The sequence below is a fragment of the Bombina bombina genome, chromosome 2 (genome assembly GCF_027579735.1).
Source record: "Bombina bombina isolate aBomBom1 chromosome 2, aBomBom1.pri, whole genome shotgun sequence".
Lineage (NCBI taxonomy): Eukaryota > Metazoa > Chordata > Amphibia > Anura > Bombinatoridae > Bombina > Bombina bombina.
The window spans coordinates 1,026,119,745-1,026,263,923 of NC_069500.1; positions in this window are offsets into that span (position 1 = coordinate 1,026,119,745).

A 144,179-nucleotide genomic window follows, 5' to 3' on the forward strand; every position below is an offset into this window, starting at 1 on the left:
ACTTGTGGGAAATACAGAACCTGGCCACCAAGAGGAGGCAGACACACCTCAGTCAAAGGCTTAAATACCTCCCCCACTTCCCTCATCCCCCCAGTCATTTTTTGCCTTTCGTCACATTAGCTTGACAGAGAAGTGTCAGAAGATTTCGGAGTAGTTCCTTAGGAAGGGTATCTGCCCTTCGATATGGGACTGGAGTTTTAAGTAGTTTTCTCTTGTAAGGTGTATCCAGTCCACGGATTCATCCTTTACTTGTGGGATAGTCTCCTTCCCTACAGGAAGTGGCACAGAGAGCACATAGCAGAGCTGTCCATATAGCTCCCCCTATAGCTCCACCCCCCAGTCATTCTCTTTGCCGGCTCTAAGCAATCGGAAGGGTAAAGTGAATGTGGTGTTAGAATTGTAGTTTTTATTTTTTACAAGCAAAAGTTTATTTTAAATGGTACCGGTGTGTACTATTTACTCTCTAGCAGAAAAGAGATGAAGATTTCTGCAGGGAGGAAGATGATTTTAGCATGTTGTAACTAAAATCCACTGCTGTTCCCACAAAGGACTGAGGAGTACAAGAAAACTTCAGTTGGGGGGAACGGTTTGCAGGTCAGGCTGCAATAAGGTATGTTCAGTCATTTATTTCTAGACAAGACTGTGATAATGCTAGAAAAGACTGATGAGATCCCCATGAGGGAAGGGTAAGCTGTATTCAGAGACTAAGTATGGAATTGCTAGCTTCCATAACAGGGCTAATTTATGCTGGTTGACACTACTTAGTGGCAAACGTTTTTTATTGCAAAATATCGTTTTTTGAGACACTTTGAAGGTTCCTTTGGGTTTCTTTCAGGGGTTGTTACCCACATGGCTATTATTAAAACACTTAGGAGTGTTTCTTTAGGCCTCAGAGCACCAAAGTAATGTGGGAGGGGCCTAATTTCGCGCCTCAGATGCGCAGTTTTAGTGACTAGAACTTCAGGCTGTTTCACATGGAGGGTCCTGCTACGGTTTGAGGACCCATAAGAAGCTTTTTCCCCACAAATCTGACTCCTAAGGGCAGGTAGGGCCACAGCAGAGCTGTGGCAAGGTGCTGAAGTTGTTTTAACCGGTCTGTTGGCTTAATATTGATCCGGTTTGGGCATTAAGGGGTTAATCGTTTTTATTGCTAGTGGTGCAATCTTACTAATGCTTTAGGTACATACTGTGAAAATTTCGAAAAGTTTGCTGCATTTTTCACTGTTTTGGAAAAATTGTGTGCCTTTTTATCTCTTAAAGGCACAGTAACGTTTTTTGCAAAGTGTGTTTTTGCTTGATTAAAGTGATTTCTAAGCCTGTTTGCCTTACTACTAGTCTGTTAAACATGTCTGACGCCAAGGAAAATCCTTGTTCAATGTGTTTAGAAGCCATGGTGGAACCCCCTCTCAGAATGTGTCCCACTTGTACTGATATGTCTATACACTTTAAAGAACATATTGTTGCACTTAAAAATGTGGCCCTAGATGATTCTCAGATAGAAGGTAATGAGGTTAGCCCGTTAACCTCTCCCCAAGTGTCACAACCAGTTACGCCCGCTCAAGCGACGCCTAGCACCTCTAGTGCGTCTAACTCTTTTACCTTACAAGGCTTGGCGGCAGTCATGGATAATACCCTCTCAGTGTTTTTATCTAAACTGCCCGTGTTACCTGTAAAGCGTGATAGCTCTGTTTTAAGAACAGATTCTGAGCATTCTGACGCTTTAGTAGCCGTATCCGATATACACTCACAACGCTCTGAAATGGGGGCGAGGGATGTGCTGTCTGAGGGAGAAATTTCCGATTCGAGAAAAGGTTGCTCCTCAGACAGATTCAGATACGTTTGCTTTTAAATTTAAACTAGAACACCTCCGCTTATTGCTCAGGGAGGTATTAGTTACTCTGGATAACTGCGACCCTTTGGTGGTTCCAGAGAAATTGTGTAAAATGGACAAGTACCTAGAAGTTCCTGTCTACACTGATGTGTTCCCGGTCCCTAAGAGGATTGCGGAAATCGTTACTAGGGAGTGGGATAAACCAGGTATTCCCTTCGTTCCCCCCCAGCCCCCCCCCCCCCTGTTTTTAAGAAAATGTTCCCCATATCTAACCTCATGTGGGACTCGTGGCAGACGGTCCCTAAGGTGGAGGGGGCTGTTTCTTCACTTGCTAAACGCACAACTATACCAATCGAAGACAGTTGTGCTTTTAAAGACCCTATGGATAAAAAAAATTAGAGGGTTTACTTAAGAAAATTTTTGTTCAACAAGGTTTTCTTCTCCAACCTATTGCGTGCATTGTTCCTTTAACCACTGCAGCTGCTTTCTGGTTCGAGGCGCTGGAAGATGCGCTCCAGATGGAGACCTCATATTGAGGACATTATGGACAGAATTAAGGCTCTTAAGCTGGCTAATTCTTTTATCACAGATGCCTCTTTCCAAATAGCTAAGTTAGCGGCAAAAAATTCAGGTTTCGCCATTTTAGCACGCAGGGCGTTATGGCTAAAGTCCTGGTCGGCCGATGTGTCGTCAAAATCCAAACTATTGAACATCCCTTTCAAAGGAAAGACCCTCTTCGGGCCTGAATTGAAAGAGATTATTTCAGAAATCACTGGGGGAAAAGGCCATGCTCTCCCCCAGGAAAAGTCCTTCAAGACGAAGAACAAACAAAATCATTTTCGTTCCTTTCGGAATTTCAGGAGCGGTCTTGCTTCATCCTCCCCTGCTGCAAAGCAAGAGGGTAACACTTCACAACCCAGGGCAGCCTGGAAGCCTTACCAGCGCTGAAAAAAGGGTAAACAGGCCAAGAAGCCTACTGCCGCCTCTAAGACAGCATGAAGGGGTAGCCCCCGATCCGGGACCGGATCTAGTAGGGGGCAGACTCTCTCTCTTCGCTCAGGCCTGGGCAAGAGACATACACGATCCCTGGGCCTTAGAGATTGTATCCCAGGGGTATCTTCTAGAATTCAAAGACTCCCCTCCAAGGGGAAGGTTCCATATTTCTCGTCTGTCTTCAGACATGACAAAGAAAGAGGCGTTCTTACGCTGTGTAGAAGACCTACATACAATAGGAGTGATCCACCCAGTTCCAATTGCGGAACAAGGGCTGGGGTTTTACTCAAACCTCTTTGTGGTTCCCAAAAAAGAAGGAACTTTCAGACCAATCCTGGATCTCAAAATTCTAAACAAGTTCCTCAGAGTCCCATCATTCAAGATGGAGACCATTCGGACAATCTTACCAATGATCCAGGAGGGTCAATATATGACTACCGTGGATCTAAAGGATGCGTACCTACATATTCCTATCCACAAAGATCATCACCAGTTTCTCAGGTTCGCCTTTCTGGAAAAGCATTATCAGTTTGTGGCTCTTCCTTTCGGGTTGGCCACCGCTCCCAGAATTTTCACAAAGGTGCTTGGGTCCCTCCTGGCGATTCTAAGACCGCGGGGCATAGCAGTGGCGCCTTATCTAGACGACATCTTAATTCAGGCGTCGACTTTCCAAAGAGCCAAGTCTTACACGGAAATTGTATTGGCCTTTCTGAGGTCTCACAGGTGGAAGGTGAACATCAAAAAGAGTTCTCTCTCCCCCCTCACAAGAGTTCCCTTCCTAGGAACCCTAATAGACTCGGTAGAAATGAAAATATTTCTGACGGAGGTCAGAAAGGTAAATCTCTTAACTGCTTTGCCGAACTCTTCATTCCATTCCTCGGCCATCTGTAGCTCAGTGCATGGAGTCAATCGGACTAATGGTAGCGGCAATGGACATAGTCCCTTTTGCACGGATACACCTCAGTCCACTGCAACTGTGCATGCTCAAACAGTGGAATGGGGATTATGCAGATTTGTCTCCTCAAATACAGTTGGACCAGGGGACCAGAGATTCTCTTCTCTGGTGGTTGTCTCAGGATCACCTGTCTCAGGGAATATGTTTCCGCAGACCAGAGTGGATCATCGTAACGACCGACGCCAGTCTGTTGGGCTGGGGTGCAGTCTGGAACTCCCTGAAAGCTCAGAGCTTATGGTCTCGGGAAGAAGCTCTTCTCCCGATAAACATTCTGGAACTGAGGGCAATATTCAACGCGCTTCAGGCATGGCCTCAGCTAGCTGCGGCCAAATTCATCAGATTTCAGTCGGACAACATCACGACTGTAGCTTATGTCAATCATCAAGGGGGAACAAGGAGTTCCCTAGCAATGATGGAAGTAACCAAAATAATCAGGTGGGCAGAGGATCACTCTTGCCATCTCTCAGCAATTCACATCCCAGGAGTCGACAACTGGGAGGCGGATTTCCTAAGTCGTCAGACTTTTCACCCGGGGGAGTGGGAACTCCACCCGGAGGTGTTTGCCCAGCTGACTCAGCTATGGGGCACTCCAGAATTGGATCTGATGGCGTCCCGTCAGAACACCAAACTTCCTCTTTACGGGTCCAGGTCCCGGGATCCCCAGGCGGTGTTGATAGATGCTCTAGCAGCGCCTTGGTCTTTCAATCTGGCCTATGTTTTTCTACCGTTTCCTCTCCTCCTGCGTCTGGTTGCCAGAATCAAGCAGGAGAGGGCTTCGGTGATTCTAATAGCGCCTTCTTGGCCACGCAGGACCTGGTATGCAGACCTAGTGGACATGTCCTCTGTGCCACCATGGACACTACCAGTGAGGCAGGACCTTCTAATACAAGGTCCTTTCAAACATCCAAATCTAATTTCTCTGCGTCTGACTGCTTAGAGATTGAACGCTTAATTCTATCAAAGCGTGGGTTCTCTGAGTCGGTCATTGATACCCTGATTCAGGCTAGAAAGCCTGTCACCAGGAAGATCTACCATAAGATTTGGCGAAAATATCTTTTTTGGTGCGAATCCAAGGGTTACTCATGAGTAAGGTTAGGATTCCCAGGATTTTGTCCTTTCTCCAAGATGGATTGGAGAAAGGATTATCAGCTAGTTCCTTAAAGCGACAGATATCTGCCTTGTCTATTCTTTTTCACAAACGTCTGGCAGAGGTACCAGACGTTCAAACGTTTAGTCAGGCTTTAGTCAGAATCAAGCCTGTTTATAGACCTGTGGTTCCGCCATGGAGTCTGAATTTAGTTCTTTCAGTTCTGCAAGGGGTTCCGTTTGAACCTTTACATTCCATAGATATTAAGCTTTTATCTTGGAAAGTTTTGTTTTTGATAGCTATCTCTTCTGCTCGAAGAGTTCCAGAGTTGTCTGCTTTACAGTGTAATTCACCTTACCTGGTGTTCCATGCGGATAAGGTTGTTTTACGTACCAAACCCGGTTTTCTTCCTAAGGTTGTGTCTAATAAGAATATTAACCAGGAAATTGTGGTTCCTTCTCTGTGTCCTAATCCTTCGTCGAAGAAGGAACGTCTGTTACATAATCTTGATGTGGTTCGTGCTTTAAAGTTCTATTTACAAGCCACTAAGGATTTCAGACAAACAACTTCTTTGTTTGTTATCTATTCTGGTAAGAGGAGAGGTCAGAAGGCGACCGCTACCTCTCTTTCCCTTTGGCTGAAAAGCATAATCCGTTTGGCCTATGAGACTGCTGGCCAGCAGCCTCCTGAAACAATTACTGCTCATTCTACCAGAGCAGTGGCTTCCACATGGGCTTTTAAAAATGAGGCTTCTGTTGAACAGATTTGTAAGGCAGTGACTTGGTCTTCGCTGCATACTTTTTCCAAATTTTACAAATTCGATACTTTTGCTTCTTCGGAGGCTATTTTTGGGAGAAAGGTTTTACAAGCAGTAGTGCCTTCCATTTAAGGTACCTGTCTTGTTCCCTCCCTTCATCCGTGTCCTAAAGCTTTGGTATTGGTATCCCACAAGTAAAGGATGAATCCGTGGACTGGATACAACTTACAAGAGAAAATAGAATTTATGCTTACCTGATAAATTACTTTCTCTTGTGGTGTATCCAGTCCACAGCCCGCCCTGGCTATTAAGTCAGGTAGATTTTTTTACTAAAACTACAGTCAACACTGCACCCTATGGTTTCTCTTTTTTCTTCCTAACCTTTGGTCGAATGACTGGGGGGTGGAGAGGGGGAGCTATATGGACAGCTCTGCTGTGTGCTCTCTTTGCCACTTCCTGTAGGGAAGGAGAATATCCCACAAGTAAAGGATGAATCCGTGGACTGGATACACCACAAGAGAAAGTAATTTATCAGGTAAGCATAAATTCTGTTTTGTCAGCCTCTCAGTGAGAGCATTGATAAATGTTAGTGTCTGGAGATGTAGGGAGAGTCTTTCTGCGAATCCATCCAGACTCATATTAACAGCTCCTTAAGCAATCAGAGTTGACGAGTTTCACTGCTAGTTTTGTTCACTCAAGTCAATGTCAGAAGCGCTGCTACAATCTGTCAAACTTGAAGGACCATGTCACTGTTCCACGGCATAGATTCCGGTAAGATTGTTTCATTATTTTACAAACGTTAACGATAGAAGACAGGGTCACAGTGGGACTCCTTATCTTTATGAACTGAAGGGTTAATATTTCCTGAGGGGGATTATTGAGCAGTGGGGGTTTTTAATCATATTTATTATGTGATTTTGACTGCTTATGTGTAAGAACGTTTGGGCTCTTAGGCTGATACGGAACGTACAGGTTATTTTCATTTTGAGAGCTGCGCAGTTTCTTTATATTAAGATGGCGCGCTTTTTCCTTAGCAGGGCCAGGTCCTGCATGAGCACCATGTGACTGGGAGTGGTCACGTTTTTCCCCCGCTTCCGATTCCTGACCGTGTGTCTGTGGAGAGGAGCATCTTCTTTATATGTCTGGGTCATAGGAGGTTGTGAGTGCCCCACCCATTGGGGGTATAAGGTGCCAGTTTTTTTTTTTTTGTTTTTTTTTTCCTTTTCTTTAATTTGATATAGACGTGTTATGGAGGATTCTGATATTTTAGAGGGGGACCCCTCTGATACAGAATTTGATACCTGTGTATATTGTGAGGAGGCCCGGGTAATCCAGCCCTCTCAATTATGTTCCGTATGCCGCAATAGGGTGTTCTCATCAACCAATGTTGAGATGTTAGAGACCACTGAGCCATCCGCCTCTGAGGATTCTTCATCCAGTGAGGTGTGTTCCCTAGATTCTGTTCCTTTATATGCCGTTTTCCCGGGTTCTGATCCTCCTTCGTCTGTAAGGGGTTTGTTTCCACCAGAGGTTACTACGCAGTTCTGCATGGCCATCTCTACGTGCTTAGCGATGTTACCTATTGCTGCTACGTATAATCCAGGCTCTCATGGCCAAGGACATTCATGTACAATAACGATTGTGTCCGATCAGTCCTCTGGGGATGCGGTTCCCTCTGAGGCTTCAGAGGGAGAACCTCCATGGTCGGAGTCTGCTGACTTGGGTCCTCCGGCTGCGGAGGGCTTAGCATTTCGATTGGCACGCCTGCGTTTACTCCTGAGAGAGGTTTTGGTGGTGATAGAGGTTCCCAGTCAGTTGATTCTTAGTCCTCTAAATCTGATAACTATCTTAACTAGACGAGGGGAGGATGGGATTCTTTTCCTTGTTGTCTTGTTTTACTTTTTGTTTTGTTTATTTTAGTTCAGAGCTCTCTGAAGGATTGTGTTGTATGACAGGGAGGACCTGTTTTTTGTTTGCACACTCCTTTTTCAGGGCGTTTGCCTGTTTTCTTTTACTTTGCTATTCCGTTACAGATAGTTTTTGTTTTTTTAGAGCTCTGGGTTGTTATTGAAACTCTTCTTAGAAAGACGTTTCGTCACATGGGATTTTTGGTACTATTGATTTTGATGGTCAAGATTATTGGAAACTTCCGATACAAGCTTATAGATTTCTGTTCAGGGTGATAGTTCCCTCAATGATTTCGAGAAAAATTTTAAGCCTCAGAGCTTAATTTCTTTAATTTGATTATTCTGTTGTTCTAGCTTCGCTGGATCTTAAGAGTTTCGTTTTCGCCTCAGATTGTTTTCGGCAGATACGTTGTATCCTATATAACATGAAGGACATGTTGTGAATACTAGTTGGGTTTGCTCCTTCTTTCTATACAAGAGGATTTTTTTTTTTTTTTCTAGATTTCCGGTCCAGGTACTGCAGGCCTATCTATCCTAGTTAACAGGCTGGACCTGTTTAGGTATTATCTGGGGTGGGTGCTTGATACTGGATCATAGGGATCTAGGGGTCCTAGAGGCCGGAACTAGGCTTCTTTATGGGCAATTGTCAGAGAAAGGGAAGTTTGTCAAGTGACCTTTGGAGTCATTGTCCCGGTATCTATCGCACTGTGGGAATATTTTCCTCCACTGTTGGTGCATGCCCTAATAGGGGGATGGCCTTCCCATCCTAATTGGGTTCTGTGATTTTAAGCAGAGCTTATTAGTTCTACTTTTCGTTGGAGAACTTAAGGTTCTCCCTTCCTTTGGTTAGGAAGAAGGATGTCTTTCCTGGTTCATCCTTTTTGAGCAAATCCGGTTCTTAGGAACCATATCTTACAGCAAACCTCATTCTGATCCTAGGTTTCCTTCTTGGGATCTGGGGGTTAAGGAGGCAGTATCCTGCTTACAGATTTTACAGTAGTTCCCGGGTCTCGGCTTTTATGGGTTTCTTACCTTTGCCTGCTAATAGACCTTTTGGGTTTTTCTCGTGTCCTTTCGATGCTCAGAGTTGGATCTAGACCGGAGTTGCTAGTGTAGACACCAGGGTGGATCTTAAATGCTGTTTTTGTCTTATAGACAGGAATTTTTCCTGAGATCTTGCGAAATTTACCCTTCGGGTTATACCCTCCAGTCTCCCTTCTGGCCTTTGTTGACGCGGGGGTGGAGAGTGATATACACAGCCGAGGCTGAGACTTCGGCATGGAGTTGGTGTATATGTCTTAAGAGACTTACAAGGAATACCGATTAGGGAAATCAATCCCAGTGTTTTGTTCAGATCTCCCTGTTATGAGAAGTTTTTCTCTAAAGCTCTTAGGGGGCGGTTTTGACTTTGACGCTTCCTTGTCCGTGGGGAGAGAGTGTCCTAGGGAAGTCCGTGGGTTGGGAGTTTTCTTCCAATTATCCCTTTGTTTCCTCAGCGAGCATTCTACTTGGAGGATTTGGTCTTCTGGGTTCATACCAGATGGGACCTCTTAGTTGGGAGATCTTCTTTTGGAGAAGGAGAGTTCCTCCTGCTAAACTGGGGGGTCTCATATTTGATGGTGTGCGGAGGCCCACTTCAGCTCATTGCCAGCAACCCTCTCTATGAGCGTACTCCTCAGGATCGGATGCCCCCTACCATCATTTCCTGCTCGAATGTTTGTATCTGATGGGGAAGACGATCAAGATTTCAAGGCGTCAGTGTTAGCCCCACCGCTTCTGTAGCAGAAGGTAGGTTTGAACCCAGGTGGGGCTCCGGCCTTTTCATCCAGAATATGCTAGACATCTAGCATTCTTTAGAGGTTTATTTTTAACCTTCTCTTTCTGCCATGTCACGCTTTGTTGTAAATGGTTCGATCCTAGCAGGAGAAGGCATCTGTGAGACGATTTGCTCCGTTTATGTATCTACGAGTTTTATCGCAGTTTAGCGGCACCTCCATGGACCTTATAACAGGGATTTGCTGAAGCAGGGTCCTTGTGTTAATCACAATCTGGATTCTCTGAGGCTGACTGCGTGGAATTGAACACTTAGTCTTAGCCATGAGAGGTTTTTCTGAAAGGATTGTTGATACTCTCGTTTTAACTAATAAGCCGGTGTATTGTTGCATCCATCATAAGGGGTGCAGGACCGATTTTTTTTCTGTTATGAAGAGTGGGGATTCCCCTGGCATAAGGCAAGGTTTTCCAGGATCCTTCCTTTCTCCGTTATGCTCTGGAGAAGGGCCTTTTCGGTTGGCTCCCTTAGGGGACAGATTTCGGCCCTATCTGTTTTTTTCTGCTTGAGAGGCTCACAGAGATTCCAGATGTCCAGTCTTTGGTTCAGGCTTTGACTAGATCAGGCCTGTGTTTAGATCTAGTGCTCCTCTTGAAGTTTACATCTTGTTCTAAGTTTTGCAGAAGGCTCCATTTGGGCTTATGCATAGTGTTGACATTAACATTTTCTGTCTTGGAAGGTTCTTTTTCTACTGACTATTGCTTTGGCATGCAGAGAATCTGAGAGCCTTGCATTGTGAGTTTCCTTACCTAATTTTTCATGCGGCTAAGGCTGTTCGTACTGGGTTAGGTTTTCTTCCTATGGTTGTTTCAGATCACAACATCAATCAGGAGATTGTGGTTCCTTCCTTGTGTCCTAATCCTTCTCTTCGAAGGAACGGTTATTTCGTAACTTGGAAGTTCTATCTTCATGCTACAAGGGTGTTAAGTCAGACTTTTTCCTTGTTTGTGTCTATTCTGGGAAGCGTAAGGGGCAGGAAGCCTCGTCCGCTTCTTTGTTTTTCTGGTTAAGGAGCATTTTTTGCTTAGCTTATGAGTCAGCGGGACGCAAGCCTCCTCAGAGGATGAAGGCTCATTCAACTGGAGCTGTGGTTTCCTCTTGGGTCTTTTGAGAAGGAGGCCTCTATGGAATAGATTGTAGGGCGACTGCCCGGTCTTCCTTACATACTTTTTCAAGATTTTACATATTTGACATTTTTTACTTCAGCAGAAGCAGCTTTTGGGAGAAAGGGTTTTGCAGGCTGTGGTGCCCTCAGAACAGAGTCTACCTCTCTTTTTACCCTCCTGTTTTTCATTCAGTGTCCTCTAGAGCTTGGGTATATGTTTTCCACAAGTAAGCAATGAAGCCGTGGACTTAAAAAGTTAAACATAAATTATGCTTTCCTTCTGTATGAGGAGAGTCCACGGCCCCCCGCCCTAATTCTCTGTTGGGCGGACTTAAATTTGGTTTATGTTTTCTGGCACCATTTATACCCTGATATTTCTCCTACTGTTCCTTGTTCCCTCAGCAGAATGACTGGGGGATCAGGGAAGTGGGGGAGGTATTTAAGCCTTTGGCTCGGGTGTCTTTGCCTCCTGCTGGTGTCCAGGTTCTGTATTTCCCACAAGTAAGGAATGAAGCTGTGGACTCTCCTCATACAGAAGGAAAGGAAATTATCTGGTAAGCATGGGGGGGTTTTCTTTCAGTTTTTTATTTCTGGCACAGCGCACAGGCTCCTTTCAGCTACTAGAGGGAGGGGATGCACAGTTTTTTATTTCTTCACTGCATAACAGGACTTTTCACACAGACATTTCTTCTACAAGATACGACGAGTCCACGGATTTCATCCTTGTGGGATATTATCCTCCTGCTAACAGGAAGTGGCAAAGAGCACCACAGCAGAGCTGTATATATAGCTCCTCCCTTCCCCTCCACCCCCAGTCATTCTCTTTGCCTGTGTTATACTAGGAAGAGGTAAAGTGAGGTGTTAGTTTTAGTTTCTTCAATCAAGAAGTTTTTTATTTTAAATGGTACCGGTGAGTACTATTTTCCTCAGGGGGATATGAAAGAAGATTTCTGTTTTGATGTTGATGATCTTAGCAGATGTAACTAAGATCCACGTTGGTTCCCACAGATCTTCTGAAGGTAATACAAGAGACATCTTCAGTGTGGAGAACGGTTTCATGCTACAAGCAGCTTTGAGGTATGTGCAGCCCTTTATTTCTGAGGAGACTTGATATATCAGAACTGGCTGGCATTTATTTCCCTGCAAGGGAAGGGGTAAGCAGTAGACCTGTAAAACAAAGGGGTGTTACTGGGAGACCTATGCTTAATTTATTCAGTTGACATATTGGACAAGCATTATAATGGGCTTCAGCATTATAAGAGACACTGGGAGAGGCAGAAATATGTTTTACGTTTTTTTTTTGCACAAAATAACCAGTTTGACAATATTGGTGTGTAATTTGGGGTTAAAGAGTTCCACTTACTTTTTACTTGAAACCGCTTCACCATGCGGTTGTTTCAGGCCTACTCGATCATCGGACATGATGGGCGTGGCTTATTTTCGCATGCTCAGATGCGCACTTTCCTCTGGCTGAGAAGCAGCAGGCATTAGCTCCGGTTGATCCTAGACAGGGCTTCTATTATCCGGATCGTTGGCGAGTCATTTTGAAGTACCCTGGGGGCAGGTAGGCACCACAGCTCTGCTGAGGTGCAGGGGGTATTTTTTGTCAAATTTAACATATTTGTGACTTAAGTTCCTTTTAGAGGTTAATTTCTCCCCTTACTCTTGGGGTGCAATAATTTTTGCAGCCATTAATTAGCTATAGTTAATTTTTAGAGCAAATTAACGTTTTGTAACAGTTTTGGAAAATTTGTGTTTTTTTATTTTTTAAAGGCGCAGTACACGTTTCTCAAAAATTTGTTTAAAGCAATAAATAAAGTGTTTAACGACTATTGTGGTTATTACTAGTCTGTTCAACATGTCTGACATTGAGGAATCTCATTGTTCTATGTGTTTAGAAGCCATTGTGGAACCCTCTCTTACATCGTGTACCTCTTGTACTGAAAGGGCCTTACACTGTAAAAAGCATATTTTAGGTCAAGAAAGTGTGCCTAAGGATGATTCTCAGTCTGTAGAGAATCAAGATATGCCATCCAATTCTCTCCAAGTGTCACAACATTTAACGCCCACACAAGCGACGCCAAGTACCTCTAGTGCGTCTAATTCTTTTACTCTGCAGGAGATGGCTGCAGTTATGTCAACTACTCTTACAGAGGTATTATCTAAATTACCAGTGTTACAGGGTAAACGCAGTAGGTCAGGTATTAATGTGAATACTAAATCCTCTGATACTTTATTGGCTGTTTCCGATGTACCCTCACAGTGCTCTGAGTTGGGGGTCAGGGAATTGCTGTCTGAGGGAGAACTTTCAGACTCACGGAATGTGTTACCTCAGACAGATTCGGATGTCATGTCCTTTAAATTTAAGCTGGAACACCTCCGCCTGTTACTCCGGGAGGTTTTAGCGACTCTGGATGATTGTGACCCTATTGTGATACCACCAGAGAAATTGTGTAAGATGGACAAATATCTAGAGGTACCTACTTACATGTTTTTCCGGTTCCTAAAAGAATTTCGGAAAATATAAAAAAGGAATGGGATAGACCAGGTATACCGTTCTCTCCCCCTCCTAATTTTAAGAAAATGTTTCCTATATCAGACCCCATTCGGGACTCTTGGCAAACGGTCCCTAAGGTGGAGGGAGCTATATCTACCCTCGCTAAGTGTACAACTATACCTATTGAGGACAGTTGTGCTTTCAAAGACCCTATGGATAAAAAATTAGAGGGTCTTCTAAAGAAATTATTTATTCATCAGGGTTTTCTTTTACAACCTACAGCTTGCATTGTTCCAGTTACTACTGCAGCAGCTTTTTGGTTTGATGCTCTAGAAGAGTCTCTGAAGGTTGAGACTCCATTAGATGACATTTTGGATAGAATTAAGGCTCTCAAGCTTGCTAATTCTTTTATTACTGATGCTGCTTTTCAAATTGCTAGATTAGCTGCGAAAAATGCAGGATTTGCCATTTTAGCGCGTAGAGCGTTATGGCTCAAGTCTTGGTCTGCTGATGTTTCATCAAAATCTAAGCTTTTAGCTATTCCTTTTAAAGGTAAGACCCTATTCGGGCCTGAATTGAAGGAAATAATTTCTGACATTACTGGAGGTAAAGGCCATGCCCTACCTCAGGATAAATCTGTTAAGATGAGGGGTAAACAAAATTATTTTTATTCCTTTTGAAAATTTAAAGGAGGATCCTCTGCTTTCTCTTCCTCCACAAAGCAGGAAGGGAATTTTGCTCAATCCAAGTCAGTCTGAAGACCCAACCAGGCTTGGAATAAAGGTAAACAATCCAAGAAGCCCGCTGCTTCTACAAAGACAGCATGAAGGGGCGGCCCCCGATCCAGGACCAGATCTAGTAGGGGCAGACTTTCTTTCTTTGCACAGGCTTGGGCCAGAGATGTTCAGGACCCTTGGGCACTGGAAATAGTGAGCCACAGGTATCAACTGGAATTCAAGGATTTTCTCCCAAGAGGGAGATTTCATCTTTCACGATTATCTGTAGACCAGATAAAAAGAGAGGCGTTCTTACACTGTGTAAAATACCTCTCTCTACCATGGGAGTAATCTGTCCCGTTCCAAAACTGGAACAGGGGCAGGGGTTTTATTCAAATCTGTTCGTGGTTCCCAAAAAAGAGGGAACTTTCAGACCCATTTTAGATCTCGTGTCTAAACAAATTTGTCAGAGTTCCATCATTCAAGATGGAGACTATACGAACAATCTTACCAATGATCCAGGAGGGTCAATATATGACTACCGTGGACTTGAAGGATGCATATCTTCATATTCCTATCCACAAGGATCATCATCAGTTTCTAAGGTTTGCTTTCCTGGACAGACATTATCAGTTCGTGTGTCTTCCCTTCGGGATGGCCACAGCACCGAGAATCTTCACAAAGGTTCTAGGGTCCCTTCTGGCAGTTCTCAGACCGCGAGGCATAGCAGTGGCGCCTTATCTGGACGACATTTTGATCCAGGCGTCAACTTATTATCTGACAAAATCTCACACGGACACAGTCCTGTCTTTCCTGAGAACTCACGGTTGGAAGGTGAACATAGAAAAGAGTTCACTAGTTCCACAGACAAGGGTTCTCTTCTTGGGAACTCTGATAGACTCGGTAGACATGAAAATATTTCTAATGGAGGTCAGAAAATCAGAGATTCTAAATACGTGTCGAGCACTTCAGTCCATTCCTCGGCCATCAGTGGCTCAGTGTATTTAGGTAATTGGATTAATGGTAGCGGCAATGGACATCATTCCGTTTGCTCGCTTTCATCTCAGACCACTGCAGCTGTGCATTATCGGACAGTGGAATGGGGATTATGCGAATTTATCTCCTCAGATAAATCTGGATCAAGAGACCAGAGGCTCTCTTCTTTGGTTGTCGCCGGATCATCTCTCCCAGGTAACTTGTTTCCCGCAGACACTCGTGGGTGATAGTGACAACGGACGCCAGCCTTCTGGGCTTGGGTGCAGTCTGGAATTCCCTGAAGGCTCAGGGTGTTTGGACTCAGGAGGAATCAATATTTTGGAACTGAGTGAAATATTCAATGCGCTTCTGGCGTGACCTCGGTTGGCTTCGGCCAAATTCATCAGATTCCAGTCTGACAATATCACGACTGTGGCGTATATCAAACATCAGGGGGGAACAAGGAGCTCCTTAGCGATGATAGAAGTATCAAAGATAATCAGATGGGCGGAGGCCCACTCTTGCTATCTATCGGCAATCTACATCCCAGGAGTAGAGAACTGGGAAGCGGATTTTCTAAGTCGTCAGACTTTTTATCCAGGTGAGTGGGAGCTCCACCCGGAGGTGTTTGCCTCTCTGATTCTCAGATGGGGCAGACCGGAATTGGATCTGATGGCATCTCAACAGAATGCCAAGCTTCCAAGATACGGATCCAAGTCGAGGGATCCTCAGGCCGAACTGATAGATGCCTTGGCAGTTCCTTGGTTGTTCAGCCTAGCTTATGTGTTTCCACCGTTTCCTCTCCTTCCACGCGTGATTGCTCGGATCAAACAGGAGAAAGCTTCAGTAATCCTGATAGCACCTGCGTGGCCACGCAGGACTTGGTATGCGGATCTAGTGGACATGTCGTCTCTGCCACCGTGGAAACTTCCTTTGAGACAGGACCTGTTCATTCAAGGTCCTTTCCAACATCCAAATCTATGTTCTCTGTAGCTGACTGCTTGGAGATTGAACGCTTGATTTTATCTAAGCGAGGATTCTCTGATTCGGTCATCGATACTTTGATACAGGCTCGAAAGCCTTTTACTAGAAAAATCTATCATAAGATATGGCGTAAATATCTTTATTGGTGTGAATCCAAAGGGTTACTCATGGAGTAAAGTTAGGATTCCCAGGATTCTGTCTTTTCTCCAAGAAGGATTGGAGGAAGGGTTATCAGCTAGTTCCTTAAAGGGACAAATTTCTGCTTTGTCGATTTTGCTTCACAAACGTTTGGCAGGTATGCCAGATGTTCAGTCTTTTTGTCAGGCTCTATCTAGAATTAAGCCTGTATTTAGACCAATTACTCCTCCGGGAGTTTGAATTTAGTTCTTCGAGTTCTTCAAGGGGTTCCGTTTGAACCCATGCATTCCATAGATATTAAATTATCTGTTAGTTGCTATTTCTTCTGCTTTCAGCGTTACAGTATGATTCGCCTTATCTTATCTTTCATTCTGATAAGGTGGTTTTACGTACCAAACCTGGATTTCTTCCTAAGGTTGTTTCAAATAAGAATATTAATCAGGAAATTGTTGTTCCTTCCTTGTGTCCTAATCCTTCTTCTAAGAAGGAGCATCTGTTACATAACATGGACGTGGTCCGTGCCTTGAAGTTTTACTTACAGGCAACTAAGGATTTCCGTCAATCATCTTCATTATTCATTGTTTATTCTGGAAAGCCTAGGGGTCAGAAAGCTATGGCTACTTCACTTTCTTTTTGGCTGAAGAGTATCATCCGCCTGGCATATGAGACTGCTGGACAGCAGCCTCCTGAAAGAATTACGGCTCATTCTACTAGGGCTGTGGCTTCCACATGGGCCTTTAAAAACTATACATCTGTTGAACAGATTTGTAAGGCTGCGACTTGGTCGTCCCTTCATACTTTTTCCAAATTTGATACTTTTGCTTCTTCTGAGGCTGTTTTGGGGAGAAAAGTTCTTCAAGCAGTGGTGCCTTCCGTTTAGGTCTCTGTCTTGTCCCTCCCTTTCATCCGTGTCCTGTTGCTTTGGTATTGTTTCCCACAAGTAAGGATGAAATCCGTGGACTCGTCGTATCTTGTAGAAGAAAAGGAAATTTATGCTTACCTGATAAATTGATTTCTTCTATGATACGACGAGTCCACGGCCCTCCCTGTCATTTTAAGACAGATTATATTTTATTTTTACAACTTCAGTCACCTCTGCACCTTTTAGCTTTTCCTTTCTCTTCCTAAACCTTCGGTCGAATGACGTGGTGGAGGGGAAGGGAGGAGCTATATATATATATATACAGCTCTGCTGTGGTGCTGTTTGCCACTTCCTGTTAGCAGGAGGATAATATCCCACAAGTAAGGATGAAATCCGTGGACTCGTCGTATCATAGAAGAAATCAATTTATCAGGTAAGTATAAATTTCCTTTTTTCCCGCCTTGGGAGACGCTGATGCTCCAGCTTACAATTAGAGCGATCCTGCTTCAGAGAGGGTATTAATAGCATCTATGAAGTTTGGCACTGCAGGAGTTAAAGTTTCTTACCACCATTTCTAAGCCACCTTCTTTCTGCACACTGAGGGAAGCCTTCTGAGCCAGCCGATCACCATTTTCTATATGTAAAGAGCCTGGAAAATATTATACTTCACATAGGGGTCCCTATAGTGCTTATCAGCTCTTATATTTAAATTTATTGTTGATTTTTCAAAAATGTATTGTTACTATGACTTTTTCATTACTGATTTTATTAATGCTATACTGTGTATTGCATTACTGATTTTATTGCTATACTGTGTTTGGCTATATTACCTATTATCATGGAGCATTGTGGTACTGTCCCCATTTCTTCTTCTTTAAAGGATAGATCATCTGATCAGTTGTTTAAAAGCATTTACTGTGATTTAGCCTCTGTTTATCCCCCAACTCAATTATGCAGCAATAGAAAATCTACTGCTTTTATTACCTCTAAAGAAGTTTGTCCTCCCTCTTAGTACAGTACTAGAGAGCGACTCCGATTTGGCTCAAGGACTTAAAAGATTTGTGTGCTCTACTGTTTCTGAGATGTTGGCTAGCCTAGCCTCCAAATAAGCATAAAAGAGCTTCTGATAAGCATATGTTTTTCTTAAGATCAGATCAGCCAAAAAGTTGTTTATTGGTTCAGAGTTCATCTCCTCAGATTGTTTTTCTGAAGTAGAGGTGTCCTCGGATGACATGGAATCTCTATCTGATCAAAATTCTGATTCCTCTCCCTTTTTGTTTAAAATGCAACATCTGAGAACTCTTTTAAGAGAGGTCTTAAGTACCTATGGGGTACAAGATCCTAAGCCTACTGAAGAAAAGTCAGTTAAACAAATGGATTTAATTTTGAATCTGGCATTGATTCCTGAGGCGATCGCAGACATTATAACTAAGGAATTGTCTAAACTGTGTATTCCATTCAGCCCATCAGAAGACAGTACATCTTTCATAGACCTGATGGACAGTAAATTAGAGTCTTATCATAGGAAGACTTTTATTAAATAGGGTTATGTGTTTAAACCAGCTGTTGACATTGCTTGCCTGGCAGCTGCATCTACACTTTGGTATGACCAGTTACCTAATCAGAGAACTGAGGATTCAGAATAATCAGATTTCCTTCTTAATATAAGGAGAGTCCATGGCATCATTCCTTACTGTTGGGAAATACTGAACCTGGCCACCAGGAGGAAGCAAAGACACCCCAGCCAAAGGCTTAAATACCTCTCCCACTTCCCCCAGTCATTCTTTGCCTTTCGTCACAGGGGGATGGCAGAGAAGTGTCAGAGGATTTCGGAGTAGTTCTTTAGGAAGGGTATCTGCCCTTCGATATAGGACTGGAGTTTTAAGTAGTCTTGACAGCCTCTCAGTGAGAGCATTGATGAAAGTTAGAGTCTGGAGATGCAGGGAGAGTCTTTCTGCGAACCCATCCAGACTGCCTGCTAACAGCTCCTAAGCAATCGGTGTTGACGAGTTTCACTGCCTGCTTGTTTTCTCACTCAAGTCCATGTCAGGAGCGATGCTACAAGACAGTCACATTTGAGAGGCTGTGTTTCTGTTCCACAGCATGGATTCTGGTAAGATAGTTTCAATTTTTACATATGTTGGAAACGCTAGACACAGTGTGGCTCCTTTTATCTTAATAGAATCATTGGTTAATATATCCTGAGAGGGATTATTGAACAGTGGGGATTAATCAAATGTGATGCTTTGATTTTATGTGTGAGATTTATTGGGCTCATAGACTGTTTATGTGGCTGGAACGCACAGGTTTTTACTTTCACTTTGAGTGCTGCGCAGCTTGTAGCTTGGCACGCTTTTTGTCATAGCAGGGGCGGTCCTGCCCTGTGCACCATGTGACCGGGAATGGTCTCGCTTTCATTTCCTTTTTCCTGACCAAGCTGGCTGTAAGAGAAGACGCTATTTCTCTGTATTGTCTGGGTCTAGGAGGTGGTGAGTGCCCCAGCCATTGGGAGTATAAAGGTGCCGTTTTTGACAAATAAAGATCGTTTATTTTCTGTGTCCTGCTGTCATTAGCTTAAGCTATGGAGGATTCTGATATATTAGAGGGTACTCCCTCTATTCCAAATAGTAATACCTGTTTATATTGTGATGACGTTTTTTTATGCCCGCCCTCTCAATTATGTTCCACATGCCTTGACAATGTTATTTGGTCAAAGAAGGTTAACCCTTTAAGTACCACTGAGCCGTCCACCTCTGAGGATTCACCGTCCCGTGAGGTGCATACCCTGTATTTATCTCCTTCTACACACACAGCTTCCCGTAGCACACCTGATCCTCCATCTGGAGGGGGCCTTTTACCTCCAGATTTTACTGCACAGTTAAAAACGGCGGTGTCTGAGGGCCTCAGTGCTTTACCCTCGCCTTGCTAAACGCAAGCAAAAGGTTAAACATAGCTCTCCTGCCCTGGGGTCATCATGTCATTTATCTGATTTAACTGCTCTGTCTCAGTTATCCGAGGATGAGTTGCACTCTGAAGCTTCAGAGGATGAACTTTCTGAGACAGAGTCTGCTGCCTCTAAGCCTCCTGCTGCGTAGGAACCAGCCTATAGATTTGATTGAACACTTAATTTTTCTTCTAAAGAAAGTCCTGTCTACGTTAGAGGTTCTAGAGGCCAAGATGCCTGATGAACCTTTGATTCCTAAATTAGACAAAGTTTACAGGGTAGGGCTTTTAATTTTTCCTGTGCCTGTAAAGATGGCGAACATTATTAAGAACGAATGGGACAGAATTGGATCTTCCTTTTCCCCTTTGTCTTTCTTTAAAAAATTGGAGTTATGGGGCTATCTGCACGCTTGCCAAACGCATTACTATCCTGCTTGAGGATAGCTCGTCGTTCAGAGAGTCGATGGATAAAAAGACTGAAACTCTTCTAAGAAAGATATTTCAACATACAGGATATTTGTTTAAACCGGCAGCGCTGTTGCCGCGGTTGCTGGAGCAGCTACCTACTGGTGCGACTCATCGGAATTAATCGAGGTGGAGGGTCCCCTCAACGTTATCCAAGAAAGAATTAAGGCCTTGAGAATTGCAAATTCTTTTGTCTGCGATGCAAACATGCAGATTATTTGCCTAAATGCTAAGGCTTCTGTCTTTTCGGTTCAGGCCCGTTGGGCGCTCTGGCTGAAGTCCTGGTCTGCGGATATGACTTCTAAGTCCAGACTTCTTTCCCTCCCCTTTAAGGGAAATATTTTATTTGGTCCAGGGCTGGACTCCATTATCTCTACGGTTACAGGGGGCAAGGGTGCCTTCCTACCGCAAGATAAAAAGAGCAAGTCTGAGGGGCAAGTGTCTAATTTTCGTTCCTTTCGTTCTGATAAATCCCAATGACAGCAGTCCTCTGCTAAGCCTGAGCAAACCAAGAACACTTATAAGCCGACTCAATCCTGGAATAAAGCAGTGCAAGAAACCCGCCGAGACTAAATCGGCATGTAGGGTCGCTCTTTTCAGACGCTTGGTTCAGGGACGTGCAGGATCCATGGGTCCTGGAAGTCATAGCTCAGGGATCCAAGATAGGTTTCAAGTCTCATCCACCCAAGGGCAGATTTCTCCTCTCAACCCTGTCTTCCAAACCAGAAAAGAGGGAAGCCTTTCTGGGGTGTGTGAGGGATCTGTCCTCCTTAGGAGTCATTGTCCCGGTGCCTATCGCAGAAAAAGGTTTGGGATACTATTCAAACCTTTTTGTGGTCCCAAAGAAGGAGGGAACTTTCCCGCCGTTACCACTCCTTCCTCGTGTAGTGGCCTGCATCAAGCAGGAGCGGGCATCAGTGATACTGATTGCTCCATCGTGGCCGTGAAGGATGTGGTTCGCGGATCTGGTGGGGATGTCATAATCTCCTCCGTGGAAATTAACTTGTCGCAGGGATCTGCTGGAACAAGGTCCTTTTGTTCATCAAAATCTAGATTCTCTGTGGCTGACTGCGTGGAGATTGAAGGCTTAGTCTTAGCCAAGAGAGGTTTTTCTGAGAGAGTTATTGATACTCTCATTCAAGCTCGTAAGCCGGTTACTCGTCGCATCTATCATAAGGTGTGGAGAGCCTACTTATTCTGGTGTGAAGAGCGTGTATTTTTCCGTCATAAAGTTAAGGTTGCCAGGATACTATCGTTTCTCCAGGATGAACTGGAGAAAGGCCTTTCTGCCAGTTCTCTGAGGGGACAGGTTTCTGCCCTGTCTGTTTTACTGCACAAGAGGCTCTCTGAGCTTCCAAATGTACAGTCCTTTGTTAAGGCTCTGACTAGGCTCCTCATTGGAGGCTAAATCTTGTTTTTAAGGTTTTGCAATGGGCTCCGTTTGAGCCTTTGCATGAGGTTGACCTTAAATTGTTGTCCTGGAAGGTTCTTTTTCTACTGGCTATTGCTTCTGCGCGCAGAGTATCTGAGATTGCTGCCTTGCAATGTGAGCCTCCTTATCTGGTGTTCCATTCTGATAAGGCTGTCCTACGCACTAAGTTAGTTTTTTTTCCTAAGGTCGTGTCAGACTGCAACATCAATCAAGAGATTGTGATTCTTTACTTGTGTCCCAATCCGCCTTCTTCAAAGGAACGTTTGCTTCATAATTTGGACGTGGTTTGCGCCTTGACGTTTTATCTTTATGCTACTAAGTACCTGCTATGTTTTGCTCGTCAGTTATCCTATGTGTGTGGCTTGGTTCCGTCACAGCTACGGTACTCTTAGGAGAATTGTTTGGTTGACCTTTAGGCGGGTTCAATTCCGCTTTCGCTAACGGAGAGATTTGGTTGTTGCCTGAACGGACGCTACACTGTAACTCTTCTTTGTTTGTTGTCTATTCCGGAAAGCGTAAGGGTCAGAACAGAAGGTCTCTTCGACTTCCTTATCTTTTTTGGTTAAGGAATGTTATCCGCTTTGCTTATGAGACAGCGGGACAAAAGCCTCCTCAGAGGATTAAGGTTAATTCTACTAGAGCAGTGGCTTCCTCTTGGGCCTTTAAGAACGAAGCCTCTATAAATCAGATTTGTAAGGTGACTACCTATTCCTCTTTACATACTTTTCTAAATTTTTTACAAGTTTAATGTTTTTGCTTCGACTGAAGCAGCTTTCGGGAGAAAGGTTTTGCAGGCTGTGGTGCCCTCAGTTTAGGGTCCGCCTCTTTTTGTCTTCGTCTCTCCCCCCCCCCCCCCCCCCCCCCCTTTATCATTCAGTGTCCTCTAGAGCTTGGGTATAGTTTTCCCAACAGTAATGAATGATGCCGTGGACTCTCCTTATTTTAAGAAGGAAAACATAAGTTATGCTTACCAGATAATTTCATTTCCCTCTGTATAAGGAGAGTCCACGGCCCCCGCCCATGTTCATCCGATGGGCGGCCCTCTAAATTATATTTTTCTTCTGACACCATTTATTCCCTGATATTTGTTCTATTGTTCCTTGTTACCTCGGCAGAATGACTGGGGGATGGGGGAAGTGGGAGAGGTAGGTAAACCTTTGGCTGGGGTGTCTTAGCCTCCTCCTGGTGGCCAGGTTCAGTATTTCCCATCAGTAAGGAATGATGCTGTGGACTCTCCTTATACAGAAGGAAATTAAATTATCTGGTAAGCATAATTTGTTTTTCATTGCTGTCTTAAAGGGACAGTCAAGTCAAATTTTAAACAACTTTCCAATTTACTTTTATCACCAATTTTGCTTTGTTCTCTTGGTATTGTTAGTTGAAAGCTAAACCTAGGAGGTTCATATGCTAATTTCTTAGACCTTGAAGACTGTCTCTAATCTGAATGCATTTTGACCACTAGAGGGCATTAGTTTGTTTCATATAGCTAACATTAAGCTCATGCACGTGAAGTTACCCTGGAGTGAGCACTGATTGGCTAAACTGCAAGTCTGTCAAAAGAACTGAAATAAGGGGCAATCTGCAGAAGCTTGGATACAAGGTAATCGCAAAGGTAAAAAGTGTATTTCTATAACAGTGTTGGTTATGCAAAACTTGGGAATGGGTAATAAAGGGATTATCTTTCTTTTTAAACAACAAAAATTCTGGTGTTGACTGTCCCTTTAAGCTTGTGTGTTCCACCAGGGCTTTTAATCTGTGACGTTGTTGTTTAAATTATCAAGCTTAAATTGATGGTAAACTCCATATTTGTTTACAGGAATAGTCTTGTTGGATCACATTAATTATATACACTTAATTTAATTTAATACAATATATTAAAAAATAACTTGCAATTTGCCCATCCAATCAGGAGCCTTTAAATCGGCTGGCGAATTTGTGCGTTCATGTGTTGGGAACGCATGCGCTCATTCACACTTTCCACATGTAGTATTTTCAAAATATGTCTTTGTATAGCATAACGATAGCTCTCAGACTCGCTGTTTTCCCTGTTTTTTTTTTTACGTATAGCAAGTAAACATTGGATGTGATGACTAAATGTTTACTTGCTATATGTCATGTAACAGACTGCGCTTGCGCTATTTAGGAGCTGTGTCTGGATCGAGCAGAGGCTACGACTTATTTAGCGGGTGGGACCGCAATACACGTCACTTTGATTTTGCTGTAGAAGTTAGATTGGCGGAGCTTAGACGCGATAATACACATTTATAAAACCATATAAATATACTGAAAGTAAGTATGAAATTATTTAATTTTATATGCGGTTAGCTTAATGCTATATTGAGGGATCTTAATATTATATTCAACATCATCCGAGTTTACCATAACTTTAATGCAAAAAAATATGGCATTAGTGGTTCTGATAAAATGGGCTCTGTGGTTCAAGTCTTGATCTGCAGATAAAGGAAAAAATTTACCTCATAATAATTTTTCGTTTCTTTCATCATTCAGTGAACCAAAGATCCTCCTCTTCATCTAAAAAACAAGAATACGCCAGATCTTCCTGGAAAACCAATTCTTCCTAGTACAAATCCTTATCGAAGCCTACATTTGCCTTTAAATCTGCCCGAAGGTGCAGCCCCTGATCTAGAGCTTCTTCAGGTAAGGGGCAGATTAGGCCTTTTTCAGAAGGCCTGGTTTCAATCACTTCAGGATCCTTGGGTCCTCAAGATGCTGAATGGGTTTCAGATCACGACCTTCCAGGTGAAGGTTTCTTCTGTCCCATGATTAAAAAAAACACAAAACACTCTGAAGGCTCAAGCCTTTTTTGGAAATTAGAACTTGGCGTTATATGTTCCAATTTTAGAAGGAGGACTGGGTTTTTACTCCAATCTGTATAATTCCTAAGAAGGAAGGAACATTAAGAACCATTCTAGATTTAAAGACTCTAAACAAGTTTTTAAAAGTTCTTACATTCAGGTTAGAAACAATTCAAACAATTCTTTAGTCCAACAAGGACAATTTATGTCCACAATAGTTTTGAAAGATGCTTACCTTCATATTTTATTCACAAAGATTATCAGTTTCTGTGTGTCACATTTATGGACAATCGTTTTCAGTTTGTAGCTATGGATCCTAGAATTTTTACAGGGTATTTCAGTAGTTCACATACCTGGATCTGCTTGTGTCAAGCTCCAATGTATTCCCATGCCATCTTTAGCCTTATGTATGAGGATCCTGGGTCATATGATCGCGGCATCATATACAATCTTATTTGCTTGATTCCACATAAGACCTCTGCAACTGTCTATGCTTTGACAATGGAAGAAAGACCCTCTCAGATGATTCTTTTAGATGCCACAACAACAAAACGTTAATTATCCTAATGGATAGACAACCAATCCATTCTTGTGTGAGCATCCTTATTTATTTTCCCTGTCCTTGTAAAGGCCAACAGGTTTCAGCTGGCACTTTAGTATTGTGGTTAAAATCCCTAATTCATAAAGGTTACTTGGAGGCAGGTAAGTCTCCTCCAAAACGTATTACATCTCATTCTACCTGATCTGTTTCTACTTCCTGAGCTTTAAGAAATTTGGTTTCTGTTGAGTGAATTTGCAAGCAGCAACTTGTTCCTTTTAACTTAACTTTACTAAATGTTATCATTTTAAAATTTTTGCTCCTCCAGAACATAAGTTGGACTCTACAGCTTGGGTATTATTTCCTGTGTGTAATGAAACATGGACTTTCACCAGCTTTTAAAAGAAAACAAAATTAATGCTTACCTGATAAATTCCTTTCTTTCATGGCGATGAGAGCCCTGCCCAGGTTATGTAAAATTTATGAAGACAGTACTGTTTTCTCTTGTTAAGTGTATCCAGTCCACGGATCATCCATTACTTGTGGGATATTCTCCTTCCCAACAGGAAGTTGCAAGAGGATCACCCACAGCAGATCTGCTATATAGCTCCTCCCCTAACTGCCATATCCAGTCATTCTCTTGCAACTCTCAACAAAGATGGAGGTCGTAAGAGGAGTGTGGTGTTTTATACTTAGTTTATTTCTTCAATCAAAAGTTTGTTATTTTTAAATGGTACCGGAGTGTACTGTTTATCTCAGGCAGTATTTAGAAGAAGAATCTGCCTGCGTTTTCTATTATCTTAGCAGAAGTAACTAAGATCCATGGCTGTTCTCACATATTCTGAGGAGTGAGGTAACTTCAGAGAGGGAATGGCGTGCAGGTTTTCCTGCAATAAGGTATGTGCAGTTAATATTTTTCTAGGGATGGAATTTGCTAGAAAATGCTGCTGATACCGAATTAATGTAAGTAAAGCCTTAAATGCAGTGATAGCGACCGGTATCAGGCTTATTAATAGAGAGACATACTCTGATAAAAATGTAATATAAAACGTTTGCTGGCATGTTTAATCGTTTTTATATATGTTTGGTGATAAAACTTATTGGGGCCTAGTTTCTCCAACATAGGTGTGTCCGGTCCACGGCGTCATCCTTACTTGTGGGATATTCTCTTCCCCAACAGGAAATGGCAAAGAGCCCAGCAAAGCTGGTCACATGATCCCTCCTAGGCTCCGCCTTCCCCAGTCATTCTCTTTGCCGTTGTACAGGCAACATCTCCACAGAGATGGCTTAGAGTTTTTTGGTGTTTAACTGTAGTTTTTATTCTTCAATCAAGAGTTTGTTATTTTAAAATAGTGCTGGTATGTACTATTTACTCTGAAACAGAAAAGTGATGAAGATTTCTGTTTGTAAGAGGAAAATGATTTTAGCAACCGTTACTAAAATCGATGGCTGTTTCCACACAGGACTGTTGAGAGGAATTAACTTCAGTTGGGGGAAACAGTGAGCAGACTTTTGCTGCTTGAGGTATGACACATTTCTAACAAGACTATGTAATGCTGGAAGCTGTCATTTTCCCTATGGGATCCGGTAAGCCATTTTTATTACATAAGAATAAAGGGCTTCACAAGGGCTTTTAAGACTGGTAGACATTTTCTGGGCTAAAACGATTGATATATAAGCATTTTTAATACTTCATAGCTTTGAGGAATTATTTTATTCTTGGGAATTATGTAAAATAACCGGCAGGCACTGTATTGGACACCTTGTTCTCTAGGGGCTTTCCCTAATCATAGGCAGAGCCTCATTTTCGCGCCTCTATTGCGCAGTTGTTTTTGAGAAGCATGACATGCAGATGCATGTGTGAGGAGCTCAAATACATAGAAAAGGCTTTCTGAAGGCGTCATTTGGTATCGTATTCCCCTTTGGGCTTGGTTGGGTCTCAGCAAAGCAGATACCAGGGACTGTATAGGGGTTAAACATAAAAACGGCTCCGGTTCCGTTATTTTAAGAGTTAAAGCTTTCAAATTTGGTGTGCAATACTTTTAAGGCTTTAAGACACTGTGGTGAAATTTTGGTGAATTTTGAACAATTCCTTCATACTTTTTCACATTTGCAGTAATAAAGTGTGTTCAGTTTAAAATTTAAAGTGACAGTAACGGTTTTATTTTAAAACGTTTTTTGTACTTTGTTATCAAGTTTATGCCTGTTTAACATGTCTGAACTACCAGATAGACTGTGTTCTGTATGTGGGGAAGCCAAGGTTCCTTCTCATTTAAATAGATGTGATTTATGTGACACAAAATTTAGAGAAAATGATGCCCAAGATGATTCCTCAAGTGAGGGGAGTAAGCATGGTACTGCATCATCCCCTCCTTCGTCTACGCCAGTCTTGCCCACACAGGAGGCCCCTAGTACATCTAGTGCGCCAATACTCCTTACTATGCAACAATTAACGGCTGTAATGGATAATTCTATCAAAAACATTTTAGCCAAAATGCCCACTTATCAGCGAAAGCGCGACTGCTCTGTTTTAGAAAATACGGAAGAGCATGAGGACGCTGATGATATTGGTTCTGAAGTGCCCCTACACCAGTCTGAGGGGGCCAGGGAGGTTTTGTCTGAGGGAGAAATTTCAGATTCAGGGAAAATTTCTCAAAAAGCTGAACCTGATGTGATTACATTCAAATTTAAATTGGAACATCTCCGCGCTCTGCTTAAGGAGGTGTTATCTACTCTGGATGATTGTGAGAATTTGGTCATTCCAGAGAAATTATGTAAGATGGACAAGTTCCTAGAGGTCCCGGGGCCCCCCGAAGCTTTTCCTATACCCAAGCGGGTGGCGGATATTGTAAACAAAGAATGGGAAAGGCCCGGCATACCTTTCGTCCCTCCCCCTATATTTAAGAAATTGTTTCCTATGGTCGACCCCAGAAAGGACTTATGGCAGACAGTCCCCAAGGTCGAGGGGGCGGTTTCTACTCTAAACAAACGCACCACTATACCCATAGAAGATAGTTGTGCTTTCAAAGATCCTATGGATAAAAAATTAGAGGGTTTGCTTAAAAAGATGTTTGTTCAGCAAGGTTACCTTCTACAACCAATTTCATGCATTGTTCCTGTCACTACAGCAGCGTGTTTCTGGTTCGATGAACTAGAAAAGGCGCTCAATAAAGATTCTTCTTATGAGGAAATTTTGGACAGAATTCATGCTCTCAAATTGGCTAACTCTTTCACCTTAGACGCCACTTTGCAATTGGCTAGATTAGCGGCGAAAAATTCTGGGTTTGCTATTGTGGCGCGCAGAGCGCTTTGGCTAAAATCTTGGTCAGCGGATGCGTCTTCCAAGAACAAATTGCTTAACATTCCTTTCAAGGGGAAAACGCTGTTTGGCCCTGACTTGAAAGAGATTATTTCTGATATCACTGGGGGTAAGGGCCACGCCCTTCCTCAGGATAGGTCTTTCAAGGCTAAAAATAAACCAAATTTTCATCCCTTTCGCAGAAACGGACCAGCCCCAAGTGCTACATCCTCTAAGCAAGAGGGTAATACTTCTCAAGCCAAGCCAGCCTGGAGGCCAATGCAAGGCTGGAACAAAGGTAAGCAGGCCAAGAAACCTGCCACTGCTACCAAGACAGCATGAGATGTTGGCCCCCGATCCGGGACCGGATCTGGTGGGGGGCAGACTCTCTCTCTTCGCTCAGGCTTGGGCAAGAGATGTTCTGGATCCTTGGGCTCTGGAAATAGTCTCCCAAGGTTATCTTCTGGAATTCAAGGGGCTTCCCCCAAGGGGGAGGTTCCACAGGTCTCAATTTTCTTCAGACCACATAAAAAACAGGCATTCTTACATTGTGTAGAAGACCTGTTAAAAATGGGAGTGATTCATCCTGTTCCATTAGGAGAACAAGGGATGGGGTTCTACTCCAATCTGTTCATAGTTCCCAAAAAAGAGGGAACATTCAGACCAATCTTAGATCTCAAGATCCTAAACAAGTTTCTCAAGGTTCCATCGTTCAAAATGGAAACCATTCGAACAATTCTTCCTTCCATCCAGGAAGGTCAATTCATGACCACGGTGGATTTAAAGGATGCGTATCTACATATTCCTATCCACAAGGAACATCATCGGTTCCTAAGGTTCGCCTTTCTGGACAAGCATTACCAGTTTGTGGCACTTCTGTTCGGATTAGCCACTGCTCCAAGAATTTTCACAAAGGTACTGGGGTCCCTTCTAGCGGTGCTAAGACCAAGAGGCATTGCAGTAGTACCTTACTTGGACGACATTCTGATTCAAGCGTCGTCCCTTCCACAAGCAAAGGCTCACACGGACATCGTCCTGGCCTTTCTCAGATCTCACGGGTGGAAAGTGAACGTAGAAAAAAGTTCTCTATCTCCGTCAACAAGAGTTCCCTTCTTGGGAACAATAATAGACTCCTTAGAAATGAGGATTTTTCTGACAGAGGCCAGAAAATCAAAACTTCTAAACTCTTGTCAAGTACTTCATTCTGTTCCTCTTCCTTCCATAGCGCAGTGCATGGAAGTAATAGGTTTGATGGTCGCGGCAATGGACATAGTTCCTTTTGCGCGAATTCATCTGAGACCATTACAACTGTGCATGCTCAGTCAGTGGAATGGGGATTATACAGACTTGTCTCCGACGATACAAGTAGATCAGAGGACCAGAGATTCACTCCGTTGGTGGCTGTCCCTGGACAACCTGTCACAGGGGATGAGCTTCCGCAGACCAGAGTGGGTCATTGTCACGACCGACGCCAGTCTGGTGGGCTGGGGCGCGGTCTGGGGACTCCTGAAAGCTCAGGGTCTTTGGTCTCGGGAAGAATCTCTTCTCCCGATAAATATTCTGGAACTAAGAGCGATATTCAATGCTCTCAAGGCTTGGCCTCAGCTAGCAAAGGCCAAATTCATACGGTTTCAATCGGACAACATGACGACTGTTGCGTACATCAACCATCAGGGGGGAACAAGGAGTTCCCTGGCGATGAAAGAAGTGACCAAAATCATTCAATGGGCGGAGACTCACTCCTGCCACTTGTCTGCAATCCACATCCCAGGAGTGGAAAATTGGGAAGCGGATTTTCTGAGTCGTCAGTCATTTCATCCGGGGGAGTGGGAACTCCATCCGGAAATCTTTGCCCAAATTACTCAGTTGTGGGGCATTCCAGACATGGATCTGATGGCCTCTCGTCAGAACTTCAAGGTTCCTTGCTACGGGTCCAGATCCAGGGATCCCAAGGCGACTCTAGTAGGCGACTCTGTTTTAAAAACGTTTTTGTCATTTATTATTCCGTTTTTGGTATTAAGGGGTTAATCATCCATTTGCAAGTGGGTGCAATGCTCTGCTGACTTGTTACATACACTGTAAACATTTCGTTGGTGTAACTGCCTTTTTTCACTGTTAGTTCAAATTTTGACAAAATTTGTGTTTCTTAAAGGCGCAGTAACGTTTTTTATATTGCTTGTAAACTTCTTTAAAGTGTTTTCCAAGCTTGCTAGTCTCATTGCTAGTCTGTTTAAACATGTCTGACACAGAGGAAACTACTTGTTCATTATGTTTGAAAGCCATGGTGGAGCCCCATAGGAGAATGTGTACTAAATGTATTGATTTCACCTTAAACAGTAAAGATCAGTCTTTAACTATAAAAGAAATATCACCAGAGGATTCTGACGAGGGGGAATTTATGCCGACTAACTCTCCCCACATGTCAGACCCTTCGCCTCCCGCTCAGGGGATGCACGCTAATATGACGCCAATTACATCAGGGACGCCCATAGTGATTACCTTGCAGGACATGGCTGCAATCATGAATAATACCCTGTCAGAGGTATTATCCAGGTTGCCTGAATTAAGAGGCAAGCGCGATTGCTCTGGGGTTAGGAGAAATACAGAGCGCGCAGATGCTGTAAGGGCCATGTCTGATACTGCGTCACAATATGCAGATCATGAGGACGGAGAGCTTCAGTCTGTGGGTGACATCTCTGATTCGGGGAAACCTGATTCAGAGATTTCTAATTTCAAATTTAAGCTTGAGAACCTCCGTGTATTGCTTGGGGAGGTATTAGCTGCTCTGAATGACTGTAACACAGTTGCAGTACCAGAGAAATTGTGTAGGCTGGATAAATACTATGCGGTGCCGGTGTGTACTGATGTTTTTCCTATACCTAAAAGGCTTACAGAAATTATTAGCAAGGAGTGGGATAGACCGGGTGTGCCTTTTTCCCCACCTCCTATATTTAGAAAAATGTTTCCAATAGACGCCACTACAGGGGACCTATGGCAGACGGTCCCTAAGGTGGAGGGAGCAGTTTCTACTTTAGCAAAGCGTACCACTATCCCGGTTGAGGACAGTTGTGCTTTTTCAGATCCAATGGATAAAAAATTGGAGGGTTATCTTAAGAAAATGTTTATTCAACAAGGTTTTATTTTACAGCCCCTTGCATGCATTGCGCCTGTTACGGCCGCTGCGGCATTCTGCTTTGAGGCCCTGGAAGAGGCCATCCATACAGCTCCATTGACTGAAATTATTGACAAGCTTAGAACACTTAAGCTAGCTAACTCATTTGTTTCTGATGCCATTGTTCATTTGACTAAACTAACGGCTAAGAATTCCGGATTCGCCATCCAGGCGCGTAGGGCGCTATGGCTTAAATCCTGGTCAGCTGACGTGACTTCGAAGTCTAAATTACTCAACATTCCTTTCAAGGGGCAGACCTTATTCGGGCATGGTTTGAAGGAAATTATTGCTGACATTACTGGAGGTAAGGGTCATACCCTGCCTCAGGACAGGGCCAAAGCAAAGGCCAAACAGTCTAATTTTCGTGCCTTTCGAAATTTCAAGGCAGGTGCAGCATCAACTTCCTCTGCTTCAAAACAAGAGGGAACTTTTGCTCAATCTAAGCAGGCCTGGAAACTTCACCAGTCCTGGAACAAAGGCAAGCAGGCCAGAAAACCTGCTGCTGCCTCTAAGACAGCATGAAGGAACGGCCCCCTATCCGGCGACGGATCTAGTAGGGGGCAGACTTTCTCTCTTCGCCCAGGCGTGGCCAAGAGATGTTCAGGATCCCTGGGCGTTGGAGATCATATCTCAGGGATATCTTCTGGACTTCAAATCTTCCCCTCCACAAGGGAGATTTCATCTTTCAAGGGTATCTGCAAATCAGATAAAGAAAGAGGCATTCCTACGCTGTGTGCAAAACCTCCTAGTAATGGGAGTGATCCATCCAGTTCCGCGGACGGAACAAGGACAGGGTTTTTATTCAAATCTGTTTGTGGTTCCCAAAAAAGAGGGAACCTTCAGACCAATTCTGGATCTAAAGATCTTAAACAAATTCCTCAGAGTTCCATCTTTCAAAATGGAAACTATTCGGACCATCCTACCCATGATCCAAGAGGGTCAGTACATGACCACAGTGGACTTAAAGGATGCCTACCTTCACATACCGATTCACAAAGATCATCATCGGTTCCTAAAGTTTGCCTTTCTAGACAGGCATTACCAATTTGAAGCTCTTTCCTTCGGGTTGGCTACAGCCCCGAGAATCTTTACAAAGGTTCTGGGCTCACTTCTGGCGGTTCTAAGACCGCGAGGCATAGCGGTGGCTCCGTATCTAGACGACATCCTGATTCAGGCGTCAAGCTTTCAAATTGCCAAGTCTCATACAGAGATAGTTCTGGCATTTCTGAGGTCGCACGGGTGGAAAGTGAACGAGGAAAAAAGTTCTCTATCCCCACTCACAAGAGTCTCCTTCTTAGGGACTCTTATAGATTCTGTAGAAATGAAAATTTACCTGACGGAGTCCAGGTTATCAAAACTTCTAAATGCTTGCCGTATTCTTCACTCCATTCCGCGCCCTTCGGTGGCTCAGTGTATGGAGGTAATCGGCTTAATGGTAGCGGCAATGGACATAGTTCCATTTGCGCGCCTACATCTCAGACCGCTGCAATTATGCATGTTAGGTCAGTGGAATGGGGATTACACAGATTTGTCCCCTCTGCTAAATCTGGATCAAGAGACCAGAGATTCTCTTCTCTGGTGGTTGTCTCGGGTCCAGCTGTCCAAGGGTATGACCTTTCGCAGGCCAGATTGGACAATTGTAACAACAGATGCCAGCCTTCTAGGTTGGGGTGCAGTCTGGAACGGAGGAGAAACTCCTTCCGATAAATATTCTGGAGTTAAGAGCAATATTCAATGCTCTTCTGGCTTGGCCTCAGTTAGCAACACTGAGGTTCATCAGATTTCAGTCGGACAACATCACGACTGTGGCTTACATCAACCATCAAGGGGGAACCAGGAGTTCCCTAGCGATGTTAGAAGTCTCAAAAATAATTCGCTGGGCAGAGACTCACTCTTGCCACCTGTCAGCAATCCATATCCCAGGCGTGGAGAACTGGGAGGCGGATTTTCTAAGTCGTCAGACTTTTCACCCGGGGGAGTGGGAACTCCATCCGGAGGTGTTTGCTCAATTGATTCATCGTTGGGGCAAACCAGAGTTGGATCTCATGGCTTCTCGCCAGAACGCCAAGCTTCCTTGTTACGGATCCAGGTCCAGGGACCCAGAAGCGACGCTGATAGATGCTCTAGCAGTGCCTTGGTTCTTCAACCTGGCTTATGTGTTTCCACCATTTCCTCTGCTCCCTCGACTGATTGCCAAAGTCAAACAGGAGAGAGCATCGGTGATTCTGATAGCGCCTGCGTGGCCACGCAGGACTTGGTATGCAGACCTAGTGGACATGTCATCCTTTCCACCATGGACTCTGCCTCTAAGACAGGACCTTCTGATACAAGGTCCTTTCAATCATCCAAATCTAATTTCTCTGAGACTGACTGCATGGAGATTGAACGCTTGATTCTATCAAAGCGTGGCTTCTCCGAGTCAGTCATTGATACTTTAATACAGGCACGAAAGCCTGTTACCAGGAAAATCTACCACAAGATATGGAGTAAATATCTTTATTGGTGTGAATCCAAGAATTACTCATGGAGTAAGGTTAGGATTCCTAGGATATTGTCCTTTCTCCAAGAGGGTTTGGACAAAGGATTATCAGCTAGTTCCTTAAAGGGACAGATTTCTGCTCTGTCTATTCTTTTGCACAAGCGTCTGGCAGAGGTTCCAGACGTCCAGGCATTTTGTCAGGCTTTGGTTAGGATTAAGCCCGTGTTTAAAACTGTTGCTCCCCCGTGGAGCTTAAACTTGGTTCTTAAAGTTCTTCAAGGAGTTCCGTTTGAACCCCTTCATTCCATTGATATTAAACTTTTATCCTGGAAAGTTCTTTTTTTGATGGCTATTTCCTCGGCTCGGAGAGTCTCTGAGTTATCTGCCTTACAATGTGATTCTCCTTATCTGATTTTTCATGCAGATAAGGTAGTTATGCGTACAAAACCTGGGTTTTTACCTAAGGTGGTTTCTAACAAGAATATCAATCAAGAGATTGTTGTTCCATCATTGTGTCCTAATCCTTCTTCAAAGAAGGAACGTCTTTTACATAATCTGGACGTAGTCCGTGCCTTGAAGTTTTACTTACAAGCTACTAAAGATTTTCGTCAAACATCTACCCTCTTTGTCTTTTACTCTGGACAGAGGAGAGGTCAAAAAGTTTCGGCAACCTCTCTTTCCTTTTGGCTTCGGAGCATAATCCGCCTAGCCTATGAGACTGCTGGACAGCAGCCCCCTGAAAGGATTACAGCTCATTCTACTAGAGCTGTGGCTTCCACCTGGGCCTTTAAAAATTAGGCCTCTGTTGAACAGATTTGCAAGGCCGCGACTTGGTCTTCGCTTCACACCTTTTCCAAATTTTACAAATTTGATACTTTTGCTTCTTTGGAGGCTGTTTTTGGGAGAAAGGTTCTTCAGGCAGTGGTTCCTTCCGCTTAATCCCTGCCTTGTCCCTCCCATCATCCGTGTACTTTAGCTTTGGTATTGGTATCCCACAAGTAATGGATGATCCGTGGACTGGATACACTTAACAAGAGAAAACATAATTTATGCTTACCTGATAAATTTATTTCTCTTGTAGTGTATCCAGTCCACGGCCCGCCCTGTCATTTTAAGGCAGGTCTAAATTTTAATTAAACTACAGTCACCACTGCACCCTATGGTTTCTCCTTTCTCTGTTTGTTTCGGTCGAATGACTGGATATGGCAGTTAGGGGAGGAGCTATATAGCAGCTCTGCTGTGGGTGATCCTCTTGCAACTTCCTCTTGGGAAGGAGAATATCCCACAAGTAATGGATGATCCGTGGACTGGTTACACTACAAGAGAAATACATTTATCAGGTAAGCATAAATTATGTTTTTTCCATGCTTTGTCCTTCCATACCTTGCTTTCTATTGCTCTTGCTTGGCTATACGTAAGACTAATATACCAGTGAGGGGGAAGGGATGAAGTATTATTGAAAGTGGGAATCTTTGCCTCCTCCTAGTGGTAGGAATTTTCATCAGAGATGTAATGAATCGTAGACTCACCACCATGAAAGAAAGAAATTTATCAGTTAAGCAAAAAAATGTTAGTTGCTGGTTACATTTTACATGTTTGTGTGTTTATACTGTCAATTTATATCCTCCCGGAACTGGATTAATGGGAAGGATTTTATCAAAAGTTTTGAGAAAAAAATAAAATAACAATGTCATATAAAATGTATGTGGGTATGGACTGTAAGATTTCTTTGAGTACAGCTGCATATATCCTAAACAATTACTGTAAAAAAAAATATTAAAGTGTTAAATTGCAAAAAATGATATAAGCTGTATATAAGCTGAACTGTTGATACTTGCTAGCCATGTAGTTGAAGATACAGTAATGAGTAATACTACTATAGATATCCATGAAACATGCATATTGCATAATCTTTATAAAGAAAGTACTGTTCATGTTTAGATTTTCTTGGTGTTTTGTATAATACTGCCAATTTTCCAGTTCACCATTTAAAAGTGGATCATCCATGGCAAGTCGACTGTGCAAGGCAGCAATGTTAAGTCGCTTTAATTTGGTTGTAAAGGAATCTAAAAGAGAAGACTTAATGCCAGGACTATCATATCATGAGGCAAAGGTAAATTATTTTAATATAAGTTAATTAAAAAACATTTAATAAAGTATCACAGACATTCTATTTTGTTGTTTTAGTTATAAGTTTCTTTTCAGATAGTTGATTATAATTTGATAATACACATTATAACTTTTTTCTTTAAAATGATAGTGAGAGTCCATGAATCATCACGTGGGATATACTTTCTGTCCACCAGGAGGAGGCAAATTACTGCTACATTGCACTCCACCCCATCTCCCAGTTGTATTTTGTCACCTGCATGAAGTAGATAAATCTCAAAGTGCTGTGTCTTCACATCAATTAATAGCAGGGTGGATAAAAATCAGTGATTTAAATAACACATTTTGAAATGTTTGATTAATTTTTTTTATTATTTTTTTTTTAATTTTTAAAATTATTAATGAAAAAGTCTGGATTTCGGGAATAATTCTGGATTTTGGAATTCCGGATTTGGGAATTTGTACCTGAATGCTTTTTTCTTTTTTTAATGATCCAAAGGTCATTCCTCCTGAAATAAAGATGTTGCATGAGGCTTTATATTCATGGATGTAATGTTTAATTTATGGTTCCATTAACCCATTCACAATGTCAGGGACATAAACCCAGTTTGTTTTCTTTTATGATTAAGATAGATCTTACAATTGTTAACAAATTTGCAATTTACTTCTATTATCAAATTAGCTTCATTCTATTCTTTGCTGAAAGAGCAGCAGCCAGCACTGCACTACTACTGGGAGCTAGCTGAATACATTAGATAAAACAATGAGAAGAGGCATATAAGTGCATAATACCAAGGCACGCAAATGTGCACTGGCATTACAGGTTTTGTGCAATGCGAGAGCGACTTCGCATTGCAGGGAAGCATTGCACTCACGCGAGTGTGCTTCTATAGGCTCTAATGTCGTGAGACACAGCACAAGAACCTATTGCAGCAAAGAGGGTAAGTAGCGCAGCAATGGGCAGCAAAGTTTAAATAGATATGTATATATACATATATGTGTATATACACATATTAACACATAAATATATATGTATATAAGCTTATACATATGTATTTACAGGGAACACACAGTTCCCCATAGACCACAATGAAAAGGTCATTTTTTTTTTTCTTTTCTTTTTTCTAACTCCCCACACCTGTCATCTATAACCACTTTGTGCAGTTGTTTTCTTTCTTATGATACGGTGAGTCCAGGGGATCATCAATTACTGTTGGGAATATAACTCCTGGCCAGCAGGAGGAGGCAAAGAGCACCATAGCAAAGCTGATAAGTATCACTTACCTTCCCGCAAATGCCAATCATTCTCTTTGCATACCGTACAAGGAGGAGGTGAAGTTTGTTGGTGTCTGATTATTTCTCTCCAATCAAGATTTTTTGTATTTTGAAAGCAGAGTAGGTTTGCCTTCAAGATGGGGTCTAGCCGTACCCACGTTAGTCTCTTCAGTAGGGCAGTGGTGGCTTTAAAGCAGTTAGGAACTTGTAAGGTGGGCCTTGCTGCGTTTTCCTAACATGTTGCTGCCCTGGTATAGAAAGCCTGAGTAGGTTTACTCTGTCTTTCTTTTTTTCACAGGTCTCTGTGAGGAGTGGCATCCTCTTATGCCGATTGTGTCCAAAATCAGTGGATTCAGATTGTCTCTCAAGGGTATCGAATAGGATTCAGAATAAGACCTCCTGTGAGAAGATTTTTCTTCTCTCACACGTCCCAGCATATCCAGTGAAGGCTCAGGTTTTTCTGAAGTGTGTTTCAGATCTGGAGTTTTCAGGGGTAATCATACCAGTTCCATTTCAGAAACAGGGTCTGGGGTTTTATTCAAATCTATTCGTTGTCCCAAAGAAAGAAAATTCATTCAGGCCAGTTCTGGATCTGAAAATTTTGAATCGTTTTGTAAGAGTGCCAACTTTCAAAATGTTATCTATAAGGACTATCTGCCTTTTCATCAGCAAGGTCATTATATGTCCATGATAGACTTACAGGATGCATATCTTCTTATTCCGATTAATCCAGACCACTATCGGTTTCTGAGATTCTCTTTTCTCCAACATAGGTGTGTCCGGTCCACGGCGTCATCCTTACTTGTGGGATATTCTCTTCCCCAACAGGAAATGGCAAAGAGCCCAGCAAAGCTGGTCACATGATCCCTCCTAGGCTCCGCCTACCCCAGTCATTCTCTTTGCCGTTGTACAGGCAACATCTCCACGGAGATGGCTTAGAGTTTTTTAGTGTTTAACTGTAGTTTTTCATTATTCAATCAAGAGTTTGTTATTTTCAAATAGTGCTGGTACGTACTATTTACTCAGAAACAGAAAAGAGATGAAGAATTCTGTTTGTATGAGGAAAATGATTTTAGCAACCGTAACTAAAATCCATGGCTGTTCCACACAGGACTGTTGAGAGCAATTAACTTCAGTTGGGGGAACAGTTTGCAGTCTCTTGCTGCTTGAGGTATGACACATTCTAACAAGACGATGTAATGCTGGAAGCTGTCATTTTCCCTATGGGATCCGGTAAGCCATGTTTATTAAGATTGTAAATAAGGGCTTCACAAGGGCTTATTTAAACTGTAGACTTTTTTTGGGCTAAATCGATTGATATTAACACTTATTTAGCCTTGAGGAATCATTTATTCTGGGTATTTTGATTTAATAATATCGGCAGACACCTTATTCTTTAGGGGCTTTCCCAAAGCATAGGCAGAGTCTCATTTTCGCGCCGGTGTTGCGCACTTGTTTTTGAGAGGCATGGCATGCAGTCGCATGTGAGAGGAGCTCTGATACTTATAAAAGACTTCTGAAGGCGTCATTTGGTATCGTATTCCCCTTTGGGTTTGGTTGGGTCTCAGCAAAGCAGATACCAGGGACTGTAAAGGGGTTTAAAGCTTAAAACGGCTCCGGTTCCGTTATTTTAAGGGTTAAAGCTTCCAAAATTGGTGTGCAATATTTTCAAGGCTTTAAGACGCTGTGGTGAAAATTTGGTGAATTTTGAACAATTCCTTCATGTTTTTTCGCAATTGCAGTAATAAAGTGTGTTCAGTTTAAAATTTAAAGTGACAGTAACGGTTTTATTTTAAAACGTTTTTTGTACTTTATGATCAAGTTTATGCCTGTTTAACATGTCTGAACTACCAGATAGACTGTGTTCTGAATGTGGGGAAGCCAGAATTCCTATTCATTTAAATAAATGTGATTTATGTGATAATGACAATGATGCCCAAGATGATTCCTCAAGTGAGGGGAGTAAGCATGGTACTGCATCATTCCCTCCTTCGTCTACACGAGTCTTGCCCACTCAGGAGGCCCCTAGTACATCTAGCGCGCCAATACTCCTTACTATGCAACAATTAACGGCTGTAATGGATAATTCTGTCAAAAACATTTTAGCCAAAATGAACCCTTGTCAGCGTAAGCGTGGCTGCTCTGTTTTAGTTACTGAAGAGCATGACGACGCTGATATTAATATCTCTGAAGGGCCCCTAACCCAATCTGAGGGGGCCAGGGAGGTTTTGTCTGAGGGAGAAATTACTGATTTAGGGAACATTTCTCAGCAGGCTGAATCTGATGTGATTACATTTAAATTTAAATTGGAACATCTCCGCATTTTGCTTAAGGAGGTATTATCCACTCTGGATGATTGTGAAAATTTAGTCATCCCAGAGAAACTATGTAAAATGGACAAGTTCCTAGAGGTGCCGGGGCTCCCAGAAGCTTTTCCTATACCTAAGCGGGTGGCGGACATTGTTAATAAAGAATGGGAAAGGCCCGGTATTCCTTTCGTCCCTCCCCCCATATTTAAAAAATTGTTTCCTATGGTCGACCCCAGAAAGGACTTATGGCAGTCAGTCCCCAAGGTCGAGGGAGCGGTTTCTACTTTAAACAAACGCACCACTATTCCCATAGAGGATAGTTGTGCTTTCAAAGATCCTATGGATAAAAAATTAGAAGGTTTGCTTAAAAAGATGTTTGTTCAGCAGGGTTACCTTCTACAACCCATTTCATGCATTGTCCCTGTCACTACAGCCGCATATTTCTGGTTTGATGAACTGCTTAAGGTGCTCGATAGTGACTCTCCTCCTTATGAGGAGATTATGGACAGAATCAATGCTCTCAAATTGGCTAATTCTTTCACTCTAGACGCCTCTTTGCAATTGGCTAAGTTAGCGGCTAAGAACTCTGGGTTTGCTATTGTGGCGCGCAGAGCGCTTTGGTTGAAATCTTGGTCGGCTGATGCGTCTTCCAAGAACAAGCTACTAAACATTCCTTTCAAGGGGAAAACGCTGTTTGGTCCTGACTTGAAAGAGATTATCTCTGATATCACTGGGGGTAAGGGCCACGCCCTTCCTCAGGATCGGCCCTTCAAGGCAAAAAATAGACCTAATTTTCGTCCCTTTCGTAAAAACGGACCAGCCCAAGGTGCTACGTCCTCTAAGCAAGAGGGTAATACTTCTCAGGCCAAGCCAGCTTGGAGACCAATGCAAGGCTGGAACAAGGGAAAGCAGGCCAAGAAACCTGCCACTGCTACCAAGACAGCATGAAATATTGGCCCCCGATCCGGGACCGGATCTGGTGGGGGGCAGACTCTCTCTCTTCGCTCAGGCTTGGGCAAGAGATGTTCTGGATCCTTGGGCGCTAGAAATAGTCTCCCAGGGTTATCTTCTGGAATTCAAGGGACTTCCCCCAAGGGGGAGGTTCCACAAGTCGCAGTTGTCTTCAGACCACATAAAAAGACAGGCGTTCTTACATTGTGTAGAAGACCTGTTAAAAATGGGAGTGATTCATCCTGTTCCATTAAGAGAACAAGGGATGGGGTTCTACTCCAATCTGTTCATAGTTCCCAAAAAAGAGGGAACGTTCAGACCAATCCTAGATCTCAAGATCTTAAACAAATTTCTCAAGGTTCCATCGTTCAAGATGGAAACCATTCGAACTATCCTTCCTTCCATCCAGGAAGGTCAATTTATGACCACGGTGGATTTAAAGGATGCGTATCTACATATTCCTATCCACAAGGAACATCATCGGTTCCTAAGGTTTGCATTCCTGGACAAACATTACCAGTTCGTGGCGCTTCCTTTCGGATTAGCCACTGCTCCAAGGATTTTCACAAAGGTACTAGGGTCCCTTCTAGCGGTGCTAAGACCAAGGGGCATTGCAGTAGTACCTTACCTGGACGACATTCTGATTCAAGCGTCGTCCCTTCCTCAAGCAAAGGCTCACACGGACATTGTCCTGGCCTTTCTCAGATCTCACGGCTGGAAAGTGAACGTGGAAAAGAGTTCTCTATTCCCGTCAACAAGGGTTCCCTTCTTGGGAACAATTATAGACTCCTTAGAAATGAGGATCTTTCTAACAGAGGCCAGAAAAACAAAGCTTCTGGACTCTTGTCGGATACTTCATTCCGTTCCTCTTCCTTCCATAGCTCAGTGCATGGAAGTGATCGGGTTGATGGTGGCGGCGATGGACATAGTTCCTTTTGCGCGCATTCATCTAAGACCATTACAACTGTGCATGCTCAGTCAGTGGAATGGGGACTATACAGACTTGTCTCCGAAGATACAAGTAAATCAGAGGACCAGAGACTCACTCCGTTGGTGGCTGTCCCTGGACAATCTGTCTCAAGGGATGATGTTCCACAGACCAGAGTGGGTCATTGTCACGACCGACGCCAGTCTGATAGGCTGGGGCGCGGTCTGGGGATCCCTGAAAGCTCAGGGTCTTTGGTCTCGGGAAGAATCTCTTCTACCGATAAATATTCTGGAACTGAGAGCGATATTCAATGCGCTCCAGGCCTGGCCCCAGCTGGCGAGGACCAGGTTCATACGGTTTCAATCAGACAACATGACGACTGTTGCGTACATCAACCATCAGGGGGGAACAAGGAGTTCCCTAGCGATGGAAGAAGTAACCAAAATTATTCTTTGGGCGGAGTCTCACTCCTGCCACCTGTCTGCTATCCACATCCCAGGAGTGGAAAATTGGGAAGCGGATTTTCTGAGTCGTCAGACATTGCATCCGGGGGAGTGGGAACTCCATCCGGAAATCTTTGCCCAAGTCACTCACCTGTGGGGCATTCCAGACATGGATCTGATGGCCTCTCGTCAGAACTTCAAAGTTCCTTGCTACGGGGCCAGATCCAGGGATCCCAAGGCGGCTCTAGTGGATGCACTAGTAGCACCTTGGACCTTCAAACTAGCTTATGTGTTCCCGCCATTTCCTCTCATCCCCAGGCTGATAGCCAGGATCAAGCAGGAGAGGGCGTCGGTGATCTTGATAGCTCCTGCGTGGCCACGCAGGACTTGGTATGCAGATCTGGTGAATATGTCATCGGCTCCACCTTGGAAGCTACCTTTGAGACGAGACCTTCTTGTTCAGGGTCCGTTCGAACATCCGAATCTGGTTTCACTCCAGCTGACTGCTTGGAGATTGAACGCTTGATTTTATCGAAGCGAGGATTCTCAGATTCTGTGATCGATACTCTTGTTCAGGCCAGAAAGCCTGTGACTAGAAAGATTTACCACAAAATTTGGAAAAAATATATCTGTTGGTGTGAATCTAAAGGATTCCCTTGGGACAAGGTTAAGATTCCTAGGATTCTATCCTTCCTTCAAGAAGGATTGGAAAAAGGATTATCTGCAAGTTCCCTGAAGGGACAGATTTCTGCCTTGTCGGTATTACTTCACAAAAAGCTGGCAGCTGTGCCAGATGTTCAAGCCTTTGTTCAGGCTCTGGTTAGAATCAAGCCTGTTTACAAACCTTTGACTCCTCCTTGGAGTCTCAATTTAGTTCTTTCAGTTCTTCAGGGGGTTCCGTTTGAACCCTTACATTCCGTTGATATTAAGTTATTATCTTGGAAAGTTTTGTTTTTAGTTGCGATTTCTTCTGCTAGAAGAGTCTCAGAATTATCTGCTCTGCAGTGTTCTCCTCCTTATCTGGTGTTCCATGCAGATAAGGTGGTTTTACGTACTAAACCTGGTTTTCTTCCAAAAGTTGTTTCTAACAAAAACATTAACCAGGAGATTATCGTACCTTCTCTGTGTCCAAAACCAGTTTCAAAGAAGGAACGTTTGTTGCACAATTTGGATGTTGTTCGCGCTCTAAAATTCTATTTAGATGCTACAAAGGATTTTAGACAAACATCTTCCTTGTTTGTCGTTTATTCAGGTAAAAGGAGAGGTCAAAAAGCAACTTCTACCTCTCTCTCTTTTTGGATTAAAAGCATCATCAGATTGGCTTACGAGACTGCCGGACGGCAGCCTCCCGAAAGAATCACAGCTCATTCCACTAGGGCTGTGGCTTCCACATGGGCCTTCAAGAACGAGGCTTCTGTTGATCAGATATGTAGGGCAGCGACTTGGTCTTCACTGCACACTTTTACCAAATTTTACAAGTTTGATACTTTTGCTTCTTCTGAGGCTATTTTTGGGAGAAAGGTTTTGCAAGCCGTGGTGCCTTCCATTTAGGTGACCTGATTTGCTCCCTCCCTTCATCCGTGTCCTAAAGCTTTGGTATTGGTTCCCACAAGTAAGGATGACGCCGTGGACCGGACACACCTATGTTGGAGAAAACAGAATTTATGTTTACCTGATAAATTTCTTTCTCCAACGGTGTGTCCGGTCCACGGCCCGCCCTGGTTTTTTTAATCAGGTCTGATTTTTTATTTTCTTTAACTACAGTCACCACGGTACCATATGGTTTCTCCTATGCAAATATTCCTCCTTAACGTCGGTCGAATGACTGGGGTAGGCGGAGCCTAGGAGGGATCATGTGACCAGCTTTGCTGGGCTCTTTGCCATTTCCTGTTGGGGAAGAGAATATCCCACAAGTAAGGATGACGCCGTGGACCGGACACACCGTTGGAGAAAGAAATTTATCAGGTAAACATAAATTCTGTTTTCTAGACAAGCATTACCAATTTGTCGCTCTTCCATTTGGCCTAGCGACAGCTCCAAGAATTTTCTTGAAGGTTCTCGGTGCCCTACTCTCTGTAATCAGAGAACAGGGTATTGCAGTGTTTCCTTATTTGGACGATATCTTGGTACTAGCTCAGTCTTTACATTCTGACGAATCTCAAACAAATCAACTAGTGTTGTTTCTTCAAAGACATGGTTGGAGGATCAATTTACCGAAAAGTTACTTGATTCCTCAGACAAGGGTCACCTTTTTAGGTTTCCAGATAGATTGTGTCCATGACTCTGTCCCTAACAGACAAGAGACAAATGAAATTGGTTTCAGCGTGTCAAAACCTTCAGTCTCGATCATTCCCTTTGCTCGTTTTCATATGAGACCCCTTCAGCTTTGTATGGTGTAGGAATTATACAAGGATATCACAGTCAATATCCTTAAATCCCAACGTTCGACTCACTCTGACTTGGTGGTTAGACCACCATCGTATAGTTCAAGGGGCCTCTTTTGTTCGTCCAACCTGGACTGTAATCACAACAGATGCAAGTCTTTCAGGTTGGGGAGCTGTCTGGGGATCTCTGACAGTACAAGGAGTTTGGAAACCTCAAGAGGCGAGGTTACCAATTAATATTTTAGAGCTCTGTGCTATTTTCAGGGCTCTTCAGGTTTGGCCTCTGTTGAAGAGAGAAGACAACTGTGGCATATGTCAATCATCAGAGTGGGACTTACATTCCCCTAGCTATGAAAGAAGAAACTCTGATACTTTCTTGGGAGGAATCCAGCTCTTGTCTAATTTCTGCAGTACATATCCCAGGTATAGTCAATTAAGAAGCAGATTATCTCAGCTTTCAGACTTTACATCCGGGTGAGTAATCTCTCCATCCAGATTTGTTTCTCTTGTTAAGTGTATTCAGTCCACGGATCATCCATTACTTATGGGATATATTCCCTTACCAACAGGAAGTTGCACGAGGATCACCCAAGCAGAGCTGCTATATAGCTCCTCCCCTCACATGTCATACCCAGTCATTCTCTTGCAACTCAACTAGATAGGTCGTTGTGAGAGGTCTGTGGTGTTTTTTATACTTAGTTTATTTCTTCAATCAAAAGTTTGTTGTTTTAAATGGCACCGGAGTGTGCTGTTTGTGCTCAGACAGTATTTGGAAGAAGAAACTGCCTGCGTTTTTTCTATGATCTTAGCAGAAGTAACTAAGATCCACTGGCTGTTCTCGCACATTCTGAGGAGTGGGGTAACTTTCAGAAAGGGAATAGCGTGTGGGGAATCCTGCAAACAAGGTATGTGCAGTAAATTATTTTCTAAGGAATGGAATTGACTAAGAAAATACTGCGGATACCGATGTAATGTAAGTACAGCCTTAAATGCAGTAGCGACTGGTATCAGGCTGATGAATGTATGTACAATAAGTAATTTTCTAAGGAATGGAATTTGACTAAGAAAATACTGTTAATACTGAAGTAATGTATGAGCCTTAACTGCAGTAGAAGCGACTGGTAGCAGGCTTATTAATAATACTACCTAACTTTTAAAGTGCATGTTTAAAACGTTTACTGGAATGTTATTCGTTTTTTGTGAGGTACTTTGGTGATAAATCTTTTGGGGTATGATTTTCCACATGGCTGTCGTTTATTTCTACATAGAAACGGTTAACTGAGGTTTCCCACTATTGTAATATGAGTGGGAGGGGCCTATTTTAGCGCTTTTTTGCGCAGTAAAAAACATAATTTATGTAAGAACTTACCTGATAAATTCATTTCTTTCATATTAGCAAGAGTCCATGAGCTAGTGACGTATGGGATATACATTCCTACCAGGAGGGGCAAAGTTTCCCAAACCTTAAAATGCCTATAAATACACCCCTCACCACACCCACAATTCAGTTTAACGAATAGCCAAGAAGTGGGGTGATAAGAAAAAAGTGCGAAAGCATATAAAATAAGGAATTGGAATAATTGCGCTTTATACAAAATCATAACCACCACAAAAAAAGGGCGGGCCTCATGGACTCTTGCTAATATGAAAGAAATTAATTTATCAGGTAAGTTCTTACATAAATTATGTTTTCTTTCATGTAATTAGCAAGAGTCCATGAGCTAGTGACGTATGGGATAATGACTACCCAAGAAGTGGATCTTTCCACACAAGAGTCACTAGAGAGGGAGGGATAAAATAAAGACAGCCAATTCCTGCTGAAAATAATCCACACCCAAAATAAAGTTTAATGAAAAACATAAGCAGAAGATTCAAACTGAAACCGCTGCCTGAAGTACTTTTCTACCAAAAACTGCTTCAGAAGAAGAAAATACATCAAAATGGTAGAATTTAGTAAAAGTATGCAAAGAGGACCAAGTCGCTGCTTTGCAGATCTGGTCAACCGAAGCTTCATTATTAAACGCCCAGGAAGTAGAAACTGACCTAGTAGAATGAGCTGTAATTCTCTGAGGCGGAGTTTTACCCGACTCAACATAGGCAAGATGAATTAAAGATTTCAACCAAGATGCCAAAGAAATGGCAGAAGCTTTCTGGCCTTTTCTAGAACCGGAAAAAATAACAAATAGACTAGAAGTCTTACGAAAAGATTTCGTAGCTTCAACATAATATTTCAAAGCTCTAACAACATCCAAAGAATGCAACGATTTCTCCTTAGAATTCTTAGGATTAGGACATAATGAAGGAACCACAATTTCTCTACTAATGTTGTTGGAATTCACAACTTTAGGTAAAAATTCAAAAGAAGTTCGCAACACCGCCTTATCCTGATGAAAAATCAGAAAAGGAGACTCACAAGAAAGAGCAGATAATTCAGAAACTCTTCTGGCAGAAGAGATGGCCAAAAGGAACAAAAAACTTTCCAAGAAAGTAATTTAATATCCAATGAATGCATAGGTTCAAATGGAGGAGCTTGAAGAGCCCCCAGAACCAAATTCAAACTCCAAGGAGGAGAAATTGACTTAATGACAGGCTTTATACGAACCAAAGCTTGTACAAAACAATGAATATCAGGAAGAATAGCAATTTTTCTGTGAAAAAGAACAGAAAGAGCAGAGATTTGACCTTTCAAGGAACTTGCGGACAAACCCTTATCTAAACCATCCTGAAGAATACTGTAATATTCTCGGTATTCTAAAAGAATGCCAAGAAAAATGATGCGAAAGACACCAAGAAATATAAGTCTTCCAGACTCTATAATATATCTCTCTGGATACAGATGTACGAGCCTGTAACATAGTATTAATCACAGAGTCAGAGAAACCTCTTTGACCAAGAATCAAGCGTTCAATCGCCATACCTTTAAATTTAAGGATTTCAGATCCTGATGGAAAAAAAGGACCTTGAGACAAAAGGTCTGGTCTTAACGGAAGAGTCCACGGTTGGCAAGAGGCCATCCGGACAAGATCCGCATACCAAAACCTGTAAGGCCATGCCGGAGCTACCAGCAGAACAAACGAGCATTCCTTCAGAATCTTGGAGGTTACTCTTGGAAGAAGAACTAGAGGCGGAAAGATATAGGGAGGATGATACTTCCAAGGAAGTGATAATGCATCCACTGCCTCCGCCTGAGGATCCCGGGATCTGGACAGATACCTGGGAAGTTTCTTGTTTAGATGAGAAGCCATCAGATCTATTTCTGGAAGTTCCTACATTTGAACAATCTGAAGAAATACCTCTGGGTGAAGAGACCATTCGCCCGGATGCAACGTTTGACGACTGAGATAATCCGCTTTCCAATTGTCCATACCTGGGATATGAACCGCAGAGATTAGACAGGAGCTGGATTCCGCCCAAACCAAAAATCGAGATACTTCTTTCATAGCCAGAGGACTGTGAGTCCCTCCTTGATGATTGATGTATGCCACAGTTGTGACATTGTCTGTCTGAAAACAAATGAACAACTCTCTCTTCAGAAGAGGCCAAGACTGAAGAGCTCTGAAAATTGCACGGAGTTCCAAAATATTGATCGGAAATCTCACCTCCTGAGATTCCCAAACCCCTTGTGCCGTCAGATACCCCCACACAGCTCCCCAACCTGTAAGACTTGCATCTGTTGAGATTATAGTCCAGGTCGGAAGAACAAAGAAGCCCCCTGAACTAAACGATGGTGATCTGTCCACCATGTCAGAGAGTGTTGTAAAATCGGTTTAAAGATATTAATTGAGATATCTTTGAGTAATCCCTGCACCATTGGTTCAGCATACAGAGCTGAAGAGGTCGCATGTGAAAACGAGCAAAGGAGATCGCATCTGATGCGGCAGTCCTAAGACCCAACATTTCCATGCATAAGGCTACCAAAGGGAATGATTGTGACTGAAGGTTTTGACAAGCTGATATCAATGTTAAACTTCTCTTGTCTGACAAGGACAGAGTCATAGACACTGAATTTATCTAGAAACCTAAAAAGGTTACCCTTGTCTGAGGAATCAATGAACTGATTGGTAAATTGATCCTCCAACCATGAACTTGAAGAAACAACACAAGTCGATTCGTATGAGATTCTTCGAAAATGAGAAGACTGAGCAAATACCAAGATATCGTCCAAATAAGGAAATACCAAAACCCTATTCTCTGATTACAGAAAGAAGGGCACCGAGAACCTTTGAAAAAAATTCTTGGAACTGAGGCTAAGCCAAACGGTAGAGCCACAAAACTGGTAATGCTTGTCTAAAAAGAGAATCTCAGACACTAAAAGTGATCTGGATGAATCGGAATATGCAGATACACATCCTGTAAATCTATTGTAGACATATAATGCCCTTGCTAAACAAAAGGCAGGATAGTCCTACAGTAACCATCTTGAATGTTGGTATCCTAACATAGATTCAATAATGATAGATCCGGAACTGGTCTGAAGGAATTGACCTTCTTTGGTACAATGAAGAGATAAAATAAGACCCCAGCCCCTGTTCCAGAACTGGAACTGGCATAAATACTCCAGCCAACTCTAGATCTGAAACACATTTCAGAAATGCTGAGCCTTTGCTGTGTTAACTGGGACACGGGAAAGAAAAGAATCTCTTAGCAGGAGGCCTTAACTTGAAGCCAATTCTGTACCTTTCTGAAACAATGTTTCTGAAACCAGAGATTAAGAACGGAATTGATCCAAATTTCTTTGAAGAAAACGTAATCTGCCCCATACCAGCTGAGCTGGAATAAGGGCCGCACCTTCATAGGTACTTAGGAGCTGGCTATAGGTTTCTATAAGGCTTGGATATATTCCAAACTGGAAATAGTTTCCAAACTGATACCGCTCCTGAGGATGAAGGATCAGGCTTTTGTTCCTTGTGAGGAAAGGAACGAAAATGATTATTTACCCTGGAAAGAAAGGGAAAGCAAAGTTGACTTAGAAGACATGTCAGCATTCCAAGTTTAATCCATAAAGCTATTCTAGCTAAAATAGCTAGAGACATATACCTGACATCAACTCTAATGATATCAAAAGATGGTATCACCAATAAAATTATTAGCATGTTATAGAATAAAAATAATGCTATAAAATTATGATCTGTTACTTGTTGCGCTAAAGCTTCTAACCAAAAAGTTGAAGCTGCAGCAACATCCGCTAAAAATATAGCAGGTCTAAGAAAATTACCTGAACATAAGTAAGCTTTTCTTAGAAAGGAATCAATTTTCCTATCTAAAGGATCCTTAAATGAAGTACTATCTGCCGTAGGAATAGTAGTACATTAGCAGGAGTAGAGACAGCCCCATAACCTTAGGGATTTTTGTCCCAAAAAACTCTAATCTGTCAGATGGCACAGGATATAATTTGCTTAAACGTCTAGAAGGAGTAAATAAATTACCCAAATTATTCCATTCCCTGGAAATTACTTCAGAAATAGCATCAGGGAGATAAAACACTTCTGGAATAACTACAGGAGATTTAAAAACCTTATTTAAACGTTTACATTTAGTATCAAGAGGACCAGAATCCTCTGTTTCTAATGCAAATAACACTTCTTTAAGTAAAGAACGAATAAATTCCATCTTGAACAAATACAAAGATTTATCAGCATCAACCTCTGAGACAGAAACCTCAGAACCAGAAGAACCATTATCAGTATCAGAATGATGATGTTCATTTAAAAATTCATCTGAAAAAAAGAGAAGTTTTAAAAGACTTTTATGTATACTAGAAGGAAAAATAACAGACATAGCCTTCTTAATGGATTTAAAAAATAAAATCTCTTATGTTATCAGGAACACTCTGAAAATTAGATGTTGACGGAACAGCAACAGGTAATGTAACAGTACTAAAGGAAATTTTATCTGCATTAATAAGTTTGACATGACATGCAATACAAATAACAGCTGGAGAAACAGATACCAAAAGTTTATAGCAGATACACTTAGCTTGGTAGCTCCAGCATTGTGCAGTGATTTTCCTGAAGTATCTTCTGACTCAGTTGCAACGTGGAACATCTTGCAATATGTAAAAGAAAAAAACAACATATAAAGCAAAATTGATCAAATTCCTTAAATGACAGTTTCAGGAATGGGAAAAAATGCCAAAGAACAAGCTTCTAGCAACCAGAAGCAATAAAAAATGAGACTTAAATAATGTGGAGACAAAAGTGACGCCCATATTTTTTCGCGCCAAATAAGACGCCCACATTATTTGGCGCCTAAATGCTTTTTGGCGCCTAAATGCTTTTTGGCGCCAAAAATGACGCCACATCCGGAACGCCGACATTTTTGGCGCAAAATAACGTCAAAGAATGACGCAACTTCCGGCGACACGTATGACGCCGGAAACGGAAATAGAATTTTTGCGCCAAAAAAGTCCGCGCCAAGAATGACGCAATAAAATGAAGCATTTTCAGCCCCCGCGAGCCTAACAGCCCACAGGGAAAAAGTCAAATTTTAAGGTAAAAAATGTTAAATTAAAATGCATTATCCCAAATATGAAACTGACTGTCTGAAAAATAAGGAAAGTTGAACATTCTGAGTCAAGGCAAATAAATGTTTGAATACATATATTTAGAACTTTATAAACAAAGTGCCCAACCATAGCTAGGAGTGTCACAGAAAATAAGACTTACTTACCCCAGGACACTCATCTACATATAGCAGATAGCCAAACCAGTACTGAAACGAGAATCAGCAGAGGTAATGGTATATATAAGAGTATATCGTCGATCTGAAAAGGGAGGTAAGAGATGAATCTCTACGACCGATAACAGAGAACCTATGAAATAGACCCCTTAGAAGGAGATCACTGCATTCAAATAGGCAATACTCTCCTCACATCCCTCTGACATTCACTGCACGCTGAGAGGAAAACCGGGCTCCAACTTGCTGCGGAGCGCATATCAACGTAGAATCTAGCACAAACTTACTTCACCACCTCCATCGGAGGCAAAGTTTGTAAAACTGAATTGTGGGTGTGGTGAGGGGTGTATTTATAGGCATTTTAAGGTTTGGGAAACTTTGCCCCTCCTGGTAGGAATGTATATCCCATACGTCACTAGCTCATGGACTCTTGCTAATTACATGAAAGAAATTCAGTTTCAGTCTTCCTGCTTCTTCCTCCTTGATCCAGGACGTCTCTAGAGAGCTCAGGGGTCTTCAAAATTTATTTTGAGGGAGGTAATCAGTCACAGCAGACCTGTGACAGTGTGTTTGACTGTGATAAAAACGTTAATTGTTAAATTGATTATCCGTTTTTGGGTATTAAGGGGTTAATCATCCATTTGCTAGTGGGTGCAATGCTTTGCTAACTTAATACATTTACTGTGAAAATTTGGTTGCTATAACTGATTTGGTTCATTGTTATTTCAACTGTGACGATTTTTTGTGCTGCTTAAAGGCACAGTAGCGTTTTTTTGTTTTATATTGCTTGTAAATTTATTTGAAAGGATTTTCCAAGCTTGCTAGTCTCATTGCGAGTCTGTTTAAACATGTCTGACACAGATGAATCTGTTTGTTCACTATGTTTGAAGGCCAATGTGGAGCCCCACAGAAATATGTGTACTAAATGTATTGATGTCACTTTGAATAAAAGTCAATTTATATCTGTAAAGAAATTATCACCAGACAACGAGGGGGAAGTTATGCCGACTAACTCTCCTCACGTGTCAGTACCTTCGCCTCCCGCTCAGGAGGCGCGGGATATTGTGGCGCCAAGTACATCAGAGAGGCCCATACAAATCACTTTGCAAGACATGGCTGCTGTTATGACAGAGGTATTATCTAAATTGCCTGAATTAAGAGGCAAGCGCGATAGCTCTGGGTTAAGGACAGAGCGCGCTGAAGATGTGAGAGCCATGTCTGATACTGCGTCACAATTTGCAGAACATGAGGACGGAGAGCTTCAGTCTGTGGGTGACGGATCTGATCCAGGGAGACCGGATTCAGAGATTTCTAATTTTAAATTTAAGCTTGAGAACCTCCGTGTATTGCTAGGGGAGGTATTAGCGGCTCTGAATGATTGTAACACGGTTGCAATTCCAGAGAAAATATGTAGGTTGGATAGATACTTTGCGGTGCCGGTGTGTACTGACGTTTCTCCAACATAGGTGTGTCCGGTCCACGGCGTCATCCTTACTTGTGGGATATTCTCTTCCCCAACAGGAAATGGCAAAGAGCCCAGCAAAGCTGGTAACATGATCCCTCCTAGGCTCCGCCTTCCCCAGTCATTCTCTTTGCCGTTGTACAGGCAACATCTCCACGGAGATGGCTTAGAGTTTTTTGGTGTTTAACTGTAGTTTTTATTCTTCAATCAAGAGTTTGTTATTTTAAAATAGTGCTGGTATGTACTATTTACTCTGAAACAGAAAAGTGATGAAGATTTCTGTTTGTAAGAGGAAAATGATTTTAGCAACCGTTACTAAAATCGATGGCTGTTTCCACACAGGACTGTTGAGAGGAATTAACTTCAGTTGGGGGAAACAGTGAGCAGACTTTTGCTGCTTGAGGTATGACACATTTCTAACAAGACAATGTAATGCTGGAAGCTGTCATTTTCCCTATGGGATCCGGTAAGCCATTTTTATTACATAAGAAAAAAGGGCTTCACAAGGGCTTTTAAGACTGGTAGACATTTTCTGGGCTAAAACGATTGATATATAAGCATTTTTAATACTTCATAGCTTTGAGGAATTATTTTATTCTTGGGAATTATGTAAAATAACCGGCTGGCACTGTATTGGACACCTTATTCTCTAGGGGCTTTCCCTAATCATAGGCAGAGCCTCATTTTCGCGCCTCTATTGCGCACTTGTTTTTGGGAAGCATGACATGCAGATGCATGTGTGAGGAGCTCTGATACATAGAAAAGGCTTTCTGAAGGCGTAATTTGGTATCGTATTCCCCTTTGGGCTTGGTTGGGTCTCAGCAAAGCAGATACCAGGGACTGTATAGGGGTTAAATATAAAAACGGCTCCGGTTCCGTTATTTTAAGAGTTAAAGCTTTCAAATTTGGTGTGCAATACTTTTAAGGCTTTAAGACACTGTGGTGAAATTTTGGTGAATTTTGAACAATTCCTTCATACTTTTTCACATTTGCAGTAATAAAGTGTGTTCAGTTTAAAATTTAAAGTGACAGTAACGGTTTTATTTTAAAACGTTTTTTGTACTTTGTTATCAAGTTTATGCCTGTTTAACATGTCTGAACTACCAGATAGACTGTGTTCTGTATGTGGGGAAGCCAAGGTTCCTTCTCATTTAAATAGATGTGATTTATGTGACACAAAATTTAGAGAAAATGATGCCCAAGATGATTCCTCAAGTGAGGGGAGTAAGCATGGTACTGCATCATCCCCTCCTTCGTCTACGCCAGTCTTGCCCACACAGGAGGCCCCTAGTACATCTAGTGCGCCAATACTCCTTACTATGCAACAATTAACGGCTGTAATGGATAATTCGATCAAAAACATTTTAGCCAAAATGCCCACTTATCAGCGAAAGCGCGACTGCTCTGTTTTAGAAAATACGGAAGAGCATGAGGATGCTGATGATATTGGTTCTGAAGTGCCCCTACACCAGTCTGAGGGGGCCAGGGAGGTTTTGTCTGAGGGAGAAATTTCAGATTCAGGGAAAATTTCTCAACAAGCTGAACCTGATGTGATTACATTCAAATTTAAATTGGAACATCTCCGCGCTCTGCTTAAGGAGGTGTTATCTACTCTGGATGATTGTGAGAATTTGGTCATTCCAGAGAAATTATGTAAGATGGACAAGTTCCTAGAGGTCCCGGGGCCCCCCGAAGCTTTTCCTATACCCAAGCGGGTGGCGGATATTGTAAACAAAGAATGGGAAAGGCCCGGCATACCTTTCGTCCCTCCCCCTATATTCAAGAAATTGTTTCCTATGGTCGACCCCAGAAAGGACTTATGGCAGACAGTCCCCAAGGTCGAGGGGGCGGTTTCTACTCTAAACAAACGCACCACTATACCCATAGAAGATAGTTGTGCTTTCAAAGATCCTATGGATAAAAAATTAGAGGGTTTGCTTAAAAAGATGTTTGTTCAGCAAGGTTACCTTCTACAACCAATTTCATGCATTGTTCCTGTCACTACAGCAGCGTGTTTCTGGTTCGATGAACTAGAAAAGGCGCTCAATAAAGATTCTTCTTATGAGGAGATTTTGGACAGAATTCATGCTCTCAAATTGGCTAACTCTTTCACCTTAGACGCCACTTTGCAATTGGCTAGATTAGCGGCGAAAAATTCTGGGTTTGCTATTATGGCGCGCAGAGCGCTTTGGCTAAAATCTTGGTCAGCGGATGCGTCTTCCAAGAATAAATTGCTTAACATTCCTTTCAAGGGGAAAACGCTGTTTGGCCCTGACTTGAAAGAGATTATTTCTGATATCACTGGGGGTAAGGGCCACGCCCTTCCTCAGGATAGGTCTTTCAAGGCTAAAAATAAACCAAATTTTCGTCCCTTTCGCAGAAACGGACCAGCCACAAGTGCTACATCCTCTAAGCAAGAGGGTAATACTTCTCAAGCCAAGCCAGCCTGGAGGCCAATGCAAGGCTGGAACAAAGGTAAGCAGGCCAAGAAACCTGCCACTGCTACCAAGACAGCATGAGATGTTGGCCCCCGATCCGGGACCGGATCTGGTGGGGGGCAGACTCTCTCTCTTCGCTCAGGCTTGGGCAAGAGATGTTCTGGATCCTTGGGCGCTGGAAATAGTCTCCCAAGGTTATCTTCTGGAATTCAAGGGGCTTCCCCCAAGGGGGAGGTTCCACAGGTCTCAATTGTCTTCAGACCACATAAAAAAAAACAGGCATTCTTACATTGTGTAGAAGACCTGTTAAAAATGGGAGTGATTCATCCTGTTCCATTAAGAGAACAAGGGATGGGGTTCTACTCCAATCTGTTCATAGTTCCCAAAAAAGAGGGAACATTCAGACCAATCTTAGATCTCAAGATCCTAAACAAGTTTCTCAAGGTTCCATCGTTCAAAATGGAAACCATTCGAACAATTATTCCTTCCATCCAGGAAGGTCAATTCATGACCACGGTGGATTTAAAGGATGCGTATCTACATATTCCTATCCACAAGGAACATCATCGGTTCCTAAGGTTCGCCTTTCTGGACAAGCATTACCAGTTTGTGGCACTTCCGTTCGGATTAGCCACTGCTCCAAGAATTTTCACAAAGGTACTGGGGTCCCTTCTAGCGGTGCTAAGACCAAGGGGCATTGCAGTAGTACCTTACTTGGACGACATTCTGATTCAAGCGTCGTCCCTTCCACAAGCAAAGGCTCACACGGACATCGTCCTGGCCGTTCTCAGATCTCACGGGTGGAAAGTGAACGTAGTAAAAAGTTCTCTATCTCCGTCAACAAAAGTTCCCTTCTTGGGAACAATAATAGACTCCTTAGAAATGAGGATTTTTCTGACAGAGGTCAGAAAATCAAAACTTCTAAACTCTTGTCAAGTACTTCATTCTGTTCCTCTTCCTTCCATAGCGCAGTGCATGGAAGTAATAGGTTTGATGGTCGCGGCAATGGACATAGTTCCTTTTGCGCGAATTCATCTGAGACCATTACAACTGTGCATGCTCAGTCAGTGGAATGGGGATTATACAGACTTGTCTCCGACGATACAAGTAGATCAGAGGACCAGAGATTCACTCCGTTGGTGGCTGTCCCTGGACAACCTGTCTCAGGGGATGAGCTTCCGCAGACCAGAGTGGGTCATTGTCACGACCGACGCCAGTCTGGTGGGCTGGGGCGCGGTCTGGGGACTCCTGAAAGCTCAGGGTCTTTGGTCTCGGGAAGAATCTCTTCTCCCGATAAATATTCTGGAACTAAGAGCGATATTCAATGCTCTCAAGGCTTGGCCTCAGCTAGCAAAGGCCAAATTCATACGGTTTCAATCGGACAACATGACGACTGTTGCGTACATCAACCATCAGGGGGGAACAAGGAGTTCCCTGGCGATGGAAGAAGTGACCAAAATCATTCAATGGGCGGAGTCTCACTCCTGCCACTTGTCTGCAATCCACATTCCAGGAGTGGAAAATTGGGAAGCGGATTTTCTGAGTCGTCAGTCACTTCATCCGGGGGAGTGGGAACTCCATCCGGAAATCTTTGCCCTAATTACTCAGTTGTGGGGCATTCCAGACATGGATCTGATGGCCTCTCGTCAGAACTTCAAGGTTCCTTGCTACGGGTCCAGATCCAGGGATCCCAAGGCGACTCTAGTAGATGCACTAGTAGCACCTTGGACCTTCAAACTAGCGTATGTATTCCCACCGTTTCCTCTCATCCCCAGGCTGGTAGCCAGGATCTATCAGGAGAGGGCATCGGTGATCTTGATAGCTCCTGCGTGGCCACGCAGGACTTGGTATGCAGACCTGGTGAATATGTCATCGGCTCCACCATGGAAGCTACCTTTGAGACGGGACCTTCTTGTTCAAGGTCCGTTCGAACATCCGAATCTGGTCTCACTCCAACTGACTGCTTGGAGATTGAACGCTTGATTTTATCAAAGCGAGGGTTCTCAGATTCTGTCATTGATACTCTTGTTCAGGCCAGAAAGCCTGTAACTAGAAAAATCTACCATAAAATATGGAAAAGATATATCTGTTGGTGCGAATCTAAAGGATTCCCTTGGGACAAGATAAAAATTCCTAAGATTCTATCCTTTCTTCAAGAAGGTTTGGAGAAAGGATTATCTGCAAGTTCTTTGAAGGGACAGATTTCTGCTTTGTCTGTGTTACTTCACAAAAAGCTGGCAGCTGTGCCAGATGTTCAAGCTTTTGTTCAGGCTCTGGTTAGAATCAAGCCTGTTTACAAACCTTTGACTCCTCCTTGGAGTCTCAATTTAGTTCTTTCAGTTCTTCAGGGGGTTCCGTTTGAACGCTTACATTCCGTTGATATTAAGTTATTATCTTGGAAAGTTTTGTTTTTGGTTGCAATTTCTTCTGCTAGAAGAGTTTCAGAGTTATCTGCTCTGCAGTGTTCTCCTCCTTATCTGGTGTTCCATGCAGATAAGGTGGTTTTGCGTACTAAACCTGGTTTTCTTCCGAAAGTTGTTTCTAACAAAAACATTAACCAGGAGATAGTCGTGCCTTCTTTGTGTCCGAATCCAGTTTCAAAGAAGGAACGTTTGTTGCACAATTTGGATGTAGTTCGTGCTCTAAAATTCTATTTAGATGCTACAAAGGATTTTAGACAAACATCTTCCTTGTTTGTTGTTTATTCTGGTAAAAGGAGAGGTCAAAAAGCAACTTCTACCTCTCTCTCTTTTTGGCTTAAAAGCATCATCAGATTGGCTTACGAGACTGCCGGACGGCAGCCTCCTGAAAGAATCACAGCTCATTCCACTAGGGCCGTGGCTTCCACATGGGCCTTCAAGAACGAGGCTTCTGTTGATCAGATATGTAAGGCAGCGACTTGGTCTTCACTGCACACTTTTACTAAATTTTACAAATTTGATACTTTTGCTTCTTCTGAGGCTATTTTTGGGAGAAAGGTCTTGCAAACCGTGGTGCCTTCCATCTAGGTGACCTGATTTGCTCCCTCCCTTCATCCGTGTCCTAAAGCTTTGGTATTGGTTCCCACAAGTAAGGATGACGCCGTGGACCGGACACACCTATGTTGGAGAAAACAGAATTTATGTTTACCTGATAAATTACTTTCTCCAACGGTGTGTCCGGTCCACGGCCCGCCCTGGTTTTTTAATCAGGTCTGATAATTTATTTTCTTTAACTACAGTCACCACGGTATCATATGATTTCTCCTATGCAAATATTCCTCCTTTACGTCGGTCGAATGACTGGGGAAGGCGGAGCCTAGGAGGGATCATGTGACCAGCTTTGCTGGGCTCTTTGCCATTTCCTGTTGGGGAAGAGAATATCCCACAAGTAAGGATGACGCCGTGGACCGGACACACCGTTGGAGAAAGTAATTTATCAGGTAAACATAAATTCTGTTTTTTCCTATACCTAAAAGGCTTACAGAAATTATTAGCAAGGAGTGGGATAGACCTGGTGTGCCCTTTTCCCCTCCGATATTTAGAAAAATGTTTCCAATAGACGCCACCACACGAGACTTATGGCAGACGGTCCCTAAGGTGGAGGGAGCAGTTTCTACTTTAGCTAAACGTACCACTATCCCGGTGGAGGATAGTTGTGCTTTTTCGGATCCAATGGATAAAAAATTAGAAGGTTACCTTAAGAAAATGTTTGTTCAACAAGGTTTTATCTTACAGCCCTTTGCATGCATTGCGCCTGTCACTGCTGCTGCGGCATTCTGGTTTGAGTCTCTGGAAGAGGCCATTCGCACAGCTCCATTGGATGAGATTATGGCCAAGCTTAAAGCACTTAAGCTAGCTAATGCATTTGTTTCTGATGCCGTTGTACATCTAACCAAGCTAACGGCTAAGAACTCCGGATTCGCCATCCAGGCGCGCAGAGCGCTATGGCTTAAATCCTGGTCAGCTGACGTGACTTCTAAATCTAAATTGCTTAATATTCCTTTCAAAGGGCAGACCTTATTCGGGCCCGGCTTGAATGAAATTATTGCTGACATTACTGGAGGTAAGGGTCATACTCTTCCTCAGGACAGGGCCAAATCAAAGGCCAAACAGTCTAATTTTCGTGCCTTCCGTAACTTCAAGGCAGGAGCAGCATTAACTTCCTCCACTCCAAAACAGTAAGGACCTGTTGCTCGTTACAGACAGGGCTGGAAAGCTAACCAGCCCTGGAACAAGGGCAAGCAGGCCAGAAAGCCTACTTCTGCCCCTAAGACAGCATGAAGAGAGGGCCCCCTATCCGGAAACGGATCTAGTGGGGGGCAGACTATCTCTCTTCGCCCAGGCTTGGGCAAGAGATGTCCAGGATCCCTGGGCGTTGGAGATCATATCTCAGGGATATCTTCTGGACTTCAAAGCTTCTCCTCCACAAGGGAGATTTTATCTTTCAAGGTTATCAGCAAACCAAATAAAGAAAGAGGCATTTCTACGCTGTGTGCAAGACCTCTTAGTAATGGGGGTGATCCACCCAGTTCAGCGGACGGAACAAGGGCAAGGGTTTTACTCAAATCTGTTTGTGGTTCCCAAGAAAGAGGGAACCTTCAGACCAATCTTGGACCTAAAAATCTTAAACAAATTCCTAAGAGTTCCATCATTCAAAATGGAAACTATTCGAACCATCCTACCCATGATCCAAGAGGGTCAATACATGACCACAGTAGACTTAAAGGATGCCTACCTTCATATACCGATTCACAAAGATCATTATCGGTACCTAAGATTTGCCTTTCTAGACAGGCATGACCAGTTTGTAGGTCTTCCCTTCGGGTTGGCTACGGCCCCGAGAATCTTTATAAAGGTTCTGGGCTCACTTCTGGCGGTTCTAAGACCGCGAGGCATAGCGGTGGCTCCGTATCTAGACGACATCCTGATACAGGCGTCAAGCTTTCAAATGGCCAATCTCATACAGAGATAGTTCTGGCATTTCTGAGGTCGCATGGGTGGAAAGTGAACGTGGAAAAGAGTTCTCTATCACCACTCACAAGAGTCCAGGTTATCAAAACTTCTAAATGCTTGCCGTGTCCTTCATTCCATTCCACGCCCGTCAGTGGCTCAGTGCATGGAAGTAATCGGCTTAATGGTAGCGGCAATGGACATAGTGCCATTTGCGCTCCTGCATCTCAGACCGCTGCAATTATGCATGCTAAGTCAGTGGAATGGGGATTACTCAGATTTGTCCCCTCTGCTAAATCTGGACCAAGAGACCAGAGATTCTCTCCTCTGGTGGTTTTTTCGGGTCCATCTGTCCAAGGGTATGACCTTTCGCAGGCCAGATTGGACGATTGTAACAACAGATGCCAGCCTTCTAGGTTGGGGCGCAGTCTGGAACTCCCTGAAGGCTCAGGGATTATGGACTCAGGAGGAGAAACTCCTCCCAATAAATATTCTGGAGTTGAGAGCAATATTCAATGCTCTTCTAGCTTGGCCTCAGTTAGCAACACTGAGGTTCATCAGATTTCAGTCGGACAACATCACGACTGTGGCTTACATCAACCATCAAGGGGGAACCAGGAGTTCCCTAGCGATGTTAGAAGTCTCAAAGATAATTCGCTGGGCAGAGTCTCACTCTTGCCACCTGTCAGCGATCTACATCCCAGGCGTGGAGAACTGGGAGGCGGATTTTCTAAGTCGCCAGACTTTTCATCCGGGGGAGTGGGAACTTCATCCGGAGGTCTTCGCTCAACTGATTCATCGTTGGGGCAAACCAGATCTGGATCTCATGGCGTCTCGCCAGAACGCCAAGCTTCCTTGTTACGGATCCAGGGACCCGGGAGCGGCGCTGATAGATGCTCTGACAGCCCCTTGGGTCTTCAACATGGCTTATGTGTTTCCACCATTTCCGATGCTACCTCGACTGATTGCCAAGATCAAACAGGAGAGAGCATCAGTGATTCTGATAGCGCCTGCATGGCCACGCAGGACCTGGTATGCAGACCTAGTGGACATGTCGTCCTGTCCACCATGGTCTCTACCTCTGAGGCAGGACCTTCTAATACAAGGTCCTTTCAAACATCCAAATCTAATTTCTCTGAGGCTGACTGCATGGAGATTGAACGCTTGATTCTATCAAAGCGTGGCTTCTCGGAGTCAGTTATTGATACCTTAATACAGGCACGGAAGCCTGTTACCAGAAAAATTTACCATAAGATATGGCGTAAATATTTATATTGGTGCAAATTCAAGGGTTACTCATGGAGTAGGGTTAGGATTCCTAGGATATTGTCCTTTCTACAAGAGGGTTTAGAAAAGGGCTTATCTGCTAGTTCGTTAAAGGGACAGATTTCTGCTCTGTCTATTCTCTTACACAAACGTCTGGCAGAAGTTCCAGACGTCCAGGCTTTTTGTCAGGCTTTGGCTAGGATTAAGCCTGTGTTTAAGACTGTTGCTCCTCCGTGGAGCTTAAACTTGGTTCTTAAAGTTCTTCAAGGGGTTCCGTTTGAACCCCTTCATTCCATTGATATTAAGCTTTTATCTTGGAAAGTTCTGTTTTTGATGGCTATTTCCTCGGCTCGAAGAGTCTCTGAGTTATCGGCCTTACATTGTGATTCTCCTTATCTGATTTTCCATTCAGACAAGGTAGTTCTGCTTACTAAACCTGGGTTTTTATCTAAGGTTTCTAACAGGAATATCAATCAGGAGATTGTGGTTCCATCATTATGTCCTAATCCTTCTTCAAAGAAGGAACGACTTTTGCATAATCTGGACGTAGTCCGTGCCCTGAAGTTCTATTTACAGGCAACTAAAGATTTTCGTCAAACTTCTTCCCTGTTTGTCGTGTACTCTGGTCAGAGGAGAGGTCAAAAAGCTTCGGCAACCTCTCTCTCCTTTTGGCTTCGTAGCATAATAAGTTTAGCCTATGAGACTGATGGACAGCAGCCCCCTGAAAGAATTACAGCTCATTCCACTAGAGCTGTGGCTTCCACCTGGGCCTTTAAGAATGAGGCCTCTGTTGAACAGATTTGCAAGGCTGCAACTTGGTCTTCGCTTCACACTTTTTCAAAATTTTACACATTTGACACTTTTGCTTCTTCGGAGGCTGTTTTTGGGAGAAAGGTTCTACAGGCAGTGGCTCCTTCCGTTTAAGTTCCTGCCTTGTCCCTCCCATCATCCGTGTACTTTGGCTTTGGTATTGGTATCCCATAAGTAATGGATGATCCGTGGACTGAATACACTTAACAAGAGAAAACATAATTTATGCTTACCTGATAAATTTATTTCTCTTGTAGTGTATTCAGTCCACGGCCCGCCCTGTCTTTTTAAGGCAGATCTAAATTTTAATTAAAACTCCAGTCACCACTGCACCCTATGGTTTCTCCTTTCTTGTCTTGTTTCGGTCCAATGACTGGATATGACATGTGAGGGGAGGAGCTATATAGCAGCTCTGCTTGGGTGATCCTCTTGCAACTTCCTGTTGGTAAGGGAATATATCCCATAAATAATGGATGATCCGTGGACTGAATACACTACAAGAGAAATAAATTTATCAGGTAAGCATAAATTATGTTTTTTTCAGATTGTTCAGATGTGGGGTCTTCCAGAAGTAGATCTGATGGCTTCCTATCTAAACAAGAAACTTCCCAGGTACTTCTCCAGTTCCAGGGATCCTAAGGCGTAGTCAGTGGATGTATTAGCAGTTTCTTGGTTTTACCAACCCGCATCTAGTTCTTCTTCCAAGAGTGATCTCCAAGATCATCATGGAGCAATCGTTTGTGTTTTTGGTAGCACCAGCATGGCCTCACAGGTTTAGGTATGCGGATCTTATTCGGATGTCCAGTTGACAACCTTGGCTACTTCCTTTAAGACCAGACCTTCTGTCTCAAGGTCTGTTTTTCCATCAGGATATCAAATCTTTTAATTTGAAGGTATGGAAATTGAACGTTTAGTGCTTAGTCATAGAGGTTTTCTCTGACTCAGTGATTAATACTATGTTACAGGCTCGTAAATCTGTTTCTAGGAAGATTTATTATCGAGTTTGGAAGACTTTTATTTCATGGTGTTCTCATAAATTCTCCTGGCATTCTTTTATAATTTCTAGAATTTTACAGTTTCTTCAGGATGGTTTGGATAAAGGTTTGTCTGCAGGTTCCTTGAAGGGACAAATCTCTGCTCTTTCTGTTTTATTTCACAGAAAGATTGCTAAGCTTCCTGATATTCACTGTTTTATACAGGATTTGGTCCGTATCAAGCCTGTCATTAAATCAATCTCTCCTCCTTGGAGTCTTAATTTGGTTTTGAAGGCTTTACAGGCTCCTCCTTTTGAGCCTATGCATTCTTTGGGTATTAAACTACTTTCTTGGAAAGTGTTGTTCCTTTTGGCTATCTCTTCTGCTAGAAGAGTTTCTGAATTATCTGCTCTTTCTTGTAAGTCTCCTTTTCTGATTTTCCATCAGGAAAAGGCAGTTTTGCGGACTTCATTTGAATTTCTTCCTAAGGTTGTGAATTCTAATAACATTAATACTGAAATTGTTGTTCCCTCTTTGTGTCCTAATCCTAAGAATTCTTTGGAGAGATCCTTACATTCTTTGGATGTTGTTAGAGCTTTGAAATATGTTGAAGCTACTAAAGATTTCAGGAAGACTTCCAGTCTATTTGTTGTCTTTTCTAGTTCTAGGAAAGGTCAGAAAGCTTCTGCCATTTCCTTGGCATCTTGGTTAAAGCTTTTGACTCATCAGGCTTATTTATAGTCGGGTCAGGCTCCGCCTCAGAGAATCAAAGCTCATTCTACTAGATTAGTCTCCACTTTGTGGGCCTTTAAGAATAAAACTTCAGTTGATCAGATTGATCAGATCAGATTGATCAGATTTACTAAATTCTACCGTTTTAATTTGTTTGCCTCTTCTGAAGCAGTTTTTGTTAGATAAGTTCTTCAGGCAGCTTGTTTCAGTTTGATTCCTCTGCTTATGTTTTAAGTTTTTTATTTTCAATTATGAGAAAAACTTATTATTTGGATGTGGATTTAATTTCTTTCATGTAATTGGCAAGAGTCCATGAGCTAGTGACGTATGGGATATACAATCCTACCAGGAGAGGCAAAGTTTTCCAAACCTCAAAATGCCTATAAATAAACCCTTCACCACACCCGCAATTCAGTTTTACAAACTTTGCCTCCTATGGAGGTGGTGAAGTAAGTTCGTGCTAAGATTTCTACGTTGACATGCGCTTCTCAGCATTTTGAAGCCCGATTCCTCTCAGAGTACAGCGAATGTCAGAGGGATGTGAAGAGAGTATCACCTATTGAATGCAATGGTCTTTCTAACGGGGATCTAATTCATAGGTTATCGGTCGTAGAGATTCATCTCCTACCTCCCTTTTCAGATCGACGATATACTCTCATATACCATTACCTCTACTGATAACTATTTCAGTACTGGTTTGGCTATCTGCTTTATGTGGATGGGTGTCTTTTCGGTAAGTATGTTTTTTATTACTTAAGACACACCAGCTATGGTTTGGCACTTGTATTTATATAAAGTTCTAAATATATGTATTGTACTTATATTTGCCATGAGTCAGGTTCATGTATTTCCTTGTGCAGACTGTCTGTTTCATATTTGGGGAAAATAAACATTTTAAGAAATATTTTTCTTACCTGGGGTTTAGTCTTTTTTTCAAAATTGACTACATTTTTCTTGCAGATTGCGGGCAGTATTAGGCCCGCGGGTGCGCCAAATGCTAGACTTTGTGTCATTCTTGGCGCAAGAATTTTTTGGCGCGAAAGTACGTCCGTTGACGCAAGTTCGTCATTTCCGGCGTCATAGTTGACGCCGAGTCTTTACACAGGGTTGCGTCGTTAGTGACGCGAGTGTGTCATTTCCGGATGTTGTTGGCGCCAAAAAAATTTCAGTTACGTTGTGCGTCATACTTGGCGCCAAAATTTTTCATTTTATACCCCATTGCTTTTTGCCTCTTGCCTTTCTCTATGTCAGAGGGCTATGCTATTTGCATTTTTTCCCATTCCTGAAACTGTCATATAAGGAAATTGATCATTTTGCTTTATATGTTGTTTTTTCTTTTACATTTTGCAAGATCTCTCAATCTGATCCTGTCTCAGAAGTATCTGTTGGAACTTTGCTGGCTGACATCGGTTCAAAGCTAAGTGCATTTGTTGTAAGATTGTGGAAATTATATCTCCAAATGTCATTTGTAATAGTTGTCATGATAAACTTTTACATGCAGATAATGTGTCCATCAGTAATAGTACATTGCCGGTTGCAGTTCCTTCAACTTCTAATGTACATTATATACCTATGAATTTTAAAGAATTTGTTACTGATTATATTCAGAAGGCTTTGTCTGCATTTCCGCCTTCTAATAAACGTAAAAGGTCTTTTAAAACTTCTCATAAAGTTGATGAAATTTTAAATGACCGACATAATGATTTTTCCTCCTCTGATGAGGATCTATCTGATTCAGAAGATCCTTCCTCAGATATTGACACTGACAAATCTACTTATTTATTTAAAATGTAGTATATTCGTTCTTTGTTAAAAGTGTTAATTACTTTGGATATTGAGGAAGCCAGTCCTCTTGACTTTAAGACTAGTAAACGTTTAAACACTGTTTTTAAACCTCCTGTGGTTACTACAGAGGTTTTTCCTATTCCTGATGCTATTTCTGATATGATTTCTAAGGAATGGAATAAGCCGGGTACTTTTTATTCCTTCTTCAAGGTTTAAAAAATTGTATCCTTTGCCAGCAATTTCAATAGAGTTTTGGGAAAAGATCCCCAAAGTTGATGGGGCTATTTCTACTCTTGCTAAACGTACTGTACCACTATTCCTATGGAAGACAGTACAGGTGGCCCTCGGTTTACAACGGTTCAATTTGCACCGTTTCAGAATAACAACCTTTTTTTTCATGTGACTGCTATTGAAAAGCATTGAGAAGCAGTGCATTGATTAAAATAGCCAGTAGGTGGAGCTGTCCACTTGTGTTGCAGCAAAGATATGCAAGCCAAGCAAGCTGAAATTAATCAGTTTAACCAGACGTGAGCTATCAAGCAACTTGCAAAGGAACAAGATCTTCCTGTCTATAAATCAGTCCAGATTGGAATGCATAGAAATAACTGTTTGCAGAAAAATGCAAGTAAAGTCTGTGTTGTGTGATTATTTTATTAGGTTTATAATGCTGTTTTAGCAAATGTTTTTGTTCATTTAACTTAGTTTAATTATATATTCTGTGCTGTGTGATTGTTTTATTAGGTTTATAATGCTGTTTAGCATTTAAAGTCTTCATTTCAAAGCTTTAAAAATAATGAATTGGGTGTACTGATGCCAATTTTGAGAGGGGCCTGGAACCTAACTCACTCACTTACATTATAAACTGGGTTTAAATTTACAACGGTTTCGATTTACAACCATTCCTTCTGGAACCTAACACCGGCGTAAACTGAGGACTACCTGTACTTATTTTAAAGATCCTTTAGATAGGAAACTTGAATCTTATCTAAGAAAAGCCTATTTATATTCAGGTCATCTTCTCAGGCCTGCAATTTCTTTGGCTGATGTTGCGACTGCTTCAACTTTTTGGTTGGAGAATTTAGCGCAACAAGAATTGGATTCTGACATATCTAGCATTGTTCGCTTCCTGCAACATGCTAATCATTTTATTTGTGATGCCATTTTTGATATTATCAAAATTGATGTTAGATCCATGTCTTTAGCTATTCTAGCTAGAAGGGCTTTGTGGCTTAAATCTTGGAATGCTGATATGACATCTAAGTCTAGATTACTATCTCTTTCTTTCCAAGGTAGTAATTTATTTGGTTCTCAGTTGGATTCTATTATTTCAACTGTTACTGGGGGAAAGGGAGTTTTTTTGCCTCAGGATAAAAAACCTAAGGGTAAATCTAAGGCTTCTAACTGTTTTCGTTCCTTTCGTCAAAATAAGGAACAAAAATCTAATCCTTCCCCCAAGGAATCTGTTTCCAATTGGAAGCCTTCCTCAAATTGGAATAAATCCAAGCCATTTAAGAAACCAAAGTCAGCCCCTAAGTCCGCATGAAGGTGCGGCCCTCATTCCAGCTCAGCTGGTAGGGGGCAGATTAAGGTTTTTCAAGGATGTTTGGATAAATTCTGTCCAAAATCAATGGATTCAGAGCATTGTCTCTCAGTGGTTTTCGAATAGGATTCAGAGTAAGACCTCCTGTGAGAAGATTTATTTTCTCACGTATCCCAGCAAATCCAGTAAAAGCTCAGGCTTTCTTGAAGTGTGTTTCAGACCTGGAGTTTTCAGGGGTAATCATGCCAGTTCCTTTTCAGGAACAGGGTCTGGGGATTTATTCAAATCTATTCATTGTCCCAAAGAAGGAAAATTCATTCAGACCAGTTCTGGATCTGAAAAGTTTGAATCGTTATGTAAGAGTACCAACTTTCAAGATGGTGACTATAAGGGCTATTCTGCCTTTTGTTCAGCAAGGACATTATATGTCCACAATAGACTTGCATATGCATACCTTCATATTCCGAATCATCCAGATCACTATCGGTTTTTCAGATTCTCTTTTCTAGACACGCATTACCAATTTGTCGCTCTTCCATTTGGCCTAGTGACAGCTCCAAGAACCTTTTCAAAGGTTCTCGGTGCCCTGCTCTCTGTAACCAGAGAGCAGGGTATTGCGGTGTTTCCTTATTTGGACTATATCTTGGTACTAGCTCAGTCTTTACGTTCTGCAGAATCTCACACAAATCAACTAGTGTTGTTTCTTCGAAAACATGGTTGGAGGATCAATTTACCAAAAAGTTTCTTGATTCCTCAGACAAGGGTCACCTTTTTAGGTTTCCAGATAGATTCAGTGTCCATGATAACAGACAAGAGAGGTTTGAAAGTGGTTGCAGCCTGTCGGCACCTTCAGTCTCAGTCATTCCCTTCAGTGGCTATGTGCATGGAAGTTTTAGGCCTCATGACTGCAGGATTGGACGCGATTCCTTTTGCTTGCTTTCACATGAGACCTCTCCAGCTTTGTATGCTGAATCTATGGTGCAGGGATTATACAAAGATATCACAATTACGTGGTGGTTAAATCACCAGCGTTTAGTTCAAGGGGCTTCTTTTGTTCGGCCAACCTGGACTGTGATCACTACGGATGCAAGTCTTTCAGGTTGGGGAGCTGTTTGTGGATCTCTGACAGCACAAGGGGTTTGGAAATCTCAAGAGACGAGATTACCAATCAATATTTTAGAATTCAGTGCAATTCTCAGAGCTCTTCAGTTTTGGCCTCTGTTGAAGAGAGAACCGTTCATTTGTTTTCAGACAGACAATATCACAACTGTGGCATATGTCAATCATCAGGGTGGGACTCACAGTCCCCAAGCTATGAAAGAAGTATCTCGGATACTTGCTTGGGCGGAATCAAGCTCCTGTCTAATCTCTGCAGTGCATATCCCAGGTGTAGACAATTGGGAGGCGGATTATCTCAGCCGTCAGACTTTACATCCGGGGGAGTGGTCCCTCCATCTAGATGTGTTTCCTCAGGTTGTTCAGATGTGGGGTCTTCCAGAGATAGATCTGATGGCCTCTTATCTAAACAAGAAACTTCCCAGATACCTGTCCAGGTCCAGGGATGTTCAGGCGGAAGCAGTGGATGCGCTTACACTTCCTTGGTGTTATCAACCTGCTTATATTTTCCCGCCTCTAGTTCTTCTTCCGAGAGTGATCTCCAAAATCATCATGGAACAATCGTTTGTGTTGCTGGTGGCTCCAGCATGGCCTCACATGTTTTTGTATGCAGATCTTGTTCGGATGTCCAGTTGCCAACCTTGGCCACTTCCGTTAAGGCCGGACCTACTGTTTCAAGGTCTGTTTTTCCATCAGGAACTCAAATCATTAAATTTGAAGGTATGGAAATTGAATGCTTAGTGCTAAGTCATAGAGGTTTCTCTGACTCAGTGATTAATACTGTTACAAGCTTGTAAATCTGTCTCTAGAAAGATTTATTATTGAGTTTGGAAGACTTACATTTCATGGTGTTCTTCTCATAAATTCTCTTTGTATTCTTATTATAATTATACACTGAATAATTAAGAGAGAAAGAATTGCACCAAAATAAGATGCAGTTCAAAGACCAGGATACCAAGCAAAATACTAGAATAAAATACCAAAATATGTCAAAATTATATGCTATTTATTATAACATACTTTCATATAATACACAATCCATCAAAAATTAAATTAATGACTCTGTAAGACATGAAAAAACCAGAGAACATACTAACACACACACAAAGGACAAACAAACAGATCACATGGGCCCCGCTAGCAGTTCTGAACTAAACCTAAGCCGCCAAAAAACATAAAATAGAAAAAACAAGTGTTCATGATGACCAGTCCATCCATATAGTGATGAAATGAATTGAGTATGAAAAGACTGCAATCGCATGCAGTATTAAAGAAAATGAATTTATAATGATGAAAAGGATCAACCTGTGATTTCAATAATGCAGATGAAATGTAGATGAATGGTTAGGACAGTTGATGAAGATGAAATCAAATGACTTGGCAGCAACCAGTATAATCAGGCTTATGATGATGATGGCGATGTGTGAGGGATATGAAAAGTACAGTAAAAGTTCGTAACAGGGGCGAGTGTATATATGGATGTGATCCAGTATGGTAATAGACAGTTCATTTAACACTCAAAGCCTCTGGTATTGATCACTCATGCGATCCTCCAGGATTACTTACGACCGCACCACACAGCCAACCACCAACTCTCTGACTGGCAGAGATGACGAGACAGTCCCACTGGTATATGCTTCTCCACTGATGTAAAATGGGGGAATCCCACAGTTTACAAGCGCTGCTCACCGACGTGTCCCGTTGCGCGTTTCACTCCCAATCCGCAGCTAGGAGCTTCTTCCGGGTATGACATTACACGTCACAATGTCTCTTTTTATTGGTAGGAAAAAATTCATTTGTTACGTACATCACTATGCCTTAAAGCGGCCACCTCGTAACTATATAGTTGTAGATCTTAAAGGGGAAATGTATATGCTTTACAGAAAAAAGATAAAAAATATGGCATAGGAGTAATAAAGCAAGATTCTACCAATCCATACAAAACAGACCAACACAGACACAAAGACAAACAATTAAACACAAAAAATTAAACACAAAAAAAATGATTACCTACTATTTACAAACATACAATGGTGAACAATGTATTAATAAACATACATTAGTAAACAATGTATTAATCAAATCTATAAGTTGCCATTACATGAACTACTTAATGGTACTTATTTTAACATTGTGTGCGATTAGATGTTCAACTAACAATTATTTAACTGCAATTAGAATTTATTAGACATATATTAAATCATTAATTAGATTTTTAAGTTTTTAAATATGTGCTTCCACTTCACTATTTTATGTGGGGAGCTGGACTGGCCACGCTGGGAGGATTCCAGCCACTGAGAGCAGTGAAGAGGACACATCCAATGCATAAACCAAACCGGTTTATTTTTTCTTATAGCTTTTGAAAGCTGAAATCACATCATTAATAACATCTTCCTCACCCTCAATCTGTGTACCCTCCGGTATGGTAAATGCCTCAGAAATGTCAGTCCTCCACTGCTCATCAGTTAACTTAAATGCCATCCCTAGTTAGTGTCACCAGTACCAACTCCCCACTACAAGACGAACTGGTCAGCACACTTACAATGATTTTTCATTCTATATAGACAATTATATTAGAAAATTTCTTAAATGTCAAAGGTGCTTCTTCAAAGAAACTCTGTAATACGAGTTGGTATACTCACAGAGTAAAAATTAATTACAAACAAGACAAACAGCTGAAGAAATGCTACCAATAATCTAAAGTGCTTAAACACAATGTTTGCTACCTGGTGAATACAATTATACACTGAATAATTAAGAGAGAAAAAATTGCACCAAAATAAGATGCAGTTCAAAGACCAGGATACCAAGCAAAACATCGAGATGATATCAAAAATGTAGATGTGGACAGTCCAATTGCCAGACACTTTGCTAAATACCATAACTCCAAACTGGATGGTTTGGAGTTTACAGGAATTGAAAAAGTAAACCCACATAGAAGAGGTGGGGACATTGATACCACTCTTCTCCAGAAAGAAGCACGGTGGATTTACCACCTGAAAACCCTGTCCCCTAGTGGACTAAATGAAAAACTCGAATTTGTATCCTTCCTCCCGAAAAAATAAACCGGTTTGGTTTATGCATTGGATGTGTCCTCTTCCCTGCTCTCAGTGGCTGGAATCCTCCCAGCGTGGCCAGTCCAGCTCCCCACATATAATAGTGAAGTGGAAGCACATATTTAAAAACTTAAAAATCTAATTCATGATTTAATATATGTCTAATAAATTCTAATTGCAGTTAAATAATTGTTAGTTGAACATCTAATCGCACACAATGTTAAAATAAGTACCATTAAGTAGTTCATGTAATGGCAACTTATAGATTTGATTAATACATTGTTTACTAATGTATGTTTATTAATACATTGTTCACCATTGTATGTTTGTAAATAGTAGGTAATCATTTTTCTTTCATGTAATTAGCAAGAGTCCATGAGCTAGTGACGTATGGGATATACATTCCTACCAGGAGGGGCAAAGTTTCCCAAACCTTAAAATGCCTATAAATACACCCCTCACCACACCCACAATTCAGTTTTACAAACTTTGCCTCCGATGGAGGTGGTGAAGTAAGTTTGTGCTAGATTCTACGTTGATATGCGCTCTGCAGCAAGTTGGAGCCCGGTTTTCCTCTCAGCGTGCAGTGAATGTCAGAGGGATGTGAGGAGAGTATTGCCTATTTGAATGCAGTGATCTCCTTCTAAGGGGTCTATTTCATAGGTTCTCTGTTATCGGTCGTAGAGATTCATCTCTTACCTCCCTTTTCAGATCGACGATATACTCTTATATATACCATTACCTCTGCTGATTCTCGTTTCAGTACTGGTTTGGCTATCTGCTATATGTAGATGAGTGTCCTGGGGTAAGTAAGTCTTATTTTCTGTGACACTCCTAGCTATGGTTGGGCACTTTGTTTATAAAGTTCTAAATATATGTATTCAAACATTTATTTGCCTTGACTCAGAATGTTCAACTTTCCTTATTTTTCAGACAGTCAGTTTCATATTTGGGATAATGCATTTTAATTTAACATTTTTTACCTTAAAATTTGACTTTTTCCCTGTGGGCTGTTAGGCTCGCGGGGGCTGAAAATGCTTCATTTTATTGCGTCATTCTTGGCGCTGACTTTTTTGGCGCAAAAATTCTATTTCCGTTTCCGGCGTCATACGTGTCGCCGGAAGTTGCGTCATTCTTTGACGTTATTTTGCGCCAAAAATGTTGGCGTTCCGGATGTGGCGTCATTTTTGGCGCCAAAAAGCATTTAGGCGCCAAATAATGTGGGCGTCTTATTTGGCGCGAAAAAATATGGGCGTCACTTTTGTCTCCACATTATTTAAGTCTCATTTTTTATTGCTTCTGGTTGCTAGAAGCTTGTTCTTTGGCATTTTTTCCCATTCCTGAAACTGTCATTTAAGGAATTTGATCAATTTTGCTTTATATGTTGTTTTTTTCTTTTACATATTGCAAGATGTTCCACGTTGCAACTGAGTCAGAAGTTACTTCAGGAAAGTCACTGCACAGTGCTGGAGCTACCAAGCTAAGTGTATCTGCTATAAACTTTTGGTATCTGTTTCTCCAGCTGTTATTTGTATTGCATGTCATGTCAAACTTATTAATGCAGATAAAATTTCCTTTAGTACTGTTACATTACCTGTTGCTGTTCCGTCAACATCTAATTTTCAGAGTGTTCCTGATAACATAAGAGATTTTATTTTTTAAATCCATTAAGAAGGCTATGTCTGTTATTTCTCCTTCTAGTATATATAAAAGTATTTTAAAACTTCTCTTTTTTCAGATGAATTTTTAAATGAACATCATCATTCTGATACTGATAATGGTTCTTCTGGTTCAGAGGTTTCTGTCTCAGAGGTTGATGCTGATAAATCTTTGTATTTATTCAAGATGGAATTTATTCGTTCTTTACTTAAAGAAGTGTTATTTGCATTAGAAATAGAGGATTCTGGTCCTCTTGATTCTAAATGTAAATGTTTAAATAAGGTTTTTAAATCTCCTGTAGTTATTCCAGAAGTGTTTTATCTCCCTGATGCTATTTCTGAAGTAATTTCCAGGGAATGGAATAATTTGGGTAATTTATTTTCTCCTTCTAGACGTTTAAGCAAATTATATCCTGTGCCATCTGACAGATTAGAGTTTTTTGAGACAAAAATCCCTAAGGTTATGGGGCTATCTCTACTCCTGCTAATGTACTACTATTCCTACGGCAGATAGTACTTCATTTAAGGATCCTTTAGATAGGAAAATTGAATCCTTTCTAAGAAAAGCTTACTTATGTTCAGGTAATCTTCTTAGACCTGCTATATTTTTAGCGGATGTTGCTGCAGCTTCAACTTTTTGATTAGAAGCTTTAGAGCAACAAGTAACAGATCATAATTTTATAGCATTATTATTATTCTATAACATGCTAATAATTTTATTGGTGATACCATCTTTTGATATCATTAGAGTTGATGTCAGGTATATGTCTCTAGCTATTTTAGCTAGAGAAGCTTATGGATTAAACTTGGAATGCTGACATGTCTTCTAAGTCATCTTTGCTTTCCCTTTCTTTCCAGGGTAAATAATCATTTTAGTCCCTTTCCTTACAAGGAACAAAAGCCTGATCCTTCATCCTCAGGAGCGGTATCAGTTTGGAAACTATTTCCAGTTTGGAATATATCCAAGCCTTATAGAAACCTATAGCCAGCTCCTAAGTACCTATGAAGGTGCGGCCCTTATTCCAGCTCAGCTGGTATGGGGCAGATTACGTTTTCTTCAAAGAAATTTGGATCAATTCCGTTCTTAATCTCTAGTTTCAGAAACATTGTTTCAGAAAGGTACAGAATTGGCTTCAAGTTAAGGCCTCCTGCTAAGAGATTCTTTTCTTTCCCGTGTCCCAGTTAACACAGCAAAGGCTCAGCATTTCTGTAAAGTGTTTCAGATCTAGAGTTGGCTGGAGTATTTATGCCAGTTCCAGTTCTGGAACAGGGGCTGGGGTTTTATTTTATCTCTTCATTTGTACCAAAGAAGGTCAATTCCTTCAGACCAGTTCCGGATCTGTCATTATTGAATCGTTATGTTAGGATACCAACATTCAAGATGGTTACTGTAGGACTATCCTGCCTTTTGTTTAGCAAGGGCATTATATGTCTACAATAGATTTACAGGATGTGTATCTGCATATTCCGATTCATCCAGATCACTTTTAGTGTCTGAGATTCTCTTTTTAGACAAGCATTACCAGTTTTGTGGCTCTACCGTTTGGCCTAGCCTCAGTTCCAAGAATTTTTTTCAAAGGTTCTCGGTGCCCCTTTTTTCTGTAATCAGAGAATAGGGTTTTGGTATTTCCTTATTTGGACGATATCTTGGTACTTGCTCAGTCTTCTCATTTTCGAAGAATCTCATACGAATCGACTTGTGTTGTTTCTTCAATTTCATGGTTGGAGGATCAATTTACCATTCAGTTCATTGATTCCTCAGACAAGGGTAACCTTTTTAGGTTTCTAGATAAATTCAGTGTCTATGACTCTGTCCTTGTCAGACAAGAGAAGTTTAACATTGATATCAGCTTGTCAAAACCTTCAGTCACAATCATTCCCTTTGGTAGCCTTATGCATGGAAATGTTGGGTCTTAGGACTGCCGCATCAGATGCGATCTCCTTTGCTCGTTTTCACATGCGATCTCTTCAGCTCTGTATGCTGAACCAATGGTGCAGGGATTACTCAAAGATATCTCAATTAATATCTTTAAACCGATTTTACAACACTCTCTGACATGGTGGACAGATCACCATCGTTTAGTTCAGGGGGCTTCTTTGTTCTTCCGACCTGGACTATAATCTCAACAGATGCAAGTCTTACAGGTTGGGGAGCTGTGTGGGGGTATCTGACGGCACAAGGGGTTTGGGAATCTCAGGAGGTGAGATTTCCGATCAATATTTTGGAACTCCGTGCAATTTTCAGAGCTCTTCAGTCTTGGCCTCTTCTCAAGAGAGAGTTGTTCATTTGTTTTCAGATAGACAATGTCACAACTGTGGCATACATCAATCATCAAGGAGGGACTCACAGTCCTCTGGCTATGAAAGAAGTATCTCGAATTTTGGTTTGGGCGGAATCCAGCTCCTGTCTAATCTCTGCGGTTCATATCCCAGGTATGGACAATTGGAAAGCGGATTATCTCAGTCGCCAAACGTTGCATCCGGGCGAATGGTCTCTTCACCCAGAGGTATTTCTTCAGATTGTTCAAATGTGGGAACTTCCAGAAATAGATCTGATGGCTTCTCATCTAAACAAGAAACTTCCCAGGTATCTGTCCAGATCCCGGGATCCTCAGGCGGAGGCAGTGGATGCATTATCACTTCCTTGGAAGTATCATCCTGCCTATATCTTTCCGCCTCTTGTTCTTCTTCCAAGAGTAATCTCCAAGATTCTGAAGGAATGCTCGTTTGTTCTGCTGGTAGCTCCGGCATGGCCTCACAGGTTTTGGTATGCGGATCTTGTCCGGATGGCCTCTTGCCAACCGTGGACTCTTCCGTTAAGACCAGACCTTTTGTCTCAAGGTCCTTTTTTCCATCAGGATCTGAAATCCTTAAATTTAAAGGTATGGAGATTGAACGCTTGATTCTTGGTCAAAGAGGTTTCTCTGACTCTGTGATTAATACTATGTTACAGGCTCGTAAATCTGTATCCAGAGAGATATATTATAGAGTCTGGAAGACTTATATTTCTTGGTGTCTTTCTCATCATTTTTCTTGGCATTCTTTTAGAATACCGAGAATATTACAGTTTCTTCAGGATGGTTTAGATAAGGGTTTGTCCGCAAGTTCCTTGAAAGGTCAAATCTCTGCTCTTTCTGTTCTTTTTCACAGACAGATTGCTATTCTTCCTGATATTCATTGTTTTGTACAAGCTTTGGTTCGTATAAAGCCTGTCATTAAGTCAATTTCTCCTCCTTGGAGTTTGACTTTGGTTCTGGGGGCTCTTCAAGCTCCTCCATTTGAACCTATGCATTCATTGGATATTAAATTACTTTCTTGGAAAGTTTTGTTCCTTTTGGCCATCTCTTCTGCCAGAAGAGTTTCTGAATTATCTGCTCTTTCTTGTGAGTCTCCTTTTCTGATTTTTCATCAGGATAAGGCGGTGTTGCGAACTTCTTTTGAATTTTTACCTAAGTTGTGAATTCCAACAACATTAGTAGAGACATTGTGGTTCCTTCATTATGTCTTAATCCTAAGAATTCTAAGGAGAAATCGTTGCATTCTTTGGATGTTATTAGAGCTTTGAAATATTATGTTGAAGCTACTAAGTCTTTCCGAAAGACTTCAAGTTTATTTGTTATCTTTTCCGGTTTTAGAAAGGCCAGAAAACTTCTGCCATTTCTTTGGCATCTTGGTTGAAATCTTTAATTCATCTTGCCTATGTTGAGTCGGGTAAGACTCCGCCTCATAGGATTACAGCTCATTCTACTAGGTCAGTTTCTACTTCCTGGGCGTTTAGGAATGAAGCTTCGGTTGATCAGATTTGCAAAAGCGGCAACTTGGTCCTCTTTGCATACTTTTACCAAATTCTACCATTTTGTTGTATTTTCTTCTTCTGAAGCAGTTTTTGGTAGAAAAGTACTTCAGGCAGCGTTTTCAGTTTGAATCTTCTGCTTATGTTTTTTCATTAAACTTTATTTTGGGTGTGGATTATTTTCAGCAGGAATTGGCTGTCTTTATTTTATCCCTCCCTCTCTAGTGACTCTTGTGTGGAAAGATCCACATCTTGGGTAGTCATTATCCCATACGTCACTAGCTCATGGACTCTTGCTAATTACATGAAAGAAAACATAATTTATGTAAGAACTTACCTGATAAATTCATTTCTTTCATATTAGCAAGAGTCCATGAGGCCCGCCCTTTTTTTGTGGTGGTTATGATTTTTTTGTATAAAGCACAATTATTCCAATTCCTTATTTTATATGCTTTCGCACTTTTTTCTTATCACCCCACTTCTTGGCTATTCGTTAAACTGAATTGTGGGTGTGGTGAGGGGTGTATTTATAGGCATTTTAAGGTTTGGGAAACTTTGCCCCTCCTGGTAGGAATGTATATCCCATACGTCACTAGCTCATGGACTCTTGCTAATATGAAAGAAATGAATTTATCAGGTAAGTTCTTACATAAATTATGTTTTTTTGTGTTTAATTGTTTGTCTTTGTGTCTGTGTTGGTCTTTGTGTCTGTGTTGGTCTGTTTGTATGGATTGGTAGAATCTTGCTTTATTACTCCTATGCCATATTTTTATCTTTTTTTCTGTAACGCATATACATTTCCCCTTTAAGATCTACAACTATATAGTTACGAGGTGGCCGCTTTAAGGCATAGTGATGTACGTAACAAATGAATTTTTTCCTACCAATAAAAAGAGACGTTGTGACGTGTAACGTCATACCCGGAAGAAGCTCCTGGCTGCGGATTGGGAGTGAAACAGGACGCGTCGGTGAGCAGCGCTTGTGATCTGTGGGATTCCCCCATTTTACATCAGTGGAGCAGCATATACCAGTGGGACTGTCCCGTCATCTCTGCCGGTCAGAGAGTTGGTGGTTGGCTGTGTGGTGCGGTCGTAAGTAATGCTGGAGGATCGCATGAGTGATCAATACCAGAGGCTTTGAGTGTTAAATGAACAGTCTTTATTACCATACTGGATCACATCCATATACACTCGCCCCTGTTACGAACTTTTACTTTACTTTTCATATCCCCCACACATCGCCATCATCATCATAAGCCTGATATACTGGTTGCTGCGTGACTTTGCATGCCTGTAACTTTACCTAAGTCATTTGATTTCATCTTCATCAACTGTCCTAACCATTCATCTACATTTCATCTGCATTATTGAAATCACAGGTTGATCCTTTTCATCATTATAAATTCATTTTCTTTTATACTGCATGCGATTGCAGTCTTTTCATACTCAATTCATTTCATCACTATATGGATGGACTGGTCATCATGAACACTTGTTTTTTCTATTATTTTATGTTTTTTGGCGGCTTAGGTTTAGTTCAGAACTGCTAGTGGGGCCCATGTGATCTGTTTGTTTGTCCTTTGTGTGTGTGTTAGTATGTTCTCTGTTTTTTTCATGTCTTAGAGTCATTAATTTAATTTTTGATGGATTGTGTATTATATGAAAGTATGTTATAATAAATAGCCTATCATTTTGACATATTTTGGTATTTTATTCTAGTGTTTTGCTTGGTATCCTGGTCTTTGAACTGCATCTTATTTTGGTGCAATTCTTTCTCTCTTAAAATTATTCAGTGTATAATTGTATTCACCAGGTAGCAAACACTGGCCTAGATTTAGAGTTTTGCGGCCAAAGGGGTGCGTTAGCTACGCGTGCTTTTTTCTGGCCGCACCTTTTAAATACCTGTGGTATTGAGAGTTCACAGAATGGCTGCATTAGGCTCCAAAAAAGGAGCGTGGAGCATATTTACCGCAACTTCAACTCTCGATACCAGCGGTGCTTACGGACGCGGCCAGCTTCAAAAACGTGCTCATGCACGATTCCCCCATAGAAAACAATGGGGCTGTTTGAGCTGGAAAAAAAACCTAACACCTGCAAAAAAGCCGCGTTCAGCTCCTAACGCAGCCCCATTGTTTGCTATGGGGAAACACTTCCTACGTCTGCACCTAACACTCTAACATGTACCCCGAGTCTAAACACCCCTAACCTTACACTTATTAACCCCTAATCTGCCGCCCCCTGCATATTATTTTTAACCCCTAATCTGCCGCTCCGTAAACCGCCGCTAATTACATTATCCCTATGTACCCCTAATCTGCTGCCCCTAACACCGCCGACCCCTATATTATATTAATTAACCCCTAATCTGCCCCCCACAACGTCGCCTCCACCTGCCTACACTTATTAACCCCTAATCTGTCGACCGGACCGCGCCGCTATTATAATAAAGTTATTAACCCCTAATCTGCCTCAATAACCCAATAATAAATAGTATTAACCCCTAATCTGCCGACTGGAGCTCACCGCTATTCTAATAAATGTATTAACCCCTAAAGCTAATTCTAACCCTAACACCCCCCTAAGTTAAATATAATTTTTATCTAACGAAATAAATTAACTATTATTAAATAACTTATTCCTATTTAAAGCTAAATACTTACCTGTAAAATAAACCCTAATATAGCTACAATATAAATTATAATTATTTTATAGCTATTTTAGGATTAATATTTATTTTACAGGCAACTTTGTAATTATATTAACCAGGTACAATAGCTATTAAATAGTTAAGAACGATTTAATAGTTACCTAGTTAAAATAATTACAAAATTACCTGTAAAATAAATCCTAACCTAAGTTACAATTAAACCTAACACTACACTATCAATTAATTAAATACAATACCTACAATTATATACAATTAAACCTAACACTACACTATCAATAAATTAATTAAATACAATATCTACAAATAACTACAATTAAATAAACTAACTAAAGTACAAAAAATAAAAAAGAACTAAGTTACAAAAAATAAAAAATTTTTACAAACATTAGAAAAAAATTACAACAATTTTAAACTAATTACACCTACTCTAAGCCCCCTAATAAAATAACAAAGCCCCCCAAAATAAAAAAATGCCCTACCCTATTCTAAATTACAAAAGTTCAAAGCTCTTTTACCTTACCAGCCCTGAACAGGGCCCTTTGCGGGGCATGCCCCAAAGAATTCAGCTCTTTTGCCTGTAAAAAAAACATACAATACCCCCCCCCCCCAACATTACAACCCACCACCCACATACCCCTAATCTAACCCAAACCCCCCTTAAATAAACCTAACACTAAGCCCCTGAAGATCTTCCTACCTTGTCTTCACCTCGCCGGGTATCACACCGATCCGTCCTGGCTCCAAAATCTTCATCCAAGTGGGGGCTAGACATCCATCATCCGGCGGCTGAAGAGGTCCAGAAGAGGCTCCAAAGTCTTCATCCTATCCGGGAAGAAGAGGCGATCCGGACCGGCAACCATCTTGATCCAAGCGGCATCTTCTATCTTCATCCGATGAGGACCGGCTCCATCTTGAAGACCTCCACCGCGGACCCATCTTCTTCTTCCGACGATTTCCCGACGAATGACGGTTCCTTTAAGGGACGTCATCCAAGATGGCGTCCCTCGAATTCCGATTGGCTGATAGGATTCTATCAGCCAATCGGAATTAAGGTAGGAAAATTCTGATTGGCTGATGGAATCAGCCAATCAGATTCAAGTTCAATCCGATTGGCTGATCCGATCAGCCAATCAGATTGAGCTCGCATTCTATTGGCTGATCGGAACAGCCAATAGAATGCGAGCTCAATCTTATTGGCTGATTGAATCAGCCAATCGGATTGAACTTGATTCTGATTGGCTGATTCCATCAGCCAATCAGAATTTTCCTACCTTAATTCCGATTGGCTGATAGAATCCTATCAGCCAATCGGAATTCGAGGGATGCCATCTTGGATGACGTCCCTTAAAGGAACCGTCATTTGTCGGGAAGTCGTCGGAAGAAGAAGATGGGTCCGCGGTGGAGGTCTTCAAGATGGAGCCGGTCCTCATCGGATGAAGATAGAAGATGCCGCTTGGATCAAGATGGTTGCCGGTCCGGATCGCCTCTTCTTCCCGGATAGGATGAAGACTTTGGAGCCTCTTCTGGACCTCTTCAGCCGCCGGATGATGGATGTCTAGCCCCCGCTTGGGCTTGGATGAAGATTTTGGAGCCAGGACGGATCGGTGTGATACCCGGCGAGGTGAAGACAAGGTAGGAAGATCTTCAGGGGCTTAGTGTTAGGTTTATTTAAGGGGGGTTTGGGTTAGATTAGGGTTATGTGGGTGGTGGGTTGTAATGTTGGGGGGGGGGGTATTGTATGTTTCTTTTTACAGGCAAAAGAGCTGAATTCTTTGGGGCATGCCCCGCAAAGGGCCCTGTTCAGGGCTGGTAAGGTAAAAGAGCTTTGAACTTTTGTAATTTAGAATAGGGTAGGGCATTTTTTTATTTTGGGGGGCTTTGTTATTTTATTAGGGGGCTTAGAGTAGGTGTAATTAGTTTAAAATTGTTGTAATTTTTTTCTAATGTTTGTAAATATTTTTTTATTTTTTGTAACTTAGTTCATTTTTATTTTTTGTACTTTAGTTAGTTTATTTAATTGTATTTATTTGTAGGAATTGTATTTAATTTATTTATTGCTAGTGTAGTGTTAGGTTTAATTGTAGATAATTGTAGGTAGTTTATTTAATTAATTTATTGATGGTGTAGTGTTAGGTTTAATTGTAACTTAGGTTAGGATTTATTTTACTGGTAATTTTGTAATTATTTTAACTATTTTAGCTATTAAATAGTTCTTAACTATTTAATAGCTATTGTACCTGGTTAAAATAAATACAAAGTTACTTGTAAAATAAATATAAATCCTAAAATAGCTATAATATAATTATAATTTATGTTGTAGCTATATTAGGGTTTATTTTACAGGTAAGTATTTAGCTTTAATTAGGAATAATTTATTTAATAAGAGTTAATTTATTTCGTTAGAATAAAATTATATTTAACTTAGGGGGGTGTTAGGGTTAGGGTTAAAATTAGCTTTAGGGGTTAAAAAATTTATTAGAGTAGCGGTGAGCTCCGATCGGCAGATTAGGGGATAATACTTGAAGTTAGGTGTCGGCGATGTTAGGGAGGGCAGATTAGGGGTTAATACTATTTATTATAGGGTTAGTGAGGCGGATTAGGGGTTCATAACTTTATTATAGTAGCGGTGCGGTCCGCTCGGCAGATTAGGGGTTAATAAGTGTAGGCAGGTGGAGGCGACGTTGAGGGGGGCAGATTAGGGGTTAATAAATATAATATAGGGGTCGGCGGTGTTAGGGGCAGCAGATTAGGAGTACATAGGGATAACGTAGGTGGCGGCAGTGTACGGAGCGGAAGATTAGGGGTTAAAAAATTTAAATATAGTGGCGGCGATGTGGGGGGACCTCGGTTTAGGGGTACATAGGTAGTTTATGGGTGTTAGTGTACTTTAGAGCACAGTAGTTAAGAGCTTTATAAACCGGCATTAGCCCAGAAAGCTCTTAACTACTGACTTTTTTCTGCGGCTGGAGTTTTGTCGTTAGATTTCTAACGCTCACTTCAGCCACGACTCTAAATACCGGAGTTAGAAAGATCCCATTGAAAAGATAGGATACGCAATTGACGTAAGGGGATCTGCGGTATGGAAAAGTCGCGGCTGGAAAGTGAGCGTTAGACCCTTTCCTGACTGACTCCAAATACCGGCGGTAGCCCAAAACCAGCGTTAGGAGCCCCTAACGCTGGTTTTCACGGCTACCGCCCAACTCTAAATCTAGCCGACTGTGTTTAAGCACTTTAGATTATTGGTAGCATTTCTTCAGCTGTTTGTCTTGTTTATTCTTTTAGAATTCCTAGAATTTTACAGTTTCTTCAAGGAACTTGCAGACAAACCCTTATCCAAACCATCCTGAAGGGACAAATCTTTGCTCTTTCTGTTTTATTTCACAGAAAGATTACTAAACTTCCTGATATTCACTGTTTTGTACAGGCTTTAGTTTGAATTAAGCCTGTCATTAAATCAATTTCTCCTCCTTGGAGTCTTAATTTGGTTTTGAGGGTGTTACAGGCTCCTCCATTTGAGCCTATGCATTCTTTGGACATTAAACTACTTTCTTGGAAAATGTTGTTCCTTTTTGCCATCTCTTCTGCTAGAAGAGTTTCTGAGCTATATGCTCTTTCTTGTGAATCTCCTTTTCTGATTTTTCATCAGGATAAGGTGGTTTTGCGGACTTCATTTAAATTTTTACCTAAAGTTGTGAATTCTAACAACATTAGTAGAGAAATTGTTGTCCCTTCCTTGTGTCCTAATCCTAAGAATTCTTTGGAAAGATCCTTACATTCTTTGGATGTGGTAAGAGCTTTGAAATATTATGTTGAAGCTACTAAAGATTTCAGGAAGACTTCGAGTCTATTTGTTATATTTTCTGGTCCTAGGAAAGGTCAGAAGGCTTCTGCTATTTCCTTGGCATCTTGGTTAAAGCTTTTGATTCATCAAGCCCCGCCTCAGAGAATTACAGCTCATTCTAATAGATCAGTCTCCACTTTGTGGGCTTTTAAGAATGAAGCTTCAGTTGATCAAATTTGCAGAGCGGCAACTTGGTCTTCTTTACATACATTTACTAAATTCTACCGTTTTTATGTATTTGCTTCTTGAGAAGCAGTTTTTGGTAGAAAAGTTCTTCAGGCAGCTGTTTCAGTTTGATTCTTCTGCTGATGTTTTAATTTTTTCTTGTCTTTTAAAGAATAAACTTATATTTTGGGTTGTGGATTATTTTTTAAGCGGATTATGGCTGTTGTTTATTTTTATCCCTCCCTCTCTAGTGACTCTTGTGTGGAGTTCCACATCTTGGGTTTTGATATCCCATACGTCACTAGCTCATGGACTCTTGCCAATTACATGAAAGAAAACATAATTTATGTAAGAATTTACCTGATAAATTCATTTCTTTCATATTGGCAAGAGTCCATGAGGCCCACCCTTTTTTTTTTATGGTGGTTATGATTTTTTTGTATAAAGCACAATTGTTTCCAAATTCCTTTGTTGATGCTTTTTACTCCTTTCTTTATCACCCCACTACGTGGCTATTCATTAAACTGAATTGTGGGTGTGGTGAGGGGTGTATTTATAGGCATTTTGAGGTTTGGGAAACATTGCCCCTCCTGGTAGGATTGTATATCCCATACGTCACTAGCTCATGGACTCTTGCCAATATGAAATAAATGAATTTATCAGGTAAGTTCTTACATAAATTATGTTTTTTTTTTCCAGCGGGAAATGGCTGTTTTTATTTTTATCCCTCCCTCTAGTGGCTCTTGTATGGAGTTCCACATCTTGGGTATTGCTATCCCATACGTCACTAGCTCATGAACTCTTGCCAATTACATGAAAGAAAACATAATTTATGTAAGAACTTACCTGATAAATTCATTTATTTCATATTGGCAAGAGTCCATGAGACCCACCCTGTTTATGGTGGTTATGTTTTTTGTATAAAGCACAATTATATTTCCAGTTCCTTTTTTTATGGTTTCTACTCCTTTTTCTATCACCCCACTACTTGGCTATTCGTTAAACTGAATTGTGGGTGTGGTGAGGGGTGTATTTATAGTCATTTTGAGGTTTGGGAAACTTTGCCCCTCCTGGTAGGATTGTATATCCTATACATCACTAGCTCATGGACTCTTGCCAATATGAAAGAAATGAATTTATCAGGTAAATTATGTTTTTTTATATAAATTTCAGGCACCTCTGCACCTTGTGTTATTTCCTTTCTCTCCTTTTCCTTCGGTTTAATGAACTGGGCTTTGTGGGAAGGGAAGTGATACTTATCAGCTTTGCTGTGGTGCTCTTTGCCTCCTCCTGCTGGCCAGGAGTGATATTCCCAACAGTAATTGATGATCCTGTGGATTCACCGTGTCAAGAAAGAAAGGAATTTATCAGGTAAGCATAAATTTTGTTTTCTTCTATAAAGGTAAGACGAGTCCACGGATTCATCCTTTACTTGTGGGATATTATCCTTCCCTACAGGAAGTGGCAAAGAGCACCACAGCAGAGCTGTCTATATAGCTCCACCCCCATTCATTCTCTTTGCCTACTCTAAGTACTAGGAAGGGTAAAGTGAAAGAGGTGATAAAATATTAGTTTTTCATTTCTTCAAGCAAGAGTTTATTTTAAAAGGTACCGGTGTGTAACTAAGGTCCATTGCTGTTCCTACAGAGGCTGAGGAGTACAGGAAACTTCAGTGTGAGGAACGGTTTCATGCTATGCAGCAATGAGGTATGTTCAGTCATATTTTTCTGGAGAGACTGTGTATTTCAGAAAGGCTGACATTATACCCAGGAGGGTAAGGGTAAGCAGTAATCCTAGAGCTAAAATAAGGTCATTACTTAGCTTGCATATGGGGCCAGTTTCTAATATGGTTGACACTGAATGACAAATGTTTGTGAGCAAACATTTTTTTGTTGATTGGGAGTGCTTTAACGTTTTTGTGAGCAATAAACGTTTCTCCAACATAGGTGTGTCCGGTCCACGGCGTCATCCTTACTTGTGGGATATTCTCTTCCCCAACAGGAAATGGCAAAGAGCCCAGCAAAGCTGGTCACATGATCCCTCCTAGGCTCCGCCTACCCCAGTCATTCTCTTTGCCGTTGTACAGGCAACATCTCCACGGAGATGGCTTAGAGTTTTTTAGTGTTTAACTGTAGTTTTTATTATTCAATCAAGAGTTTGTTATTTTAAAATAGTGCTGGTATGTACTATTTACTCTGAAACAGAAAAGAGATGAAGATTTCTGTTTGTATGAGGAAAATGATTTTAGCAACCGTTACTAAAATCCATGGCTGTTCCACACAGGACTGTTGAGAGGAATTAACTTCAGTTGGGGGAACAGTGAGCAGTCTTTTGCTGCTTGAGGTATGACACATTCTAACAAGACGATGTAATGCTGGAAGCTGTCATTTTCCCTATGGGATCCGGTAAGCCATTTTTATTCAGACAGTAAATAAGGGCTTCACAAGGGTTTATTGAGACTGTAGACATTTTCTGGGCTAAATCGATCATATTTACACATATTTAGCCTTGAGGAATCATTTAATCTGGGTATTTTTTGTAAAATAATATCGGCAGGCACTGTTTTAGACACTTTATTCTATAGGGGCTTTCCCTAATCATAGTCAGAGCCTCATTTTCGCGCCGGTATGGCGCACTTGTTTTTGAGAACAGCATGGCATGCAGCTGCATGTGTGTGGAGCTCTGATACATAGAAAAGTCTTTCTGAAGGCATCATTTGGTATCGTATTCCCCTTTGGGCTTGGTTGGGTCTCAGCAAAGCAGATTCCAGGGACTGTAAAGGGGTTAAATATAAAAACGGCTCCGGTTCCGTTATTTTAAGGGTTAAAGCTTCTAAATTTGGTGTGCAATACTTTTAAGGCTTTAAGACACTGTGGTGAAATTTTGGTGAATTTTGAACAATTCCTTCATACTTTTTCGCAATTGCAGTAATAAGGTGTGTTCAGTTTAAAATTTAAAGTGACAGTAACGGTTTTATTTTAAAACGTTTTTTGTGCTTTGTTATCAAGTTTATGCCTGTTTAACATGTCTGAACTACCAGATAGATTGTGTTCTGACTGTGGGGAAGCCAAGGTTCCTTCTCATTTAAATAGATGTGATTTATGTCATAAAAAATTTAGTAAAAATGATGCCCAAGATGATTCCTCAAGTGAGGGGAGTAAGCATGGTACTGCATCATCCCCTCCTTCGTCTACACCAGTCTTGCCCATACAGGAGGCCCCTAGTACATCTAGCGCGCCAATACTCCTTACTATGCAACAATTAACGGCTGTAATGGATAATTCTATCAAAAACATTTTAGCCAATATGCCCACTTATCAGCGAAAGCGCGACTGCTCTGTTTTAGAAAATACTGAAGAGCATGAGGACGCTGATGATATTGTTTCTGAAGGGCCCCTACACCAGTCTGAGGGGGCCAGGGAGGTTTTGTCTGAGGGAGAAATTTCAGATTCAGGAAAAATTTCTCAACAAGCTGAACCTGATGTGATTACTTTTAAATTTAAGTTGGAACATCTCCGCGCTCTACTTAAGGAGGTGTTATCCAATTTGGATGATTGTGATTATCTGGTCATTCCAGAAACACTATGTAAAATGGACAAGTTCCTAGAGGCCCCGGGGCCCCCCGAAGCTTTTCCTATATCCAAGCGGGTGGCGTACATTGTTAATAAAGAATGGGACAGGCCCGGTATACCTTTCGTACCTCCCCCCATATTTAAAAAATTGTTTCCTATAGTCGACCCCAGAAAGGACTTATGGCAGACAGTCCCCAAGGTCGAGGGGGCGGTTTCTACTCTAAACAAGCGCGCCACTATACCCATAGAAGATAGTTGTGCTTTCCAAGATCCTATGGATAAAAAATTAGAAGGTTTGCTAAAAAAGATGTTTGTTCAGCAAGGTTACCTTCTACAACCAATTGCATGCATTGTCCCTGTCACTACAGCCGCGTGTTTCTGGTTCGATGAGCTAGAAAAGGCGATTATTAGTAATTCTTCTTCTTATGAGGAGATTATGGACAGAATTCGTGCTCTTAAATTGGCTAATTCTTTCACCCTAGACGCCACCTTGCAATTGGCTAGGTTAGCGGCGAAAAATTCTGGGTTTGCTATTGTGGCGCGCAGAGCGCTTTGGTTAAAATCTTGGTCAGCGGATGCGTCTTCCAAGAACAAATTGCTTGACATTCCTTTCAAGGGGAAAACACTGTTTGGCCCTGACTTGAAAGAGATTATCTCTGATATCACTGGGGGCAAGGGCCACGCCCTTCCTCAGGATAGGTCTTTCAAGGCCAAAAATAAACCTAATTTTCGTCCCTTTCGCAGAAACGGACCAGCCCCAAGTGCTACGTCCTCTAAGCAGGAGGGTAATACTTCTCAAGCCAATCCAGCCTGGAGACCTATGCAAGGCTGGAACAAAGGAAAGCAGGCCAAGAAACCTGCCACTGCTCCCAAGACAGCATGAGATGCGGGCCCCCGATCCGGGACCGGATTTGGTGGGGGGCAGACTCTCTCTCTTCACTCAGGCTTGGGCAAGAGATGTTCTGGATCCTTGGGCGCTAGAAATAGTCTCCCAAGGTTATCTTCTGGAAGTGATTCATCCTGTTCCATTAAGAGAACGAGGGATGGGGTTCTACTCCAATCTGTTCGTAGTTCCCAAAAAAAGAGGGAACGTTCAGACCAATCTTAGATCTCAAGATCCTAAACAAGTTTCTCAAGGTTCCATCGTCCAAAATGGAAACCATTCGAACAATCCTTCCATCCAGGAAGGTCAATTCTTGACCACGGTGGATTTAAAGGATGCGTATCTACATATTCCTGTCCACAAGGAACATCATCGGTTCCTAAGGTTCGCATTCCTGGACAAGCATTACCAGTTCGTGGCGCTTCCTTTCGGATTAGCCACTGCTCCAAGGATTTTCTCAAAGGTACTAGGGTCCCTGCTGGCGGTGCTAAGACCAAGGGGCATTGCTGTAGTACCTTACTTGGACGACATTCTGATTCAAGCGTCGTCCCTTCCTCAAGCAAAGGCTCACACGGACATAGTCCTGGCCCTTCTCAGATCTCACGGATGGAAAGTGAACGTGGAAAAGAGTTCTCTATCTCCGTCGACAAGAGTTCCCTTCTTGGGAACAATAATAGACTCCTTAGAAATGAGGATTTTTCTGACAGAGACCAGAAAAACAAAACTTCTAAACTCTTGTCGGATACTTCATTCCGTTCCTCTTCCTTCCATAGCGCAGTGCATGGAAGTGATAGGTTTGTTGGTAGCGGCAATGGACATAGTTCCTTTTGCGCGCATTCATCTAAGACCATTACAACTGTGTATGCTCAGTCAGTGGAATGGGGACTATACAGACTTGTCTCCGAAGATACAAGTAAATCAGAGGACCAGAGACTCACTCCGTTGGTGGCTGTCCCTGGACAACCTGTCACAAGGGGTGACCTCCCGCAGACCAGAGTGGGTCATTGTCACGACCGACGCCAGTCTGATGGGCTGGGGCGCGGTCTGGGGATCCCTGAAAGCTCAGGGTCTTTGGTCTCGGGAAGAATCTCTTCTACCGATAAATATTCTGGAACTGAGAGCGATATTCAATGCTCTCAAGGCTTGGCCTCAGCTAGCGAGGGCCAAGTTCATACGGTTTCAATCAGACAACATGACTGTTGCGTACATCAACCATCAGGGGGGAGCAAGGAGTTCCCTGGCGATGGAAGAAGTGACCAGAATCATTCAATGGGCGGAGACTCGCTCCTGCCACCTGTCTGCAATCCACATCCCAGGAGTGGAAAATTGGGAAGCGGATTTTCTGAGTCGTCAGACATTGCATCCGGGGGAGTGGGAACTCCATCTGGAAATCTTTGCCCAAATCACTCAACTGTGGGGCATTCCAGACATGGATCTGATGGCCTCTCGTCAGAACTTCAAGGTTCCTTGCTACGGGTCCAGATCCAGGGATCCCAAGGCGACTCTAGTAGATGCACTAGTAGCACCTTGGACCTTCAAACTAGCCTATGTATTCCCGCCGTTTCCTCTCATCCCCAGGCTGGTAGCCAGGATCAATCAGGAGAGGGCGTCGGTGATCTTGATAGCTCCTGCGTGGCCACGCAGGACTTGGTATGCAGATCTGGTGAATATGTCATCGGCTCCACCATGGAAGCTACCTTTGAGACGAGACCTTCTTGTTCAAGGTCCGTTCGAACATCCGAATCTGGTCCCACTCCAGCTGACTGCTTGGAGATTGAACGCTTGATCTTATCAAAGCGAGGGTTCTCAGATTCTGTTATTGATACTCTTGTTCAGGCCAGAAAGCCTGTAACTAGAAAAATTTACCACAAAATTTGGAAAAAATATATCTGTTGGTGTGAATCTAAAGGATTCCCTTGGGACAAGGTTAAGATTCCTAAGAGTCTATCCTTCCTTCGAGAAGGATTGGAAAAAGGATTATCTGCAAGTTCCTTGATGGGACAGATTTCTGCCTTGTCTGTGTTACTTCACAAAAAGCTGGCAGCTGTGCCAGATGTTCAAGCCTTTGTTCAGGCTCTGGTTAGAATCAAGCCTGTTTACAAACCTTTGACTCCTCCTTGGAGTCTCAACTTAGTTCTTTCAGTTCTTCAGGGGGTTCCGTTTGAACCCTTACATTCCGTTGATATTAAGTTATTATCTTGGAAAGTTTTGTTTTTGGTTGCAATTTCTTCTGCTAGAAGAGTTTCAGAATTATCTGCTCTGCAGTGTTCTCCTCCTTATCTGGTGTTCCATGCAGATACGGTGGTTTTACGTACTAACCTGGTTTTCTTCCAAAAGTTGTTTCTAACAAAAACATTAACCAGGAGATAGTCGTGCCTTCTCTGTGTCCGAAACCAGTTTCGAAGAAGGAACGTTTGTTGCACAATTTGGATGTTGTTCGCGCTCTAAAATTCTATTTAGATGCTACAAAGGATTTTAGACAAACATCTTCCTTGTTTGTTGTTTATTCTGGTAAAAGGAGAGGTCAAAAAGCAACTTCTACCTCTCTCTCTTTTTGGATTAAAAGCATCATCAGATTGGCTTACGAGACTGCCGGACGGCAGCCTCCTGAAAGGATCACAGCTCCTTCCACTAGGGCTGTGGCTTCCACATGGGCCTTCAAGAACGAGGCTTCTGTTGATCAGATATGTAGGGCAGCGACTTGGTCTTCACTGCACACTTTTACCAAATTTTACAAGTTTGATACTTTTGCTTCTTCTGAGGCTATTTTTGGGAGAAAGGTTTTGCAAGCCGTGGTGCCTTCCATTTAGGTGACCTGATTTGCTCCCTCCCTTCATCCGTGTCCTAAAGCTTTGGTATTGGTTCCCACAAGTAAGGATGACGCCGTGGACCGGACACACCTATGTTGGAGAAAACAGAATTTATGTTTACCTGATAAATTACTTTCTCCAACGGTGTGTCCGGTCCACGGCCCGCCCTGGTTTTTTAATCAGGTCTGATAATTTATTTTCTTTAACTACAGTCACCACGGTATCATATGGTTTCTCCTATGCAAATATTCCTCCTTAACGTCGGTCGAATGACTGGGGTAGGCGGAGCCTAGGAGGGATCATGTGACCAGCTTTGCTGGGCTCTTTGCCATTTCCTGTTGGGGAAGAGAATATCCCACAAGTAAGGATGACGCCGTGGACCGGACACACCGTTGGAGAAAGTAATTTATCAGGTAAACATAAATTCTGTTTTTTGGGCAATTTTATTAGGACACACATTGCTTAATTTTTGGGTCTTAGAACCCACATGGCTAGTTATAACCGCTCTGGTGCGGTTCTTTAAGGCTGAGGAAACATCGAGTGAGATGGGTGGGGTCTATTTTCGCGCCTCAGATGCACAGTTAGTTTTGTCAGTAAGCAGCAAGCTCTAACTCCTGAGGGCCCTGGTGTATGTTTTGGGCCAAATCAAAGCTTTTACCCCACACTTTCGATCCCTGAGGGCAGGTAGGGCCACAGCAGGGCTGTGGCAAGGTGCTGAGAGTGTTTTTTTCCGGATCTGGGCCTATTTTCGATCCGGTTTGGAAATTAAGGGGTTAATTGTTAAAAAAAAAAAATGTGGTGCAATCTTAACTACATATAGTGTGTCTACATACAAAATTTTGAAAAAATTGGTGCATGTTTAGGCTGTTTTGCAGAACGTGTATGCTTTTTTTCTCTTAAAGGCACAGTACCGTTTTTTAAGATTGTTATTTTTTTCATTAAATAAAGTGTTTTCATGCTTGTTTGTAGTCATTACTAGCCTGTTCAACATGTCTGACATTGAGGAAAGTCAATGTTTAATATGTTTAGAAGCCATTGTGGAACCTCCACTTAGAATGTGTCCCTCATGCACTGAAAGGTCAATAAATTGTAAAGAACATATTTTAGCTACTAAAAGTATGTCGCAGGATGATTCTCAGTCAGAAGAATCAGGTTATGCCATCTAATTCTCCCCAAGTGTCACAACCGTTAACGCCCGCACAAGCGACACCAAGTACTTCTAGTGCGTCTAATTCTTTCACCCTGCAAGATATGGCCGCAGTTATGAATACTACCCTCACAGAGGTTTTATCTAAGTTGCCTGGGTTGCAGGGGAAGCGCAGCAGGTCTGGTGTGAGAACAAACGCTGAGCCCTCTGTCGCTTTATTAGCCATATCCGATGTACCCTCACAATGTTCTGAAGTGAGGGATTTGCTGACTGAGGGAGAGATTTCTGACTTAGGAAATATGTTCCCTCAGACAGATTCTGATATGACGGCTTTTAAATTTAAACTAGAACACCTTCGCTTATTGCTCAGGGAGGTTTTAGCGACTCTTGATGATTGTGACCCTATTGTAGTTCCAGAGAAATTGTGTAAAATGGACAGATTCCTAGAGGTTCCTGCCTACACTGATGTTTTTCCGGTACCTAAGAGGATTTTGGAAATTGTTACTAAGGAGTGGGATAGTCCAGGTATTCCGTTCGCTCCCCCTCCTACTTTTAAGAAAATGTTTCCGATATCAGACGCCATGCGGGACTCGTGGCAGACGGTCCCTAAGGTGGAGGGAGCTATTTCTACCCTGGCTAAGCGTACAACTATACCTATTGAGGACAGTTGTGCTTTCAAAGATCCTATGGATAAAAAAATTAGAGGGTCTCCTGAAGAAAATATTTGTTCATCAAGGTATTCTTCTCCAACCTATAGCGTGCATTGTTCCTGTAACTACTGCAGCGTCCTTTTGGTTCGAGGCTCTGGAAGAGGCTCTTCAGGTTGAGACTCCATTAGAGGATATTCTGGATAGAATTAGGGCTCTCAAGCTAGCTAATTCTTTCATTACAGTTGCCGCTTTTCCATTGGCTAAATTAGCGGCGAAGAATTCAGGTTTTGCCATTTTAGTGCGTAGAGCGTTATGGCTTAAGTCCTGGTCTGCTGATGTGTCATCAAAAGCTAAGCTTTTAGCCATCCCTTTCAAGGGTAAGACCCTATTCGGGCCTGAACTGAAAGAGATCATTTCAGACATCACTGGAGGGAAAGGCCATGCCCTTCCTCAGGATAAGACGAATAAGATGAGGACCAAACAAAATAATTTTCGTTCCTTTCGAAACTTCAAAGGTGGTTCCTCTTCCCCTGCCACAAAGCAAGAGGGGAATCTAGCTCAATCCAAGTCAGTCTGGAGACCTAACCAGACTTGGAACAAGGGTAAACAGGCCAAGAAGACCGCTGCTGCCTCCAAGACAGCATGAAGGGGTAGCCCCCGATCCGGGACAGGATCTAGTAGGGGGCAGACTTTCTCTCTTCGCTCAGGCTTGGGCAAGAGACGTTTAGGATTCCTGGGCTTTAGAAATAGTAACCCAGGGGTATCTTCTAGATTTAAAAAGATTCTCCCCCAAGGGGGAGATTCCATCTTTCTCAATTGTCTGTAAACCAGACAAAAAGAGAGGCGTTCTTACGCTGTGTAGAAGACCTATATTCCATGGGAGTGATCTGCCTAGTTCCGGAAACAGAACAGGGGCAAGGGTTCTACTCCAATCTGTTTGTGGTTCCCAAAAAAGAGGGAACTTTCAGACCAATTTTGGATCTCAAGATCCTAAACAAGTTCCTCAGAGTCCCATCCTTCAAGATGGAGACCATTCTGACTATTTTGCCAATGATCCAGGAGGGTCAATATATGACCACCGTGGACTTAAAGGATGCGTATCTACACATTCCTATCCACAAAGATCATCACCACTTCCTCAGGTTTGCCTTTCTGGACAAGCATTACCAGTTTGTGGCTCTTCTCTTCGGGTTGGCCACGGCTCCCAAAATTTTCACAAAGGTGCTAGCGTCCCTTCTGGCGGTTCTAAGGCCGCGGGGCATAGCTGTGGTGCCTTATCTGGACGATATCTTAATCCAGGCGTCAATTTACCAACTAGCCAAGTCTCACACGGGCATCGTGTTGGCTTTTCTAAGATCTCACGGGTGGAAGGTGAACGTAAAAAAGAGTTCACTTATCCCTCTCACAAGAGTTCCATTCCTGGGAACTCTGATAGATTCGGTGGACATGAAAACTTTTCTGACGGAGGTCAAGAAATCAAAGATTTTATCCATCTGCCGAGCTCTTCATTCCATTCCTCGGCCGTCAGTGGCTCAGTGTATGGAGGTAATCGGTTTAATGGTAGCGGCAGTGGACATAGTTCCGTTTGCTCGCTTGCATCTCAGACCACTGCAACTTTGCATGCTCAAACAGTGGAATGGGGATTATGCAGATTTATCTCCTCAGATAAATCTGGACCAAGAGACCAGAAACTCTCTTCTTTGGTGGTTGTCACAGGATCATCTGTCCAAGGGAATGTTTTTCCGCAGGCCAGCATGGGTCATAGTGACGACGGACGCCAGCCTATTGGGCTGGGGTGCAGTCTGGAATTCCCTGAAAGCACAGGGTTTGTGGACTCAGGAGGAGACTCTCCTCCCAATCAATATTCTAGAACTGAGAGCGATATTCAACATGCTTCAGGCGTGGCCTCAGCTGACGCTGGCCAGATTCATAAGATTTCAGTCGGACAATATCACGACTGTAGCATATATCAATCATCAGGGGGGAACAAAGAGTTCTCTAGCGATGATAGAGGTTACCAAAATAATTTGATGGGCAGAGACTCACCCTTGCCATCTATCAGCAATCTATAACCCAGGAGTGGAGAACTGGGAAGCGGATTTTCTAAGTCGTCAGACTTTTCATCCGGGGGAGGGGGAACTCCATCCGGAGGTGTTTGCACAATTGATTCGGCAATGGGTCACGCCAGAATTGGATCTGATGGTGTCTCGTCAGAACGCCAAACTTCCTCGTTACGGGTCCAGGTCAAGAGATCCTCAGGCAGTACTGATAGATGCTCTAGCAGTACCCTGGTCGTTCAACCTGGCTTATGTGTTTCCACCTTTTCCTCTCCTTCCTCGTTTGATTGCCAGAATCAAACAGGAGAGAGCTTCTGTGATTTTGGTAGCACCTGCGTGGCCACGCAGGACTTGGTATGCAGACCTGGTGGACATGTCATCTCTTCCACCATGGACTCTGCCACTGAGACAGGACCTTCTGATTCAAGGTCCGTTCCAGCATCCAAATCTAGTTTCTCTGCGGCTGACTGCTTGGAGATTGAACGCTTGATCTTATCCAAGCGGGGTTTCTCGGAGTCGGTCATAGATACCTTGATTCAGGCTCGAAAACCTGTCACCAGGAAAATTTATCATAAAATATGGCGTAAATATCTTTATTGGTGCAAATCCAAAGGCTACTCATGGAGTAAGATCAGGATTCCTAGGATTTTGTCCTTTCTCCAAGAAGGATTGGAGAAGGGGCTATCAGCTAGTTCCTTAAAGGGACAGATATCTGCCTTATCAATTCTACTGCAGAAACGTCTGGCAGATGTTCCAGACGTTCAGTCTTTCTGTCAGGCTTTAGTTAGAATCAAGCCTGTGTTTAAACCTGTTGCTCTGCCATGAAGTTTGAATTTAGTTCTTAAGGTTCTTCAAGGGGTTCCGTTTGAACCTATGCATTCCATAGATATTAAGCTTCTATCTTTGAAAGTTCTGTTTTTAGTTGCTATCTCTTCGGCTCGAAGAGTTTCTGAACTATCTGCATTGCAATGTGACTCGCCTTATCTTGTTTTCCATGCTGATAAGGTGGTTTTGCGTACCAAACCTGGATTCCTTCCTATGGTTGTTACTAATAAGAATATTAATCAGGAAATTGTTGTTCCTTCTCTGTGTCCTAATCCTTCCTCTAAGAAGGAGCGTCTATTGCACAACTTGGACGTGGTTCATGCTTTAAAGTTTTACTTGCAAGCGACCAAAGATTTTCGTCAAACATCTTCTTTGTTTGTTGTCTATTCTGGAAAACGTAGAGGTCAAAAAGCTACGGCTACCTCTCTTGCCTTTTGGCTGAAAAGCATCATCCGTTTGGCATACGAGCCTGCTGGACAGCAGCCTCCTGAAAGAATTACAGCTCATTCTACTAGAGCAGTGGCTTCCACATGGGCTTTTAAAAATGATGCTTCTGTTGAACAGATTTGTAAGGCTGCGACTTGGTCTTCGCTTCATACCTTTTACAAATTTGATACCTTTTGCTTCTTCGGAAGCTATTTTTGGGAGAAAAGTTCTTCAAGCAGCGGTGCCTTCTGTTTAGGCATCTGTCTTGTCCCTCCCATTCATCCGTGTCCTGTAGCTTTAGTATTGTATCCCACAAGTAAAGGATGAATCCGTGGACTCGTCGTATCTTACAGAAGAAAAGTAAATTTATGCTTACCTGATAAATTGATTTCTTCTATGATACGACGAGTCCACGGCCCGCCCTGTCAATTTGACAGATTATATTTTTTTTATTTAAAACTTCAGTCACCTCTGCACCTTTAGTTTCTCCTTTTTCTTCCTGTACCTTCGGTCGAATGACTGGGGGGTAGAGTCAAGGGAGGAGCTATATAGACAGCTCTGCTGTGGTGCTCTTTGCCACTTTCTGTTAGCAGGAGGATAATATCCCACAAGTAAAGGATGAATCCGTGGACTCGTCGTATCATAGAAGAAATCAATTTATCAGGTAAGCATAAATTTACTTTTCTCCTCCTTGGAGTCTGAATTTGGTTTTAAGGATTTTGCAGGCTCCTCCTTTTGAGCTTATGCATTCTTTGGGTATTAAACTATTTTCTTGGAAAGTGTTATTTATTTTGGCTATCTCTTCTGCTAGAAGAGTTTGAGTTGTCGGCTCTCTTGTGAGTCACCTTATCTGATATTCCATCAAGATAAAGCTGTTTTGCGGACTTCGTTTAAATATTTGCCTACGGTTGTGAATTCTAACAACATTAGTAGGGAAATTGTTGTTCCTTCCTTGTGTCCCAATCCTAACAAACTTTTGATTCACAAGGCTTATTTGGAGGCGGGGCAGTCTCCGCCTCAAAGGATTACAGCTCATTCTACTAGATCAGTTGCCACTTCGTGGGCTTTCAGATTTGCAAAGCAGTAACTTGGTCTTTGATGTATTTGCTTCTTCAGAAGCAGTCTTAAGTAGAAAAGTTCTTCAGGCAGCTTTGCCTATATTTTGAGTTTTTTTAAATTTAAGAAAACTTAATTATTATTTGTATTTAATTTTTTTCAGCGGTTGTAGCTGTTTTTATTTTATCCCTCCCTCTCTAGTGACTCTCTGGATTTCCACATCTTGGGTATTATATCCCATATGTCACTAGCTCATGGACTCTTGTCACTTGCATGAAAGAAAACATAATTTATGTAAGAACGTACCTGATAAATTAATTTATTTCATAGTGGCAAGAGTATAAATTATGTTTTTCACAGATATTAGTCAAGAAAACTAAGTGTTATATTTTCTTGTGCAAAATGGACTTGGAGTCTAGCCCTTCTAATTTCTATAAACTCTGTTTTGAGGCCCAAGTGGAACCACCATTGCCGTTTTGCAGTTCTTGTATAGATAGAACACCTTTATATAAAGACAAGCTTTTTGATTCTGAGCCATCATTCCCTCAGGATGATGCTGTCCAGGTGTTACCACGGGCTCTCTAATATTGCCCAACCTGCAGCAGCGTCACATGCAGTACCCTGCGGTTCATCACAACCTTCAGAGTGTTTTTAAAGGCTGAGTTTGTGGCCCAGGTATCTGAAGCGGTATCTGAGCCGCTAGCAGCCATTCCCATGCTGCAGGGGAAATGTAAGAGGAAAGTTATAGAATCAGATAAGGTATCATATCATGTTCAGACTGACCGGACTCCTCTTTCACATAGATCGGAGAAGGAGGATACTTCAGTAGCCTCAGGGTGAAATCTCAGACTCGGATAGTGTAAATTCTTCATCTGATGCTGAAGTGGTTTCCTTCAGATTCAAACTTAAGCACCTCCGGGTTTTGTTGATAGAGTTCTTAGCTACCTTGGACGAATCCAATACGCTTATTGTTGTCAACCCTAAGAAATCTAGCAAATTGAATAGATACTTTTATGTCCCCTCATCTGGGAAGGTAGTTCCAGACCGTGCCACAGAGATTATTATCCGGGAATTCCCTTCTCCCCCTCCCCTATTCTTAGGAAAATGTTCCCGGTAGCGGACTCTTTCAAGGAGTCGTGGCAGTCGGTTCCTAAGGTGGAAGGGGCGATTTCCACTTTAGCTAAAAGAACTACTATCCCTATTGAGGATAGTTGCTCTTTCAAGGATCCTATAGATAAAAAAAACTGGAGGCCTTTTTAAAGAAAATTTATACTCATCAGGGGTTACAATGGCAACTGGCAGTGTGCATTGCTACAGTAACTAGTGCAGCAGCCTATTGGTTTGACGCTTTGTCCGAGTCCTTACAAGCTGAGACTCCCCTGGAGGAGATTCAGGATAGGATTAAGGCTCTCAAGTTAGCCAACTCTTTTATAACTGACGCATCCTTACAGGAAAAAGAATGTTAAAGGGACGTCAGACCAATTTTAGTTCCTTTCGCAACTTCAGAGGTAATTCTTCCCCTGCCTCTACCAAGCAGGAACAATCCAAGCATTCCTGGAAGCCTAGTCAGTCCTGGAAAAAGGGGAAGCAATCCAAGAAGCCCTCTGTTGATTCCAAGTCAGCATGAAGGGGTTGCCCCCGATCCGGGATCGGATCAAGTGGGGGGCAGACTCTCTCAGTTCTCGCTAGCTTGGGAGCGAGATGTTCCAGACCCATGGGCAGTGGATATAGTATCCCAGGGGTACATGTTGGACTTCAAGACCTTTTCTCCCAGGGGAAGGTTTCGCCTCTCAAGATTATCTGTAGACCGGATAAAAAGAGAGGTGTTTTTTGAAATGTGTACAGGATCTTTCCCTCTTGGGAGTGATAGTACCCAAATCAGGAACAGGGTCTCTGGTTCTACTCCAACCTGTTTGAAGTTCCCAAAAAAGAGGGAACTTTCAGGCCCATTCTAGATCTATAGCTACTAAACAAATTCCTCAGAGTGCCGTCATTCAAGATGGAGACTATCCGCTCCTTTCTTCCTCTGATTCAAGAGGGTCAATTCAAGAGGACCATAGATCTGAAGGATGCGTACCTGCACGTTCCCATTCACAGGGATCATCACAAATATCTGAGGTTTGCTTATCTAGACAAGCATTTTCAATTTGTAGCACTTCCATTTGGCCTCACCACAGCTCCCAGAGTTTTCTCAAAGGTCCTGGGAGCTCTATTGGCAGTAATTCGGGCTCGGGGAATTGCAATGGTGCCTTATCTGGATGACATTCTGGTTCAGGCACTATACTTTCATCTAGCAGAATCCCATACAAAGACTTTGTTGGCGTTTCTTCATTCCCACGGTTGGAAGATCAATGTGGAGAAAAGCTCTCTTGTACCATCTACAATAGTGACCTTTTTAGGAACCATTATAGACTCTCTGTTTATGAAGATATTTTTAACGGAGGTCAGAAGAATCAAGATTCTGTCCGCTTTCCTGGCCCTACAGTCGGCGGCGCGACCCTCAGTGGCCCAGTGCATGGAGGCAATCTGGTTGATGGTGGCTTCCATGGACATAATTCCGTTTGCTCGGTTCCATTTGAGACCTCTGCAGCTATGCATGGTTGCTCAGTGGGATGGGGATTATACAGATCTATCTCAGAGAATAGTTCTGGATCAAGCTACAAGGTCCCAAGAACATCTGTCCCACGGGATGTGTTTCCAGAGACCATCTTGGGTGATTGTGACCACGGATGCCAGTTTGCTGTGTTGGGGAGCAGGCACAGGGACTTTGGTCTCAGGAGGAATCTGCTCTCCCCATAAACATTCTGGAGTTTAGAGAAACCTTCAATGCCTTGAGGGCTTGGCCTCAGCTTGCCCTATCCCGGTCTATCAGGTTCCAGACGGACAACATAACCTAAGTGGCTTACATCAACCACCAAGGAGGAACTCAGAGTTCCTTAGCCATGAAGGAGGTGGCATGGATCATTCAGTGGGCAGAGGCTCACAATTGCTGTCTATCTGCTATCCCCATTCCAGGAGTGGAAAATTGGGAGGCGGATTTTCTGAGCAGACAGACCTTTCATCCCGGGGAGTGGGAACTCCATCCGGAAGTGTTCTCCTGGTTAACAACCAAATGGGGGTTACCAGAATTGGATCTGATGGCGTTACGTCAGGACGCCAAGCTCCCAAAGTACGGTTTGAGATCGATAGATCCACAGGCTTGTCAGATAGATGCTCTGGCAGTTCCTTGGAACTTCAAGTTGGCATATCTGTTTCCTTTGTTTGCTCTCCTTCCGCAGGTCATCGTGCGGATCAAGCAGGAGAAAGCATCAGTGATCCTAACAGCTCCTTTGTGGCTTTGCAGGATCTGGTATGCAGATCTAGTAGAGATGTTGTCTCTGCTTCAGTGGAGACTACCTCTGAGGAATGACCTTCTGCTTCAAGGGCCCTTCCTTCATCCAAATCTCACTTCTCTGAAGCTGACTGTTTGGAGATTGAACACCTGATTTTAGCTAAGCGTGGTTTTTCCGAAGCGGTCATTGAGACTATGTTTCAGGCTCGTAAGTCTGTCACAAGAAAGATTTAACATAAGATATGGCGTAAATATCTTTATTGCTGTGAGTCTAAGGGATTTTCTTGGAGTAAGGTCAGGATCCCAAGGATCTTGTTTTTTCTCCAGGAAGGCCTGGAGACGGGGTTATCTGGCAGTACCCTCAAGGGTCAGATTTCCGCCTTATCCATTCTGCTACATAAGCATCTGGCGGACATGCCGGATGTACAGTTTTGTCAGGCCCTGGTCAGAATCAGGCCTGTGTTTAAATCAGTTGCTTCACCTTGGAATCTTTTCCGTTTAAGCCTAGGCATTCCATAGATATTAAGTTATTATCTTGGAAGGTTTTGTTTCTTACTGCTATTTCTTCTGCTTAGAGGGTTTCTGAACTCTCAGCTTTGCAGTGTGATTCTCCTTATTTCATGCAGATAAGGCAGTTCTCCGTACCAAGTTTGGGTTTCTTCCTAAGGTTGTTTCGGACAGAAATATTAATCGGGAAATTGTTGTTCCTTCTCTCTGTCCTAATCCTCCTCCTCATAAAGAACGTTTGTTGCACAACTTAGACGTTGTGCGGGCTCTTAAATTCTATCTGCAGGCTACAAAGGACTTTCGTCAGTCTTCTGCATTGTTTGTTTGCTTTTCTGGGAAACGTAAGGGTCAGAAAGCTACTGCCACTTCTCTTTCTCTCTGTTTGAGAAGTATTATTCGTTTGGCATATAAGACTGCTGGACAGCAGCCTCCTGAGAGAATTACAGCTCATTCCACTAGGGTGGTGTCTTCTTCTTGGGCCTTCAAGAATGAGGCCTCTGTAGAACAGATCTGTAAGGCTGTGACTTGGTCTTCTTTGCACACTTTTTCTAAATTCTATAAATTTGATACTTTTGCCTTGGCTGATGCTTCTTTTGGGAGACAGGTTCTGCAAGCAGTGGTGCCTTCTGTTTAGGTTACCTGTCTTGCCCTCCCTTATCGTCTGTGTCCTCTAGCTTGGGTATTGATTCCCGTGGACTCACCGTGTCTTAAGTAAGAAAACAAAATTTATGCTTATCTGATAAATTTATTTATTTCTTGACACGGTGAGTCCACGGCCCTCCCTGTTTTTCAGACAGTTTTGTTTATATAAACCTCAGCCACCTCTGCACCTTGTGTTATTTCCTTTCTCTCCTTTTCCTATAGTCGAATGACTGGGGGTTGTGGGAAGGGAAGTGATACTTAACAGCTTTGCTGTGGTGCGCTCTGCCTCCTCCTGCTGGCCAGGAGTGATATTCTCAACCGTAATTGATGATTCTGTGAACTCACCGTGTCAAGAAAGAAAGAAATTTATCAGGTAAGCATACATTTTGTTTTTTTTATTTTATATTTAGCATTCTATAAGCCTGTTAGGTTATTGTTATACAGTATATATCTATTAGGTATGTGCATTTGGATCCTTCGTTAGGATCAAAACGTGTAAGTATCGGCTATTCGGTTCTTTTCAAAGCCAGATTGATTCTTGTGCAAGATCACCTCATTAAGATCTGAGCAAATCCAGATCTTAACATACGGCTAGATTACGAGTTTTTGTCGGTAAGCTGTGCGTTGCTAACAAGCTTTTTTTTCTCACCGCTTACTTAAGACAACGCTGGTATTACAGGTTTTTACAAACCCGGCGTCAGCCGCAAAAAAGTGAGTGGAGAGCAAAATTTTGCTCCACATCTCACCTCAATACCAGCGCTGCTTACGGTAGCGTTGAGCTGGCTAAACGTGCTCGTGCACGATTTCCCCATAGGAAACAATGGGGCTGAAAAAAACCCAGCGTTCAGCTCCTAACGCAGCCCCATTGATTCCTATGGGGAAATACTTTTTATGTCTACACCTAACACCCTAACATGAACCCCGGGTCTAAACACCCCTAATTTTACACTTATTAACACCTAATCTGCTGCCCCCGACATCGCCGACACCTGCATTATATTATTAACCCCTAATCTGCCGCTCCGGAAACTGCCCCCACCTACATTATACCTATGAACCCCTAATCTGCTGACCCCAACATCGCCGACACCTACATTATATTAACCCCTAATCTGTCACCCTCAATGTAGCCGCAACCTAACTACATTTATTAACCCCTAATCTGCCGCCCCCAACGTCGCCGTTACAAAAGACAAACACTAAATTACAGAAAATAAAAAAATAATTCGAAATTTTTAAACTAATTACACCTAATCTAATCCCCCTAATAAAATTAAAAAAGCCCCCCAAAATAATAAAAATCCCTACCCTATACTAAATTACAAATAGCCCTTAAAAGGGCTTTTGCGGGGCATTGCCCCAAAGTAATCGGCTCTTTTACCTGAAAAAAAAATACAATACCCCCCCAACATTAAAACCCACCTCCCACACACCCAACCCTACTCTAAAACCCACCCAATCCCCCCTTAATAAAACCTAACACTAACCCCTTGAAGATCACCCTACCTTGAGACGTCTTCACCCAACCGGGCACAAGTGGACCTCCAGACGGTCCAAAGTCTTCATCCTATCTGGGCAGAAGAGGACCTCCAGACGGGCAGAAGTCTTCATCCTATCTGGGCAGAAGAGGACCTCCAGACGGGCAGAAGTCTTCATCCAGGCGGCATCTTCTATCTTCATCCATCCGGAGCGGGTCCATCTTCAAGCCAACCGACGCGAAGCATCCTCTTCTTCCGACGACTCCCGACGAATGAAGGTTCCTTTAAATAACGTCATCCAAGATGGCGTCCCTTGAATTCCGATTGGCTGATAGGATTCTATAAGCCAATCGGAATTAAGGTAGGAAAAATCATATTGGCTAATGCAATCAGCCAATAGAATTGAGCTTGCATTCTATTGGCTGATTGGAACAGCCAATAGAATGCGACCTCAATCCTATTGGCTGATTGGATCAGCCAATAGGATTGAACTTCAACTCTATTGGCTGATTTTTCCAACCTTAATTCCAATTGGCTGAATCCTATCAGCCAATCGGAATTCAAGGGACGCCATCTTGGATGACGTAATTTAAAGGAAAATTCATTCGTCGGAAGAAGTGGATGCTCCGCGTCGGTTGGCTTGAAGATGGACCCGCTCTGGATGGATGAAGATAGAAGATGCCACCTGGATGAAGACTTCGGACCGTCTGGAGGTCCTCTTCTGCCCGGATAGGATGAAGACTTCGGACCGTCTGGAGGTCCACTCGTGCCCGGTTAAGTGAAGACGTCTCAAGGTAGGGTGATCTTCAAGGGGTTAGTGTTAGGTTTTATTAAGGGGGGATTGGGTGGGTTTTAGAGTAGGGTTGGTTGTGTGGGTGGTGGGTTTTAATGTTGGGGGGGGATTGTATTTTTTATTTTATTTTTACAGGTAAAAGAGCTGATTACTTTCGGGAAATGCCCCGCAAAAGCCCTTTTAAGGGCTATTTGTAATTTAGTATAGGATAGGGATTTTTATTATTTTGGGGGGCTTTTTTATTTTATTAGGGGGATTAGATTAGGTGTAATTAGTTTAAAATTCTTGTAATCATTTTATTATTTTCTGTAATTTAGTGTTTGGGTTTTTCATACTTTAGTTTAATTTAATTGTAATTAATTGTAGTTAGTTTAGGGAATTAATTTAATTATAGTGTAGTGTTAGGTGTAATTGTAACTTAGGTTAGGGTTTATTTTACAGGTAAATTTGTACTTTTTTTTAACTAGGAAGTTATTAAATATGTAATAACTATTTAATAACTATTGTACCTAGTTAAAATAAATACAAAGTTGCCTGTAAAATAAAAATAAACCCTGAGATAGCTGCAATGTAATTATTAGTTATATTGTAGCTAGCTTAGGGTTTATTTTATAGGTATTTAGTTTTTAATAGGAATCATTTATTTAATTGTAATTTTATTTATATTTTTTTAAATTATATTAAAGTTAGGGGGGTGTTAGGGTTAGGGTTAGACTTAGGTTTAGGGGTTAATACATTTAATATAGTGGCGGCGACGTTGGTGGCAGCAGATTAGGGGTTAATAAATGTAGGCAGGTGTCAGCAGATTAGGGGTTAATAAAATGTAACTAGTGTTTGCGAGGCGGGAGTGCGACGGTTTAGGGGTTAATATATTTATTACAGTGGCGACAATGTCCGGTCGGCAGATTAGGGGTTAAAAAATGTATTAAAGTGTTTGCGATGGGGGGGGGGCTCGGTTTAGGGGTTAATAGGTAGTTTATGGGTGTTAGTGTACTTTTTAGCACTTTAGTTAAGAGTTTTATGTTACGGCGTTAGCCCATAAAACTCTTAACTTCTGACTTTTAAATGCGGTAACAGTCTTGACAGGAGAGGGTGTACCGCTCACTTTTTCCAAGACTCGTAATACCGGTGTTAGGAAAATCCCATTGAAAAGATAGGATATGCAATTGACGTAAAGGGATTTGCGGTATGCTCGAGTCGCAGAAAAAAGTGAGCGGTACACCTGTACCTGCAGGACTTGTAATACCAGCAGGCGTTAAAAAGCAGCATTGGGACCCCTCAACGCTGCTTTTTAAGGCTAACACAAGACTCGTAATCTAGGCGATAGTGTTCCTGCACAAGAGTCAATTTGGCTCAGAAAAGAGTTGAATAGCACATACTTCCACATTTGGATTGTAACAAACCATCTGAATGCACATATATAATATTTATTATGTATGTATATGACCTTGGGGCAGTTAAAAATTTCTTAGGTAATTCCCCTTTATTATAAACTATTTATAATTTTGCATCATGTGTTTGGCCGCATACGTTTTTGAATGCTTAAATGCTTTTCGTATATTTTTAAATGCACGTGTTTTTCGCACATAAACTTTTTTTTACTTGCACATTGACGCATTTCAGCTTTTGGGCCGTCATGTGTCGGTGTGAGGATGTATGTTTTGGCATGCTTTTTTACTTTATATGACGCCAGTTTGACGCACACAAGTTCTTTTCAGAAGGGGTAAATTTTATAAAGCTTTTTTTCGGCTCAATTTATCATCCACATGCGGATAGAGAAATACATATTTGCTCCTGTCCGCCCAGCATCTCCTCTGCCGAGCAGCAATACGCTGCCCATATTTACCGGGAACGCTTGTGTGCAACCCCTGCCCCCGCACAGGCAGTCACATGTTGTCAGGAGCTGTCAATCTCTCCAGTCAGAAGAGACCGGGGAGATTGAAACTCTCCACCTAAGAGGTGGAGAACAGGGAAGGGAAGCAACCTGATGACCGCTGCTTGATAAATCCTTACTGCAGGTTCAATTGTGCAAAGCTTCAGTCATAGGGAAGCAAAGGGATTGACAAATCGGACTCTCTTTAAAGTTTTTTGTAATGGGGATATTACCATTTAGTTGTATGCTTGTTTTTTTCTGTACTTCTGTATAAGTTCCTTGCAGTTATGGAGCCTTCTGACCCGGTCCCTAAATATGCCTTCAAAGCTGGGTGATTTCAACACTTTTCTTCAGTGTTAAGGTTTTATATTGTTTAAAAGCATTTCTTTTAAACTCATGCTATTTTATACAATACATTTTTTAATATTCTAATGCATTCTGACTTATCTAACTCTGCTCTTGCATCTAAGGGTGTTACTTCTTCTTCTGTTTGTTTATTTACTGGAGCATCCTACTGATTTCTGGCAACAAGGATTTTATACAGTCTTCTGTGTCTAAATTTGTTGGCGGTCATGTCTCCTACAAGTAAGCGTAAAAGGTCAAGTGAGACTTTGCCTTCTATTAGATCTAAGCCTGTTGGGGTTGATGTTTCTAGTTATGAAGCTGCTTGCAGAGGAAGAGGTTTGGTTCTGTTTATCAGGGCTTCACCTCTGATTTTATATATATATATATATATATATATATATATATCCTATATAATAAATGGCCAAGTATGTTTGTCAGATGCAGTCATGCACAGTAGAGACTGCACGTGACAAACATACCTGGCCGTTTGGATCCTGACACTCAGGACTCAGCACAGAGCAAGGCTGAAGCGGAGTGTCAGGGAGCGTGGCCGAGGGGAGGGGCGTCGCGAGGGGCGTGGTCGGATGGGTGTTGCCGCGATGGGGCGTGGCCGGGCAGGGTGCCGCCATGGGGGCGTGGCCAGAGAGGCAAAGGCTAAATTCAATTAAGACAGAGCCAGAGAGGCAGCAGGAGAGGGCGGGGGGCAAAGAGGGGAGAGAGAGAGAGAGACAAAGAGTGTTATGTAAGAGGGGGGAGAGAGAGAGAGCCAAAGAGGGGGGAGAGAGAGAGCCAAAGAGGAGAGAGAGACACAGAGGGGGGAGAGAGAGCCAAAGGGGGGGGGGGAGCCAAAGGGGGGGGAGAGAGAGAGCCAAAGAGGAGAGAGAGCCAAAGAGGGGGTTGGGGGAGAGCCAAAGAGGAGAGAGAGCCAAAGAGGGGGGAGAGAGAGCAAAAGAAAGGGGGGAGAGAGCCAAAGAGGGGAGAGAGAGAGCAAAAGAGGGGAGAGAGAGAGCGCAAAGGAGAGGGGGGAGAGAAAGCAAAAGAGAGGGGGGAGAGAGCAAGGGGTGGGACCGCTGTACTGCAAAAAATGGCCCGTGTACACGGGCTTTAGTACTAGTATATATATATATATATATATTTGTTTAAATGAGCATACTTGTTTTTCTTTCATGTAATTAGCAAGAGTCCATGAGCTATTGACGTATGGGATATACATTCCTACCAGGAGGGGCAAAGTTTCCCAAACCTCAAAATGCCTATAAATACACCCCTCACCACACCCACAATTCAGTTTTAAAACTTTGCCTCCCGTGGAGGTGGTGAAGTAAGTTTGTGCTAGATTCTTCGTTGATATGCACTTTGCAGCAGGCTGGAGACCGGTTTTCCTCTCAGAGTGCAGTGAATGTCAGAGGGATGTGAAGAGAGTATTGCCTATTTGAATACCATGGTCTCCTTCTACGGGATCTATTTCATAGGTTCTCTGTTATCGGTCGTAGAGATTTCTTCTCCTACCTCCCTTTTCAGATCGACGATATACTCTAATATACCATTACCTCTACTGATTCTCGTTTCAGTACTGGTTTGGCTTTCTACTATATGTAGATGAGTGTCTTGGGGTAAGTAAGTCTTATTTTATTTGACACTCTAAGCTATGGTTGGGCACTTTATTTTTAAAGTTCTAAATATATGTGTTTAAACTTATATTTGCCATGATTCAGGGTAATCAGTATTCCTTATTTCAGACAGTCAGTTTCATTATTGGGATAATGCATATGAAGGATTATTTTTTTCTTACCTTAAAATTTTTTTCAATTGACTTTTTTCCCTGTGGGCTGTTATGCTCGCGGGGGCTGAAAATGCTTCAATTTATTGCGTCATTTTTGGCGCAGACTTTTTTGGCGCATAAATTTTGTCATTTCCGCGCCCTAGTTGACGCCGGAAGTTGTGCGTCATTTTTTTGACGTTTTTTGTGTTCAGACGTTTTTTTGCGCCAAAAAATGTGGGCGTCATTTTTGTCGGCGTCACCGGATGTGGCGTCTTACTTGGCGCCAAAAAATATAGGCGTTGTACTTAGCGCCAATAATGTGGGCGTCATTTTTGGCGCCAAAAAATGTGGGCGTCATTCTTGTCTCCACACTTTTTTCACATTATTTCAGTCTCATTTTTTCATTGCTTCTGCTTGCTAGAGGCTTGTTCATTGGCATTTTTTCCCATTCCTGAAACTGTCATTTAAGGAATTTGATCATTTTGCTTTATATGTTGTTTTTTCTATTACATATTGCAAGATGTCTCAACTGGACCCTGGATCAGAATCTACTTCTGGAAAGACGCTGCCTGATGCTGGTTCTACCAAAGTTAAGTGCATTTTGTTGTAAACTTGTGGTAACTGTTCCTCTGGCTGTAGTTTGTGATGAATGTCATGATAAGCTTGCTAATACAGATAGTATTTCCATTAGTAATAATCCATTACCTGTTGTTGTTCCTTCAACATCTAATGCTCAGGATGTTCCTGTTAATGTTAAAGAATTTGTTTCTAAATCTATTAGGAAGGCTCTGTCTGTTATTCCTCCTTCTAGTAAACGTAAAAGGTCTTTTAAAACCTCATATTTCAGATGAATGTTTAAGTGACCGTCATCATTCTGACTTGTCTGTTTCTGATGAGGATCTATCTGGGTCAGAAGATTCTATCTCGGATATTGACACTGATAAATCTTCATATTTATTTAAGATGGAATTTATTCGTTCTTTACTTAAAGAAGTGTTAATCGCATTAGAGATGGAGGAGTCTAGTCCTCTTGATACTAAATCTTCTAAGCATTTAAATTCGGTTTTCAAACCTCATATAGTTATTCCAGAGGTTTTTCCTGTCCCTGATGCTATTTCTGAAGTAATTTCTAGGGAATGGAATAATCTGGGTACTTCATTTACTCCTTCTCAAAGGTTTAAGAAACTGTACCCTGTGCCATCTGATAGATTAGAGTTTTGGGACAAAATCCCTAAGGTTGATGGGGCTATCTCTACTCTTGCTAAACGTACTACTATTCCTACGGCAGATAGTACTTCATTTAAGGATCCTTTAGATAGGAAACTTGAATCCTTTCTAAGGAGAGCTTATTTATGTTCAGGTAATCTTCTTAGACCTTAGTTCTGGAACAGGGTCTGGGGTTTTACTCAAATTTATTCATTGTACCAAAGAAGGAGAATTCCTTCAGACCAGTTCTGGATCTAAAAATATTGAATCGCTATGTAAGGATACCGACATTCAAAATGGTAACTATAAGGACTATTCTGCCTTTTGTTCAGCAAGGGCATTATATGTCCACAATAGATTTACAGGATGCATACCTTCATATTCCAATTCATCCAGATCACTTTCAGTTTCTGAGATTCTCTTTTCTAGACAAGCATTACCAGTTTGTGGCCCTTCCGTTTGGCCTAGCTACTGCTCCAAGTATCTTTTCAAAAGTTCTCGGTGCCCTTCTCTCTGTAATCAGAGAACAGGGTATTGCGGTATTTCCTTATTTGGACGATATCTTGGTACTTGCTCAGTCTTCACATTCTGCAGAATCTCATACGAATCAACTTGTCGTTTCTTCAAAGACATGGTTGGAGGATCAATTTACCAAAGAGTTCATTGATTCCTCAGACAAAGGTAACCTTTTTGGGTTTTCAAATAGATTCAGTATCCATGACCTTGTCTCTAACAGAAAAGAAACGTCTGAAGTTGGTTTCAGCCTGTCGAAACCTTCAGTCTCAATCATTCCCTTCGGTAGCTTTATGCATGGAAATTCTAGGTCTTATGACTGCTGCATCGGACGCGATCCCCTTTGCTCGTTTTCACATGCGACCTCTTCAGCTTTGTATGCTGAACCAGTGGTGCAGGGATTATACAAAGATATCACAATTAATATCCTTAAATCCCAATGTACGACACTCTCTGACGTGGTGGATAGATCACCATCGTTTAGTCCAAGGGGCTTCTTTTGTTCGTCCAACCTGGACTGTGATCTCAACAGATGCGAGTCTGTCAGGTTGGGGTGCTGTATGGGGGTCTCTGACAGCGCAGGGGGTTTGGGAATCTCAGGAGGCGAGATTACCAATCAACATTTTGGAACTCCGTGCGATTTTCAGAGCTCTTCAGTTCTGGCCTCTTCTCAAGAGAGAATAGTTTGTTTTCAGACAGACAATGCCACAACCGTGGCAAATGTCAATCATCAAGGTGGGACTCACAGTCCTCAGGCTATGAAAGAAGTATCTCGGATACTTCTATGGGCGGAATCCAGCTCCTGTCTAATCTCTGCGGTTCACATCCCAGGTGTAGACAATTGGGAAGCGGATTATCTCAGTCGTCAGACGTTACATCCGGGCGAATGGTCTCTTCACCCAGAGGTATTTCTTCAGATTGTTCAAATCTGGGGACTTCCAGAAATAGATCTGATGGCCTCTCATCTAAACAAGAAACTTCCCAGGTATCTGTCCAGATCCAGGGATCCTCAGGCGGAGGCAGTGGACGCGTTGTCGCTTCCTTGGAATTATCATCCTGCCTATATCTTTCCGCCTCTAGTTCTTCTTCCAAAAGTGATTTCCAAAATTCTAATGGAACGTTCGTTTGTACTGCTGGTGGCTCCAGCATGGCCTCACAGGTTTTGGTATGCGGATCTCATTCGGATGGCCTGTTGCCAACCTTGGACTCTTCCGTTAAGACCAGACCTTCTATCTCAAGGCCCTTTTTTCCATCAGGATCTCAAATCATTAAATTTGAAGGTATGGAAATTGAACGCTTGATTCTTAGTCATAGAGGTTTCTCTGACTCAGTGATTAATACTATGTTACAGGCTCGTAAATCTGTGTCTAGGAAGATTTATTATCGAGTCTGGAAGACTTACATTTCTTGGTGTTCTTCTCATAAATTTTCCTGGCATTCTTTTAGAATTCCTAGAATTTTACAGTTTCTTCAGGATGGTTTGGATAAAGGTTTGTCTGCAAGTTCCTTGAAAGGACAAATCTCTGCTCTTTCTGTTCTTTTTCACAGAAAGATTGCTAATCTTCCTGATATTCATTGTTTTGTACAGGCTTTGGTTCGTATCAAACCTGTTATTAAGTCAATCTCTCCTCCTTGGAGTCTTAATTCGGTTCTGAGGGCTTTACAAGCTCCTCCTTTTGAACCTATGCATTCTCTGGATATTAAATTACTTTCTTGGAAAGTTCTGTTCCTTTTGGCCATCTCTTCTGCTAGAAGAGTTTCTGAATTATCTGCTCTTTCTTGTGAGTCTCCTTTTCTGATTTTTCATCAGGATAAGGCGGTGTTGCGGACTTCATTTAAATTTTTGCCTAAGGTTGTGAATTCTAACAACATTAGTAGAGAAATTGTTGTCCCTTCATTGTGCCCTAATCCTAAGAATTCAAAGGAGAGATCTTTACATTCTTTGGATGTAGTAAGAGTTTTAAAATATTATGTTGAAGCTACTAAGGATTTTAGAAAGACTTCTAGTCTTTTTGTTATCTTTTCTGGTTCCAGGAAAGGTCAGAAGGCCTCTGCCATTTCTTTGGCGTCTTGGTTAAAATCTTTGATTCATCATGCTTATGTAGAGTCGGGTAAATCTCCGCCTCAAAGGATTACGGCTCATTCTACTAGGTCAGTTTCTACTTCCTGGGCGTTTAGGAATGAAGCATCTGTTGATCAGATTTGCAAAGCAGCAACTTGGTCTTCTTTGCATACTTTTACTAAATTCTACCATTTTGATGTTTTCTCTTCTTCTGAAGCAGTTTTTGGTAGAAAAGTACTTCAGGCAGCTGTTTCAGTTTGATTCTTCTGCTTATAATTTCAGTTTTTTTCATTATTGAGATTAAAACTTTTGTTTTGGGTTGTGGATTATTTTTCAGCGGAATTGGCTGTCTTTATTTTATCCCTCCCTCTCTAGTGACTCTTGCGTGGAAGTTCCACATCTTGGGTATTTACTATCCCATACTTCACTAGCTCATGGACTCTTGCTAATTACAAATTAATTTCTTTTATATTAGCAAGAGTCCATGAGGCCCACCCCTTTTGTGGTGGTTATGATTTTTTTGTAAAAAACTAAATTATTCCAATTCCTTATTTTGATGCTTTCGCTCCTTTCTTATCACCCCACTTCTTGGCTATTCGTTAAACTGAATTGTGGGTGTGGTGAGGGGAGTATTTATAGACATATTATGAGGTTTGGGAAACTTTGCCCCTCCTGGTAGGAATTTATATCCCATACGTCACTAGCTCATGGACTCTTGCTAATATGAAAGAAATGAATTTATCAGGTAAGTTCTTACATAAATTATGTTTTTGTTGTTGTTTTTATTAAAAGAAACTTTATTTACTTTAGAGGTTGAGGTCCTAAAGTAGATGGGGATAAGCCAGTTTATTGTTAATTTTTTCAAGAGCTCTTTTTAAGGGGAATATAGCCCTGTGTTTGTGTTTTTCTACTTTATTTTAGTTTTTCATTAATCATGGAGCCTTCTGTGTCTGTCCCTTATGTGAAGAGTGTATATTGTAAACATGCTGATGTATTGCCGACAACTCAGTTGTGCAATCCTTGGTGAAATGTTGTTATACATTCCAATCAGACTAATGCTGCTCTTGCTTATAAAGGTATCTGCTTCCTACTGTTTGCTCTACACATGGGAGTTCTACAGATTTTTCTCCAGGATTCAAGGATTTTATATGGTCCACTGTATCCAAAATGCTGGTGGTTATGCCCCAATCATACAGGCTCTAAGCGTGTATTAAATAATGTTCCTGGTCCTTGTTCAACTGATTCATACACAAAGAGTGAATTATCTGATGAGAAGGGTTCTGTTTATGATCATGATTCAGATTTTTTTTATTTTATAACGGTGGATCAGATTTGTTCCCTTCTGAAAGAGGTATTATCTACTTTAAGTAAACTCTGTTAAACATTTGTATTTTATTTATAAACCTTCTGGTAAATCTCCAGAGGTTTTTCCTGCGTCTTATTCTGTTTCTGGGATAGTTTCTAAGGATTGATCTAAGCCTGTCGTCGCTTTTAATCCTTTGTCTAGGTTTAAGAAGATGTAATCTTTTGCCAGCATCTAATGTTGAGCTTTGGGCATCTTCCTAAGGTGCATGGGGCTATTTCTATTTTGGCTAGGCATACTACAGTTCTTCTTTCAAGGATCCTATGGATAACAAATATTAATCCTTTCATTGGAGGGCTACAATAAGCAGCTTTTCTTTTTAGGCCTGCAGTTAGGGTTGCCTGCGTGGCTTCGGCTACTTCTGCTTGGCTGGATAATCTTTCTGAGCACTTTTTGGATGATGATTATGCTAGATTTTTTTAACCTCTTCATTCTGCTGAAATCTGCATATGCTTTCATTTGCGATGCAGTTATTGATATAATTAAGATCAATCCTAAGATTGTTATTAGCAGACCTTCCAAGACGGGCTTTATGGCGAACTTCCTGTTCAGCTGATATAGTTTCTAAATCCAGACATTTATCACTCTTTTTTCAGGGAAATATGTTGTTTAGTTCTGGGTTAGATTCTATCATTTCCACTGTGACTGGAGGTAAGGGGGCTTTTCTTCCCCAAGACAAGAAGACTACGGTTAAAAGTAAAGCTCCTAATCATTTTTGTTTCTTTTGTCAGAACAAGGAAAATAAATCTTCTTCCTCCTCTCAGAAACAAGAATATTCCAATTTTGCATGGAAGCCAAGCTTAAATTGGAACAGATCTTAGCAGTCTAAGGAAACTGCTTCCTCATCCAAGTTAGCATGGAGGTAAAGCTATTCTGGTACTGAGCAGGTTACACCTTTTTCAAGAGATTTGGTCCCGGTCTGTTCAGGAACGATGGGTTTAAAATATTGTCTTTCAGGGTTTCTGAATAGGTTTCAGGGTGAGGTCTCCCAGAGGAAGGTTTCTTTTGTATCCTGTTCCAAAGGATCTTTTAAAAGCAAAAGCCTTCTTTCAGTTTGTTTCAGATCTGGAATACATGGGAGTCTTTATTCCAGTTGGGTTTCTATTTGAATCTCCATCTTTCCAAAGAAGGGAAGGACTATCGGACCAGTTCTGGCTCTGAACAAGTTTCTCAGAGTTCCTTCAAGATGGAAATTATTCAGACTATTCTGCCTTTTGTGAAGCAAGGTCAATTTATGTCCACAATAGATTTAAATGATGCTTATCTTCATGTATTCCAAGACAAACATTTCAGTTTGTTGCTCTTCAATTTGGTCTGGCTACTGCTGCCAGAATTTTTTCAAAGGTTCTGGGTACCCTCTTGTCGTTGGTAATAGCCAAGGATATTTCATATTTTCCTTACCTGGACAATATCTTAGTACAAGCTCCATCTTTTCATTTAGCTATGTATCATTCACAAAAAGTTATCTTGTTCCCCAGTCCAGTCACTTTTCTGGTTGTTCAAATAAAATAGTCTATGAGACTCTCTTTGACAGACCAAAGAAGCTGATTTCAGCTTGTTCAAATCTTCATTTTGTTCTGTGTCCTTCAGTCGCTCTTTGTATGAAAGTTCTAGGCCTAATTATTGTAGCATTGGATGTTCTTCTTTTCGGTTTCACTTGAGTCCCTGTCATGGTAAATGAATCATTTAGTCTTATTATTATTATTGTTATTCAGGGGGCTTCTTTTGTTTTCCCAATATGGACTGTGATCATGACATATGCAAGTCGTTCAGACTCTGGTGCAGTCTGGGGTTCTCAAAGAGCACAGGGAGTTTGGTCTCCTCAGAAGGCAAGGTTACCAATAAATGTTTTGGAGCTGTGTGATTTTTAGGGCCTTCAGAGTTGGCTCCTGTTGGAAAGGGAGTCTCATCAGCATTTTCAGTCAGACAGTGTAACAGCAGTAGCCTATATCAATCATCAGGAGGGAACTCGCAGTGCCTTAGCCATGAAGGAAGTATCTTGAATTCTTTCTTAGGCAATTGACAATTGTCTTATCTCTGCGGTTCATATTCAAGGGGTGAGAAATTGGTAAGAGGATTTTCTCATTTATAAATCCCTGCCTCCAGGAGAATGGTCTCTCTATCTTGATGGTTAAGATAGATCTAATGACCTCTTGGTTGTTCAAACTTTCCAGGTACTTTGCAAGGTCCAGGGATTCTTAGGTGGAATTTGTGGATGTTCTAGTAGCTTCTATGGTCTTTTCTTCTAATGTATATCTTTCCCATGCTGGTTCTTCTGCCAAGAGTTATTGCTAGGATCAGACAAGAGAGATCAGCAGTGATATTGATTGCTCCGGCTTGGCCTTGCAGAACTTGGTTTGTGCATCTGGTCCAGTTGCCCACCATGGCCACTTCCTCTGTGAGAAGATCTTCTTTCTCAAGGTCTGTTTTTTCATCGGGATCTGAAATCTATATACTTGATCGCATATGGATTGAACGGTTAGTTCTAAGGAAGAGGAAGGTCTTGTTTCTTTTGGCAATTTATTCTACTAGGATTTGAATTGTCTACCGTTTCTTGCAAAAAGTTATGACTTTTCACTTACAGTCAGTTTAGCATTTCTGAATCTCACAAGATCAGATCTGCTATACAACTCTTTACGGAATCAGACTTTGACACCAAGTTTGTCTTCCTTAGGTGAATTAATTTCAGACGATCAGGAGTCACTGATTAAGAAACAAAATCCTTCTCTTTATGTTCAGAATTGAATTGAACAATTTTGGTATTAAAGGAGTTATTGTGTACAACCCCAATTCCGAAAAAGTTGGGACAGTATGAAAAATGCACACACAAAAAACCTGTTAATTTGAAAATCAATTAACACATTATTTAATGTTTTACTTTGTGAAGTTAATGTATTTTTGAAAATATACACTTTATTTTAAATCTGATGACTGCAACACACTCCAAAAAAAGTTGGGACAGTCAACTGTGTAACCTCACCTTTTCTTAAAATAACACTTTTTTAAGCTTTTGGGCACTGAAGACACCAGTTGGTTAAGTTTAGCAAGCAAAATTTTCCCCCATTCATCTATTATGCATGTCTTCAGCTGCACAACTGTACAGGGCCTTCGTTGCTTTCTTTTGCTCTTCATGATGCGCCACACATTCTCAATCGGAGAGATGTCAGGACTGCAGGCAGGCCATGCTAGCACCTGCACACTCTGCTTATGTAACCATGTGCTTGTAATCTGGGTAAAATGTGGTTTGGCATTGTTCTGCTGGAAAATGCAGGGACGTCCCTGGAAAAGAAGACATCTGGATGGCAGCATATGTTGCTCCAAAATGTAAACATATCTTTCTGCATTAATGGTTCCCTCACAGATGTGCAAGTTACCCATGCTATGGGAACTGACACCCCCCCATACCATGACAGATGCTGGCTTTTGGACCTGACAGCTTAGCTGGTCCTTTGACCTGGACGGCTGTTTTTTTCTAAAACCTATTTGAAATGGTTTACTCGTCGGACCACAAAACTTGATTCCACTGTGCTACTTTAAACTCAGATGAGACCAAGCCCAGAGAAGTCGGCGGTGTTTCTGGACAGTGTTGATTTATGACTTCTGCTTTGCATAGTAAAACCTTAACTTGCATCTGTGGATTCACGGGTGAATGGTGTTGACTGACAAAGGTTTACCAAAGTATTCCCGAGCCCATGTCAGCATATCCATTACAGACTCATGACGGTTTTTGAGACAGTGACGTCTGAGGAATGGGAGATCACGCACATTCAGAAGTGGTTTTTGGCCTTGACCTTTATGCACCAATTTGACCTGATTCCTTGAATCTTTTAATTATATTGTGCACTGTAGAAGGTAAAATGCCCAAAATCCTACCAATTTGTCTTTGGGGAATGTTGTTCTCAAAGTGTTGGATTATTCGCCGACGCATCTGTTGGCAGATTGGCGAGCCTATACCCATCCTTGCTCTTGAAGGACTAGGCTTATTTTTTGGAGACTCCTTATATTCTTAGATTACGCAATTGCCTCACCTGTTTTACATCACCTTCGTATTTCAATTTGTCACATCGCTATTAGTCCTAAATTGCCCCTGTCCCAACTTTTTTGGAACCTTTTGCAGTCATCAGATTTTAAATGAGTGTATATTTTCAGAAATACATTAAATTTACCAAGTAAAACATCATAATAATGTGTTTTCAATATAGTACACAGTGAATTGACTTTTCAAATGACTCTTTTTGTTAGTTTTTTTGCATTTTCCATACTGTCCCAACATTTTCAGAATTGGGGTTGTATATTAGGTGCCGAAGACCCTAAACCCATCTAAGAAAAAAGTATTAAGCAGTTAGTTTCCATTTTCAAGCCTGCTTCTAGGACTACAGAGGCTATTTCTAAATTAATTACCAAGGAATGGTTTAGGCCTTAACATTTTTTTTCCATTTTCCAGCTTCTTATATAGAGTTTTGGGAAACCTTTCCAAGGGTTACAGGTGCAACATCCACTTTAGTATCTTTCTACAATCTATAGTTTCTCTATTGCTTTGTTAATTTAGTATTGTGACAAACTGCTTATTCATTTTTATTACTGTTTTTATGTATGTACACATATATTTTGACATTTTATTCTGTAAATACATTTTTCAATTATAAAGAATCCCTGAATTTTACGCTGTCTATGTTTGGGTGTTTTTTCATATACGTATATATTTACAATTTGCTGCCATCGCTGCACTACTTACCCCCTTCTCTGTGCCATCTTTGACGGCATTAGAAAGAGTCTCCCATTGGAGCCCACTGGAGCCTATGGAAGCCTGCTGTCATGAGCTCTATGCTTCCCAGCAATGTGCACGCGAGCTTGCATTTACATTGCTGTCAACTTGTAATTCCAGTACACATTAGCGAGTGCTGGTATTATTCAGTGAAGCACAAATATTGCTTTCGCGACAATATTCATTTTTGCTTGCTTTCATCTGAGACCTCTCCAACTATGTATGCTCAGACAATGGATCGGAGATCATTTGGTTTTGTCTCAGAGAATCGTCATAGACATTTACATCTCTCTCTTGGTGACTCTGTCAGGATCATCTTTTCCAAGGCATGTGCTTTTTGAGACCATCGTGGGAGATTGTGACTACGGATGCCAGCCTCTCAGGCTGGGATCCTTAAGAGCTCAGGGATCCTGGTTGCCAGAGGAATCGGTCCTCCCGATCAACATTCTGGAGCTGAGAGCAATCTTTAATGCTCTGGTGGCGTGACCTCAACTGAGTTCTGTCCAATTTCTCAGATTCCAATCAGACAACGTAAATTCTGTTGCTTACATCAATCATCAGGGAGGAACAAGGAGTTCCCTGGGGATGAAGGAAGTCTCTTGCATCCTTCAGTGGGCAGAGTCCCACAATTGTCACATTTCGGCCATTCATATACTGGGAGTGGACAACTGGGAAGCGGACTATCTGAGCAGACAGGCATTCTATCCAGAGGAGTGAGCTCTTCATCCAGAGGTGGTTCTCCAAGATAGACCTCATGGCTTCTCGCCTCAATACCAAGCTGCCTAGATACAGGTCCAGATCGAGGGACCCTCAGGCAGTACTGATGGATGCACTAGCAGTTCTGTGGAAGTTCAATCTGATATGTGTGTTCTCTCCGTTTGACCATCTTCCCGGGTCATAGCCCGCATCGAGCAGGAGCAGACCTCGTGATCCTAATTAATCTCCAGGCTACCAAGGAGTTTAGACAATCTTCTTCATTGTTTGTAGTTTATTCCGATAGGCGCAAGGGTCAAAAGGCCACTGCAACTACTCTTTCTTTTTGGTTGAGGAGTGTCATTCCTTTGGCTTATGATACAGCTGGCCAGCAGCCCCCTGAGAGGGTTATGTTTTACCTGTGCTGTCTCTTCTTCCTGGGCTTTTAAAAGCAGAGCTTCCATGGAACAAATCTGTAAGGCCAGCTACTTGGTCCTCTTTGCATACCTTTTCAAAATTTTACAAATTTTATGTTTTTGCCTCAGCTGAGGCTTCTTTTGGGATGAAGATGCTTCAAGCAGTGGTGCCTTCAGTTTAGGTCCGCCTGCCTTTAATTCTCCCTCCCTGTCTATTCTGTGTCCTATATGGCTTGGCTATTGGTTTCCCAACAGTAATTAAATGGAATTGTGAACTCTACATGCCATTGGAAAGAAAACTACATTTATGCTTACCTGATAAATTATTTTCTTTCCCTGCGTGGAGAGTCCACAACCCACCCTTTTATAATTTTTAAGGCGGCATTTATTTTTATAATCTTCAGGCACCTCTATACCCCTTGTGTTCCTCTCTGAATGACTGGGGAGTATGGAAAGTGGGAGGGATACTTAAGCTTTGCTGGGGTGTCTTTGCCTCTTCCTGGTGGCCAGGATTTGAATTTCCCAACAGCAATTGAATGGAATTGTGGACTCTCCATGCCAGGAAAGAAGATAACTTATCAGGTAAGCTTAAATTTAGTTTTTACCAAATGTTGTTGTTTTGATGTTTTAACCTCTTTGGAAGCTGCATTTGGCAGGAAAGTTTTCCAGGCGGCTGTGTCTGGTCAATGATGTGCTTGCCTCTCCATTTTTCTGTCCCACTCTTTTATGGTATTTTGTACTCTACAACTTGGATATTAGATCCAAGATATTATGGCTCATGGACCCTCATCACCCTATGAAAAAGAACTACATTTATGCCTACCTGATAAATTCATTTCTTTCATGGTAGTGATGAAGGCGTAAGCTGAAACACTTCAGACCATTATCCCTTCCTCTTGCAAGAGTTGTGTGTTTAATCGCGTGGAATGTGTCATTAACCCCTTGGCAACCGAGAACGTGTCAGGCACGTCCTACAAAGGGTGTCTGTTAAGGACCAAGGACGTGCCTGAGTGGAATATGTGCCATTAACCCCTTGGCAACCGAGGACGTGTCAGGCACGTCCTACAAAGGGTGTCAGTTAGGGACCAAGGACGTGCCTGACACATCCTCGGGTAATCTGAGCACTGGAAGCAATTGAGCTATCTTCCAGCCGCTCAGATAGTATTGCATTGATGCCTCAATGTTGAGGCATCCTGCAGTACTGTTCCTGACTGTCGGGATCCGTTTTGATTGCTTCCACGGAGCAATCGCTTCTGGTTTCACTCCACGTGGAGCCCAGCAGTCAGGCAGAGCATCGGAAGCCATCAGGCAGGTGTGCTAAGTGCCTCGGTGGGACTAGGCACTTAGTAAAATAATATAATATAGAAAATAATAATATATAATAATATACTGTATATGTATATATATTTATTTTTTAATGAAATAGCCCCCCCCCTCCCCCACGTGGCTTCAAAGATGGTGATGCCCAGTCCATCATGGGCATACTGGGGGTGTCTCTAGCCTGCCTCCTCATAGGGGCAGGCTAGGGTCATCCAATCTGAGCTTTCCACAATAAAAAAAAATGATAATAATAAAATATTCCATTTGTCTGATCATGTCAATATTAGTAAATATTGACGCTGACCAGTGTGGATCTCCTTCCCTCTACTCACTTGCATTTTTGTTGGAGAGAGAGATCTGTGTTTAGGAGAGAGAGATATATTTGTTAAAAATTGTGAGACCCAAAGGCTCTTTTCAGAGCCATTTAGCTAGTTTTAATTATTTATTTATTTTAAACAATTGTAAGACCCAAAGGCCCTTTTCAGAGCTATTCACCCCTAGCTTGCCAGTGATCACAATATATATCGCTGGCAGTAGCACAGCAGTAGCTCTCTGTACATTTTTTTAGGGGTTAATTTTTTTTAGTATTTTTTTTGAGAACCAAAGGTTTCAGAGCCATTTAGTTCATTTAAATTTTGTTTTGATTTTTTTTTTTTTTTTTGGTAATTTTTTTTTCTCTGTGACAGATAAAAATAAATCATGTCACAGAGAACATATAGTGCGGAAGAGGCGTATGCCATCCTTGCGTCAATCAGACGCCTCTGTCTGACTCACCCCAATTTTGACCCTGCCATATGCTCAGATACATCATTAGATACAGTCTCAACTGATAGTGATGTATCTGTGGCTGCTAGCGCCCCCCCCTGTCAGAAGGAGGCGTGATGCTCCAGCTGCCATTGCTGCTGAAGAGTGGGTAATGCCTCATTACCAGAGGCCAGATATCCCACCCTTCACTACAAATCCTGGTATCAATGTGGATGTCGCAGGATTTAGCCCCCAACAGTTTATGGAGGTGTTTCTGGGCGATGATGTATTGGGGAACATTGTCACCCAAACTAATTTATATGCCCATCAGTTCCGTGCTGCAAAGCGTGACACTTTTGGCAAAGCAGAAATGTGCCCCCATTAATATGCCAGAATTTAAAAAAATCTTGACATTGACTATGCTGATGGGCATCATAAAGAAACCCTCCATCAGCTCGTACTGGAGCAGTAGCCCCATTTGCTCTACCTCCATTTTCTCCCAGAGTATGTCGAGGAAGAGCTATGAAATGATTCTACATTTCATGCACTTCAGCGACAACAGCTTGTGCCCCCCTAGGGAGCATTCCCAGTTTTTATACAGGCTGCATAAAATCCACCCCCTGATTACCCCCTTTACTGCCAGGTTTGCAGAGGCTTATTCACCTGGAAGGAATATATGCGTGGATGAATCCCTGATAAAGTATAAGGGAAGGCTGGGATTCAAGCAGTATATTCCTTCCAAGCACTCCAGGTATGGAGTAAAGGTGTATAAGCTCTATGAGAGCGAGACTGGGTGTACTCAGCCTTCCGGGTGTATGAGGGAAAGGATATCCACCTTGACCCTCCAGGCTGCCCAGAACATATGGGAACCACTGGCAAGATTGTCTGGGACCTGATTTTACCCCTGATGAACAAAGGGTACCACTTGTATGTACACATCTTTTATACAGGTGTCCTTTTGTTCAAGCTACTGTATTGTTTTGATACAGTAGATTGCAGTACACTTCGAAAGAACCGTGCCGGTTTCCCAGGACAACTTGCACGCGCCCGGCTACAAAGGAGGGAGACCTCAGCTCTGTGCCAAGAGGAGCTGTTGGCAGTTAAGTACAGAGACAAGAAGGATGTATACCTTCTTACCACCATCCACACAAAGAGGACAGTGGAGGTCTCTGTACGTGGCAGAGCTAAGAGCACAATGAAGCCAGTGTGGATCAAGGCTTATAACTGACATATGGGTCTAGCAGATCAGCTGCTACAGCCCTACCTAATTATACGGAAGACAACGGCCTGATACAAAAAAGTTTGCAATTTACTTAATGCAGATTGCAACCCACAACGTTTTTTTTTGTTGTTCAAAAAAGCAAACCCCCGAAATAAAACTGACTTTCTCTTGTAAGGTGTATCCAGTCCACGGATCATCCATTACTTGTGGGATATTCTCATTCCCAACAGGAAGTTGCAAGAGGACACCCACAGCAGAGCTGTCTATAAAGCTCCTCCCCTCACTGCCATATCCAGTCATTCTCTTGCAACTCTCAACAAGCATGGAGGTAGTAAGAGATAAGTGGTGAAATGTAGCTGTTATTTTGCTTCAATCAAGAGTTTATTATTTTTAAATAGTACCGGAGTTGTGCTATTTTGTTCCAGGCAGGAAAAAAGAAGAATCTGCCCGAGATTTCTATGATCTTAGCAGGTTGTAACTAAGATCCCTTGCTGTTCTCACACATGTCTGAAGAGAGAGATAACTTCAGCGGGGGAATGGCGTGCAGGTTATCCTGCTATGAGGTATGTGCAGTTAATATTTTTCTAGAAGATGTGAAGGCTAGAAAATGCTGCTGATACCAAATTTATGTAAGGTAAGCCTGAATACAGTGATTTAATAGCGACTGGTATCATGCTTACTTTCTGAGGTAATACTCTTTTATATTTACAATATAAAACGTTTGCTGGCATATTTAAACGTTTTTATATATACTTTGGTGATAAAACTTTATTGGGGCCTAGTTTTTTTCCACATGGCTGGCTTAAATTTGCCTAGAAACAGTTTCCTGAGGCTTTCCACTGTGTTACTATGAGTGGGAGGGGCCTAGTTTAGTGCTTTTTTGTGCATTAACTATTACAGACTGAGACATCCAGGAGTTCCCTGAATGCTACACGACATCTCTAAAGGGCTCTTAGGCTTCCAAAATCGTTTGTTGGGGAAGGTAGGCTCCACAGCAAGGCTGTGGCAGTTTGGTGTGACTGTTAAAAAACGTCTATATCATTTTTCTTTCATGTAATTAGCAAGAGTCCATGAGCTAGTGACGTATGGGATATACATTCCTACCAGGAGGGGCAAAGTTTCCCAAACCTTAAAATGCCTATAAATACACCCCTCACCACACCCACAATTCAGTTTTACAAACTTTGCCTCCGATGGAGGTGGTGAAGTAAGTTTGTGCTAGATTCTACGTTGATATGCGCTCCGCAGCAAGTTGGAGCCCGGTTTTCCTCTCAGCGTGCAGTGAATGTCAGAGGGATGTGAGGAGAGTATTGCCTATTTGAATGCAGTGATCTCCTTCTACGGGGTCTATTTCATAGGTTCTCTGTTATCGGTCGTAGAGATTCATCTCTTACCTCCCTTATCAGATCGACGATATACTCTTATATATACCATTACCTCTGCTGATTCTCGTTTCAGTACTGGTTTGGCTTTCTACAAACATGTAGATGAGTGTCCTGGGGTAAGTAAATCTTATTTTCTGTGACACTCTAAGCTATGGTTGGGCACTTTGTTTATAAAGTTCTAAATATATGTATTCAAACATTTATTTGCCTTGACTCAGAATGTTCAACTTTCCTTATTTTTCAGACAGTCAGTTTCATATTCGGGATAATGCATTTGAATTAATCATTTTTTCTTACCTTCAAAAATTTGACTCTTTTTTCCCTGTGGGCTGTTAGGCTCGCGGGGGCTGAAAATGCTTCATTTTATTGCGTCATTCTTGGCGCAGACTTGCAGACATGTCGGCGTTCCGGATGTGGCGTCATTTTTGGCGCCAAAAGCATTTAGGCGCCAAATAATGTGGGCGTCTTATTTGGCGCTAAAAAATAAGGGCGTCGCTTTTGTCTCCACATTATTTAAGTCTTATTTTTTCATTGCTTCTGGTTGCTAGAAGCTTGTTCTTTGGCATTTTTTCCCATTCCTGAAACTGTCATTTAAGGAATTTGATCAATTTTGCTTTATATGTTGTTTTTTCTCTTACATATTGCAAGATGTCTCACGTTGCATCTGAGTCAGAAGATACTACAGGAAAATCGCTGTCTAGTGCTGGAGCTACCAAGCGTATCTGCTATAATTTTTGGTATCTGTTTTTCCAGCTGTTGTTTGTATTGCATGTCATGACAAACTTATTAATGCAGATAAAATTTCCTTTAGTACTGTTACATTACCTGTTGCTGTTCCGTCAACATCTAATTTTCAGAGTGTTCCTGATAAACATAAGAGATTTTATTTTTAAATCCATTAAGAAGGCTATGTCTGTTATTTCTCCTTCTAGTTTACATAAAAGTCTTTTAAAACTTCTCTTTTTTCAGATGAATTTTTAAATGAACATCATCATTCTGATACTAATAATGGTTCTTCTGGTTCAGAGGTTTCAGTCTCAGAAGTTGATGCTGATAAATCTTTGTATTTGTTCAAGATGGAATTTATTCGTTCTTTATTTAAAGAAGTATTAATTGCATTAGAAATAGAGGATTCTGGTCCTCTTGATACTTAATCTAAACGTTTAAATAAGGTTTTTTAAAATCTCCTGTAGTTATTCCAGAAGTGTTTAATCTCCCTGATGCTATTTCTGAAGTAATTTCCAGGGAATGGAATAATTTGGGTAATTCTTTAACTCCTTCTAAACGTTTAAGCAATTATATCCTGTGCCATCTGACAGATTAGAGTTTTTTTGGGACAAAATCCCTAAGGTTATGGGGCTGTCTCTACTCCTGCTAAATGTGCTACTATTCCTACGGCAGATAGTAATTCATTTAAGGATCCTTTAGATAGGAAAATTGAATCCTTTCTAAGAAAAGCTTACTTATGTTCAGGTAATCTTCTTAGACCTGCTATATTTTTAGCGGATGTTGCTGCAGCTTCAACTTTTTGGTTAGAAGCTTTAGCGCAACAAGTAACAGATCATAATTTCTCCAACATAGGTGTGTCCGGTCCACGGCGTCATCCTTACTTGTGGGATATTCTCTTCCCCAACAGGAAATGGCAAAGAGCCCAGCAAAGCTGGTCACATGATCCCTCCTAGGCTCCGCCTACCCCAGTCATTCTCTTTGCCGTTGTACAGGCAACATCTCCACGGAGATGGCTTAGAGTTTTTTAGTGTTTAACTGTAGTTTTTATTATTCAATCAAGAGTTTGTTATTTTAAAATAGTGCTGGTATGTACTATTTACTCTGAAACAGAAAAGAGATGAAGATTTCTGTTTGTAAGAGGAAAATGATTTTAGCAACCGTTACTAAAATCGATGGCTGTTCCACACAGGACTGTTGAGAGGAATTAACTTCAGTTGAGGGAACAGTGAGCAGAATTTTACTGCTTGAGGTATGACACATTCTAACAAGACGATGTAATGCTGGAAGCTGTCATTTTCCCTATGGGATCCGGTAAGCCATTTTTATTACAGACAATAAATAAGGGCTTCACAAGGGCTTTTTAAGACTGTAGACATTTTCTGGGCTAAATCGATTCATATATAAACATATTTAGCCTTGAGGAATCATTTTAATCTGGGTATTTTGTAAAATAATATCGGCAGGCACTGTTTTGGACACCTTATTCTCTAGGGGCTTTCCCTAATCATAGGCAGAGTCTCATTTTCGCGCCGGTATTGCGCACTTGTTTTTGAGAAGCATGACATGCAGTCGCATGTGTGAGGAGCTCTGATACATAGAAAAGACTTTCTGAAGGCGTCATTTGGTATCGTATTCCCCTTTGGGCTTGGTTGGGTCTCAGCAAAGCAGATACCAGGGACTGTAAAGGGGTTAAAGATAAAAACGGCTCCGGTTCCGTTATTTTAAGGGTTAAAGCTTCCAAATTTGGTGTGCAATACTTTTAAGGCTTTAAGACACTGTGGTGAAATTTTGGTGAATTTTGAACAATTCCTTCATACTTTTTCGCAATTGCAGTAATAAAGTGTGTTCAGTTTAAAATTTAAAGTGACAGTAACGGTTTTATTTTAAAACGTTTTTTGTACTTTGTTATCAAGTTTATGCCTGTTTAACATGTCTGAACTACCAGATAGACTGTGTTCTGAATGTGGGGAAGCCAAGGTTCCTTCTCATTTAAATAGATGTGATTTATGTGACACAAAATTTAGGGAAAATGATGCCCAAGATGATTCCTCAAGTGAGGGGAGTAAGCATGGTACTGCATCATCCCCTCCTTCGTCTACACGAGTCTTGCCCACTCAGGAGGCCCCTAGTACATCTAGCGCGCCAATACTCCTTACTATGCAACAATTAACGGCTGTAATGGATAATTCTATCAAAAACATTTTAGCCAAAATGCCCACTTATCAGCGTAAGCGCGACTGCTCTGTTTTAGATAATACTGAAGAGCATGAGGACGCTGATGATATTGTTTCTGAAGGGCCCCTACACCAGTCTGAGGGGGCCAGGGAGGTTTTGTCTGAGGGAGAAATTTCAGATTCAGGGAAAATTTCTCAACAAGCTGAACCTGATGTTGTGACATTTAAATTTAAATTAGAACATCTCCGCGCTCTGCTTAAGGAGGTGTTATCCACTCTGGATGATTGTGAGAATTTGATCATCCCAGAGAAACTATGTAAAATGGACAAGTTCCTAGAGGTCCCGGGGCCCCCAGAAGCTTTTCCTATACCCAAGCGGGTGGCGGACATTGTAAATAAAGAATGGGAAAGGCCCGGTATACCTTTCGTCCCTCCCCCATATTTAAAAAATTGTTTCCTATGGTCGACCCCAGAAAGGACTTATGGCAGACAGTCCCCAAGGTCGAGGGGGCGGTTTCTACTTTAAACAAACGCACCACTATACCCATAGAAGATAGTTGTGCTTTCAAAGATCCTATGGATAAAAAATTAGAAGGTTTGCTTAAAAGGATGTTTGTTCAGCAAGGTTACCTTCTACAACCGATTTCATGCATTGTCCCTGTCACTACAGCCGCGTGTTTCTGGTTCGATGAGCTAGAAAAGGCGATCACTAGTGATTCTCCTCCTTATGAGGAGATTATGGACAGAATCCGTGCTCTCAAATTGGCTAATTCTTTCACCCTAGACGCCACTTTGCAATTGGCTAGGTTAGCGGCGAAAAATTCTGGGTTTGCTATTGTGGCGCGCAGAGCGCTTTGGTTGAAATCTTGGTCAGCGGATGCGTCTTCCAAGAACAAATTGCTTAACATTCCTTTCAAGGGGAAAACGCTGTTTGGCCCTGACTTGAAAGAGATTATCTCTGATATCACTGGGGGTAAGGGCCACGCCCTTCCTCAGGATAGGTCTTTCAAGGCCAAAAATAAACCTAATTTTCGTCCCTTTCGTAGAAACGGACCAGCCCCAAGTGCTACGTCCTCTAAGCAAGAGGGTAATACTTCTCAAGCCAAGCCAGCCTGGAGACCAATGCAAGGCTGGAACAAGGGAAAGCAGGCCAAGAAACCTGCCACTGCTACCAAGACAGCATGAAATGTTGGCCCCCGATCCGGGACCGGATCTGGTGGGGGGCAGACTCTCTCTCTTCGCTCAGACTTGGGCAAGAGATGTTCTGGATCCTTGGGCACTAGAAATAGTCTCCCAAGGTTATCTTCTGGAATTCAAGGGGCTTCCCCCAAGGGGGAGGTTCCACAGGTCTCAATTGTCTTCAGACCACATAAAAAAACAGGCATTCTTACATTGTGTAGAAGACCTGTTAAAAATGGGAGTGATTCATCCTGTTCCATTAGGTGAACAAGGGATGGGGTTCTACTCCAATCTGTTCGTAGTTCCCAAAAAAGAGGGAACGTTCAGACCAATCTTAGATCTCAAGATCCTAAACAAGTTTCTCAAGGTTCCATCGTTCAAAATGGAAACCATTCGAACAATTCTTCCTTCCATCCAGGAAGGTCAATTCATGACCACGGTGGATTTAAAGGATGCGTATCTACATATTCCTATCCACAAGGAACATCATCGGTTCCTAAGGTTCGCATTCCTGGACAAGCATTACCAGTTCGTGGCACTTCCTTTCGGATTAGCCACTGCTCCAAGGATTTTCACAAAGGTACTAGGGTCCCTTCTAGCGGTGCTAAGACCAAGGGGCATTGCAGTAGTACCTTACTTGGACGACATTCTGATTCAAGCGTCGTCCCTTCCTCAAGCAAAGGCTCACACGGACATAGTCCTGGCCTTTCTCAGATCTCACGGATGGAAAGTGAACGTAGAAAAGAGTTCTCTATCTCCGTCAACAAGGGTTCCCTTCTTGGGAACAATAATAGACTCCTTAGAAATGAGGATTTTTCTGACAGAGGCCAGAAAAACAAAACTTCTAAACTCTTGTCAAATACTTCATTCCGTTCCTCTTCCTTCCATAGCGCAGTGCATGGAAGTAATAGGTTTGATGGTAGCGGCAATGGACATAGTTCCTTTTGCGCGCATTCATCTAAGACCATTACAACTGTGCATGCTCAGTCAGTGGAATGGGGACTATACAGACTTGTCTCCGACGATACAAGTAAATCAGAGGACCAGAGATTCACTCCGTTGGTGGCTGTCCCTGGACAACCTGTCACAAGGGATGAACTTCCGCAGGCCAGAGTGGGTCATTGTCACGACCGACGCCAGTCTGATGGGCTGGGGCGCGGTCTGGGGACCCCTGAAAGCTCAGGGTCTTTGGTCTCGGGAAGAATCTCTTCTACCGATAAATATTCTGGAACTGAGAGCGATACTCAATGCTCTCAAGGCTTGGCCTCAGCTAGCAAAGGCCAAGTTCATACGGTTTCAATCAGACAACATGACGACTGTTGCGTACATCAACCGTCAGGGGGGAACAAGGAGTTCCCTGGCGATGGAAGAAGTGACCAAAATCATTCAATGGGCGGAGACTCACTCCTGCCACCTGTCTGCAATCCACATCCCAGGAGTGGAAAATTGGGAAGCGGATTTTCTGAGTCGTCAGACATTACATCCGGGGGAGTGGGAACTCCATCCGGAAATCTTTGCCCAAATTACTCAACTGTGGGGCATTCCAGACATGGATCTGATGGCCTCTCGTCAGAACTTCAAGGTTCCTTGCTACGGGTCCAGATCCAGGGATCCCAAGGCGACTCTAGTAGATGCACTAGTAGCACCTTGGACCTTCAAACTAGCTTATGTATTCCCGCCGTTTCCTCTCATCCCCAGGCTGGTAGCCAGGATCAATCAGGAGAGGGCATCGGTGATCTTGATAGCTCCTGCGTGGCCACGCAGGACTTGGTATGCAGATCTGGTGAATATGTCATCGGCTCCACCATGGAAGCTACCTTTGAGACGAGACCTTCTTGTTCAAGGTCCGTTCGAACATCCGAATCTGGTCTCACTCCAACTGACTGCTTGGAGATTGAACGCTTGATCTTATCAAAACGAGGGTTCTCAGATTCTGTTATTGATACTCTTGTTCAGGCCAGAAAGCCTGTAACTAGAAAAATTTACCACAAAATATGGAAAAAATATATCTGTTGGTGTGAATCTAAAGGATTCCCTTGGGACAAGGTAAAAATTCCTAAGATTCTATCCTTTCTTCAAGAAGGATTGGAGAAAGGATTATCTGCAAGTTCCTTGAAGGGACAGATTTCTGCCTTGTCTGTGTTACTTCACAAAAAGCTGGCCGCTGTGCCAGATGTTCAAGCCTTTGTTCAGGCTCTGGTTAGAATCAAGCCTGTTTACAAACCTTTGACTCCTCCTTGGAGTCTCAACTTAGTTCTTTCAGTTCTTCAGGGGGTTCCGTTTGAACCCTTACATTCCGTTGATATTAAGTTATTATCTTGGAAAGTTTTGTTTTTGGTTGCAATTTCTTCTGCTAGAAGAGTTTCAGAATTATCTGCTCTGCAGTGTTCTCCTCCTTATCTGGTGTTCCATGCAGATAAGGTGGTTTTACGTACTAAACCTGGTTTTCTTCCGAAAGTTGTTTCTAACAAAAACATTAACCAGGAGATAGTCGTGCCTTCTTTGTGTCCGAATCCAGTTTCAAAGAAGGAACGTTTGTTGCACAATTTGGATGTTGTTCGCGCTCTAAAATTCTATTTAGATGCTACAAAGGATTTTAGACAAACATCTTCCTTGTTTGTTGTTTATTCTGGTAAAAGGAGAGGTCAAAAAGCAACTTCTACCTCTCTCTCTTTTTGGATTAAAAGCATCATCAGATTGGCTTATGAGACTGCCGGACGGCAGCCTCCTGAAAGAATCACAGCTCATTCCACTAGGGCTGTGGCTTCCACATGGGCCTTCAAGAACGAGGCTTCTGTTGATCAGATATGTCGGGCAGCGACTTGGTCTTCACTGCACACTTTTACCAAATTTTACAAGTTTGATACTTTTGCTTCTTCTGAGGCTATTTTTGGGAGAAAGGTTTTGCAAGCCGTGGTGCCTTCCATTTAGGTGACCTGATTTGCTCCCTCCCTTCATCCGTGTCCTAAAGCTTTGGTATTGGTTCCCACAAGTAAGGATGACGCCGTGGACCGGACACACCTATGTTGGAGAAAACAGAATTTATGTTTACCTGATAAATTACTTTCTCCAACGGTGTGTCCGGTCCACGGCCCGCCCTGGTTTTTTAATCAGGTCTGATAATTTATTTTCTTTAACTACAGTCACCACGGTATCATATGGTTTCTCCTATGCAAATATTCCTCCTTTACGTCGGTCGAATGACTGGGGTAGGCGGAGCCTAGGAGGGATCATGTGACCAGCTTTGCTGGGCTCTTTGCCATTTCCTGTTGGGGAAGAGAATATCCCACAAGTAAGGATGACGCCGTGGACCGGACACACCGTTGGAGAAAGTAATTTATCAGGTAAACATAAATTCTGTTTTTATAGCATTATTATTATTCTATAACATGCTAATAATTTTATTGGTGATACCATCTTTTGATATCATTAGAGTTGATGTCAGGTATATGTCTCTAGCTATTTTAGCTAGCAAAGCTTTATGGATTAAACTTGGAATGCTGATATGTCTTCTAAGTCAACTTTGCTTTCCCTTTCTTTCCAGGGTAATAAATTATTATCTCAACTGTTTCTGGAAGGAAGGGAACTTTTTTACCAAAGGATAAAAAATCTAAGGTAAATTTAGGTCTAATAATCATTTTCGTTCCTTTCCTCACAATAAGGAACAAAAGCCTGATCCTTCATCCTCAGGAGCGGTATCAGTTTGGAAACTATTTCCAGTTTGGAATATATCCAAGCCTTATAGAAAACCTATAGCCAGCTCCTAAGTACCCATGAAGGTGCGGACCTTATTCCAGCTCAGCTGGTATGGGGCAGATTACGTTTTCTTCAAAGAAATTTTGATCAATTCCGTTCTCAATTTCTGGTTTCAGAACATTGTTTCAGAAAGGTACAGAATTGGCTTCAGTTAAGGCCTCCTGCTAAGAGATTTTTTTCTTTCCCGTGTCCCAGTTAACACAGCAAAGGCTCAGCATTTCTGAAATATGTTTCAGATCTAGAGTTGGCTGGAGTAATTATGCCAGTTCCAGTTCTGGAACAGGGGCTGGGGTTTTATTTTTATCTCTTCATTGTACCAAAGAAGGTCAATTCCTTCAGACCAGTTCCGGATCTATCAATATTGAATCGTTATGTAAGGATACCAACATTCAAGATGGTTACTGTAGGACTTTCCTGCCTTTTGTTTAGCAAGGGCATTATATGTCTACAATAGATTCATCCAGATCCGATTCATCCAGATCACTTTTAGTGTCTGAGATTCTCTTTTTAGACAAGCATTACCAGTTTTTTTGGCTCTACCGTTTGGCCTAGCCTCAGTTCCAAGAATTTTTTTTCAAAGGTTCTCGGTGCCCTTCTTTCTGTAATCAGAGAACAGGGTTTTGGTATTTCCTTATTTGGACGATATCTTGGTACTTGCTCAGTCTTCTCATTTTCGAAGAATCTCAAACGAATCGACTTGTGTTGTTTCTTCAAGTTCATGGTTGGAGGATCAATTTACCAATCAGTTCATTGATTCCTCAGACAAGGGTAACCTTTTTTAGGTTTCTAGATAGATTCAGTGTCTATGACTCTGTCCTTGTCAGACAAGAGAAATTTAACATTGATATCAGCTTGTCAAAACCTTCAGTCACAATCATTCCCTTTGGTAGCCTTATGCATGGAAATGTTGGGTCTTAGGACTGCCGCATCAGATGCGATCTCCTTTGCTCGTTTTCACATGCGACCTCTTCAGCTCTGTATGCTGAACCAATGGTGCAGGGATTACTCAAAGATATCTCAATTAATATCTTTAAACCGATTTTACGACACTCTCTGACATGGTGGACAGATCACCATCGTTTAGTTCAGGGGGCTTCTTGTTCTTCCGACCTGGACTATAATCTCAACAGATGCAAGTCTTACAGGTTGGGGAGCTGTGTGGGGGTATCTGACGGCACAAGGGGTTTGGGAATCTCAGGAGGTGAGATTTCCGATCAATATTTTGGAACTCCGTGCAATTTTTCAGAGCTTTTCAGTCTTGGCCTCTTCTGAAGAGAGAGTTGTTCATTTGTTTTCAGATAGACAATGTCACAACTGTGGCATACATCAATCATCAAGGAGGGACTCACAGTCCTCTGGCTATGAAAGAAGTATCTCGAATTTTGGTTTGGGCGGAATCCAGCTCCTGTCTAATCTCTGCGGTTCATATCCCAGGTATGGACAATTGGAGAGCGGATTATCTCAGTCGCCAAACGTTGCATCCGGGCGAATGGTCTCTTCACCCAGAGGTATTTCTTCAGATTATTCAAATGTGGGAACTTCCAGAAATAGTTCTGATGGCTTCTCATCTAAACAAGAAACTTCCCAGGTATCTGTCCAGATTCCGGGATCCTCAGGCGGAGGCAGTGGATGCATTATCACTTCCTTGGAAGTATCATCCTGCCTATATCTTTCCGCCTCTAGTTCTTCTTCCAAGAGTAATCTCCAAGATTCTGAAGGAATGCTAGTTTGTTCTGCTGGTAGCTCCGGCATGGCCTCACAGGTTTTGGTATGCGGATCTTGTCCGGATGGCCTCTTGCCAACCGTGGACTCTTCCATTAAGACCAGACCTTCTGTCTCGAGGTCCTTTTTTCCATCTGGATCTGAAATCCTTAAATTTAAAGGTATGGAGATTGAACGCTTGATTCTTGGTCAAAGAGGTTTCTCTGACTCTGTGATTAATACTATGTTACAGGCTCGTAAATCTGTATCCAGAGAGATATATTATAGAGTCTGGAAGACTTATATTTCTTGGTGTCTTTCTCATCATTTTTCTTGGCATTCTTTTAGAATACCGAGAATATTACAGTTTCTTCAGGATGGTTTAGATAGGGTTTGTCCGCAAGTTCCTTGAAAGGACAAATCTCTGCCCTTTCTGTTCTTTTTCACAGAAAGATTGCTATTCTTCCTGATATTCATTGTTTTGTACAAGCTTTGGTTCGTATAAAGCCTGTCATTAAGTCAATTTCTCCTCCTTGGAGTTTGAATTTGGTTCTGGGGGCTCTTCAAGCTCCTCCATTTGAACCTATGCATTCATTGGACATTAAATTACTTTCTTGGAAAGTTTTGTTCCTTTTGGCCATCTCTTCTGCCAGAAGAGTTTCTGAATTATCGGCTCTTTCTTGTGAGTCTCCTTTTCTGATTTTTCATCAGGATAAGGCGGTGTTGCGAACTTCTTTTGAATTTTTACCTAAGTTGTGAATTCCAACAACATTAGTAGAGACATTGTGGTTTCTTCATTATGTCCTAATCCTAAGAATTCTAAGGAGAAATCGTTGCATTCTTTGGATGTTGTTAGAGCTTTGAAATATTATGTTGAAGCTACTAAGTCTTTCCGAAAGACTTCTAGTTTATTTGTTATCTTTTCCGGTTCTAGAAAGGCCAGAAAACTTCTGCCATTTCTTTGGCATCTTGGTTGAAATCTTTAATTCATCTTGCCTATGTTGAGTCGGGTAAAACTCCGCCTCAGAGGATTACAGCTCATTCTACTAGGTCAGTTTCTACTTCCTGGGCGTTTAGGAATGAAGCTTCGGTTGATCAGATTTGCAAAGCGGCAACTTGGTCCTCTTTGCATACTTTTACTAAATTCTACCATTTTGATGTATTTTCTTCTTCTGAAGCAGTTTTTGGTAGAAACGTACTTCAGGCAGTGGTTTCAGTTTGAATCTTCTGCTTATGTTTTTTCATTAAAATTTTATTCTGGGTGTGGATTATTTTCAGCAGGAATTGGCTGTCTTTATTTTATCCCTCCCTCTCTAGTGACTCTTGTGTGGAAAGATCCACATCTTGGGTAATCATTATCCCATACGTCACTAGCTCATGGACTCTTGCTAATTACATGAAAGAAAACATAATTTATGTAAGAACTTACCTGATAAATTCATTTCTTTCATATTAGCAAGAGTCCATGAGGCCCGCCCTTTTTTGTGGTGGTTTTGATTTTTTTGTATAAAGCACAATTATTCCAATTCCTTATTTTATATGCTTTCGCACTTTTTTCTTATCACCCCACTTCTTGGCTATTCGTTAAACTGAATTGTGGGTGTGGTGAGGGGTGTATTTATAGGCATTTTAAGGTTTGGGAAACTTTGCCCCTCCTGGTAGGAATGTATATCCCATACGTCACTAGCTCATGGACTCTTGCTAATATGAAAGAAATGAATTTATCAGGTAAGTTCTTACATAAATTATGTTTTTTGATCCGTTTTTTTAACTAAGGGGTTAATCATCCATTTGCAAGTGGGTGCAATGCTCTGTTAGATTATTATACACACTGTAAAAATTTCGTCTGATTTACTGCATTTTTTCACTGTTTTTCAAATTCTGACAAAATTTGTTTCTCTTAAAGGCACAGTACCGTTTTTTATATTTGCTTGTTAACTTGATTTAAAGTGTTTTCCAAGCTTGCTAGTCTGTATAAACATGTCTGACATAGAGGAAACTCCTTGTTCATTATGTTTAAAAGCCATGGTGGAACCCCCTCTTAGAATGTGTACCAAATGTACTAATTTCACTTTAAGCAATAAAGATCATATTCTGTCTTTAAAAAATTTATCACCAGAGGAATCTGACGAGGGGGAAGTTATGCCGACTAACTCTCCCCACGTGTCAGATCCTTTGACTCCCGCTCAAGGGACTCACGCTCAAATGGCGCCAAGTACATCCAGGGCGCCCATAGCGTTTACTTTACAAGACATGGCGGCAGTCATGGATAATACACTGTCAGCGGTATTAGCCAGACTACCTGTATTTAGAGGAAAGCGAGATAGCTCTGGAGTTAGACGAAATACAGAGCATACTGACGCTTTAAGAACTATGTCTGATACTGCCTCACAATATGCAGAAGCTGAAGAAGGAGAGCTTCTTTCTGTGGGTGATATTTCTGACTCAGGGAAGATGATGCAACCTGATTCTGATATTTCTACATTTAAATTTAAGCTTGAACACCTCTGCGTGTTACTCAGGGAGGTTTTAGCTGCTCTGAATGACTGTGATACAATTGCAGTGCCAGAGAAATTGTGTAGACTGGATAAATACTATGCAGTGCCGATGTGTACTGATGTTTCTTTCATGTAATTAGCAAGAGTCCATGAGCTAGTGACGTATGGGATATACATTCCTACCAGGAGGGGCATAGTTTCCCAAACCTTAAAATGCCTATAAATACACCCCTCATCACACCCACAATTCAGTTTTTACAAACTTTGCCTCCGATGGAGGTGGTGAAGTAAGTTTGTGCTAGATTCTACGTTGATATGCTCTCCGCAGCAAGTTGGAGCCCGGTTTTCCTCTCAGCGTGCAGTGAATGTCAGAGGGATGTGAGGAGAGTATTGCCTATTTGAATGCAGTGATCTCCTTCTACGGGGTCTATTTCATAGGTTCTCTGTTATCGGTCGTAGAGATTCATCTCTTACCTCCCTTTTCAGATCGACGATATACTCTTATATATACCATTACCTCTGCTGATTCTCGTTTCAGTACTGGTTTGGCTTTCTACAAACATGTAGATGAGTGTCCTGGGGTAAGTAAATCTTATTTTCTGTGACACTCTAAGCTATGGTTGGGCACTTTGTTTATAAAGTTCTAAATATATGTATTCAACCATTTATTTGCCTTGACTCAGAATGTTCAACATTCCTTATTTTTCAGACAGTCCGTTTCATATTTGGGATAAATGCATTTGTTTCAATCATTTTTTCTTACCTTAAAAAATTTGACTTTTTCCCTGTGGGCTGTTAGGCTTGCGGGGGCAGAAAATGCTTTATTTTATTGCGTCATTCTTGGCGCGGACTTTTTTGGCGCAAAATTTTTTTTCTGTTTCCGGCGTCATACGTGTCGCCGGAAGTTGCGTCATTTTTTGACGTTTTTTTTTTCGTCAAAATGTCGGCGTTCCGGATGTGGCGTCATTTTTGGCGCCAAAAGCATTTAGGCGCCAAATAATGTGGGCGTCTTTTTTGGCGCTAAAAAATATGGGCGTCATTTTTGTCTCCACATTATTTAAGTCTCATTATTTATTGCTTCTGGTTGCTAGAAGCTTGTTCACTGGCATTTTTTTCCCATTCCTGAAACTGTCATTTAAGGAATTTGATCAATTTTGCTTTATATGTTGTTTTTTTCTTTTACATATTGCAAGATGTTCCACGTTGCAACTGAGTCAGAAGATACTTCAGGAAAATCACTGCCCAGTGCTGGAGCTACCAAGCTAAGTGTATCTGCTATAAACTTTTGGTATCTGTTTCTCCAGCTGTTTGTATTGCATGTCATGTCAAACTTATTAATGCAGATAAAATTTCCTTTAGTACTGTTACATTACCTGTTGCTGTTCCGTCAACATCTAATTTTCAGAGTGTTCCTGATAACATAAGAGATTTTATTTTTTAAATCCATTAAGAAGGCTATGTCTGTTATTTCTCCTTCTAGTATACATAAAAGTCTTTTAAAACTTCTCTTTTTTCAGATGAATTTTTAAATGAACATCATCATTCTGATACTGATAATGGTTCTTCTGGTTCAGAGGTTTCTGTCTCAGAGGTTGATGCTGATAAATCTTTGTATTTGTTCAAGATGGAATTTATTCGTTCTTTACTTAAAGAAGTATTATTTGCATTAGAAATAGAGGATTCTGGTCCTCTTGATACTAAATGTAAACGTTTAAATAAGGTTTTTAAATCTCCTGTAGTTATTCCAGAAGTGTTTTATCTCCCTGATGCTATTTCTGAAGTAATTTCCAGGGAATGGAATAATTTGGGTAATTTATTTACTCCTTCTAGACGTTTAAGCAATTATATCCTGTGCCATCTGACAGATTAGAGTTTTTTGGGACAAAAATCCCTAAGGTTATGGGGCTGTCTCTACTCCTGCTAATGTACTACTATTCCTACGGCAGATAGTACTTCATTTAAGGATCCTTTAGATAGGAAAATTGAATCCTTTCTAAGAAAAGCTTACTTATGTTCAGGTAATCTTCTTAGACCTGCTATATTTTTAGCGGATGTTGCTGCAGCTTCAACTTTTTGGTTAGAAGCTTTAGCGCAACAAGTAACAGATCATAATTTTATAGCATTATTATTATTCTATAACATGCTAATAATTTTATTGGCGATACCATCTTTTGATATCATTAGAGTTGATGTCAGGTATATGTCTCTAGCTATTTTAGCTAGAAAAGCTTTATGGATTAAACTTGGAATGCTGATATGTCTTCTAAGTCAACTTTGCTTTCCCTTTCTTTCCAGGGTAAATAATCATTTTCGTTCCTTTCCTCACAACAAGGAACAAAAGCCTGATCCTTCATCCTCAGGAGCGGTATCAGTTTGGAAACTATTTCCAGTTTGGAATATATCCAAGCCTTATAGAAACCTATAGCCAGCTCCTAAGTACCTATGTAGGTGCGGCCCTTATTCCAGCTCAGCTGGTATGGGGCAGATTACGTTTTCTTCAAAGAAATTTGGATCAATTCCGTTCTCAATCTCTGGTTTCAGAACATTGTTTCAGAAAGGTACAGAATTGGCTTCAAGTTAAGGCCTCCTGCTAAGAGATTTTTTTCTTTCCCGTGTCCCAGTTAACACAGCAAAGGCTCAGCATTTCTGAAATGTGTTTCAGATCTAGAGTTGGCTGGAGTATTTATGCCAGTTCCAGTTCTGGAACAGGGGCTGGGGTTTTATTTTATCTCTTCATTGTACCAAAGAAGGTCAATTCCTTCAGACCAGTTCCGGATCTATCATTATTGAATCGTTATGTTAGGATACCAACATTCAAGATGGTTACTGTAGGACTATCCTGCCTTTTTGTTTAGCAAGGGCATTATATGTCTACAATAGATTTACAGGATGTGTATCTGCATATTCCGATTCATCCAGATCACTTTTAGTGTCTGAGATTCTCTTTTTAGACAAGCATTACCAGTTTTGTGGCTCTACCGTTTGGCCTAGCCTCAGTTCCAAGAATTTTTTTCAAAGGTTCTCGGTGCCCTTATTTCTGTAATCAGAGAACAGGGTTTTGGTATTTCCTTATTTGGACGATATCTTGGTACGTGCTCAGTCTTCTCATTTTCGAAGAATCTCATACGAATCGACTTGTGTTGTTTCTTCAAGTTCATGGTTGGAGGATCAATTTTACCAATCAGTTCATTGATTCCTCAGACAAGGGTAACCTTTTTTAGGTTTCTAGATAGATTCAGTGTCTATGACTCTGTCCTTGTCAGACAAGAGAAGTTTAACATTGATATCAGCTTGTCAAAACCTTCAGTCACAATCATTCCCTTTGGTAGCCTTATGCATGGAAATGTTGGGTCTTAGGACTGCCGCATCAGATGCGATCTCCTTTGCTCGTTTTCACATGCGACCTCTTCAGCTCTGTATGCTGAACCTATGGTGCAGGGATTACTCAAAGATATCTCAATTAATATCTTTAAACCGATTTTACGACACTCTCTGACATGGTGGACAGATCACCATCGTTTAGTTCAGGGGGCTTCTTTGTTCTTCCGACCTGGACTATAATCTCAACAGATGTAAGTCTTACAGGTTGGGGAGCTGTGTGGGGGTATCTGACGGCACAAGGAGTTTGGGAATCTCAGGAGGTGAGATTTCCGATCAATATTTTGGAACTCCGTGCAATTTTCAGAGCTCTTCAGTCTTGGCCTCTTCTGAAGAGAGAGTTGTTCATTTGTTTTCAGATAGACAATGTCACAACTGTGGCATACATCAATCATCAAGGAGGGACTCACAGTCCTCTGGCTATGAAAGAAGTATCTCGAATTTTGGTTTGGGCGTAATCCAGCTCCTGTCTAATCTCTGCGGTTCATATCCCAGGTATGGACAATTGGAAAGCGGATTATCTCAGTCGCCAAACGTTGCATCCGGGCGAATGGTCTCTTCACCCAGAGGTATTTCTTCAGATTGTTCAAATGTGGGAACTTCCAGAAATAGATCTGATGGCTTCTCATCTAAACAAGAAACTTCCCAGGTATCTGTCCAGATCCCGGGATCCTCAGGCGGAGGCAGTGGATGCATTATCACTTCCTTGGAAGTATCATCCTGCCTATATCTTTCCGCCTCTAGTTCTTCTTCCAAGAGTAATCTCCAAGATTCTGAAGGAATGCTCGTTTGTTCTGCTGGTAGCTCCGGCATGGCCTCACAGGTTTTGGTATGCGGATCTTGTCCGGATGGCCTCTTGCCAACCGTGGACTCTTCCGTTAAGACCAGACCTTCTGTCTCAAGGTCCTTTTTTCCATCAGGATCTGAAATCCTTAAATTTAAAGGTATGGAGATTGAACGCTTGATTCTTGGTCAAAGAGGTTTCTCTGACTCTGTGATTAATACTATGTTACAGGCTCGTAAATCTGTATCCAGAGAGATATATTATAGAGTCTGGAAGGCTTATATTTCTTGGTGTCTTTCTCATCATTTTTCTTGGCATTCTTTTAGAATACCGAGAATATTACAGTTTCTTCAGCATGGTTTAGATAAGGGTTTGTCCGCAAGTTCCTTGAAAGGACAAATCTCTGCTCTTTCTGTTCTTTTTCACAGAAAGAATGCTATTCTTCCTGATATTCATTGTTTTGTACAAGCTTTGGTTCGTATAAAGCCTGTCATTAAGTCAATTTCTCCTCCTTGGAGTTTGAATTTGGTTCTGGGGGCTCTTCAAGCTCCTCCATTTGAACCTATGCATTCATTGGACATTAAATTACTTTCTTGGAAAGTTTTGTTCCTTTTGGCCATCTCTTCTGCCAGAAGAGTTTCTGAATTATCGGCTCTTTCTTGTGAGTCTCCTTTTCTGATTTTTCATCAGGATAAGGCGGTGTTGCGAACTTCTTTTGAATTTTTACCTAAGTTGTGAATTCCAACAACATTAGTAGAGACATTGTGGTTCCTTCATTATGTCCTAATCCTAAGAATTCTAAGGAGAAATCGTTGCATTCTTTGGATGTTGTTAGAGCTTTGAAATATTATGTTGAAGCTACTAAGTCTTTCCGAAAGACTTCTAGTTTATTTGTTATCTTTTCCGGTTCTAGAAAGGCCAGAAAACTTCTGCCATTTCTTTGGCATCTTGGTTGAAATCTTTAATTCATCTTGCCTATGTTGAGTCGGGTAAAACTCCGCCTCAGAGGATTACAGCTCATTCTACTAGGTCAGTTTCTACTTCCTGGGCGTTTAGGAATGAAGCTTCGGTTGATCAGATTTGCAAAGCGGCAACTTGGTCCTCTTTGCATACTTTTACCAAATTCTACCATTTTGATGTATTTTCTTCTTCTGAAGCAGTTTTTGGTAGAAAAGTACTTCAGGCAGCGGTTTCAGTTTGAATCTTCTGCTTATGTTTTTCATTAAACTTTATTTTGGGTGTGGATTATTTTCAGCAGGAATTGGCTGTCTTTATTTTATCCCTCCCTCTCTAGTGACTCTTGTGTGGAAAGATCCACATCTTGGGTAGTCATTATCCCATACGTCACTAGCTCATGGACTCTTGCTAATTACATGAAAGAAAACATAATTTATGTAAGAACTTACCTGATAAATTCATTTCTTTCATATTAGCAAGAGTCCATGAGGCCCGCCCTTTTTTGTGGTGGTTATGATTTTTTTGTATAAAGCACAATTATTCCAATTCCTTATTTTATATGCTTTCGCACTTTTTTCTTATCACCCCACTTCTTGGCTATTCGTTAAACTGAATTGTGGGTGTGGTGAGGGGTGTATTTATAGGCATTTTAAGGTTTGGGAAACTTTGCCCCTCCTGGTAGGAATGTATATCCCATACGTCACTAGCTCATGGACTCTTGCTAATATGAAAGAAATGAATTTATCAGGTAAGTTCTTACATAAATTATGTTTTTTCCAATACCTAAAAGGTTTACAGAAATTATTACTAAGGAATGGGATAGACCAGGTGTGCCGTTCTTTCCCCCTCCTGTTTTTAGAAAAATGTTTCCAATAGACGCCACCACACGGGACTTATGGCAGACAGTTCCTAAGGTGGAGGGAGCAGTTTCTACTCTAGCAAAGCGTACTACTATCCCTGTCAAGGACAGTTGTGCTTTCTTAGATCCAATGGATAAAAAGTTAGAGGGTTACCTTAAGAAAATGTTTATTCAACAGGTTTTATCCTACAGCCCCTTGCATGCATTGCGCCTGTCACTGCTGCTGCGGCGTTCTGGTTTGAGTCTCTGGAAGAGGCTTTACAGGTAGCGACTCCATTGGATGAAACACTTGACAAGCTTAGAGCACTTAAGCTAGCCAATTCTTTTGTTTCTGATGCCATTGTTCATTTGACTAAACTAACGGCTAAGAATTCTGGTTTTGCTATCCAGGCGCGCAGAGCGCTATGGCTTAAATCATGGTCAGCTAACGTTACTTCAAAATCGAAGCTGCTTAACATTCCCTTCAAGGGGCAGACCCTATTCAGGCCTGGTTTGAAGGAGATTATTGCTGATATCACTGGAGGAAAAGGTCATGCCCTTCCTCAGGATAGGTCCAAACCAAGGGCCAAGCAGTCTAATTTTCGTGCCTTTCGAAACTTCAAGGCAAGTGCAGCATCAACTTCCTCTAATGCAAAACAAGAGGGAACTTTTGCTCAGTCCAAGACGGTCTGGAGACCTAACCAGACCTGGAACAAGGGTAAGCAGGCCAAAAAGCCTGCTGCTGCGTCTAAGACAGCATGAAGGAACGGCCCCCTATCCGGTAATGGATCTAGTAGGGGGCAGACTTTCGCTCTTCGCCCAGGCGTGGGCAAGAGATGTCCAGGATCCCTGGGCGTTGGAAATTATATCCCAGGGATATCTTCTGAACTTCAAGGCTTCCCCCCCAAAAGGGAGATTTCACCTTTCACAATTATCTGCAAACCAGATAAAGAGAGAGGCATTCTTAGACTGTGTACAAGACCTCCTAGTTATGGGAGTGATCCATCCAGTCCCAAAGGAGGAACAGGGACAGGGATTTTACTCAAATCTGTTTGTGGTTCCCAAAAAAGAGGGAACCTTCAGACCAATTTTGGATCTAAAGATCTTAAACAAATTCCTCAGAGTTCCATCATTCAAGATGGAGACTATTCGTACCATCCTACCTATGATCCAGGAGGGTCAATACATGACTACAGTGGATTTAAAGGATGCTTATCTGCACATTCCGATACACAAAGATCATCATCGGTTTCTCAGGTTTGCCTTCCTAGACAGGCACTACCAGTTTGTAGCTCTTCCCTTTGGGTTAGCTACAGCCCCAAGAATTTTTACGAAGGTTCTGGGGTCGCTTCTGGCGGTCCTAAGGCCACGGGGCATAGCACTGGCCCCTTATTTAGACGACATCCTGATTCAGGCGTCAAACTTCCAAATTGCCAAGTCTCATACGGACATAGTGTTGGCATTTCTGAGGTCGCATGGGTGGAAGGTGAACGAGAAAAAGAGTTCTCTATCCCCCCTCACAAGAGTTTCCTTCCTAGGGACTCTGATAGATTCTGTAGAAATGAAAATTTACCTGACGGAGTCCAGGTTATCAAAACTTCTAAATTCCTGCCGTGTTCTTTATTCCATTCCTCGCCCTTCGGTGGCTCAGTGCATGGAAGTAATCGGCTTAATGGTAACGGCAATGGACATAGTGCCGTTTGCACGCCTACATCTCAGACCGCTGCAACTATGCATGCTCAGTCAGTGGAATGGGGATTACACAGATTTGTCCCCTTTACTGAATCTGGACCAAGAGACCAGGGATTCTCTTCTCTGGTGGCTATCTCGGGTCCATCTGTCCAAAGGTATGACCTTTCGCAGGCCAGATTGGACAATTGTAACGACAGATGCCAGCCTTCTAGGTTGGGGTGCAGTCTAGAACTCCCTGAAGGCTCAGAGATCGTGGACTTAGGAGGAGTCACTCCTTCCAATAAACATTCTGGAACTAAGAGCGATATTCAATGCTCTTCAGGCTTGGCCTCATCTAGCGACAATGAGGTTCATCAGATTTCAGTCGGACAACATCACGACTGTGGCTTACATCAACCATCAAGGGGGAACAAGGAGTTCCCTAGCGATGTTAGAAGTCTCAAAGATAATTCGCTGGGCAGAGATTCACTCTTGCCACCTATCAGCTATCCATATCCCAGGTGTAGAGAACTGGGAGGCGGATTTTCTAAGTCGACAGACTTTTCATCCGGGGGAGTGGGAACTCCATCCGGAGGTGTTTGCACAATTGGTTCTTCATTGGGGCGAACCAGAACTGGATCTCATGGCGTCTCGCCAGAACGCCAAGCTTCCTTGTTACGGATCCAGGTCCAGGGACCCCAAGGCAACGCTGATAGATGCTCTAGCAGCGCCTTGGTCCTTCAACCTGGCTTATGTGTTTCCACCGTTTCCTCTGCTCCCTCGTTTGATTGCCAAAATCAAGCAGGAGAGAGCATCAGTGATCTTGATAGCGCCTGCGTGGCCACGCAGGCCTTGGTATGCAGATCTGGTGGACATGTTATCCTTTCCACCATGGACTCTGCCGCTGAGACAGGACCTTCTACTTCAAGGTCCTTTCAACCATCCAAATCTAATTTCTCTGAGGCTGACTGCCTGGAGATTGAACGCTTGATTTTATCAAAGCGTGGTTTCTCCGAGTCAGTCATTGATACTTTAATTCAGGCACGGAAGCCTGTCACCAGGAAAATCTATCATAAAATATGGCGTAAATATCTTTATTGGTGTGAATCTAAGGGCTACTCATGGAGTAAGGTCAGGATTCCCAGGATATTATCTTTTCTCCAAGAAGGATTGGAGAAAGGATTGTCAGCTAGTTCCTTAAAGGGACAGATTTCTGCGCTATCTATTCTTTTGCACAAGCGTCTGGCGGATGTCCCAGACGTTCAGGCATTTTGTCAGGCTTTAGTTAGAATCAAGCCTGTGTTTAAACCTGTTGCTCCACCTTGGAGCTTAAATTTGGTTCTTAAAGTTCTTCAGGGGGTTCCGTTTGAACCTCTTCATTCCATAGATATCAACCTTTTATCTTGGAAAGTTCTTTTTTTGGGTAGCTATTTCCTCGGCTCGTAGAGTTTCCGAGTTATCTGCCTTACAATGTGATTCTCCTTATCTGATCTTCCATGCAGATAAGGTAGTTCTGCGTACCAAACCTGGGTTTTTACCTAAGGTGGTATCTAATAAGAATATCAATCAAGAGATTGTT